Source organism: Mustelus asterias, chromosome 20 (genome assembly GCF_964213995.1).
Source record: "Mustelus asterias chromosome 20, sMusAst1.hap1.1, whole genome shotgun sequence".
NCBI classification, from domain to species: Eukaryota; Metazoa; Chordata; class Chondrichthyes; order Carcharhiniformes; family Triakidae; genus Mustelus; species Mustelus asterias.
The window spans coordinates 45,128,371-45,272,549 of NC_135820.1; the positions used below are offsets into that span (position 1 = coordinate 45,128,371).

Genomic DNA, 144,179 nt, shown 5'->3' on the forward strand with positions numbered 1-144,179 from the left:
ACAGGTTTATTTGGTAGCAAAAGCCACCTGAAGAAGGGGCTTGGGGCTCCGAAAGCTTGTGTGGCTTTTGCTACCAAATAAACCTGTTGGACTTTAACCTGGTGTTGTTAAACTTCTTACTGTGTTTACCCCAGTCCAACGCCGGCATCTCCACATCATGGCACATCCATGCCCAGGTTAGCAAAAAGATACAAAAGTTTGAGATCACTCACCAACCAACTCCAGAACAGCCTCTTCCCTGCTGTTATCAGACTTTTGAATGGACCTACCAAAAGCTGATCTTTTTCTACATCCCTACTATGACTGTAGCACTACATTCTGCACCCTCTCCTTTCCTTCTCCCCTATGTACACTATGAATGGCATGCTTTGTCTGCCTAGAGCGCAAGAAACAATAGTTTTCACTGTTCCTCAATACATGTGAAAATAATAAGTTAAAGTTCATTTATTAGTGTCACTAGTAGGCTTACATTAACATTGCAATGAAGTTACTGTGAAAATTCCCTATTCGGCACACTCCAGCGCCTGTTCAGGTACACTGAGGGAGAATTTAGCATAGCCAATGCACCTAACCAGCATGTCTTTCAGACAGTGGGAAGAAACCAGAGCACCCGGAGGAAACCCACGCAGACACTGGGAGAATGTGCAGGCTCTGTACAGACAGTGACCCGGGAATTGAATCCAGGTCCCTTAAGCTGTGAAGCAGCAGTGCTAACCACTGTGTCACTGTGCCATCCAGCCTGCTTCATTCTTCTGCTCCATTCATTCAACTTTCTGGCATAGATCTGATGGCACATCTATGACCATGTTAGCAAAAAGATACAAAAGTCTGAGATCACATACCAGCCAACTCCAGAACAGCTCCTTCCCTGCTGCCATCATATTTTGGAATGGACCCACCTTATATTAAGCTGATCTTTCTCTACATCCTAGCTATGACTGTAACACTATATTCTGCACCCTCTCCTTTCCTTCTCCCCATGAACAGTATGTTTTGTCTGTATAGTGTGCCAGAAACAATATTTATCACTGCATACCAATACATGTGACAATAATAATAAATCAAATTAAATCGCCAATGGGTAAGGTATCCCCAAAAGATAAATAATAGAAAGCTGAGTAAGTTTTTTTTTGCTGATGAGCTGCATATGCCTTAACTATTAAGGAGTTCGGCATGGGAAGTTTGACTAATAGTTCAACTGCTATAAAATGCAGAGTAGTGTTTAACCTGTATCTGCTACAGCTGTTGACTAACAGTTTAAATGCTATTAATTACAGAGTAGTGTTAAAACTGTAGTATAAAGATATGGCACAAATGGGTTAATGTGAGACTGCATACAGTACCACATACACAATGATGTAAGAGGGCATATGACCTACGCTCTTGAGTTAGTGTGGTATTGGACAAAACCACATGAACATAGCTGCATGGATACAGCTCCAAGCTTGTATCCATCACTGTGTATTTTAAATAGTTCCAGTATTCAACTCCTCAAACATGTGGCATCTGCACTTGTCAGAAATGAGAAAAAAAAAGAAAGAATTAATTAAATATTTTGGGAACATCACGAATGTGCAACTGAGTAAAAAGCAAGTAGAATCTAGAATTTGACCAACTCGCAAGGCAAAAAGTAAAATGCAGAACAAGAGTTCGCAGGCGGCCATTGTTAAAACAGATTCAAACTGATTGCCATTGTTGCGGAGCCCACCAAACCCGACAAGTGTGGACAATCTCTGTCTTTGAGTGAATAGTGATGACCTCTTGAAAGTCAGACAGCTCTTAAAGCAGAACATACACTTTTAAAATTTTGAACATGGATCAAAATTCCACACTTCCAAGTCAATTCAGACTGTAATCCAAGGCCCAGATCAATCGCAAAATTGGGGACTTTGGAGGAAAAGATTCTTAAAGTACAGCATCGCTTCATGTTTAAATAAAAAGTCAGAAGAGCAGCTGAACATGCTGCCTTACTCTATAGACCCGATTGTGGATCACATTAATGCAAGAAGGAATTAATGAATCATCTGCAAAGTTCAAAGAGGCACTGGGCAGGATTTTATGGCCTCGCTTGAGCGAGACTGGAAACTCCCACCCGAGGTCAATGGAGATTTCTGTTGTTGAATCCTAACCCACTCCGATTCTGTGGTGGGCGAGGTAGTAGAATTCTGGCCACTAAAATCATTTGACATTTATTTTAATCTATGAAGTAATAAAATACTTGAAAGAGCAAAATCCAACAGCCAGGAAATCCTGTTGATTCATTCATCAATGATCTGTACAGGATGGCAGAAGGTTGCAAGTATGGATATTTGAAATCACAACACACCAGAGGCAGAAGAATGATAGGAGTACTGGATGACACACTCTTTTATCTCCTGCAGGCAAAGCAAGATCTAACTCTGGAAAAAGCAATCCTGATAGTTAGACAGTCAGAACGCCAAGAGCTGCACAAGATCATTTTAAGGGAGAGAATAAATTGTGGTTCATGCAGAGGTCAATCCTAATCCAGCTAGTGAAGCAACAAAGACACAGGGACACTTGACATGAAGGAAAGCAATACCTTATCTGGCTAGCAGAGTGATCATTGGAACAATATGGAATGAAGTGCTCCGTCGGGTGAGATCAATGCCTTGCGAGTTCAGCCCAAAGCTTTCAGTGCAGTAGGATTGGACAACATGGAAAACTGTGCAAGGCAAAAACTCTGAAATCATAAAATTCCAATGGTGCAGAAGGAAGCCATTCAGCCCATCGAACCTGCACCAACAACAACCCTACCTAGGGCCTACCATGTATCCCTGCATATTTACCCTGCCAGTCCCCCTGACTCTAAGGGGCAATTTAGCACAGCTAATCAACGTAGCCCGTACGTCTTTGGAGTGTGGGGGCAAACAGGAGCACCCGGTGGAAACCCACGCACACATAGGGACAATGTGCAAATTCCACATAGACAGTCACCCTCGGCTGGAACTGAACCTGGTCCCTGGCAGTCTGTAACCACTGTGCTGTTCTAGAAGGTCCAAACATGCATAGAAGTTCCAAACATTACCCACAAAGTTGAGACAGCAAGCCCAGAAGACACAAAGGCATGCTTCTTAAGTGAAGTCAAAAATTTTGCTTTCTTATCTTTGTGAGCCGTGTCATTCTGGACCAGGGCACAAACGTATGAATTAGGAGCAGGAATAGGCCTACTACGAAACATAAGGCCACAATTTACAAATGAGTACTTTGCGTACATTACCACCACATCCAGCTTTCACCACCGCACCAGCTCTGTGGGAGATGCTTACGGTCAAATGGGGAGGCTGAAAGAGGGGCCCATAAAGTGAAAACCCTCCCAACAAAAGAATGAGGACTTGCCCACAGCACTGCTCACATACAGGTCCACCCTTTTCCTATGTGATCTGTCCCCATTCGATGATGGGCAGGAAACTCCAGATACAACCCCCAATCGTGCCAAAAAATCTCACACCAATGCTGATAACCAAAGGATTACCACGACATCGTAGTAAGAGTGCAGAATTACAGGCAGAAGTAAGCTTCCACTTATAACAGAAGGCACTGCACCAAACACTTGTCACAATTATAGGAAGGTGACAAGGTGTGGTTTAAAGACATTGACGGAAAAGGTACTGTTATTGGAAAAGATGAGGACCAATCTCATTCCTACCCGATTGGCACTACAGGAAGCACAGTTGGGAGAAACAAGAGTCTCCACCTCATCGATAGACTGCCCATTCTCAATGTGCAATGGAGAGGCTGCGAGGAACAGATGCTAGAACATCCTCCAAACCTACAGAAAGAACCAGCAGTGACACCACTCCTCTGACAGTAGTGCAAATTAAATATGGAAGGGTTTTATGGTCTTCAGACCACCTGAACCTTTGAATTCAAGGACGTGAAGGGGTGAGATGGGGTATGACATTGCGATAGTAATAACAATATAAAACATGTACACTATAAATTTAGGGCACCACAGTGATTAGCCTCACTGCCTCACAGCATCAGGGACCTGGCTTCAATTTGGCCTCGGGTGACTGTCTATGTGGAGTTTGCATGTTCTCCCCATGTCTGCGTGGGCTTCCTCCAGGTGATCCGGTTTCCTCCCACAGTCCAAGAGTACGCAGGTTAGTTGGATTGGCCATGCTAAACAATTGACCCTTCATATCCCAAGATGTGTAGATTAGATGGATTAGCCATGGGAAATGTTAGGGTAAACACAGTAAGAAGTTTAACAACACCAGGTTAAAGCCACACAAGCTTTCGGAGCTCTTAGCCCCTTCTTCAGGTGAGTGGGAATTCTGTTCACAAACAGAGCTTATAAAGACACAGACTCAAATTACATGAATAATGGTTGGAATGCGAATACTTACAACTAATCAAGTCTTTGAGAAACGAAACAATGTGAGTGGAGAGAGCATCAAGACAGGCCAAAAAGATGTGTATTGTCTCCAGACAAGACAGCCAGTGAAACTCTGCAGGTCCACGCAACTGTGGGAGTTACAAATAGTGTGACATGAACCCAATATCCCGGTTGAGGCCGTCCTCGTGTGTGCGGAACTTGGCTATCAGTTTCTGCTCAGCGACTCTGCGCTGTCATGTGTCGCGAAGACCGCCTTGGAGAACGCTTACCCGAATATCAGAGGCCGAATGCCCGTGACCGCTGAAGTGCTCCCCAACAGGAAGAGAACAGTCTTGCCTGGTGATTGTCGAGCGGTGTTCATTCATCCGTTGTCGCAGCGTCTGCATAGTTTCCCCAATGTACCATGCCTCGGGACATCCTTTCTTGCAGCGTATCAGGTAGACAACGTTGGCCGAATTGCAAGAGTATGTACCGTGTATCTGGTGGATGGTGTTCTCACGTGAGATGATGGCATCTGTGTCGATGATCCGGCACGTCTTGCAGAGGTTGCTGTGGCAGGGTTGTGTGGTGTCATGGTCACTGTTCTCCTGAAGGCTGGGTAGTTTGCTGCGGACAATGACAATAATTTGTCATTGATGAAGATGAACATCTCGCCAAGGCCATCCCCACACCCCCACTTCTTGCCTTCAAACAACCGCACAACCTCAAACAGACCATTGTCCGCAGCAAACTACCCAGCCTTCAGGAGAACAGTGACCATGACACCACACAACCCTGCCACAGCAACCTCTGCAAGACGTGCCGGATCATCGACACAGATGCCATCATCTCACGTGAGAACACCATCCACCAGGTACACGGTACATACTCTTGCAATTCGGCCAACGTTGTCTACCTGATACGCTGCAAGAAAGGATGTCCCGAGGCATGGTACATTGGGGAAACTATGCAGACGCTGCGACAACGGATGAATGAACACCGCTCGACAATCACCAGGCAAGACTGTTCTCTTCCTGTTGGGGAGCACTTCAGCAGTCACGGGCATTCGGCCTCTGATATTCGGGTAAGCGTTCTCCAAGGTGGCCTTCGCGACACACGACGGCGCAGAGTCGCTGAGCAGAAACTGATAGCCAAGTTCCGCACACACGAGGACGGCCTCAACCGGGATATTGGGTTCATGTCACACGTAACTCCCACAATTGCGTGGACCTGCAGAGTTTCACTGGCTGTCTTGTCTGGAGACAATACACATCTTTTTGGCCTGTCTTGATGCTCTCTCCACTCACATTGTTTCGTTTCTTAAAGACTTGATTAGTTGTAAGTATTCGCAATCCAACCATTATTCATGTAATTTGAGTCTGTGTCTTTATAAGCTCTGTTCGTGAACAGAATTCCCACTCACCTGAAGAAGGGGCTAAGAGCTCCGAAAGCTTGTGTGGCTTTTGCTACCAAATAAACCTGTTGGACTTTAACCTGGTGTTGTTAAACTTCTTACTGTGTTTACCCCAGTCCAACGCCGGCATCTCCACAAAATGTTAGGGTTACAGAGATAGGGCGGAATGGTGGACCTGGGTCAGAGAGTCAGTGCAGACTTGATGGGCCAAATGGCCTCCTTCTGCACTGTAGGGATTCTATGATTCTGTGAATCATTTAAAATATATTAGATAAAGACTTGGGGGTGCGGTGTAAGGGTCTGGCACATATAGAGTTTATGTGAACTGAGTACAGTACTGCCCACACAGTGATGTAAGAGAGCACATGATGAATAGATGGCAGATGAAATATAATGCAGAGAAGTACAAAGTGCCACATTTTTGGAGGAAGAATGAGGAAAGGCATTAGAAACTGAAGGGTACAATTCTAAAAGAAGTGATCTGCACAAATCATTGAAGGAGGCAGGGCAGGTTGAGGAAGTGTTTTTAAAAAAGATAAATGGGATCCTGGGTTTTATAAGTAGAGACATAAAATATGAAAGCAAGGAAATTATGATGTACTTTACCATTATAAAACAGGGGTTTAGCCTCAACGAGAGCATTGTGTCTGATTCTGGGCACTGCACTCTGGAAATGTGGCCAAGTGGCCAATGGCCTAAGCAACTAGACCCAACATAGAATTGGACGCTAAATCAAACACAACTGAACAGCTTCTGCAAGCAAGGCCTGACAGAATGCGGACGGGCCAAGATTACAACAGGTCAAAAGTCAACAGGGACCAGCCCAGACTTGTCCTACATATTGAACAGAGGTGCTCAACCTGAACAATGGAAGTGTCGTTATGGCCCGAAACCCATCAAGAGGTACTCAGGCAGCAGAATAGAAAAAGACATGATGTTTGTATATTCCCTAGTTTCAGCCAGATTCCTTGGAACCATATCTTGTGCAGAGTTTGCATATTTGCCCTGTGTCTGCAGGGGTTTCCTCCGGCTGCTCCAGTTTTTTCCCACAGTAAAATAAACTAAAACTTAAAACAGAAAAACAGGATAGGCCACCAGGCATCAGCCTGGGCACCAGACATGACAAAGGTAAACCCAGTCCTGTATATTCTGCAAAGTCCTTCTGACTAATATCTGGAAACTTGTGCCAAAACAGGAAGTGGTGCTGAGGATAGTCAGGGCAAAGGATGTACTATGGGTGGGGAATTTGAGTGTTCATCAAAAAGAATGGCTCAAAAGCACCACTACGACTGAGGCTAGCTGAATCCTGTAGGATACAGCTGCCAGACTGTAGCAATTGCTGAGAGAACCAAACTACCTGTTGCAGATGCATATGTTTGTGACAACATTGGTAAGAATGCAACCGCACAGTCAACTGTAATGATTCCAGCTGATGTTACTACTGGACATGTCAGATCCCAGGTGGAACCCAGCTTGACCTGTCTTTTTTTTTGTTTAGGTACATGGAGGGCAGCTACTGACCAGAGTCACAGGAGTCAGCAGGTGAACTTTTAACAAAAGAACAGAACATTTATTAAACAATGAAAGATGAACTATATTACACTACTTCACTCACAACTATACCTTTACAGCTATATAGATTCCTAAAGATAACACAAGTTATAAAATCTATCTTATACTCTAGTGTTCACAATAAGTACAAAGTCCATGTAAACAAACAGGTGAACTGTGGTCAGATACCACACTCTGAAATAGATTTCTGATCAGCTCCCCCCCGCCCCCCCCCCCCCCCCCGCCCCCCCCACCCAGGCAATTGTCACACTGTGAGAAAACTGGTATCATACAAGCTTAGCTTTTTAACTTTGCTAAGGCTCAAATGACCTATCTCAGACACGTAGTGGGTTGAGGACAAGGACTGCCCAAGCTGCAAAGGTACAAGCTGTAGCACAGTTCCCCATTCCCTCAATGAAACAGCAAATCATGAGGTTCTTTGGGATGTATGGATTTTACTGCAAGTTTGTCTCAAACGTCAGCACAGCGACTGACAGATCTACCACAGTGAAAAAAAACAAAGATTGTATTGATTAAGAAATGCCAGACAGCTTCTGAAAGCCTGAAGGCTATTTTAACAGTTGAGTCTGTAGTTGCAGCTCTGAACTTTACCAAACATTTAAAGTAACCATTGATACAACTGACGTCGGGGTAGAAATGCAATGAAAGAAATGCAATGTAAACGCGAGGTAAAAACTGAACTATAATCTCCTGTGGTTGCAGAAATAATGGAGGCTGATTACCACCTCATCGGAAACCATCTCCTGTGAGTTATATCCCAAGATGTGGATTTGAGTTGGAAGAAAGTAGTTCAAAGCAAAAGACATGTTTGTTTTTTGCCCTCCCGTCCAGGAATATACAAGAAAAAGGATTAAAAACCAATTGCAATCCTGGTCTCTTTGTGCTCATCTTGTGTTCCAGTTCTACTGTACGAGTGTGTGCTGTGAAAGTCACAGCTGGAGATCATCCACCAGGCATCCCTGCGCTTGGAGGTAAAAATGTCTCTCCCTCTCCAATTGCTGGAATCAAGTCACCAGTCAGCAAAGTCATAGTTGAAAAGGAAACAGGTCAACTCCTTTCAGCTAACCTGCAGAACCAAGAATCACCAAACCAACTGCTCAACTGCCAAAGTCAGTGCTACCGGAATCACCCAACTTAACGGCTGCAACATTTCACCAGCTACTCCTCACAGACAAGCCAAGGATTGATTTGTGTATTTTTAAACTTTTATTTATGGACTCACTTCTTGTTTCTAATCTGTGTGTTTGTGTGTTTCATTTTTATTATTTTCTTCTTGCGTTTTAGTAACTAATAAACTTATTCTTTATTTAACTCAAGAAAGCCTGGTTAAATTGGCTCCTTTTAAAATCATTTGGGGGCAGCATGGTGGCACAGTGGATAGCACTGCTGTCTCACAGCGCCAGGGACCCGGGTTCAATTCTGGCCTCGGGTTACTATGTGGGAGTTTGCACTTTCTCCCCGTATCTGCGTGGGTTTCCTTCTGGTGTTCCGATTTCCTCCCGCAGTCCAAAGATGTGCAGGTTAGGTTGATTGGCCATGGAAAATTGCCCCTTAGTGTCAAAGGGATTAGCAAGGTATATATGTGGGATTATGGGGATAGGGCTTGGGATTATTGTCACTGCAGGCTTGATGGGCTGACTGGCCTCCTTCTGCACTGTCGGGATTCTATGTTCTATGATTTGGACTGAGTAAAGAGGGAAAGGATCCTTTTTAAATCTTGTTGTTACCAACCGAGGGTGTTAAACATTGATTGGAAGGCAGTCCATCCCTCCTCAACTAGGAGCTTTACAATTTGGGCGTCCAATTTCTAGTCCAGAATCATAACAAATTGGGGGACCTCGCATGGCGATGGGCATTACAACTGCAGCCTCCGCCTTAGAAAATAATGAGCAATTGAACCTCAAACTTCTTTCTAGTCCCCTGTGGCCTCTGTTGCTAAGCAACAGCTCAGTTTTTATGCCCTGTGTTTGCTTAAACTTCCCTTCAAGGAAAACCTAATTAAAAATGCACGTTCCCTGCTCTGGTGAAATTGATCGAGCCGTTGGATTCAATTCACTGAGTTCGCATTGACAGATGAACTCAGGGTCTTCTTGGTACAAAGGTGGATCGCGCCCGTCCTCTTCCATCATCACAGTTTGCGGGCCGATTGAGGCTTCGCTGGGGCCCTTCTCCAGATGTCCGTTTTTATCCCTTTCTCCAAGCCCTTCTAGAATGTTCTCTGGCTTTCAGCCAATGCGGTCACAGGGCAGGTATCACAGCACCCAATGAGGGTTAGGCCAGGTCATCCTAGGTGTCTATTTCTTAGGTGTAACTGAGGGGCCCATATCCCCCTTTTAAAGTTTACTCATTAGTGTCACAGGTAGGCTTGCATTAACACTGCAATGAAGTTACTGTGAAAATCCCCTAGTCGCCACACTCCGACTCCTGTTCGGGTACACTGAGGGAGAATTTAGCATGGCCAATCCACCTAACCAGCACCTCTTTCAGGCTGTGAGAAAAAACTGGAGCAATGCGTCTATGGTAGGTCATTTGAGCCTTAGCAAAGTTAAAAAACTAAGCTTCTATGATACCAGTTTACAAGTGCCTGGGTGGGCGGGGGGGGGGGGGGGGGGGGGGGGGGGGGGGTGGTGGTGGGCGGGGGGGAGCTGATCAGAAATCTAGTTGTATCAATGGTTACTTTAAATGTTTGGTAAAGTTCAGAGCTGCAACTACAGACTCAACTGTTAAAATAGCCTTCAGGCTTTCAGAAGCTGTCTGGCATTTCTTAATCAATACAATCTTTGTTTTTTTTCACTGTGGTAGATCTGTCAGTCGCTGTGCTGACGTTTGAGACAAACTTGCAGTAAAATCCATACATCCCAAAGAACCTCATGATTTGCTGTTTCATTGAGGGAATGGGGAACTGTGCTACAGCTTGTACCTTTGCAGCTTGGGCAGTCCTTGTCCTCAACCCACTACGTGTCTGAGATAGGTCATTTGAGCCTTAGCAAAGTTAAAAAGCTAAGCTTGTATGATACCAGTTTTCTCACAGTGTGACAATTGCCTGGGTGGGGGGGGGGGGGGGGGGGGGGGGCGGGGGGGAGCTGATCAGAAATCTATTTCAGAGTGTGGTATCTGACCACAGTTCACCTGTTTGTTTACATGGACTTTGTACTTATTGTGAACACTAGAGTATAAGATAGATTTTATAACTTGTGTTATCTTTAGGAATCTATATAGCTGTAAAGGTATAGTTGTGAGTGAAGTAGTGTAATATAGTTCATCTTTCATTGTTTAATAAATGTTCTGTTCTTTTGTTAAAAGTTCACCTGCTGACTCCTGTGACTCTGGTCAGTAGCTGCCCTCCATGTACCTAAACAAAAAAAAAGACAGGTCAAGCTGGGTTCCACCTGGGATCTGACATGTCCAGTAGTAACATCAGCTGGAATCATTACAGTTGACTGTGCGGTTGCATTCTTACCAATGTTGTCACAAACATATGCATCTGCAACAGGTAGTTTGGTTCTCTCAGCAATTGCTACAGTCTGGCAGCTGTATCCTACAGGATTCAGCTAGCCTCAGTCGTAGTGGTGCTTTTGAGCCATTCTTTTGATGAACACTCAAATTCCCCACCCATAGTACATCCTTTGCCCTGACTATCCTCAGCACCACTTCCTGTTTTGGCACAAGTCTCCAGATATTAGTCAGAAGGACTTTGCAGAATATACAGGACTGGGTTTAACTTTGTCATGCCTGGTGCCTAGGCTGATGCCTGGTGACCTATCCTGTTTTTCTGTTTTAAGTTTTAGTTTATTTAAATTTAAGTTTTGTTAAGTTAAGTTTATTTTTCATTAACACTGCAATGAAGTTACTGTGCAAATCACCTAATCGCCACACTCCGGTGCCTGTTCGAGTACACTGAGGGAGAATTTAGCATGGCTAATGCACCTAACCGGCACATCGTTCGGACTGTGGGAGGAAACTGGAGCACCCAGAGGAAACCCACACAAACACGGGGAGAATATGCAGAGTCCACACAGACAGTGACCCAAGCTGGGAATCAAACCTGGGTCCCTGGCACTGTGAGACCGCAGTGCTAACCACTATGCCACCATGTCGCCCATTTGACTTTTGCATAGCTGTTTGCTACATTTTGGGGGACAGTTAAGAGCCAACCACATTGGTGTGTGCCTGGAATTACATATAGGCCACATCTGGAACAGCACTGCCCACAAATTAAATTTGAAGTTTTAGTTCTCTGCCCATTTTATAAGTCATGGTCAAGTATTTTGTACATGGGATCTCTAACCACCCCCTTGGAATCTGCAGGTGTGCATGTTTAGCTATGTGTTTAGTTCCTATAAATGCTATGCTACTATGTAGCAGGTGGGATATTTTTGAATTTTTATACATAATATGTGAGGAAAGAGATCCATGTTTGGCAGCTCTGTGGAAGAATGAAGCATGGAAGGAGTTTCTAGCCAGCCTATCTTCTAGTCAAATTGGGCGGCACGGTAGCACAGTGGTTAGCACTGCTGCTTCACAGCTCCAGGGTCCTGGGTTCGATTCCCGGCTCGGGTCACTGTCTGTGTGGAGTTTGCACATTCTCCTCGTGTCTGCGTGGGTTTCCTCCGGGTGCTCCGGTTTCCTCCCACAGTCCAAAGATGTGCGGGTTAGGTTGATTGGCCAGGTTAAAAATTGCCCCTTAGAGTCCTGGGATGTGTAGGTTAGAGGGATTAGCGGGTAAATATGTAGTGATAAGGGGGTAGGGCCTGGGTGGGACTGTGGTCGGTGCAGACTCGATGGGCCGAATGGCCTCCTTCTGCACTGTAGGGTTTCTATGTTTCTATGTAGTGTGACTAGAATTTTGAACTTTAAATCAGATGAATTTTATTGCTAAACTAAAACAAAGTATCACAGAGTAATGGGATATGATCTTGCTGCTTCAGTTTTGTTGTGTTCTAAACCTTTAATATTTTAGTGCATTGGCTTATTTTCCCAAATGGATACTCTATAAAATTTGAAAAGGTACACTATATAATAGTTCAGACTTAATATGATGTAGAAGTCCAAAACAAATCATTTCTTTCCATGCAGTATGTGGCACTCTGAGGTACCTCACTACACTTACAGGTTATATTCCCAATATTTACTTCATGGAAACATACAGCATGAGTGATTTTACATGGTTTCCGGCCCCTTTGTAGATAACAGCAGAAGAGCTTTAGACAGTGGCATTTCCCCATTGACCTTTTCTGGTGTCTGCCCCAACCTTTATTGTGTCCCTGAGCATGTAGTTGGAAAGTATCAGTCTGCAAGACTCAGTCATTGACAGCTCCTTACACTGGAAGATCAGAAAGTTTCTCTGAGACCAAAGAGTTGTTAGTCCTCCAGTAGCAGTTCACATTTATCTTGGCATGCATTGCTAATAACAGCCCATACTGCTTTACAGAACTGCTTGGGGTGAATCTTCACAAAAGAAACTGCATCTCTTTCCAGAGCTTCTTCGAAAGGGCACATTCTGGAAGCTAGCTGACAGTCTCTTCCTCACCGCAGAGGTGATGAGACTCTGGCATGCAAGGAGGATTTGGCACAGAGGGCCCTCTCACAGCCAGCCAAACTATGCCTTGGAGTTTGTTTGAAAGTTCTGGTGATGAGATATTTTGCAAATGAATTTAACAATCTATTCAGAGAACCATCTGACAGGATCTACCTTTTCCCACAGGGCCTTGAGGACGTTACTTGTGGACCACTGCCTGATGGACATGGTCAAAGCTGTTTTTCTGCACAAACTTTTCCAAGAGGGACAGGTGAGATGGCACGGTCAATTTGACTGAAGCATTGGCCAGACCCAATCGTTGATTAACTGGCTTGGAGCGCTTTTGTATATCTTCTATGATGGGGAGACTTCAGAGATAAGTGTATTTATTAGTCACAAGGCTTACATTAACACTGCATAGAACATAGAACAGTACAGCACAGAACAGGCCCTTCGGCCCACGATGTTGTGCCGAGCTTTATCTGAAACCAAGATCAAGCTATCCCACTCCCTATCATCCTGGTGTGGTCCATGTGCCTGTCCAATAACCGCTTAAATGTTCCTAAAGTGTCTTTTTTTTGCATGAAGTTACTGTGAAAATCATTTTTTGCAATGAAGTTACTGTGAAAATCCCTTAGTCGCCACACTCCGTGCCTGTTAGGGTAAAGTTGCCTCCCCACCGCTGAACATGAAGACTAGAGGAATGGCTATAATTTCCTCTTGACCAGATCGAAACCTGTGGAATCACCATGGTGACTGTTGCCCATGGGTACAGTGGCTGAGGTATAGTATTCCACTGCAGGAACAGCAGGTCAGCTTTGACCTTCACAAGATACCCCAATGTTGAAACCCATCACGTGGTGGACTTAACGATACATCTCAACGAAGGCAATCTTTAGACCCATTAAAACTGTGTCACTTACCAATTTTCTGTCATATAACTGGCCCTTGGGTGTCCCCGCATGCCCATAGTGTTCATAAACAGTTTCATTATTGTTGGGCTGAGAAAGCTACCTTGGTCCACCCTGATAGTGATGTTCTTCCCTTGAGCCGTGCCAGAGGGGATGTTTGATGTTATCTGTTGGTGCTATTTTCCCACTCTGTTCCTCCTTGAGGAAGTTGCTGCTTTCTGGTGCTGGGTGCACTGGGCATCTCTGCCCTCTTCACTTTGGGGTTGCTGTGCCCTTTGTTGTTTCCAATGTTACGGAGCTGTGAATGGCATTTTCCATGAACTCCTTTTTGTTGCTTCTCCTGCAGCCTTAGTGCACTGATGCTGATCAAAAACCAAACTTTATAGAAACACAGAAACTAGAAGCAGGAGTAGGCCATTCGGCCCTTGGAGCCTGCCCCGCCATTCATTTTGATTATGGCCGATCATTGAATTTAATATCCTGATCCCCACCTCCCTCCATATCCCTTGATCCCTTTAGCCCCAAGAGCTATATCTAATTTATTCCTGAAATCAGACAACATTTTGGCCTCAGCTACATTCAGTGGTAGTGAATTCCCCACATTCACCATCCCCTGGGTGAAGAAATTTCTCCTCACCTCAGTTCAAAAAGGTTTCCCCCTTATCCTTAAACTTCAACCCCTAGTTCTGGACTCCCCTACCATTGGGAACATTCTTTCTGAATCTACCCTGAAGTTCTGAGAGAGGGGAAAAGGGAAACAAACCATTGTGACAGGCACTGTTGTTTTATACACTTTCTGGTGTAAATCAGTCGCAGTCTTTGGTGACCAACAAGTAGAAATCCTACTTTTAAAAAAATTAGGAACAGACCAAGTGAAGTTACAACAGGGGGCACACTCATGGACGGTTTTACTATGAAGTCGTGGCTGTTTTAAAAAAAAAATCCTTTCCTTTGCCAGACTGCCTGTTCCTACACTGACCTCATTGTAGTGAAACATGCCGAAAGTTTGTGCTACCCTTTGCGTTGAGCCCTGAGTCATTATCAAGAGGGGAATCACGTTATGGAGTGTCATTACACTTTGGTTTTGACGCATGGAGTCCGAAAGACCACACCCACGCTTTGGAAAAAAAAAGACTTTTTCTTTGCGGGAGGCGCTGGTTTGCATCAGCAGAATAATGCAAAAAAAAAACCACACACACACCCTGGGCACCTAGAAACCCGGCGAGATCAGGGGCAGCAATCAGATATCTTAGAGAATAAAGCACGGTTGAAAACAAAAGCTGGCGTGTAGATTTCAAGTGAAATTGCTAGGGTTGCAATAATTGTCCTTCCTAACATGAATGAGCCAGGGCGACACTGTGAGCCCTTAACCTTGAAAAATGAATGGGGGAGCTGCAATTTCACAAGTGGGGGGAGGGGGGTAAATGTGTGTGTTTAATCACAAGTAAATATTGTTTTCGAACAGGAAACGCATTACCACGTTCGAAACTCATAATTCTTCCTTTTCCTTTCACTAACCAGAGGGCGGTCCCGACTCTCGCAGCCGGAAGTGCACAAAAAAATAAGCTGAAGGAAGATCTGCATTCCCCTCAGTTTAAAGGCGGATTCCTCCTTATTCATGAGTGCGGAGAGCAGTTTCCTTTCTGCCGCTATCCCTGCTCTACCCCCTCCCTTGAATCGAATCTCGCTGGTGTTCCCCCCCCCCCGACCTCTTCTCCATAAAGCCTGCGGGGGTATTTTATTAATTTGTTTTCTATAACGGGGCGGGGGGGGCGACTGCAATTTTTCCCATATTTATTTTAAAGCGTAATATGAGAATTTTACGCATCCCGAACCGCTCAGTGTTTGCTCTGCTATTCCTCTTCTCCTTGTCATCATCATTCCTCTACTTCATATATGTAGCGCCCGGATTAGGTGAGTGCTAAGTTTTTATTTTCTGTTGTGTGTATCTATATTTGTAGTGTATTTTCTGGGGTTTCTCCGGTGTCATTTTTGGGAGGTTGCTGGAACCAGGGGCAGACGCAGCTGACTGTCACATTCCCAGGCCCCAGTGGACAAGCAAGTGGGGGGAACCTGCTGGAGATGAGAGAGGAAGGGGGTCGGGGTACCCAGTCACCTTTTATCTGAGGCTCTTTGCCGGGAATGGCCTTTTCCAAATGGAAGGGGGGGGGGGGAGAAACAGGAATTGATTTTCTTTTACGCGTACACACACACACATGGGGAAACCAATGCGGTTTTAGCGGAAGTGCTGCTTAGGTCGGACGTGGGTTTGAAAAGAGACGCCCGAAGAAACATCAGTTTTGTTGCATTACTGAATGGGTCTATTTTTAAGAAGGGGATTCGGATTAAAAACGTACACATTGTCTTTTTTCTTAAATCAGCACGGCCACAGATTCCATTCCAGCCCTCTCCTTAGTGACTTTGTGTATTTATTTTCACAGTTGTGGATACATTTTATTTTGATACATATTGTATCTCTCTTCGTCAAACGCTGTAGCCAAGCCAGCCTTGGTTTGCGTAAGTTTTTTTTAAAAAACTGGAAACAGTTGAATCACATTGTTGAATTTCGCAACTCTCAGCAGACAATTAACGCCTTTAAAATGTTGCCGTCGGCGGGGGAGGGAGGGTGGGTTGCGATGGGTTGGTGCACTGAGTCATTCACAAACCCTGAAATTGACGAGCCTGTCAGCTGAGCAGAGAAATTTCCAGATAGGATAGTTAGTTCCTTCAGTAAATGGTCTCCTGATGGGATAGTAGCGTGGCCAGTCACAACATGGATGATTCTACAAACCTACACAAAATGTACTCGCACAGAGAGATCTTTCAACCTGCCAAAGCCCAAAATATTGTGCTTGTGGATTGGAGTCACGCAAAGCTGACTGTAAAGTTCGAACCCTCCAGAATGATGAGTGCTAATTTAATGAGACAGAATAATTAAAATCCATACGAGGACTGGCTTCAGAAAAAATCATTAAAAAAAATAAATCTTTTAGTGAAAGACATGAGAGCTGCCTATCTGTTCTGAGTTTATTTAAGAAGGCTGTGTATGGCAAAATTGTAGCTGATAAAAATGTTGTTTAGTCAAGGTCAGCCAAGAGTAGTTTTTTTTTGTGTGTCCTATTTGGAGAGGTTGACTCAATTTGAATTTGGGATGGTGGGAGCTACCCATTAATAAGAAAATGAAAGCTCATTCTAGTAAGACCAGAGGATTGTTGCAGAACATGGTAAAGATTCTGATAATGAGACAATTTCCTCCCTCCTTTATTACCCTGTCTTTTGGTTTTAACTTTATCAAAGTCGTCTTTGACTTTCTTGCTCTTTATTATTCCGTTGGAGAAACTGCCATTCTGTAAAATGTCCAAATTCCCACTTGTTTTTCCAGAGTTTTTTGTAAATATATGTTTTGAATGAAGAGTCACTTTTAAATTTTGCTCTCGCATGATTTTGTGAGTTTGTGGTTGTGGTTAATGTTGTGGAGAGTTAGAACATTTTCATAGAGGATTATTGGAATGTAATGTTAACTGAAATGAAACCGACACTATTCTGCAACTGAATAGAGAAGTGAGGATTTGAAAAAGGATACAGAGAAATTGGGGTGAAGAATGGACAGCTCCAGTTGAAGTTGGCAGAGGCTGTGCCAGTTGTTGTGAATTGAGTCCACCATGTAGGTTGCAAGGGTTGCTACCTTGAACTTGGTTATGTGATGAGGTGGTGAAATGGGTGACAAATTTTTATGCATTATGTTTTCAAGCTTTTACTGTAAAAGGATTTGTGCTGAAAAATAGCACCTAATACTTGCCGCCAACCCCCCAGCCCCCCCCACCCCAACCACCATTTGAAGCCAGTAGGTTTGACTAAGGTTCCATTCTATAAACACCAGCACCAGTCCTCATCTGAGGCTGTACCCTTTATCAGTGGAAGGTTTGATCTCAGATCATTGCTGTTTGGCAAATTCCTTGTCTGTGATTCACTATTTCCGATATGTAAGTTGGACCACTGGCAAATTACCTTTTTTGCTTTCCTCCTCCTACCCTGCTTAAACGCAGGCCAATTAATGGCTTTCCACTGTTCTTAGCTGAGACCATTAGTTCTGCAAATTTAGGGGTGTTACATAACTTTTTAATTATGAATGAAGTTTTATGCAATTATACATTTTGTACATCTGTCGTAGACTGTTCCCCACTTAACTCCAGTAGTTATGCCACAGTGACGGTGAGGAAGTGTGCTAGAAAAATGTTGCTAATTCAAAAAGTTGGTGATATCTCTAGCCACATACTGACATTGTCTAGTGTAAGGCTGGCCCGACAGTAGAGTTCCCTTCTCTCTGTTGTCATTGTTTTGGATTTTATAGGGAAAGGGACATGAAAGGAAACTGTTTTAAATATCTCTATTTTTTGAGATTAGACATGATGATAGTAATGATTTGGCTTTGTACCGTCCTGTCTGAATACTGGCAGTAAGGATTTAAAACTAGGTTCCATCGTTAATCTTAGTCATATCAGTATTTTGGGAAAAAACAAATTTATCTGTTAAGACATTTTAAGATTAGACAAAGGCATGAAAAACTAATGTACTGTATAACATGCAACTAAATTTAGCAATGTAATTTACATTTGAAAATGAATGTTTGAAAGTATCTCGATTGAAATTAATAGCATTTATCTCACTTTACTATTTGAAAGCATTGATTTTTATTCAATGTTCCATTTCAGGTGGATTTAACATTTGTATTACTAATTTATTATGTGAAGATTCCCTGAAACAAAATACTAATAGAGATGGTGTGAAATTCAGGCATCCACTTTAACAATTTGATCTGTCAGGTATTGACACACAGGCTGAGTTAGGTGGAGAAAGTGTTGACACAATTAATGTGATGTCACTTTGTTTTGTAAGGAGTCAAAAACCATGTATCTAGAAAGTATTCTACTGTTTATATTCATCAAGAAAAGTGTTATCTTGGTATGATGTTTCTTTTTAAATAGAGGTGCATGTTGACAATACCAATGATTTCCTTTTGAGGTGTTTGAGTTAATGTAAGTGTTTGCTGATATCGAGGCTACTCAGTTACTAGATGACTAACAGTATACTTAGTTTTAAAAAGGAACTGCTGGAGCACCCATGCACAGAATCTTATTTCTCATGAGCATAAAATTGTGTAAGTGAGGCACCATAACTTTGTCCTACTCAGTTTCACGACTGTCATAAAGTGTGAAATAAATGCAAAAAAGAGGTGAAACCAGAAGGACATATGTTTCAACTAGTGCAAGAAATAGCTTTTTCCATAAATACTCAATATTTATTTTGATTATTGGTACAAAGGGATTGTCTTGCGTAGAATCCCTATGGTACAGAAGGAGGCCATTTGGCCCACTGAGTCTGCACCGACCACGACCCCATCCAGGCCCTATTCCTGTAACCCCAAATATTTACCCTGCTAATCCCCCTGTCACTGTTCTCTGATCATATGCTAATTGTCAACTCTGGGATTAAGACTGCAAAACATGTATCATCATCTTTCCGACACATTGGTCGTGTAATTTTCTCTCTCTCTTTCTGCCCCAATCTTTTTTTCCGGCTACCTTTCAGCCAAGTACATGCTACCAGCTAAATTTTGTGCACAGAATTCACCAGACCATCAAATCGCCTAGCTTAATAATATATTTTCAGGCCTGTTCAATTTATTATTGCTAGGATTCTGACAGGAGGCCTGTTGTTTGTTTGTATAGTTGTTTGGTATTTAACCCCGGTGCCACTATGTTTGAGCTAAGATTTTTAATTACAAATGGTCACACTTTGAAGCTTGTCAGAAGACTGAGCTTTGTGTTGCAGATACTATTTTTAAGAATGTAATTGGATGGGGATGCTGAATACACTTCTAGTCATTAGAAAGATACCATAATCTAATTTCACTACCACCTCCTTTAATGGTCAGATTGAAAGCAGAAATCGAAGCAAACATTGTGAGCCATGGATCATGGGATGAGATGATATTGAAAGTATATAGCAATGTGGATTCGTTTTAGAAAGTTACTTTTACGTAGGAAAAGCATGGAAGAAACACACAATAGAAAAATATATTGGAATGTTACAAAGCTCTTGCATATGCAACATGTGAAAAGACGAACAAGATTGGCCTATGTCTTGAGGGCTGTTCCAAACAGTTATGACTTCAAAACTCAAAAGTTCTCTCCCGTCTGCAGTGTGTGACATCTGTGTGAGGTGAGAAACAAGATACAAGTATCCTAGGCTAGTTCAAGGGAAAAAGAACATCTGGGAAATTACTCAGTGCGCGCGCGCGCCCCCCCCCCCCGCAAGCAAAATGAACTCGGGATCTGTGGCCATAATACAAATAGCTGATATCTTGCCCAGTTTTTGTACACGATGGTATTCTTCATGGCAAGGAATTTGTCCAGTTCCTGTTTGAACTGTTGCAATTAATTAACATTCACCACCAGATGTGGCATCTTGTTCAAGCAACGGTAGCCTTTTGTGTAAAGAAAACCTCCTGATAGCTGTGCTCTCATTTGCTAAATAGCATATACCCACAATGCTTGTATGTCAGCACATGATTATTTTAAAATCAATTACTGGTGTATTTGTTTAGATTGTATGAATTACCTCTTTGTTAAATCTAGCATATATTGCTTTGCAAATTTGTTTGGTACTGTTCCCAGTAATGTTTCTCAAATTTTCTTAAATTAAGGCTTTTACAATTCTTCCACGTTCAAGGAATTCCACATTTCCCATTTTTGCCATCGTTGGTTAACACTGTCGAAGCTTCTCTTCCTCAAACCTATAGTGTCCCAGTTGAAGTGTAGAAGAAATTGCATTGATATAACATTTCTCATTGTCCTGCTATCTCAAAAGTCCTTCACTGCTAGTGAATTACAGTGCTTTTTGTGGCCATTGCTGTTATCTGCCAAGAGTCATCAGTTAACATTCCTGCTTCTGACCTTATGATGGTGGGAAGGTCATTTAATGAAACAGCTCAAGATAGTTGGGCCTTGGACACTACCCTGAGGAACACCTGCAATGATATCCTCGAGCTGAGATGGGCATCCATCAGGCAGAACAGAATTGTGTTTGGCTATATGTATTTGTGGAGGGTTCAATGAATACACAGGAGGGCATGCCAGGAGCATACCACACATACCTTAAAAAGTAAGGCGTTAACCTGAATCTACAATACAAATGCTTCCATACCAAGCAGCATGCAATAGACTGGACTAAGTATTCCACAACCACTTGATCATATCCAATCCCTCAAGTCCTGCCACATCCAATCATGAATGATGCTGGACAGTTAAAGCAGGAGGTGGCAGCTCCACAAATCTCCCAATCCTCAATGATGGGGTAGCCCAGTACATCAGCGCAAAAGAAGGCTGAAGAATTTGCAACCATCTTCAGCCTGCAGTGCTTCCTCCCAAGGTCTCCAGCATCATAGATGCCAGTCTTCTGCCAATTTGATTTACCCCACATGATATCAAGAAATGGCTGAGACACTGAATACTGTCCTGACGACAGACCGGCAATAGTACTGAAGACTTGTGCTCTGGAACTAGCTGCGCCCCAGTGGCATCTACCCGGCAATGTGGAAAATTGTCCAAGTGTGTCCTGTCCACAAAAAGCAGGACAAATTCAACCTGGCCAATTACTCCACACTTCATCAGGTGTTGCTGACAGTGCTATCAAGCTGTGTTTGCAGGTGTCATTCCTGGTGCCTAGGTTGATGCCAGGTGGTCCATCTGGTTACATTCCTTACAGATGTCATAGCAGTTTGATAATAGAGTGGCTTTATAGGGCACGTCAATCTCTGTTGTGGGTCTGGAGTCACGTGTAGGCCAGACTGGGTAAGGATGATTCAGGCTGTTTCCTTCCCTTGCGGACATTAGTGAACCAAATGGTTTTTGTAACAATTGAGAATCATTTCATGGTTACTGTTAGACCAGCTTATAATTCCAGTGTTATTGATTGAACTTAAACTCTACCATGGTGTGATTTGAACCCATGTCTCCAGAGTATTAGTCTGAGCCTCTGGATTTCTATTCCGTGACATTACCACTACATCAGCGCATCCCCACTTGCAGAATGTCATAGCTGCCACACTCCGGCACCTGTTCGGGATAAGTGAGGGAGAATTTGGCATGGCCAATGTACCTAACCACATCTTTTGGACTGTGGGAGGAAACCCATGAAGACACGGGGAGAACAGACTCTGCACAGATAGTGATTGAACCCGGGTCCCTGGCACTGTGAAGCAGCAGTGCTAGCCACTGTGCTGCCTTGGAGTTACCTTCACCGGTACTGTAGTCAGATGATCAATCCTTCCTCTTTCAGTAACTTGCCTTGCTCTGTGTTGCTTTCCTCATTCTCCCTGTCAGTGAGTACAAAGTACTGCATCCATACTTGGGAACAAGTGGTCTGTGCTGAATCCTTAAAGGCAGGGCAAAGTTCGTTGTGTGCTACACAACACCCTGTACGCTTCAGCAACACTTTAAAGAACTGCTTTCTACTCCTGTGATTGGAAACCACAAAAAGCTTCTACAATCAGCATCTAATCCGAAAGCAGTTGATTCCTTTAAATAGTGTTTGGTGAGAGGTACCTCTTGCTGAACTGGTGTTTTAGTTGTACAAGGTTAAGAAGAGGACATTAGCAGGAGTGTTTAGCTCCAAAATTGCAGGGTGACGTCAGGGCTGCCTACTCTGCATACTTCTGACCACTCCTGGTGTGCGTGCTGACATCCTCACTAATGGTGCAACCAGCATGTCATGGATAACATTTTGGACAGTAAGAAGTTTAACAACACCAGGTTGAAGTCCAACAGGTTTATTTGGTAGCAAAAGCCACACAAGCTTTCGGAGCCCCAAGCCCCTTCTTCAGGTGAGTGGGAATTCTGTTCACAAACAGGGCATTTTGCTTTTGCTACCAAATAAACCTGTTGGACTTTAACCTGGTTGTTAAACTTCTTACTGTGTTTACCCCAGTCCGACGCCGGCATCTCCACATCATTACATTTTGGAGTCAGGACAGCATCTGATTCCCACAATGTTGCAATCTCTCGGCACTGGTTGGAATCGACAACCCTGGAGTGAGACTTGGGGGTTTGAACTGTGACTGATCAGAAAGCTGTCATCTGAGCCAAAATGACCTGCATTTTATTTTGCATGTAGACTACCCGTAGACTGAGTAAGGTACTTGAAATCTAATTGAGTTACCAACAGCTTTTTGCTGATGGTTGATTGGGACACTTTTTCATACAGACAGTGATTGAATTACATTCAATGTAGAATAGAGGAAAAGATCAGGCAAAAATCCTGGGTCTAAATTGTAGCCTTTTAAAAAAAAAAATTAAAACTCTGTCCATTCATCTGGGAAGTTGATAGCTATTATGGCTTCATATGTTCAGAAGATAATTCTCCGAATGGTTTCAACCACAAGTATTCAAAGCTGATTATAAATCCTGAAGTTGATTGACATTAACATTGGATAAGTAGCTGGTTAAACTACTTCACTTTCGAATTGCCTTTATACTATTTGCAGACTCTCTAACTTCAGTCATTTAAATGCAAAATTTAAACTAATCTACAATTAAACTAGCTCTTTCAATATGGACTTTGAAAAGCATTGTTTAAATATAGCCATTTTAATGCAAAGCCAGTGATTCAACATGTTGATCAAGATTATCTCTCCATAGTCTTATGGAGATATCCCTGAAGATTATTGTACGACAATCAGCTGTACATCTGCCCAGTTCTCTACAAGCCATAAAAATATCACTTGCTGCTCCTGCTTTATCTGTCAGCATATTCGAAAGTGACTGGCACTTGATGACACGTTCTACAAAGATCAGTTGGAATAATTACGAAATGATTGTCTCTTGAAATCACCAGATCACTCGAATCGTGTCGGTAATGGGAAAATAAAATAGGTAATTTTGTGCTCCTCATGATGAGCCAATCTGTTAAATCATTGTCTCTATTAATTAAATTGCTACTGGCTGGTCAGATGTTTAGCTTGCTCAAAGCTCCATGCGCTCAGAACAAAAGGAGGAAGCTGGCCAGAACAAAAGTGAATTCTTCTGTCGTGTTTAAAAAATTGAAAACTTGCAAGTCTTCCTTTTAAACTGAGTTTCTCACTATAAATTACATTTGAGAAGTGTTATTGTGGTGTAGGATTGGCAGAATACCGAGAAGCAACAAGAGGGAAAAGAGTTTATGTAATATGTGGTTAGGATTTAGACGATACGGCTTGATAGGTTGGAGTTAACTGATTAAGGTTTTCTTTGAAAGGGAATTGGGTAAATACTGGGATATGGAGAAAGAGCAGGCCAGTGGGCCAAATTAAATGTCTCTACAACAAGAGCGGGCACAGACGGGTTGAATAGCCTTAAATGCTGCATTATTCTTTGACTCGAAGTGACTGAGAGGATTTTATTCCTGTAGGCATTAGACAGTAGTCCTCTCTAGCACTCATCATTGTTCATTTTTATAACATCTTTACATGGAATATTTACCATTAATTAATCTTCAGTAATATTTAGCATTTGATTCAAAAGATATGGGATTTGTGTGTATATGTACGTGTGTGTGTGTATATTGTATGTTATATTATATGTTACATTCAATATTTTCCTTTATTCTCATAAGATCACATAGAAGCCTGTTCCTTATTCAATACAATAATGGCTGATCTGATTGTGGCCTTAAATCGACTTTCCTGCCTGTCCTCCTGTGACCCTCGACTCCCTTGTTGATCAAAAATCTGCCAAACACAGATTTGAATAGATTCAATGACTTGGCCCCCACTGCATTCTGTGGAAGAGAATTCCAAAGATTAATAACCCCTTGGTAGAAGAAATTCCCCTCTTCCATCTTAAATTGTAGATCCTGTTTTTTTTTGGAAAACAGCCCTAGATTCCCCATATCTGAAAATTTTGGAGTAAACCTGAGCACCCAGAGGAAACCCAGGTAGACACTGGGAGAATGTGCAAACTCCACACCATCTTCCAAGCCGGGAATTGAACCCTGCTCCCTGACATCGTGAGGCAGCAGTGCTAATTGCTGTGCCGTTCGGATTATATTTGCTGGAGTTCAGAAGAATGAGGGGGATTCTCATAGATACCGGACTAGACAACATAGATGCAGGAAGGATGCTCCCGATGGTGAGGAGGGGAGTCATAGTCTAAATTCTAAGGATACAGGGTAAACCTTTTTTAGGACTGAGATGAGAAATTTCTTCACCAAGAGTGGTGAGTCTGTGGAGGCCACAACATTGTTTTCAAGAAAGAGTTAGATCTAGCTCTTGGGGCAAAGGGGATCAAAGAATATGGGGGGGGGGGGAGAGGAGGGGGAAGGTGGGATCAGGCTATTGAACTGGATGAACAGCAATGAGCATAATGGAAGAGCACGCTTGAAGGACTGAATGGCCTACTCCTACTTTTCTATGTTTCTATCCTTTAAAGGCATATTACACGCTTCAAGACCCAAATTTCTCTCCCTCAATATAATATAAAATTATATTATGATCACTCTTGCCCATAGGATCTTTTATCATGTGGTCATTAATCCTGTCTTTTTACACATGACCAGATCTAAAATGGCCTGTTCCCTGATTAGTTCTGGAACATATTGTTTGAATAAACTCTCCCAAATGCACTGTTATGAACTTCTCCTCCAGGCTACTTTTGCCAATTTGATTTATCCAATCGATATGAAGATTCAAATCTCATAATTATTGCAGTGCCTTTCTTTCAAGTCCTTTAATAAATTTATTTATACCCTGTCCTACAGTATAGTTACTGTCAAGGTGGCAAACTAACCCACCAATGCCACCTTCTCTGGTTGTTTCTTACCTCCACCCAAATTGATTCTACATTTTGATACTCTGAACCTGGATCATAGCTCACCACTGCACTGGTCTCATCCTTTAACAGAGCCACCTCGCCTCTTTCCCCTTTCTTCCTGTCTTTTTGAATTATTAAATATCCATTGAAGATTCAGGCCCCAGCTTTGGTCACTTTGCAACTACATCTTTATTTTTACAATTCATCCACTTTGTTACAAATGCTACGTGCATTCATATAAAGAGCCTTACAGTCTGAATGTTGACCTTTACTTTCCCTACAGTGATCTCACTTGCTGGTGCACTCTTAAGCTTATGTACTGTTTTTCCAGTCACCCACTGGATATCATTGATTGCATCACTACCCGACACTATTGTCTTGTCCTTTTTCGTAGAATCCTGACAGTGCAGAAGGAGGCCATTTGGCCCCTTAAGTCTGTACTGACTCTCCGAAAGAGTATCTTACCCAGGCCCTATCTCCATAATCCCACATATTTACCCCACTAATCCCCTAACCTACACAATTTTGGAAACTAAGGGGCAATTTAGCATGGCCAATCCACCTAACCTGCACATCTTTGGACTGTGGGAGGAAACCAGAGCATCTGGAAGAAACCCACACACTGGGAGAATGCAAACTCCACACAAACAGTGACGCGAGGCCGGAATTGAGCCCGGTTCCTTGGCGCTGTGAGGCAGCAGTGCTAATTACTGTGCTACCGTGCTGCTCCTTTTCCTCTCTCAACTTCCCAAATCTCCCCTCATGTGAATCCTCCCACCCCCACTGTATAGTTCGTGCTCGGCATTCTCATTATTCAGTGACACAACTTTTTTAAAGTTACATTTGTGACCATAAGCTTAAACCTAAGATTGTTTCAATTTATGAACACTTTATGGATACATTTTACACCAGAGTGGAAGTCAAATCCTGTTATAGATCAGTTTGTAATTAATTTCTGGTAGACATTTGAGTGTTGCTCTGACTTTCCTTTCCATTAAGAAGGGAGAAACTTGGCACTTGATACAATATTCTAATTGGAAGGAGGAGTTCACCACGTCTGTTTCAAGAATCTGCTATTGTCTAGATAGTTGAGGGTGGAGGTGTTTTGGGTTATTTTTTAGTCTGTATCTTGGTTAAAGCTTTATTGCATGATGGCACAGTGGTTAGCACTGCTGCTTCAAAGCACCAGGGACCTGGGTTCAACTCCCGGCTTGGGTCACTGTCTGTGTGGTGTTTGCATGTTCTCCGTGTCCCTGCGTGGGTTTCCTCCAGGTGCTCCAGTTTCCTCCCACAGTCCGAAAGATGTGCTGGTTAGGTGCATTGATCATGTTAAATTCTCCCTCAGGCCCCAGAGCGTGGCCTTTTTTAGTAATTTCATTGCAGTGTTAATGTAAGCCTACTTGTGGCACTAATAAACTTTATGGCTATCAACCTGAATGCGCAAACTCTAGTTTAGTTCATTTTCTATAAGTGCAGTGTGAAGCGAGAGGTATAGTAGTTAAAAACAAAATTTCCACTTTAACTTCTAATATATGATGGGGACGAGAACTGTTTGGAGTACTCAGCTGAGCTTGAATTGCCAGACTCTTTTTTTTGTTAGACTTGGCTACAACTTGCTTTTTATTAGATCAAAAGGCAAGCTTTCAGCCCAGTATCTGCAAGTGGAAATGATTTGCGAGCCATACGTTTACTTACTGAACTGCCTCTTTCCCCCTCCTTCCCTGAGAAAGTCAAATAAAGCAGTTAATGCTAAATCCTGGCTTTCAAGCATTTGTAAGTAATGCCTTGTGGAGTTATCCAGCACAGAAACAGCCCATCAGCCCACCATGTCTATTCCGACCATCAAATAATCCCATTAACCAGGACTTGAAGCGTAGCCTACTATGCCTTGGTGATTTTAACTGCTCATCCAGTTGCTTCTTAAATGTTGTGAGTACCTGCCTCCACCACCCTCCCAGGCAGCACATCTCACATTTCCACTACCTTCTGGGTGATTATTTTTCCCCAGATCCCTCGAAACCACTTAGTCCTCACCTTAAACCTATGCCCTCTGGTCTTAGATGCCTCTGCCATCAGGAAAAGATTTTTACGATCTACCCTATCTATGCCTCTCATAATATTGTATACCTCTATCAGATTGCCCTTCTGTCTCCTCTGCTCCAGGGAAAACAAACCCAGCCTAATCAGTCTCTCCTTTATAGCTGAAACTTTCTATCCTATGTGACATCCTGGTGAATCTCCTCTGTACCCTCTCCAGTGCAATCATGTCCTTCCAATATAGTGGCTGTCAGAACTGCATACAATATTCCATCTGTGGCCTAACCGATGTTTTATTAAGTTGTAACAAGACCTCCCTGCTCCTATATTCAAAGCCCCCAGCTAATGAAGGCAAGCATTCCATTTGCTGCCTTCTCCCTATCTACCTGTGCTGCCACCTTCACTTGTACACCAAGGTTCATTTGTTCCTTGATTCTTCCTCGGGCCCTACTGTTCATTGCGTATATCCTATCCTACCCTTATTAGACCTCCCAAAATGCATAACTTCACACTTATCAGGATTAAACATCATCTGCCATTGCTCTGCCCAACGTATCAGCTGAGCTATATCAGTCTGTAGACTATCCTTCTTGCTATAAACAACAGCCATTTTTGTGTCATCTGCAAACTTATTAATTATAACTTCTACATTCACATCCAAGTTGTTAACGTATATAACAAATAGCAAGGGTCCCAGCACTGATCACTGTGGTACACTGCTGGCCACAGGCTTCCAATCATAAAAACAGCCCTCTAGAATCGCCCTATTAACAAGCCAATTTGCCTTGGATCCCATGGGCACAAACCTTTTGGACCAGCCTTCGATGAGGGACCTTGTCCAAGGCCTTACTGAAGTCCATGCCATGCACATCAACTGCGCTACCCTCATCAATATATTATGTACCGTTTCAAGTTAGACAGGATCACCTGTGCTGACTATCTCTGATCAATCCTTGCTTTTCCAGGTGGTGTTTTATCCAGTCCCTCAGAATTTTTTCCAATTATTTCCCTGTCACTGAAACTAGACACTAAACTGGTCGGTAATTACCTGACTTATCCCTAGTGCCCTTCTTGAATGAAGGTTCCACATTAGCTCTCCTCTAGTCATTTGGCACTTCACCTGTGGCCAGTGAAGATTTAAATATCTCTGCCAGGGTCCCTGCAATCTCCTCCCTTGCTTACCATAGCAGCCTGGGATACATTTCATCAGACCCTGGGGATTTATCCACCTTTATGCCTGTTAAAACATCTAATACCTCCTCCTTATTAACTTCAATGTACTCTAGAATTTCACCATCCCAACTGAAATTTCCAGTGACATTATCTTTCTCCTTTGTAAATACAGATGAAAAATATTCATTTAAGACCTCGCCCATGTCCTCTGGCTCCACACACACATTGCCCTTTGGTCTCTGATGGACTCCACTCTTTCCCTGGTCATCCTCTTGCACTTCCCTGGATTTTCCTTGAGAGGTACATTTGAATAAGGAAGGCACATTTACTGTAGGCAGTTTGATTTCATGTTTCAACAAGTTTAATTCAAATGCACTTAAACCTGACTACTTTATTGCAAAACTGCGCCGCCACTTGATTTGCTCAGACGCAATGTGTTTTCCCTAATGTGTCATCCTATCAATGCCCAAAATGTACGGGGTTGGTTTGCTTATCACTTAAAAAAAAATGTTTGGATATTGATCATGTGCTGCCAGGGTAAGGACAGCAATGTCCTATTATTGTGAAGAGAGTGCACATAGACCCCTTGAAAATAACTATAACCACATAGCAATATGGTTTAGCCAAAGGCGGTTTATCAACTTTCATATACAGCAAGTGATCTCATGTTGTAACACGATCTCTAAGAGTTATAATAAACCAGTAATTTGACTTTTCTGTCTGTATAATTTTCTGATGTTTAAACTTGTCAAGTTTGAAATATTTTAAGGTCATTAAATCTAATTTCCTTTTTCTGCTCCTCCACTTTATTCCCTTTCGTGAATGTGTTCTACAATGAAAAGGAAACGATCTGTGAACAGACTTTTATTTTTGCTTCATTGAAATATTGTTCTGAGCGCTTTTTTGTGTGTGTATTTCTGCATCAAATATCTTCTCTATCAGAAAAAGGGTGATCTCTCTCTAGTGCAAATGACAAAATAAGAATGTTGGTAAACTTTTATCCATCCTTTTAATCATTTTTATATATTTGTATACTTGTTCGGTGCCATTTATTCCTTTCTTGTCAATGTTGTCGATCCACGTTCCAGTTTGCTCCTTAATGTCCCCTTCTCTCCTGGAGCTGGTGCTTTGTGCAGCTGCTCACGGTGGTCAGTTTTTAATTTTGACTTTGTCTCTTTCAATGGCTCATTACATTGTGATGTAGTACGAAGTGATGGCGCAAGATACTGTTCAATTCCTAATCTGCAGTGTTTAAATTCTGTAGTGTTGGTATTAAAATGGCACATCACAGACTGGAATGGTTGAGGCAAACTGTCAGGTATTTGGTCCCAGTGCGTCTAACCTAGTCCCAGTGAGACCTACTTGAATGTGTGCACGTGTTGGGCAAAGATCCGACCTACAGTGATTTCCACAGTCAAATGGCTCATCATTTCCATGTCTAGATTCACTATGAAAATTTCCATTTATGAACTGCAGAGGAGTACAGCCGGTGCAATTGTATTTCAGCAAAGGCTGTGGTTTCAGCAAAGAATGGGACATCATGTTTGTGATATATATAAATGATTTGGAAGAAGATGTAGATGGTCTGATTTGTAATTTTGCGGATGACACACAGATTGCTGGAGTTGCGGATAGTGATGAGCATTGTCAGAGAATACAGCAGGATATAGATAGGCTGGAAAATTGGGCGGAGAAATGGCAGATGGAATTTAATCCAGATAAATGCGAAATGATGCATTTTGGTAGATCTAATGCAGGGCGGGGGGCTATATAATAAATGGCCGAACCATCAGGAGTATAGACACACAGAGGGATCTGGGTGTGCAAGTCCACAGATCCTTAAAGGTGGCAGCACAGGTGGAAAAGGTGGTGAAGAAGGCATATGACATGCTTGCCTTTATTGGACGGGACATAGCATATAAAAGTTGGCATATGATGTTGCAATTATACAGAACGTTGGTTAGGCCACATTTGGAATACTGCGTCCAGTTCTGGTCGCCACACTACCAGAAGGACGTGGAGGCTTTGGAGAGAGTACAGAAAAGGTTTACCAGGATGTTGCCTGGTATGGAGGGTATTAGCTATGAGGTGAGATTGAGTAAACTAGGGTTGTTCTCCCTGGAGGTTGAGGGGCGACCTAATAGAAGTTTATAAAATTATGAAGGGCATAGATAGGGTGAACAGTTGGAAACTTTTTTCCAGGTCAGAAATGACAAACACAAGGGCTCACAAGTTCAAGGTAAGGGGGGCAAGGTTCAATACAGATATGCGGGGGACATATTTTACACAGAGGGTGGTGGGGGCCTGGAATGCACTACCAAGCAAGGTGGTTGAGGCAGACACGCTAGGATCATTTAAGACTTATCTAGATACCCACATGAACAAACTGGGAATAGAGGGATACAAACGGATGGTCTAGTTAGGAGCACATGATCGGTGCAGGCTTGAAGGGCCTGTTCCTGTGCTGTATTGTTCTTTGTCCTTTGTAAAGGAGAAAATAATAGCGAATGAGTTTGCAAATGTGAAAATGTTGAAAGAGCATTAGTGTTCTTCTGTTATTATTTGCATTAGTATCAGATGTGCACAGTATTGACTCGTATCTTTCTGGATCTGTGAGCTCTGAGATCTATTTAGTGTAGGTGGAGAGGGAGGGTTGAGTTAGAATGCTACGTGTGGCGTATGGTCTTTGAAATCTGTGTCAACCAGCTTTCCAACGAAGGGCAGAGCCATATGCAAAGTTCCATGTGCACATGTGAAACATTACACATTAAGTCTTTTGTGTGCAAATAATGCGTTCGTGTCATCTTCCGAGTATGCATAATGTCAATAATATGTTACATGATCTCTAGTTTCATAAACTCAAAGCAGTTCAGGGAAGATGAATTATAGTATGAATGTTTATGAATGCATGCTAAAAATATTTTAAAACACATGATGTAGGCTAAACAGAAAAATTATTTTTCATTTTGGGTGAAATTGGCATTTTGTTCTGCCCATTTTGAGAAGTTTTTCTTGTGTTCTTGGGTGCTCATTTGCATCATGCCACATGAACCCCGTGGCAGTGTTTTGAAACATTAATTTAAACATTCCTTTAAAAACTGTCCCCTAACTTGTGGACTTAGTGCTGTTTGATTTAATCCAGCTGAAAATAGGAGCATTTTAATCGGCATCAAACTAGATTTAAAATGACTGACTGAAAATGTCATTCTTGGGAAAACAGCCACTTGCTCGTTAATTTGGGGTACAATGGTTAGTTTCTTTAGTTTTAAACTTGCTTTCAAAAAGCTTTTAAAATGTGCCAATCACCCCTTGTGCCCAAAAGGACCAGCTTAATTTTATAAGTGTGGAAACTCCTTGACTCCTCCAGCAGGCATGGTCCATTTTTGAGGATGGGGTTGTCTTCTGGGGTGATGTTTAAACAAGCTGTGGAAACCAGATTTGCACTGAATGCAAATTGTGCTTTGCCACTACTGCAATGTGGCTACAACGTGTGTTACATAAAATTACATGGACCATACAGCACAAAAACAGACCTTTTGCCACAAGTCCATCCCATCCACTCTCTTCTCGCACTCAACATTATTCTTTATCCTTTACTACCTCAAACACCTCCCCATGCCAGTGGATTCCACATTCTTGCTGGTTTGGATAAAGGCATTTCTTCCTGTAGCATCCACAGGAAGCACTACAGCAACTTGAGGTTTCTTTGACAGCACTTTCCAAACCTGTGACTTCTGCTACCTGAAGGACAACCCCACAAGGTGCATGGAAACACTGCTATCCATGTTCTGGACACCATCCTTAGTAGAGAATATATTGCTCTTCCTTCATCATTGAACAAAGAAAATTACAGCACAGGAACAGGCCCTTCGGCCTTCCAAGCCTGCACAGACCATGCTGCCCAACTGAACTAAAACCCCTTACCCTTCCGGGGACCGTATCCCTGTATTCCCATCATATTCATGTATTTTTCAAGACGCCCCTTAAAACTCACTATTGTATCTGCTTCCACTACCTCCCTCTGCAGCAAGTTCCAGGCACTCACCACCTTCTGTGTAAAAAAAAAAAAATCTCCTTTAAACCTTGCCCCTTGCACCTTAAACCTATGCCCCCTGGTAATTGACTCTTCCACCCTGGGAAAATGCTTCTGACTATCCACTCTATCCATACCCCTCATAGTCTTGTAGACTTCTATCAGGTCGCTCCTCAACCTCTGTTGTTTCAGTGAGAACAAACCAAGTTTCTCCAACCTCTCCTCGCTAATGCCCTTCGTGCCAGACAACATCCTGGTAAATCTTTTCTGTACCCTCTCCAAAGCCTCCACATCCTTCTGGCAGTATGGCAACCAGAATTGAACACTATATTCCAAGTGCGGCCTAACTAAGCTTCTATAAAGCTGCAACATGACTTGCCAATTTTTAAACTCCGTGCCCTGGCCTATGAAGGCAAGAATGCCGTATGCCTCCTTGACTACCTTCTCTACCTGCATTGCCACTTTCAGTGACCTGTGTAACTGTACACCCAGAGCCCTCTGCCTAGCAACACTCTTAAGGGTTCTGCCATTTACTGTATGTTTCCTATCTTTATTAAGCCTTCCAAAATGCATTACCTCACGTTTGTCCGGATTAAATTACAACCGATAAAGCCTCCAACCGATCTATATTCTGCTATTTCCTCTGATGGTCCATCGCTATCCACAAATCCACCAACCTTTGTGTCATCCGCAAACTTAAACCAGTTACATTTTCTTTCAAATCATTTTTTTTATAGCACTGATCCCTGAGTAACGCCACTTGTCACAGCCCTCCATTCAGAAACGCACCCTTTCACTGCTACCCTCTGTCTTCTATGATTGAGCCAGTTCTGTATCCACCTTGCTAGCTCAACTCTGATCCCATGCGACTTCACCTTCTGCACCAGTCTGCCATGAGGGGATAAAATCCTGGAACTCCCTGCCTAACAGCTCTGTGGGAGTACCTTCAACAAACAAATCATAATAGTTCAAGAGGGCAGCTCATCATCCCTTGAAGAGCAATTGGGGATGGGCAATACCCTCCCAGCAATACCCATATCCTGTGAATGAATGAATGAAGGAAACAGAAATAAAAAAACAATCTAAGGATAGTTCTGTCACTAACATAGTCAGCATGTAAGTGTAGAAAAACTGAACACTTTGTAAGGAAGGTGCATTGACTTTGATAATTTTACTATTGTTACAGTCCCCTTGGGGGGGATTCATTAAACAAAGTAACACAATTTACAGAATGACCTACCCCACCCCGAAGTGAAGAAATTACCAGACAAGTTTTAACTTTTTTGTAATTTCAGTGCTAATCCGAATTGGTGGAAATTACAGACAAGTGGTGGGATAGCATTCTTCCACCAGAACCGTCTTTACCTTCACACAGTTATGGCTGATTCTTGGCATTCAATCGTTTGGAAGTGCAAGAAACAATCCGAAATACATTTTCCAACCACTCAGGATTCCATCTCTGATTTGGCTTGTTGACCACCTCTCTTCTTTCCAGCTTTCTCCTCTTTTATTTCTGTCTGTGTGCCATATGGGTTCTGTAATTTAACTTCCTGTTGGCGCAGCAAGGGTTACCAGGTCACGTGGACAAGTATTTCTTATCTAAAGATTTACAATTTTACAAGACCAATTTTTCTTCCCTTCACAATTCTTTATAAGTGATATAAACTCTGTCCTTTGTCAAACATGACAATTATATGGTCCCCAATTGTTTGGAGTCATGCCAACATTTCCTTATTGCTACTGCTTCTAGGTCAAAGGCCATCGAACTGCAGTAAACTTCCATTTGACTTTTCTCCCTATGGCAACCTGATAACATTGACTTGTCTCCCCGGTGTTTATCCAGAATCCTACGCTTTACTTTGAGTTAAAGGTACAGTTCAAAATGTTACAAGATGATTTTGAGTTTTATGTTCATGAAGATACTTTGTAATAAGGCGATGCCACTTTTACCCCAAATATGCAAATTATTTCATGCCGGTACTGCAGATCAGTAGCTGGGCCGCAAATTTCATTTTATTTCTGGTTTTAGACAAAGCTGCTTTTGAGCTCGGCATTAGAATTGTGTTTACTTGTGGATAGGTTGAATTTAACTAATGATCAGCGTTATCCTTTACAGATAGCTAGCTGATTAAAATGATTGGTATGCAATGTAGTTTGTTCTGTTCATGACCAAGAGGAAGTGTTGTCTGATTTCAATTTTCCATTTCGTATTTTGAAATACAAGTAATCTTTTGTGCCAAAAGTTGAATAATGCATCAGTATTGAGGATTAAACTTGAGGCTATTTTTTTTAAAAGTCAACTTGATGAACCCATTGTTTCCTCTGTTAGCTGGATATTTATAAATGGCTTTAGCGATCCGTTGCAATTTTCTCTTCACAGTTTTCACCAACTCTTGAGGTCAGGCAGTTATTATTGTGAAATACTGAAAATTAACATTTTTATTGTTTTGTGTGTGCTGGGAGTTGGTTACAAATTGGTTGTCCTTTGGCTAACTGGAGAACTAATTCAGCTGGAATAATCAAATTTACAAGACTGATACAGTTGAAATTTACTCTTGAAGGCAAGACCAATTGTTTCTCTTCTGTGAGACAGAAACATAGAAAAACTACAGCACAAAACAGGCCCTTCGGCCCCACAAGTTGTGCCGAACATATCCCTACCTTCTTGGCCTACCTATAACCCTCCATCCTATTAAGTCCCATGTACTCATCCAGGAGTCTCTTAAAAGACCCTATTGAGTTTGCCTCCACCACCACTGACGGCAGCCGATTCTACTCGCCCACCACCCTCTGTGTGAAAAACTTCCCCCTAACGTTTCCCCTGTACCTACCCCCCAGCACCTTAAACCTGTGTCCTCTCGTAGCAGCCATTTCCACCCTGGGAAAAAGCCTCTGAGAGTCCACCCGATCTATGCCTCTCAACATCTTATATACCTCTCAGGTTTCCGCTCATCCTACGTCTCTCCAAGGAGAAAAGACTGAGCTCCCTCAGCCTATCCTCATAAGGCATGCCACTCAATCCAGGCAACATCCTTGTAAATCTCCTCTGCACCCTTTCAATCTTTTCCACATCCTTCCTGTAATGAGGCGGCCAGAACTGAGTACAGTACTCCAAGTGGGGTCTGACGAGGGTCTTATATAGCTGCATCATTATCCCCGGACTCCTAAACTCAATCCCTCGATTGATAAAGGCCAGCACACCGTATGCCTTCTTAACCACCTTCCACCTGCGGGGCCGATTTTCGAGTCCTATGGACCCGGACCCCGACCCCAAGGTCCTTCTGACCCTCTACAGTACTAAGAGTTTTTCCCTTTATATTGTACTCCTTCATCCCATTTGACCTGCCAAAATGGACCACTACGCATTTATCTGGGTTGAAGTCCATCTGCCACCTCTCCACCCAGTCTTGCATCCTATCTATATCCCTCTGTAACTTCTGACATCCCTCCAGACTATCCACAACCCCACCAACCTTCGTGTCGTCGGCAAACTTACCAACCCATCCCTCCACTTCCTCATCCAGGTCATTTATGAAAATGACAAACAGCAAGGGTCCCAGAACAGATCCCTGGAGCACACCACTGGTGACCGACCTCCATTTAGAAAAAGACCCATCTATACCCACTCTCTGCCTCCTTTGGGCAAGCCAGTTCTGGATCCACCGGGCAGCAGCCCCTTGGATCCCATGCCCTCTCGCTTTTTCTAGAAGCCTTGCATGGGGAACCTTATCGAACGCCTTGCTAAAATCCATATAAACCACATCTACCGCTTTCCCTTCGTCAATGTGTTTAGTCACATTTTCGAAGAACTGCACCAGGCTCGTAAGGCTCGATCTGCCTTTGACAAAGCCATGCTGAGTATTCTTGAGCATACTAAACCTCTCTAAATGCTCATAAATCTTGTCCCTCAGGATCTTCTCCATCAGCTTACCAACCACTGAGGTTAGACTCACCGGTTGGTAATTTCCTGGGCTGTCCCTATTCCCCTTCTTGAAAATAGGAACCACATCCGCAATCCTCCGGCTCCTCTCCCATCTCCATCGATGACGCAAAGATCATCGCCAGAGGCTCTGCAATCTCTTCCCTTGTCTCCCACAGTAACCTGGGGTACATCCCATCCGGACCCGGCGACTTATCTATCTTGATGTTAAGCTGGTTTGTTGGATTAGTCTCTGGTACAACTGCAAAGATGATTAAATTTGATCAAATATCCTGAAAAGAACCTTGAATAACTAGCACATTAGATTACCTGAAAATTAAGAACAAAGTCTTATATACTGCTATAATTTGGGTCTGACATTGGTGGTCCCTTTGGTTCAGTGGCATAGTTAATCCCACAAGTGATTGGAACAGTTTATGGGCAGAACTCTGAAGTTGAGGGGAGTGTAAAATTGCATGGATGAGATTTTGTGGTTCAGCTGGCAGGTCTTTGGGCGGTTTACATGTTAAGATTTGTAAGTGATCAATGGCCTCAATTTGTAGACTGGTGTGAATAGGGTAGAAGAGAGAGAAATAAACTTTTCTCCCTCTCGGGCAGGATGTGGGGGCCCCCTGACTTCTGAGACATTGGCGCTCTGCCAAACCCAAGTTCTACCATGCTTGACACCCTGTGGAGCAGCCCCTGTACATGTCAACTCTCTGCGCATGCCAACCATAAAATGTTACCCTATGATTATGGGACTTCTGCTACCTTGTATTGTACAATTGTGTGACTTGGAGTAATAATGGATTATCTAGGTTTGTGAACTTGTATTTCTTGAAATTCTACAAAATGATTTCGGGGACACCTGTTAAATTTCCTCCCAGCTTTATTATTACAGTGGAGATGACTTGCTTTAGTATACTGCATCAGATGAGGAGAATGTTGCTGTATGTCTCCAGTATTTTCTATTTAAATTTCAGGTAGCCAGCAATTCGTGTTTTTAATTGTTTTTATTTATGTAGAATACAGTTTGCTCCTTGGAAGATGTAGAAAAACACACATTATTCGCGTTCCAATCTTTTATAGAATACCGGTAGGGAAATATGCATGTGTGAGGAAATGGGCCTGGTCATATCGCCTAGGCAATGCTTTCACAAATAACAAACTTGTTTGAACACATTTGAAACATTTGTCAGAGGAACCCAAGGATGCCGTTTAACCACTCTAGCCTATCCTGGTTAGATCTTGACTGATCATCTTAAGGATGGAATTTTAATTCTATTCTTGGCCACCTTTTATTCAATAACCCTTAGTGCACTTACCCAACAAAAATCACGCTCAGTTTTGAATTTACAATTGGTTTCCAGCCTCTGCAGCTTTTTCAGGAGTTCCAGATTTACAATTGTGTTTGTTTGAAGAAGTGCTTCCTGATATCTACCTTGAGCAGCCTAGCTCTAACATGAGGTTCCTCATCCTCATTCTGGAACCCCCTCCCTTCTCTTCCACTGATTTCCCCACCCCCTGCCAAACCTGCTCCGCAGTAAGAAGATTAACAACACCTGTGTTTACCCCAGTCCAACGCCGGCATCTCCACATCAAACCTGCTCCAAGCAGAAGAAATAATTTCTCTCGTTATCCAATTAACCCCTTTTCATAACATCTCCATTAGATCACTTCGTAATGTACACTTGAGCAAATGTATATTGGTGGCCTAAACCATGGTGCACAATTTCAATCTTTGCAGTTGATACAAAGCATTACGAATTGTAAGATAGTATAGAACTTGAAAAAGTCATTGACGAGAATGGGTGGACATGTGGCAGACCAAGAACAATGTGGGGAAGTGTGAAGTGCTTGATTTTGATAGGGAGACAATATAAAATGAAGGACACAATTCTAACATGAGTACGGGAGCAGAGGAACCTCAGTGTGGAAGTCATCAAAGGTGGCCAGACACATTGAGAGCATGGTTAATAAAGCATACAGCACCACAGGCTTCATTAATAGGGGCATAGAGTACAAGAGCTAAGCAGTTACGTTGAACTTGTGTAAGATGCTAGTTCTGCCTTAGCTGGAGTATTTTGTCCTTTTCTGGGTGTCACTCTTTCGGAACGATGTGAAGGCATTGGAGAGAGTGCAGGGAAAATTCAGGAGAATGGTTCTAGGGATGAGGAACTTCAGGTATGAAGATAGATTGGAAAAGTTAGGACTGTTTTCCTTGCTGGGGGGGGGGGGGGGAGTGACAGTAGATTTGATAGAGGTATTTGAAATTGAGGGGACTGGACAGAGTTGATTTGGGGGTCGGGTGCGAAATCCCTTCCTGTTCATGGAAGGATTGAGAACGAGCAGGCACAGATTTGAAGTAATTAGTAAATGAAATCTTTACTTTTTAAAATTTGTTCATAGGATGTGGGCGTTGCTGGCTGGAGCAGCATTTATTACCAATCACTAATTGCCCTTGAATTGAGTGGCTTGCTAGGCCATTTCTCATAGACTCATCAAATCCCTACAGTGCAGAAGGAGGCCATTTGGTCCATCAAACCTGCACCGACAACAATCCCACCCAGGCCCTAGGGCATTTAAGAGCCATCCACAAGTAGGCCAGGGCAGCAGATTTCCTTCCCTGAAGGAAGATTTTGCTGTGGAGAAAAGGCAGGACAATGCCACGAAGTGAATTGCTCATTCGGAGAGCCGGTGCAGATGAGATGGGCTGAATGGCCTCCGGTGCCCGAACAGTTCTGTGAAGCTGATCAAGATAATAAGCATGGCAAAGCTTGGTTCAAAACATGGATGGTTTATTTCGTAATACATTTTGAAGAATATCAAACATCTGCCCTTTTCAAAATGTCTGGATTTCTTCCTTTACGTGTAAGTCTCCCTAAATAATGCGAAGCTGATCACTAAAACTGTTGTGGTGTTAATGTCACTTCCAGGCACATTTATTCTAATTCTTGCCATTATAGGCAGCGGTATCCAGCAATGCTCACCAATTGATGAAAAGGACTTCACTGAATTTTATTGTCCTTATTTATTTTCAGAACCTACATGTGTTAGAAATGCAGACATGAAAAGATTTTTACAAGTCAAACTAACATCGTGGATGGAGGGTTTCTCATAATTTCGCCCTGGTGTCATTTGAATTACTACCACTTTGAGAGGAAAAATTGTACATGTGAGTGAGGAGTTGGAAGAAAGAAGAATAATTCAGTGTTCACACAGTATTGGCTATCAATTCTGTTGGTTTGTCAGCTACTGTTTAGCCAGGTCCTGTTCTATTAACTTTCCATGGACAACATTTTAGGAGAGGGCAAAGAAAATGCTTCAAAGAGGAAGGTCTTTAAGTGCAACAGCATTGACAATAATGTGAGAAGAGTTTGCAACCAATCATTCTGAATGGTGACAACTTGTCCATCAAGCTGCATCACAGTCCCAACATCTTTATGATGAGGCAGAGCAGTGGCAGAGAAGGAAAGAAAAGAAACCAAATCCTGTGCTATGAATCTCACACCTCATGGGATACCCTGCCTCATGCGTTCAATGATCTGCAAGTCAACAATCCACCTGTTCAGTCATAAGAAGACCCACAGCAGAAACTCACGATGCTGAGTCGATGCCATCCTTGAATCAGGCAAAGAACAATTTGGCATTTTCTATTGTGAATGTTAGGAAAGTGTTTAATAGTAAAGAAATGACATTCTATCCCCATTGACCTTCATTCTGCATTTTATTTGTTTTGAATAAAAACAAATGTTGGGGAATGTACAGGTATGTCAACATTAGAAAAGGGAGATTAACAGTTTGAGCAGTGATTTCGTTGTAATTTCATCCTGATGTGCTCTGTCTTCTAGTTACGATTTGAAATGGAGGTTGGGAAAATGGGCAATTCAACAGTCTGCTACCACAGACGTAGGCTGGATTGTATTTCATGGTTAAGTAAATAACGTGGCAGGTATTTTTGAGTGTATTAGTCTATGTAACAAAGACATTTTATTGTCTGCTAGGTTTGAAGCTGAGTTGCAATGCCTCTTCCCAAGGTGTTAAACTAATTTTCCACTGATTATCAAGTAATCATTTGCCTAATTTATTTTGTGACTTTTTGGTAGTGTTAAATGAAATACAGCGTCATAGCTCTGGTTGTTTGGATACTTAACTGTAGATTGGATGCTGGTTTTGATAGTGATCCCCTTTTAAATAATAATGCAACAAGGTAGTGTCAACAGTCATGCCCTCCAGCTTGCATTACCTCATCTCCAGTATTTAAATATGTATGCAGTGACAGATTGTCTTCCATGGAAGTGTGAAATCAACAGTTTAAGATGCTTGACTCTTACTCATGTAATTTGAGACAAAAGCACTGATAATTACTGATATAATACACCACCATTATGGAATATTGTTCAACCTAGATAAAACACCATGGGAACTCTTGCAGCGTGCTTCCACATATGGAGCAAATGAATACCTGAAGCTACACAAATTGGAACAGTCGTGGCCATTATTTTCAACTGATGTATTTTAAAGCGGCAGCCTACATTTATGCAATCCTATACAAGTGCAATGTTTTGGATTGAAAGATTAATATCTTTATTTTAATACTTTTTAGTATCCTTTCTTTGGACAAAGGGTCATCTGGACTCAATGTCAGCTCTTTGCTCTCCATGCAGATGCTGCCAGACCTGCTGAGATTTTCCAGCGTTTTCTCTTTTTGTTCAATATCTTTTCCATGTATTCTGCAGAATGGAAACATTGTTAATTTTAAGATTACTTAATCTTTTATGGTCTGGTAAATGAATTATTGTCTGCTTTTTCGTTACCTCATGTGCAAAGACTTTGAGCTGCTCTTTATTGTGAGACGATGAAGGTTTCTCTCTCTTCCCTGTCTACTCCCACCCCACAATTTTTAAATTTCTTACCTATTTTATTTCAAACCCCTTTATATTTTGGCTCCCCCCTTTCTCTGGGTAATCTGTTGAGGCCCTAAACTTTTGATTTCCTCTCCTCCTTTATGGAACTCTTTGACCCAGCCTTATGATTTATTCATAACCTGTAAAACATTGCAATTTTTGATATGTAATATTGCACTTTCCCGTTTAATTTTTTTCTTTTACATGATCTAGATTTTTGTACTCAGGTACTTTGAAATCAGCTAGTGGGTGAGTAATTTTAATTTAATTATCCAAAGATGTGCAGGTTCGGTGGATTGGGCATGCTAAATTGCCCCTTAGTGTCATGGGTTTACAGGGATAGGGCTTGGGTGGGATTGTTGTCGGTGGAGACTCGATGGGCTGAATGGCCTCCTTCTGCACTGTAGGGATTCTGAGTCTAAACCTTTTGGTAGCTAACTGAAGGAAAGATGACCAACTGTTGAACCTACATCGGAAAATTATTCACTAAACGATATCATCTCATTGAGAAAATCTTGTCTCATTTGGAGCTCAGGGAGGGTGACCAATTTAGTCAACAGAGCAAAAATATTGGAAAGTATCTTGCTTTATACTAGCAATTTCCCGATGCTGCAGGGAATCACCGTTTAACACGTGTTCTGTGCGGCACCATTACCTACAGGATTATTTTCTCCCAGTCAACAACTACGTATAAACAGCTTTGACACAATGTATTTGTAGCAGAACTGGCTCCATAATTATAGTGAAACAATATTTTTAAATCACATTTATAAAAATCTACATCTGAACATAACTTGCAAATCATGTCAAGTGACACATCACTATTTTCCACTTTTCAAATTAATAAAATTCAGTACTTTGAAGGTCATGTGTGCTCACGTTGGAGACCTTGCCTGTATTGTCAGCAATATGCAAGAACAAAAATCATCCACTGCAGCCAGCTAATGGCTGGAGTGCTTCTTGACGACAAAATCTGTATTATCTTTAAATGTTGTATTAAGGTTTAGATTGGTGGTACCTGTCACGATGTTCTATTATAAGTTCCCATGTCTGTACATATAACTTTATATAGGCAGTTTCCATTATAATGTAATTACCTTCATACCAATGAAGATACTGCCTTCCTACCACAGGAAAGCAAATGAGGACATGGCAATTTATTATGGAAATGTACAAATCAGTTAGCCTGCTGGATTCTGGACCAGAGATTATCACATTAGTGAAGATTTGTTTTGCTGATAGTTGGATCTGTAAGCTGCTCTTAGAAAAGAATATAATTCAAAGTTTGTCACAAATGACTTGAAGTAAATTGGCGCATGTATTTGATATCTAATCTTCCATGAAATTGTTTTCCTTGAATGTGTTTGTGCCACATTACTTGCTGATCACGTTTGGAGAGATTTGTTTTCAAAATAAAACCATATTACTAACTGGCATCTTGAGGTGAATGACAACATAAGTTTCTAGTAAATACAAATTACCTGTAAATTTCTAGCTACTGAACTAAAAATCTGCTCTTATCTAGACAAGTGTTGTTTCCAAAAGTTCAAAACATGTAAGCGCAACTTGTCTTTTTCTGCATGGAGATTAAGATTTGTGTTGTGAACCCTTTGCTAGAACTGGAAGATATTTCAGATGAAGTGTATTTTTTATAAAAAGAACTAAACAAAACAAAGGAGGAAAAAGAAAACAAAAATGAATGCTGGCACATGCATACACAGGCATTTCTTCAGTGAGAAAGAAAATGGGATGGTTGCATGACAGTGTAAGCTAACATAATGATCGGAATAAAAGACTCTGTTCTGTCCACTTGTGTAACCTCAAGCTCCCTATTGGGTGACCTATTTGGGACTTAATAGCAGTCTAACCGTTGTACTGTCTTGAATAACTTCACAGTCAGAAGCCTCACAACACCAGGTTAAAGTCCAACGGGTTTACTCACCTGATGAAGGAGCGGCACTCTGAAAGCTTATGATTCCAAATAAACTTGGTGTTGTGAGACTACTTGGTGTTGTGCCCACCCCAGTCCAACACCGACATCTCTACATTATGTCTTGAATAACTTCAGACCTTTTAAGGAGCTGCTAATAGTGCAGGATGGGTGGGAGGTGGACGGACTGTTATGCTGTTAGAGGTAGTAACCTTCCATGTGAATGTTTTATACTGAGATGACAGTCTGCAATTTGTGCCACCCTGCACTTTTTCTTCCAGGTTCTGTAGTCTGCCACTTTGCCTGCTTTTCATTCTTCAAGGTACATTTGTTTCTGAACCCATTTCATGATTGACACTTCCTGTACCTCCTAATTCTTGTGAAATTTGTCATGACTTCCACTCCCTTTCATGAATGTCAAATTTGCCATTGAACCATTTCCTGTACTTCATGTTGCCTCTTGTGTGAGCGTGTGTGCGTTTGTGTCTCCACGTTCTCTCTTCATTTTGCACTTTTTAAAAATGCTGTTAATCTGGAAAATGTTCCATTTCTGATGGAGTTCACACTTGAAATGTCAATTTGTTAATGTTCTCCAAAGGAGCAACAACTTCTGCTTTCCTCAGTGACGCCTAGATCTGTGGAAGAATAAAATAAATTAGCTGCAGCATTTTTTCTGTTTGATTTTGTGTTTGTTAATTGTTGAAGGCTTTTTGTATGGATTCGTTTAGTAATTACTAAGTAGCAAAAATAGGCTTCTCTGAAGATCTAGTGGGCAAATACTTGGCGTAGTGTAGCACTGAGCCATAGAGAGCAGGAAGATCCCAATTAAAGCTGCGTTAGCTGGACTTGGATTCTATTGAGGGGTACGAATGTCCTGGGTGGGGTAGGGTTAAGGGGCGTGGGGGTGGTGGTGTGAGTGTCATGAGAGCGAACTATCAAGTAACCTTTAGCGCAAAATGTTAGGTCTATGCAGTATGTAAAGATAACATTCGACTTCTCTGTATTGTCCATGATTGTCAATTAAGATGCTGAGACTTACTGGTCTGGTGGGTGATGTCTGTAGGAAACCTCAATGCATAACCCAGCACAGTTGATGCTTTCTGGAATGTAGGGCAGAAGATTTGGAAGGGATGCCTCCTGAATTGAAATATCCTAAATTCATTTTGAGGCACACGAGCAATGCCACATTGTCCTATCTGTGTTTCTCACGAGAATGCATCATTTGAATTCTGTGCTTTGGATTTTTACGTACTTCTATGTTGAAGAGTGGAGTTGAATGGAGTGGATGTTCTGAGGGAAGATGTATTAGCAATTTTGAAAAACCTGAGGGTTGATAAGTCCCCTGGGCCAGATGGGATATACCGAAGGATTCTTTGGGAGGCAAGGGATGTGATTGCAGAGCCTTTGGCTTTGATCTTTGGGTCCTCGCTGTCCACGGGGATAGTGCCAAAGGACTGGAGAGTGGCGAATGTTGTTCCTCTGTTCAAGAAAGGAAATAGGAATGACTCTGGTAATTATAGGCCAGTTAGTCTTTCTTCGGTGGTCGGTAAGTTAATGGAAAAGGTCTGAGGGATAGGATTTATGACCATTTGGAAAGATGCAGCTTAATCCGGGATAGTCAACACGGATTCGTGAAGGGTGAGTCTTGCCTAATAAATTTGATTCAATTCTTTGTGAGGAGGTAACTAAGTGTGTAGATGAAGGTAGAGCAGTTGATGTCGTATACATGGATTTTAGTAAGGCATTTGATAAGGTTCCCCATGGTCGGCTCATGAAGAAAGTAAGGAGGTGTGGGATAGAGGGAAATTTGGCCGATTGGATAAGTAACTGGCTATCTCATAGAAGTCATGATGTGGAGATGCCGGTGTTGGACTGGGGTGAACACGGTAAGAAGTCTCACAACACCAGGTTAAAGTCCAACAGGTTTATTTGGTAGCAAATACCATAAGCTTTCGGAGCACTGCTCCTTCGTCAGATGGAGTGGAAATGTGAAATGTGACGAAGGAGCAGTGCTCCGAAAGCTTATGGTATTTGCTACCAAATAAACCTGTTGGACTTTAACCTGGTGTTGTGAGACTTCTTACCGTATCTCATAGAAGACAGAGGGTGGTGGTGGATGGAAAATTTTCAGGCTGGAGACCAGTTACCAGCGGTGTACCACAGGCATCAGTGCTGGGTCCTCTGCTCTTTGTGATTTTTATCAATGACTTGGAGGAGGGGGCTGAAGGGTGGGTCAGTAAATTTGCTGATGACACCAAGATTGGTGGAGTAGTGGATGAGGTGGAGGGCTGTTGTAGGCTGCAAAGAGACATTGATAGGATGCAGAGCTGGGCTGAAAAATGGCAGATGGAGTTTAACCCTGATAAATGTGAGGTGATTCATTTTGGTAGGACTAATTTAAATGTGGATTACAGGGTCAAAGGTAGGGTTCTGAAGACTGTGGAGGAACAGAGAGATCTTGGGGTCCATATCCACTGATCTCTAAAGGTTGCCACTCAAGTGGATAGAGCTGTGAAGAAGGCCTATAGTGTGTTAGCTTTTATTAACAGGGGGTTGGAGTTTAAGAGCTGTGGGGTTATGCTGCAACTGTACAGGACCTTGGTGAGACCACATTTGGAATATTGTGTGCAGCTCTGGTCACCTCACTATAAGAAGGATGTGGAAGCATTGGAGAGACTGCAGAGGAGATTTACCAGGATGCTGCCTGGTTTGGAGGGTAGGTCTTGTGAGGAAAGGTTGAGGAAGCTAGGGCTTTTCTCTTCAGAGCGGAGGAGGATGAGAGGCGACTTAATAGAGGTTTATAAGATGATAAGGGGGATAGATAGAGTGGACATTCAGAGACTATTTCCTCGGGTGGATGTAGCTGTTACTAGGGGGCATAACTATAAGGTTCATGGTGGGAGATATAGGAGGGATGTACGAGGTAGGTTCTTTACTCAGAGAGTGGTTGGGGTGTGGAATGGACTGCCTGCTGTGATAGTGGAGTTGGACACTTTAGGAACTTTCTAAGCGGTTATTGGATAGGCACATGGAGCACACTAGAATGATGGGGAGTGGGATAGCTTGATCTTGGTTTTGGACAAAGCTCGGCACGACATCGAGGGCCGAAGGGCCTGTTCTGTGCTGTACTGTTCTATGTTCTATGAAAGCATCAGGGCTTTGGCGGGGCCTTTAAATACATTGTAAACTGCATTAGGAACATACTGATTTCCTTTTCCTATCACAAATGTTCCTGGTATTTTTAGTAATACAGCCGATGAAGACCCAGAATGGAATTGAAAGTGCTTCAAGACAGAAGTCTTATTTGACTCCAAAGTCTCAGCAACCAATCTTGTGCTTTGTTCTGCCAACACCATCCAGCCATAAGCGAGTCACTTTCCCAGATCTGATGGATATAACTAGATGCAATATGTAGCATTGTAATAAATTAATTTTGGAAATACTCCCCCTTAAAAACACATGAAACAATTTCCAGGATATTGCTGCAGTTGTTCCTTGGAGCAGTATCCTAAACTGAATCATCTTCGACTGCTTCACCCTATAACGGCAGAAGTGGAGGTGTTTGCTGATTACTGTGTTTAGTACCATTAACAAGTCCTTAAATATTAAAACACTTTTTGCCTGTTTGCTGCAGGATCTTCATTAGTGGCAAGTAACATTAACATCCCACAAGTGCCAGGTAATGACCATCTCCAAAAGAAGACTGCCTAACCCACTTGTCAAACCCCCCACTGCCAACTTCCAGGGGCCTGGTTCACCATTGACCAGAAACTTACTTAGACTAGCCACATAAATAATGCGATGAGTAAGACAGAGGCTGGATATTTTATTATGGGTAGCTTACCTCCTGATTCCTGAGCCCCTCCAGCAAATGCGCGTCACTAGTCAGGAGCATAATGGAATACTCATCCTCTTGCCTGGATGAGTGCAGCTCCAGAAACACACTCTAAATTGACACCACCCAGAATAAAAATGTTTGCTGGATGGCAATCCACCCTTCACTCCTTTTTACCATTGGTTCAAGGCGGTTGTCGTGTGCACCATCTACAGGACGTCCCACAGCAACTCAGGCTTGTTTGACAGCTTGTAATTCCGACTACTGAGAAGGACAAGGGTAGCAGAGAACATCAGCACCTCAATACCCTTTCATGCCCACTTCAAAATATATTGTTCTTGCAGCTGTGTCAAAATTCTGGAACTTCCCACCGGATAGTTTGTGGATACTTGTATTGCACAGATTGGAGTGCTTCAGGAAGGTGGCCCATCGTGACTTTCTTGAGAACAAAGGGGATTTGCCAGCGATTCGCACATCCTATGACTATAAAAAAAAAGCAAATGGTAGGGCATTTCTTTTTGCTCTACATAGCAAGCCGCTGATACGATGGGATCCTAATACCAGTGTTTGTCAAAAAAAGTAAGAAGAATTTAAATTGGCCTATATTTTAGATTTTTACAATTGCAGTAAGTGATTTGGTTTACAGAATTTAAGTTGTGTGTTAAGGTTTGCAGTGGAGGACATGTTAACCGCTTCACAAAAAAAAAGTAACTCTAATTTCCTGCATGCATGTCACGCAAGAGGGCTGACAGGTCTATCTGACACCCAAAACCCACGATTCTTGCATTCTTAAGAAAAAACACAGTTTTGTGGTATAACTTAGACCACTTGTAGTATTCCATTTTGAGTTCGAGCACTAGAACACAGCAAATTCACAAGTCTGCCAACTATCTTTGCAATGTGCTGTTACTACTCCTCCCCAGGCCAAAGTGTGTGAACAATTCTAAAATCTGCCACTTCTGTTGCCTTCTTCTTGGGCGTTGTTGCACAATTGTGAAGGTGAAGAATGTTTCTCCTTGAAACTGGTATTAGAGTTAAGCCTCTCTCCTCCGGATATAGATTGCATTTTGAACTGTTTAATTTCCTTCAAGTTTAAGATGACCCATGTTTCCTGCCTCAACAAATTAAATTTTATCTCTTTTTTTTCATTTCTCAAATGTCCATACTTTAAAAACAAACTGATGAAACAATGACCTCCTGGGAAGCAGATTTGGAGCAAAGTCTGATTACCTGAAGAATACAAACATGGATTGGGTTGATGACTGGCCTGATTTAACACTGAGTGGGTAGTTGGCCTGAAAGGGAGGGTTCACATGGATTGCCAAATGTACATGTTGTATTTTCTGAGTTCTAATTATATTGCCAGTGGTAAAGCAAGCCAACCAATTAAATGGTGTTTGCATTTGCCGACATTGTGTAAGGCTGCAATGAGTGACTTGGCCTTTTTAAATATTCTGTGGACAGTATTATAGCACAAGCAAATGCAAAATTGTTCCATTTATGAACCTGCACAGCTTTTAGTCCCATTACACTTCATGACAGTCCTTCAAACACCTCCGTTTTATTCTAAACCTTTGAATCTATGAACTTTATACAACAGAAGGAGGTAATTTTTGTCTGTCAGAGCTATTTGCTTAGCCGCACTTTCCAAATATTTTTTCAAACCTCCCTTTTTTATGAAAGTCTGTCCATTTTGTTTTCACTATATTAATGGTAGAATATTTTGCATGCTTTACTGGTCAACATAACTTATTGCCTTTTAGTTATTGACCCATCAATTATAGAATAGAGCTTATACTCTTCCAATTCAGCACTTAGTGTAGTGGAATAAATAAAATCAGCAGATTGATTTTACATTGTTATTTAGTAAGCTTATGGAACTGGGACAAAAGACGTCTTGAACGAATTTTTCCTGGCAATAGGCATTCTGAAGCACCAGCCTGAAGGGAACCTTTCAAATTGAAGATATAAAGAGTAAGCAGGATCATCGCTGATGGCCTGAGCTTTCCTCTCAGCTACGTTCTTAAATAAGTTAATTGAGATACATCAATCAGATCTGCTTTTCCAATGTCTGATTTCTTTGTCTCATTCATTAAAACCACCTTCATCTTTGATATTAGCTTTGTAAATTTCTTCTTGGTTGGTGCATTCAACCCTGGTTACACTCCCCTAACTGTAATCTCTGCATTGCCTCTATGTTTGCATCCACACCCATATCAGTTTATTTGCTTGTCTTTTAAACATTTATCTGAATTATTTATGCTTTCTCTAAAGTGTTATCATTTATTGAATATTTTCCTGTTGGCCCCTCAATATTGTGATACTGTGCCTTTAAGATATGTATTTATATCATGTTTCTTGTAAGGGACATGTTTAAACTTCAGCTCTGATTTACATGGTGCCAATTTGCCTGGGGACCAGGTAACTCTCATGTCGAGAATGCATGCTAATGATTGATTTTACCCAGGGATGTGTTTGCTTCAATCTGAGTTGATGCATTTTTGTTTTTGTTTTTTCCTCTGGGGTGTCAGAGGTTGATTGATGGAGACAGTCATTTGCTTATGTGAGGAGCTAACTTGAAAGAGAAAAGCAGGCGGTTCCTGCCAGCTTCTGAATGAAGTAAGAGGTGTCTTTGTTTATCTGTCTCTGGAGGCTACTGTTTGGGATCTGCTAGGAGAAATAGGTGTCTCTCTCCTTTTTATCTCCTTTTTTCTCTCTTTCTCTCTGTCCTTGCTTGCTTAATTATTTCATCCACATAGTATTATGTGCAGTTTTTGGGGACCCATCATATAAGGGACATGAAAGCCTGATGGGATATATTATCTGGATAATGCCAGATAAAGGAAGCTAGCAATGTGCACACACTTGACTTTGGGTCGATTTTCAATGAAGCTTGAGGCGATTTCACACTTGTTTTGACAGTGAATAAGGATGGTGGGCAATTTTAAATTTAAACTTGCAATTGAAAGTGAGAAGGGAAGCTGAAAGAAATTTCCTTACACAGTTGGTTGGAGTTTTATTTTCCCACAAGAATTGATGAAGATCATTATTAGCTGAAGGCAACAAGCCCCTTCATTAATACTGAGGGTGGGGCACATAGTCCAGTCTCAAAAGCAAAATGTTTGGGCAGGAGAAACTCAAATGATTAGGAGATTGAAGATAATGCATTGATGAAAAGAGTTTTGACAAGGTTGAGCCTTGAGATGTCATAAAAGCATTTCTAGAAGTGATTCAAATAGGCAGTCCTGGTAATATTGAGTTCATAGAATCATAGAAACCCGACAGTACAGAAAGAGGCCATTTGGCCCACCGAGTCTGCACCGACCACAATCCCACCCAGGCCCTACCCCCATATCCCTACATATTTTGCCCACTAATCCCTCTAATCTACGCATCCCAGGATGCTAAGGGGCAATTTTAGCATGGCCAATCAACCTAACCCGCACATCTTTGGACTGTGGGAGGAAACCGGAGCACCCGGACGAAACCCACGCAGACACGAGGAGAAGAATGTGCAAACTCCACACAGACAGTGACCCAAGCCGGGAATCGAACCCAGGTCCCTGGAGCTGTGAAGCACTGCTACCGTGCCAAGTTGAATATGTTCAGTGAACCAGCAATTAGTTAACAAGCCAGAGTTCAGTTTAAGCAAGCAGTTGAGGGGAGTGGTAGAATTGAGGTAAGTTGCAAGTGTTCTTTCAAGAATCCAGAAGATGGCATTTTTTGCCAGCATTTACTTGGAAAAGAATTCTTGTCATTTGTGTGATTTCAGGTCACTTAGAAAACAGGAGCATTTTTCCAAATGTATTTTCCAGTTTTGTTTAGAAATTCTAAAATGCTATTCTGATACTAAGGCAGGTTTATGATCAGCCAGTCTATCTGTCACGAAGATGCTAATATCTGCATGCACTTCTGTCTCCTTTTACCATTATAACTTCCTGTGTCCATGCTTCGAATGAAACCTGCCTGTGTAAACTTGTGCTGTAATTGCATCCCTTTGCAATGCTTCAGTTTTTTTGCGTTGGTAAACTGCTCAGCTTGCCTGCAGAGAAATTCCTATCTTGGGACCAGTACTGCCAAACCTCTTGATTTGACCCTTTAGGCATCAGTTAAGTGAGCTGAACAGTCGCTAAGCTAAATAACTGCATGAGGATTCCCATTGCTTAGCTTACACAGCAATACATGCACAAAGCATCTCATTATTTGCTGACAGTAATTTAATGTAATAAAGCACCAAATCTCTAACTCCCACTTCTGAATGTTCCCTGGAATGTTTTAATGTCATCCTACCTCCCAGTTATCTGAAGCCATCTGAACACATTGAACTTGTGCTTTGTCTGATCCACAAGCCCTGCATGTGACTGTCCTGTGAATCTAATTTCTGAAAAAGTTTAGTATTAACACTGAGCTCCCTTCCTTGTAAAATGCAGTTTCCTAAAACATCAAGTTTTTTTTTAGGTGACCACGCCACACACGGACCCCAACTTTCAAATCTCTAATGTGTACAGAGAAATTGAGTTAATTTTTATCCTTTAGTTCACATGTCACACTTACCTCATTGACCCCAATGTATTTTGCGTTATTTCTTGCTGCCTATTCATTCACTGTTTCGCATGCATTAAAATGATCGCAAGATACTGCAGATGCTGGAATTAGGGCAGCATGGTGACCCAATGGTTAGCACTGTTGCCTCAAAGTGCCAGGGACCTGGGTTCAATTCTGGCCTTGGGCCATTGCCTATATGGAGTTTGCACATTCTCCCTGTGTCTGCGTGGGTTTCCTCTGGGTGCTCCGGTTTCCTTCCACACTCCAAAAGATGTGTGCGTTAGGTTGATTGGCCATACTAAACTGCCCCTCAGTGTCAGGGGGATTAGCAGGTTAAATACGTGGGGTTACAGGGATCGGGCCTGGGTGGGATTGTTGTCTGTGCAGGCTCAATGGGCCAAATGGCCTCCTTCTGTACTATAGGGAACTCTATAAAATAAAAATAAGAAATTGCTGGGAAATCTCATTGGGTCTCCTCTCCACAGAAGCAAACATTTTGGGCAGGATTTTCTGGCTGCTCTCTCCCCAAAACCAGAAATCCGGTTAACGGACCTTTCCATGGTCCACCCCTCGCCCGCTGTGATTCCCATGGTGGATGGAATGGGAAAATTTACCCCTTCGAGTCCATATGACTTTTTTGTAAGGACTCAATGTTAACTTGGTTTCTCTCTCCAAGTCTCTCACACACTGTTGCCTATTTATTCATCACCTTGTGTGTTGAGGGTCCAGCTCCACCACCAAGCACCATTTCCATCGCACTGTCCTTCTTGATATGTATTGCCACTTACTATCCTTACCCCATGCTGTCGAACCTGCCTCCGAGCCCTGCAGCATCCTTTTCCACAATTTTGGCCCAAATGTAAAGACTGGTTTTCTGGCCCCCCTCTCCCAGTATTTAAAAAAAAACACATTTGTGCTGCCAGTTTTTCTCTTTCTCCTGTACCTGAATGAATGCATGAAAGGATATGTGATACACTAATCTAGAAAGGTGGAGGAACCAGATTTGATCATAACTTTCAATGGGGAATTGATAAATGCTTGAATGGAAAATAATTATGTGGAGAGCTCCGGGAAGTATGACGAATTGGATACCGGTAACTCCCTCGAAGGTGAAAGGAGACTAAGGGAAGGAAAGACGTGACGGAGAAAAGGAGAGAGAATGGAATAAACTATTCAAGTAGCTTTTAAGTGTTTCAGAAGCATGACAAGAAAGAGGACAGCAGGAAGTGGAAAGTAACACCAAGATGGAAACTTTTTAATTTTGGTCAGAGAAATCCTTTGGGGAAACCAACTGGTTTTTATTAAATGTCTAATATCTGTTTCGTTTTATTGCCATTCCTTCTCACCCATAAGGTTGTGCAAATAAATTGTGTGCAATGCCTGGTCACTTGGATAAATATAATCTAAGATAAATAGGAGCAGCAGTAAGCCATGTGGCCCCACGGTCTGCTCTACCATTCAATAGGATGTGGCTGATCTGGGCAGCACGGTGGCACAGTGGTTAGCACTGCTGCCTCACAACACCAAGGAACTGGATTCGATTCCCAGCTTGGGTCACTGTTTGTGCGGAGACTGCACATTCTCCCCGTGTCTGTGGGGGTTTCCTCTGGGTGCTCTGGTTTCCTCCCACAATCCAAATGATGTACGGGTTAGGTGTATTGGCCATGGTAAATTGCCCCTTAGTGTGCCAGGATGCATAGGTTAAAAGGATAAGCAGGGTCAACATGTGGGATTGTTATTGGTGCAGACACGATGGACCGAATGGCCTCCTTCCGCAATGTAGGGATTCTGTGATTATGGCCTTAATGCCGTTTCCCCTTTGTCTCCTCCATAACCCTTGACTCTTTTGTTAATCAAATATCTGTCAAGCTCAGCCTTGCAACTTTTCAATAACCCAGTCTCTGCTGATCTCTGTGGAGGAAATTTCCATAGACTCTTGACCCTCTGCTGTACTTGCATGTTAGCTTTCAATCCATTTAAGATGACAAATGGTATGTGGCCTTTATTACAAGAGGCCCGAGTATGGGGATAAAGATGCCTTGCTGCTATTATATGAAGCTTTGTTGAGACCGCACCTGGACTGTTGTGTGCAGTTTTGGTCTCTTACCTCAGAAAATATATACTTGCCACAGAGGGCATGCAAGAAAGTTTCACCAGACTAATTCCTGGGATGAAGAGATTGTCCTGTGAGGAAAGATTAAATAGACTGGGCCTTTATTGGAGCTTAGAAGAATTTTAGGGTAATCTCATTCAAACATGCACAATTCTGACAGGGTTCAACAGGATTGATGCAGGAAGGATGTTTTCCCTGGGTGGGGGTCTTGAATCAGGGAACCTAGTCTCAGAATAAGGAGCAGGCCAATTAGGGCTGAGATGAGGAAGAATTTCTTCATTCGGAGGGTGGAAGATATTTTGGGAATGTCTTCGCCAGGGGGCTGTGAAGAATCATTGCGTGTGTTTAAGACTGAGATGAATAGATTTTAACATAGTAAAAATATCAAGTGATACAAGGATAATGCCAAAAAGGCATCCGGATGAAGGAGTAAAGATAATGGGTGAAGACTCGGAGAAAATGTGTAGTTTCAAGTAGCCTGGGTCAGTGGTGATAGAAGATGGAAGTATGCAATTGGAAATTATACAATCTATTAGCTCTGGTTGGATTAATTGGAAGTGTGAAATTTTGGATGAAAAGAAGTATGCTGAAATTGAAAGGAATATTCTAGAAGACAGCTGTGAGACCAGCTTCGTGTTATAGTGCAGAAAGATCAGCCATGATCCCATCAAATGGTGGAATGGCCTGGAAGGGCTGAATGGCCTCACTCTACTTCCTATGTTTTCAAAGAGAAGAAAGTCCACCTCTGCTCAAATGCGAGACTGCTTATTTTGAAACTGTGTCTTCCAGCTCTAGACTCTACCACATCTTCACAACATCCACCCAGTCAAATCCCTTCTGAATCTTGTGTTTTAATAAGATCACCTCTCATTCTGCTAGACTCCAATGGGTATAGACCCAACCTGGTCAACCTTTTCTCATAAGACCACCCTTTGTCCCAGGAATCAGCTGAGTGAATTTTCTCTGCTTCCATTGCAAGTATATCCTTCCTTGAGTAAAGAGACAAACTGTGCAAGTTCTCTAGGTGTGAAGTCTTGAATGCTATAAAATGAAAAAGACATGTCTACTGTTAAACAAGCCTCAGTTTTGAATGTAATTATTCCTAATTTAGTCATTGTTCAGATTATTGTGTTACCAAGTTCAGTTAACGAATGCTTCAAATATTGGGATAGAGTTTCTGCTCATTTACACACTACCTTCCGTCGGGATAAAGATACACCAGTCTGAGATCACGTACCAACCGACTTGAATAGCTTCTTCCCTGCTGTCATCAGACCTTTGAATGGACCTACCTTTATATTAAGCTGATCTTTCTCTATACCCCAGCTGTGACTGGAACACTATATGCTGCACACTCTCCCTCTCCCCTATGTACCCAATGACTGGTATGCCTTGTCTGTGTATAGTGTTCAAGAAACAATATCTGTATCCCAATACATGTGACAAATCAAAAAGTTATTATCATTTCATGGCTTCTCCTTTTCTTGGGGCCGCCACAATGTTGTTTGACCATACTTCTCCATCACCTCTGGTTAGTCATCCCCATTCCTCTTCCAATCCCACCAAGTTTGAAATCTCTCACCAGCGCAACTCTCACCAAGGTTAGTCCACCTCTACCTTTGATTTACACCAGTTATATTGGTACGATATTGTGCAGTGGTAATGAAAATCCATGTGAAACAAACCATATTGTTTCATAATACTTAATCCAACCAAAATTACACCACCTAACATGAAAATTAATCATCAAATAGTGTAAAAGTGAAGTATCAGTCTTGCGATTCTGAAATATGACATTCTAAACACAGGTGGGTGAAATTGAGATGGCATGCTAGTTTTTGCTGGTCACCATAGAAACCAAGCAATGGCATTTGTGCGCTTTTTTTGTAAAATAAGACAAAAACAAACTGGCAGACGCAGCAAAATTGACCATATCCACATCTCTTTGCTTGGATCTATGAAGTAATGGATAAAATTTCCCACTAACCCGATAAGTTGCTATTTACTCTACATTGCGTTTTGCTCTGATCCACTGGTTTTTCAATTGTTTATTGGTTCAATTGTTTAATAAAAATTATACTTAAATAGTTACAAATATGAAATTCATAACACAAGTTGATAAAACGTAGATGCTTAAACCGATTGCTGCATGTGGAACAGATTTAGGGCTATAATTAGTTAGAAAGAATTGAGTTGAGCAGATTTTGAAAATGTCTTCTTGCTGTCGAGGACGGTGTATTCTGTGGTGGATCTGAAGCATTATTGCAATTTAGTTTGTTGTATGTTGCAAACTTCTCCAGTAAGACTAACCATAGTAAATGTAAGCAAATGTCAAGTTTATGAGCAGTCGATTCAGCTGGGAAAAAAAAGGTGCGTTTTTGGCCATGGAATTGATTGTCCCATTGAAGTGTGCCATGTTACTGAAAAGATTGGGAACCGCTGGCGCAGAGGACAAAATATGCCAGACCACCTAAGATTGAGGAAAATTTAAACACATGAATTGTGCTTGCGAATGCATACCTGCAGCCATTCCCAGTCGTGTTTTTTGCAGTCTTTTACAGCCCACCCACAAAATAGATGCTCCCCTTGGGAAGCATTGATATTGTGGTCAGAGAAAGCTCTTTGTGTTGTGCTGTTGCCCTTGGGCATGTAGGTGCATGTGCGTGTGTGTCGAATTCACTCAAGTTACAAATGTGTATGAAGGTGGAGGAGTGTGTATTTACTAAAATGCTTGTTTCAGGTGTTAAGTGCTTAAAGTAGGCTTAATTAAACTGGCAGAAGGTTACAAGTTTGAATACTCAAAGTTTTTAAGTTTGTGGTTATGCAAATACATATTACTGGAAACTTGAGCTGTGAAGCCGAACCATGATTTATGGTACTTTCGGCCACTGTTTCCTGGTTGCATGTGGCTTTACTGATTAGTTGATTCCAACCTTGTGTCTGCTCGGTTGAACAGCATGGAGGTTCTTGCCTTTTTGACTCTGGAATTTTCACAAACAGTAATACATAGGTCATGTCTGCCTCCCTTGTCTCTGTTGCTAATCTGCAGACCACCCAACTTCCCTTCCTGGTCCCCGTGGAAGCTGATTGAAGAATTTTAAACACAAATTAATTACATGTGACTCCTCATTTTTTGAAATGTCAAAAAATTCCACTCCCTGAGATACTAATCACCCTCCCCTTCAAGTCTACGATCACCACTGTTTTTAAAAAAATAACCTTAATCTTTCAGTCCTTGCAAACTACCACCCAATCTCCAACTTCCCTTTCTTCTAAAGTCCATGCACGTCTTTCACAGAACTCCAGATTTAGTTTGGATTCTGCCAATGAGGTTTCTGCCATGTTACCAAAATGAACCTCGACAGTCACTTGACAGCTTCTGACACTGTTGACCATGGTGAAGTAACCCCCCTCGACCGTTGTAACCTGGAGGCTTTGACATGGTTGAGCATACTATCTCGCCCATTATCCATCTCTGTGGGATGTCACTAAGTCACTCTGCTGTCACTTAGTTTTACTCTTATTTATCCATTAGGAGCTTGAGAATTGCATGCTGCAAGATTACTTCTGCTGTTTCCCGATGATCTGTCCTCTATTTCTCATCTATGTGCTGCCCATCAGCAGTCTGATCCGAAAACCCATCGGGTTCCTCATGTACGCCTGATGATACTCCTGTAAACTGTCTTGGGCAAGTTTAGCCATAGAATCCCGACAGTGCAGAAGCAGGCCATTTGGCCCCTTGAGTCTGCACTGATCACAATTCCACCCAGGCCCTATCTCTGCATCTACCCTGCTAGTCCCCCCGACACTAAGGGGCAATTTACTATGGCCAATCAACCTAACCTGCACATCTTTGGGCACTGGGAGGAAACCAAGTTTAAGACTCTATATAAATGCAGGTGATTTGTTCATTTTGTACTTAACGGTGCATCCAAAATTAGAAACACGATATGTAAAAATGTATTATCATTATGCGGTCTCTTTGCTAGTGTCACCTTTCGTGGCTTGAGACCAGCATTTGTATTGGCAGTAGTAAAAAATGAGAAGACAAATTGTTTTGAGTCACTTTATTTGAGTCTCTTTGGTTGGAAATGATCAGTCGGATAATTGTATTGTGATGTGGAAAAAGCATGCCACAAAATTTGCTTTAATGAAAAGGTACTGTTGAGGTAGAAGTTGGTCAGTTAGTTCTGCATTAGGAAAGTTTAATATTGAAAAATTGTGTTTTACCGTGTTAATAACTAAAAAATGCAGAACTGATTTTGCATGTTAAATATTGTTTTAAATGAGCTTGGAGTGCTCCATACCTTTTGTGTGATTCAGTGCTTCAGAGAAACCTGTTCATATCTTAAAACCTTATTTTGCTTCCTCTTAGCTGATGAGAGCAATCATTTTCATAAAGCCACTACTGCTTTCATAAAGCAAAATTACTTGTTTCTCTTGGATTGTTTATCTCCATTAGAATTACATGCAGGAGAAAATTGACAAGTTGCTCATCATTTCTGAAATATTAACAACAAGCCTTCATTAAATTTGGAAAAGGTATGAATTGTTGTAGTTTGTAGTCGGTCTGAATTTTTAATGTGTTAATATTGGAGAAGCAATGAAGTGTTGTGTGCATTTGATGTAATGGGGAAATGTAATTTACTCTTCTGATGGGCAAAGCAGCTTCCTTCATTTGTATTGTGATCTTGTTGAGATGATTAGTTTCCTTGTATCGCTGAAAGTCACACCCAATTTATGATTGGCCATTGACATTTTGTAAACTGAATAATTTTTTCTGTAAAGCAATGACTCAACATCTTATTTGTGAAGCTGAAATACTTGAATTACAAAGTCAACTCATGTTGGGAGCAGTCAGTAAATGGTGTTAGCTTTTAATCTTGTCAACTTGTTTAAGCGCACATGGTTATCTAGTCAATGTGGTGGGTATGTTGAATTTAATCGGTGTAAGACAGAATACAACAAACTAGTTGTCACAGTCATGTGTTTTTGTGGTACAAGTCACGAGTACTGCTCCAGATTGGGCAGGGCCGCTATCGTGCGTGAACTGATTACTTGTGGCCCCTGACTGTTGACAGGACTTAAATGTGCAGGATTACAGGGATAAGGAAGTTAGTGGGCCTAGGTAAGGTGCTCTTTGAAAGTCAGTGTAAACCCAATGGACTGAATGGCCTCCTTCTGCACTCTAAGGGTGCTATAGTTCTATGATCATGAGGGAACAGAATTAGATGAGTTGAGGGTGATGTAAAGGCTTGGTTTCTCAAGAACAGAAGGTGTGTAAAGACTCTAGAAGCACTCAGATGTTGGATAATACTAGGTTCTTTTGTCTAAACAATGGGGTCAAAGCCCACCCTTGCATTATCCAGCATCTGAGTGCTTCTAGAGTCTTTACACACCTTCTGTTCTTGAGAAACCAGGCCTTTACATCACCCTCCTTAACTCATCTAATTCTGTTCCCTCATGATCATAGAACTATAGCACCCTTAGAGTGCAGAAGGAGCCATTCAGTCCATTGGGTTTACACTGACTTTCAAAGAGCATCTCACCCAGGCCCCTACCACCCTATCCCTGTAATCCTGCACATTTGCCATGGCTAATCCATCTAACCTGCACATCTTTGGACTGTGGGAGGAAACCGGAACACTTCAAGATTTCACAACTACCTTGCAACGTTTCATCTGTGTCCTTCAAATTAACTTTCAGAACCTTTTGCGTTTGCATGTTAACACTCATTTATGCCTAAACCTTGTTAATCTGTTATCATTCTAATTCACTCTCAGAATATTGAGTATAAGGTGATTTCACTCTCTTCCCCAGAGACCAATAGCGACAGGGTTATGGAATATTTTTCAGGCTGAATTGGATAGATCCTTGACTAAGAAGGGAATTAAAGAGTAAGGGGCAGGCAGGAAAGTGGCGCTGAGGCCACAATCGGATCAGTCATGATAGATAGATAAATAGATACCCTACAGTGCAGAAAGAGGCCCTTCGGCCCATCGAGTCTGCACCGACCACAATCCCACCCAGGCCCTATCCCCATATCCCTACATATTTTACCCACTAATCCCTCTAACCTACACATCTCAGGACTCTAAGGGGCAATTTTAGCATGGCTAATCAACCTAACCCGCACATCTTTGGACTGTGGGAGGAAACCGGAGCACCCGGAGGAAACCCACGCAGACACGAGGAGAATGTGCAAACTCCACACAGACAGTGACCCAAGCAGCAGTGCTAACCACTGTGCTACCATGCCGCCCTATCTTATTGAAATGCAGAATGGGCTTGAGCGGCTGAACCATCTGTTCCTGATCCACATGTTTGGATGGGTCATATCAAGCTTTTAGGCAGTTGCAAGCATTATGAATGGAGAACTGCATTTTTTTGTTTGCTGCTGACCACAAAATCTGGGCTACAGACTTGCTATAGATAACTGATGCTAATTTTACAATTGCTGGTACTGTCAGTGATACGTCAGCACTAGAATTTTTAAAATTGTAGATCACAGCTTCTAAGTGGCCAGTGACATTATAAATTTTTGGCCTCGTGAAGAGTAATGTTTAAATCTGATAATCTGTCCTTTGTTACAATATTTGATTTTGCTAATCCCTTCCCTGAGGAAGAGATCCTACACACACATTGAATAAAATGCTTTAATTTATACAGCATCTTGTTTCAAATGCTTCACATAGTTTTTTATTTTAACATGCATTGCTTTCTCTCCAAGGCAAATGTGGCCATGTTACAAATGAGTCTGCACTAGCAGTGTACTTGTTTAGAGCTGTCAGTTACGTAATTTGGCCGGCACTTTTATACTCGATATCAAGTTAAATAACGGCAATAACATGACCCTGGCACAAGACACTGACACCAATTGTGTGCACTGGAAACTGTAGTCTCTGCATGCTGCCACCTTTACTTCTCCATTCTCATGGACTGAATATTACTCCACTGAGACGGGTTCAATTGTAAATTAATGTATGTAGTACAGGAATTAATGCAACAGGTTCAATAAGTTTTTTTTTGTTGCTTCTTGTTTCATATACGAGGCTTTTCCCTCATGATGGGACTTAAATATGAGCAGTTTCTTAATGGTTTAAAATAATCACTTTCAGTAGCCAAGACACTCATTTACACTGACTTCTTTGTTAGTGATTAACAAAAGCTTGTTTTTTTTGATCTATTGCTCCGTGTGCTGTGGATTGGCTTTCTAAGTTGCCAACCGAAGTTATCAAATTCAATGCAGGACTTCCCCTGTTCACTCCAGCCACACATTGTCAACACTTTCTGTCGAGCGTCGCAGATTAAACTGTGCACTGAAATCCGTGCCAGATATTGCCTGGTACCTGCGCAGTCAAATCCTTAATGAGGAATCAACACTTGTTCAGCAGAATTGGAGACAATGGTGAAAGGGAAGATCAAGATGTGACGGTGTTTAGCACTGCTGCCTCACAGTGCCAGGGACCCGGGTTTGATTCCCGGCTTGGGTCACTTTTTTGTGTGGAGTTTGCACGTTCTCACCATGTAGGTTTCCTCCGGGTACTCTGGTTTCCTTCCAGTCTGAAAGACGTGCTGGTTGGGTGCATTGACCCGAACAGAGTGTGGCGACTAAGGGAATTTCACAGTAACTTCATTGCAGTGTTAATGTTAGCCTTACTTGTGACTAATAAATAAGATTTGCCTTCGGTCGTAGGTTTGCACTATAAACCAAATAGGGAATATTGTACAGTGTGGAACATAATTATAGAAATTTCCTTCTCATCTGCACCTATATTTGCAAATTGTCATCAGTGTTTCCCCATATCAGAAAGTGACAGGACTTCATAAAAATATTGAATTGCCTGTAAGCAGTTATGAAAGGGCCTTTCCCAAAACACCAGGTGTCCTTTACTTTCTAGCAAACAATACCAATGACGATCTAGTTTGCAGGTACTAGACTGAATGGTTAGAGTTAAATTGAGCTATTTAACACTTGCCACATGATATTATCGTTTAACATGCAGTCGATGAATTGCTTCGCGTCTCAAATCCTGACATGCTTTCTGCTTCAGCAGAAGTTTTTGAAATGTTTTTGAATACCATGCTGGGTAACAGGCAATGGAGGATACCAGAGCTTTCCTTAGTTGAGTTCCACATCCCAATCCATACAGTGTAAATGTGGCAAAATTGCATGCACAAGATCACTCATTATACTCTGAATCGAAGGAAAGCAATCACATGATTTGGATTTTAGCTGGAAAATCTTATGGAAATGTACCAGATTAATAAAACTGTTTTCATTACTATACAGACTGGGCGAGTACGTCGTAAAAGCTGCCGCATGACGTATTTCAATAAGTTTACATTTCATGAAATGGATTGCATTTTGAAAAGGATTTTTTAATTGCAGGGAGAGGGGTTTGGAAATCATAAAGCTGTAGGGGCAAATGAAGTCACTGTCAAATTGGTGTCATTATAGTTCACATTTTGAAATTAATGCTTGCATCAAAAGTTTTAGCTTGTCTACGATGTGCTTTGAACTGTATCCTTCAACTCCACATGAAATTTATTAGTGTTTAAGCTTGGCAGTGTTCATGGCATGAACTGTAACTTGTGAACAAAGTCACGAGGCCAATCTGTTTGTAGAATATAAGCCATGTTCAGCATTATTTGATGTGTTTGGTTCACACTTTTTTTAAGAACTTCAAGGTCAGTCATATTCGTACTGACTAATGAAGTACCTTTTTCATTTTGGAGACTTGGAGATCCAATGCTAATGTCAAATTTTCTTGGTTAAGCGCTAAGTTCTTTACAGCCCCTTACCAATGTGCCTAATAAAAGGTTGCTTATTTACAAACTTTTGTTAGCAGGCATTCTGACCATATTCAATCAAACACTGGCACTAATACAAGAGCATAGTCCTGCAGATTCTGGAAACTTTAAAAATAATGCTGGAAATGATCAGGTCTGACTCGTCTGTGAGGAGATAAACAGAGTTGACGTTTTAGGTCAATGACCCTTTGTCAATTCTGACGAGAGGCACCGACCTGAAATATCAGAACTAACAACGGGTCATCAACCTGAAACATTACCTTTTGTTTCTCTCCACACAGATAAACCAGATCTGCCCAGAATTCGAGCAGTTTCTGTTTTCAAACATAAGCATTGTTTACTTACGACAGCGAGGTGTAATCATTGATATCCATTCATTAAGTTTCAGTGCAATAGACTGCAACAGTAAATGTAATTCATTACATTAAATTATGCCCATTAAAATTATACTCAATTAATTTTAATTGTACTTGCATATATAATCGCTTAGTTAGCCATCCTGGATTGATTGGTGTTTCTTAAGCTTAATGCAATTTTGTCTTTTTGATTAGCATGCTTGGACTTTTTCAAGCATTGTTAAATACTTTTGCAGCATTTTTGAATATTGTTAGCTATTTTTGGAGCATATTGATGTGATTTGCAAATGCTACAAATGACTGAACACTAGGCCCAGAGTTTTCCAATGTTGAAGTGGCAGTTCACAACGTTAATGTGCAATAAAATGTATTGGTCTGAAGTTACAAGCTGCTGAATACAGCCCCCATTGGTGTCTGGTGATGTTTAACTTTTTAATGATATTTCCTGTTAAGCATTTATTTGAATAATGAGGTCACAAAATACTAGCATTCTTACAGGGATTAGGTTATGGCACATTCCTCTTCAACTTCTCCTGTGGTTCAGTGAGTGAACTTAATCTCTCAGTTGAGCTGGATAGGTAGGGTAGATTCCCAGTTGTTGCATTCAATGTTCTTAGCCTGGGCAGGAGACACCAGAGGTACAATTGACCTCTTGTGCCCGGGGTTACAGAAGGGAGGAAAAGTTGTCATGGGAATCTGGAATAATATGAGAGTGTGGATTTTACAAAGGGGAGTGGTTACGGTAGTGTTTGCTATCATTATTACCTCTCTGAAACTTGCTGCAACTCCAGGATATGATGCACCTGCAGATTAGCATGGAAGTTGGGGTTTGTCACTCAGTGCTCCATCAGAGGCTGTGCTTGGACCCCCTCCCACCACAAGCCAGAAAGCATGGAGGTTAGAGAGAATCTCTCCTTGTTCATTTTCACATCACTTTTAGAAACCCTTAAAATGTTGCCCCTTTTTCAGTCTGGCGTAACTGGGTCTTTAATATAAGTACGCTTATAAAAAAAAAATGTGGGTGTTGTGGGCAAGGCGTGCACTTATTGCCTATCCCTAATTTCTGTGGAGAAGGTGGGGATGAACTGCAACCTTGAACCACTGCAGCCCATATGGTGCAAGTACACTCAGTACTGTTAGGAAGGAGTTATAGGTTTTTGAATCTGTGACAATGAAGGAATGTGTGATAGTTCCACATGGCTAGGTGAGTGGCTCGGAGAGGAACCTACAGGTATGTTGTGTTCACATGCATCTTATCCTTTTTAAGCGGTAGGATTTGTGGAGTTGGATGATGTTGGCAGGTTGCTATAGTGCATCTTGTAGATGAGAAATATTGTTGTCTCTGTGCACCAGCAGTGGAGGAAGAAAATATCATGGATAGTATTGGTCAAGCGAGTGTTTTGTCTTGGATGGTGACAAGATTCTTGAGTGTCGGAGCAGCAAATTGAAAGTATTCCATCATGCTATCAACTTGTTTCATGTCAATGGTAAGTAGATTTTGGGAGGTCATCAAGTGGTTACTCATCACAGAATTTCCTAGCTTTCTGACTTGCCTTTACAGGTACAGCATTTGTGTGGCTGGTCTCGTTCAGTTTCTAGTCAATTGCAACCCCTAGAATGCTGTTGGCGAGGGATTCGGCGATGGTAATGCTATTGAAAGTCAAAGGGCGATGCAGCGAATGTTCTTTACCACTTATAATCCCAAGTCTGGATGTTGTCCAAATCCTACTGCATGCAGGCACTGACTGCTTCACTACCCAAAGTGGTGCTAATGGTACTTTTTCAAAAGTTCAAATTTACAATCCTCTGAATATTCCCACGTCTGACCTTTTTGTTGGAGGCAATATCATTGAAGCAGTTGAAAATGATTGGGTCTCGGACACTTTCCTTGGGACTTCCTGTAGTGATGTACCCGGGGGCTAAGATCTCCAACAACCTCTTCTTTTGTGCTAGATACAATTCCGAGGGCTTTCCCCCTGATTCTCATTATGATCTCCACTGATGTTACTACTTGACAAATTAGGTGGTACCTGGCTTGATTAATCCTAACTTGTATGAAACCATGAAGGGTAGTTACTGAACTCAGTCTCAGTAATCTATTAGTGTACTTTTAACAAAAGAATAAAACATTTATTAAACCAAAAAAATGAACCGTATCACACTAGACAAAAAGATGGGAAAGATTTCAATACAAATACCAATAAATGTGTCAAATTGCACTACTCCTTCTCCCCAACTATAAGGGGCAGTTTTCTTCAGTGGGCTAGATGGCTGGTTCATGATGTAGAGTAACACCAACAGTGGGTTCAATTCCCATATCTGCCGAGGGTTACCCATGAAGGCCCTGCCTTCTCAATTTGCCCCCTGGCCTGAGGTGTGGTAGCCCTCAGATTAAATCACCACCAGTCGGGGAAGGGAAGAACAGCTGATCGTCCCTTGGACTATGAGAGCTTTTTTTCACCTGTACAGATGTATGCAAATTTGTAAAGATAACACAATTTACAACATCTTTATTCTCATGTAAGTTTATAGGCAGACTGTGGTTGGACATGCCATACTCCCAACCCAGGTGACAGATTCTATGGACTTCTCATCCTCCCCAGGAGTTGTCACACCATGAGCCAATGGGTCTCACTGCCACACTGTCAGACTGACAATGCCACGTGAGGGTTTCCAATCTTGATGCGCAAAGAACGTGCCTTGGAATTCCCTCCCAAGTGATGTTTTCGGTTGAACGTCTTCAGTAAGGATCCAGCTCCAGGTTTTTCACCCTCTTCTGATCCAGCTCCAGGTTTTTCACCCTCTTCTGATATTCCTTTCCCCTGGAACCCAACATGGATATGGGGCTTCACCCTTTCATGCAATTTTTCGGCCATGACAAACAGAACCCCTTTGCTCCAACCCGTGCTAAGTAGTCCTCAACTTTCAGCTGCCTGCTCTGATCTTCTGACTTAACTTGAGCCTGCTTGACTTTAATCTGCTTCCTGCAGCTCTTTAAGTTGGTGTCCTTTCCTCTAATCCTTGCATTTAACTTCAGTCAACAGGTGTTTTTTCAGTTTCCTGTCCCTTAACTAGTCTTCTTGGGACCTCTTTCTATCCCACTCCCTGGTTCCGGACCTGCTCCCCATATCCTAGTCCTTTTGAAAATCTTCAGAATGGCATTCCTCTTCTAAGTCTTCTGACTTTTTTGCGCTGTTTCACTTTCTTCCTTGTTTCACTTCTGCACTGGTGCAGAGCTGGCTTCCTGATCTGAATATATGGAAAGCAATGAACTCTGTGTATCCCAGCCTAGAAACCTAAACGTGCCCCAGTCATTTTCTGACAAGAACAGAGCCCAAAGATTGTAAAGAATGAACTGCGCGTTTGCAGCCATTCCACAGCTGGTGCATGTGCAGAAACCCCCCAAGGCCTGATGGGAACCGGACTTGCTAGCCTCCAAACTCTGATTTTCTTTTTTGTTTTTCCTTGCGTTTCACCGCAGTGATTTCAATTTTGACCAGGTTTCTGGATGCCATATCAAGGGCAATCTTTTCACCTCTACGGTTCAGCACTTTTTGTCTATATTTGGATCAAGGCTGTAATGAAATCTGGAGCTGGGCGCCTGTCTCCTCGTGTCTGCGTGGGTTTCCTCCGGGTACTCTGGTTTCCTCCCACAGTCCAAAGATGTGCGGGTTAGATTAATTGGCCATGCTAAAATTGCCCCTTAGTGTCCTGAGATGTGTAGGTTAGAGGGATTAGTGGGCAAATATGTAGGGATATGGGGGTAGGGCCTGGGTGGGATTGTGGTCGGTGCAGACTCGCTGGGCCGAATGGCCTCTTCCTGTACTGTAGGGTTTCTATGATTCTATGATATACCTGGGCAATTTTCCAGTGTTGGGTAGATGTCAGTCTTGTAGCTGTACCAGAACAGTGTGGCTAAGGGCACGGTCAAAGTTAAAAGTTGGTTTATTAGTCACAAGTAAGGCTTACATTAACGCTGCGATGAAGCTACTGTGAAATTCCCCTAGTCGCCACACTCCAACACCTGTTCAGGTCAATGCACCGAACCAGCACGTCTTTCAGGCTGTGGGAGGAAACTACAGCACCCGGGGCAAACCCACGCACACCCGGGGCAAACCCACGCAGACACGGGGAGAGCGCGCAAACTCCACACAGACAGTGACCCAAGCTGGAATTGAACCCAGGTTCCTGGTGCCGTGAGGCAGCAGTGGCAACCACTGTGCAACCACTGAGCTGCCCATGTGCTGCTAGTCCTGCAGCATGAGTCTTGCTGCAGCTGGGATGTGGTCAGAGCTCATAACCTTTTGCTGAATCTGGTGTCTTCAACTTTTCTTCTTATATTATGGAGCAAATCAAACTATTGCTATACAACCTGAAATCAAATTATATTTGTGGACTGTTATGTGTCATCATTATGATCAATTAGATTTTTAATCTGTTTTTTAAAAAATGTTTTAGTTTCTACCTTCACCCAGTTTGTATGTCCCCAATCTTTGACTTGCTCATTGCAAAAATAAAATTGTAATTTTATTATCGTGCCTTCCCTTTCCTGGTTGGGTGGGTGTGAATTTTTTTTATTACAACTGGCTGCTTGGACAGCTTGATGATATCACTGCTGTTCCATGAGTGTACAATTTAAAAAAAAAACACTAATCGTTGCAGAGTGAGGAAGTTAAAGTTTTCACCACAGACATCGCTATGAGGGCAAGTGTTCTTGTATGCCACTGACTGCAAACTCCTCTGACCACATGAGAATGTAGAGTTAAAGTTAACATTGAAATGCAGTGTACTGGAGAGATGCAAGATGAAAGCATTGGTACTGGGGCGACACAGTATTCAGGATAGACTTGGTAGGTGACAAGTACCCAGTGATGGATAATATCCAGATGGTGAAAGAATCTGATATGCAAAGAGATCACTGCTGCTTGCTTGTACAAAGAACACGTGTCTTGTGAGCTCTTTTCTTTTGGCAGTCTCTCAGGGTTGAGGTGGATTTGCTTCCGTTGGGGGGGGTGGGATGGGGTGGTGCTGAATGGTCCAATCCTGGAGCCACAGACTGTTGCAGGTGGTATTTGGTGAGGTGAGTGGGTGAGACGCTCCTAGGTTCTGTGCTGTCTTTCCACTGTGTGCGCTTGGCCTCCAATTACTCCACTTGGTGACACTCGAGGTCGTTGGCGCCTTTGCAAATACTTCTTCTCCAGTTAAATTTTATTTATTAGTCGCAAGTAAGGCTTATGTTAACACTGCAATGAAGTTGCTGTGAAATTCCCCAAGGTGCCACAGTCCGGCACCTGTTCGGGTCAATGCATCTAACCCGCACATCTTTCAGAATGTGGGAGGAAACTGGAGCACCCGGAGGAAACCCACGCAGACACGGGGAGAATGTGCAAACTCCACACAGACAGTGACCCAAGCCGGGAATTGAACCCAGGTCCCTGGCGCTGTGAAGCAACAATGCTAACCATTGTGCTACCGTGCCGCCCCAGTTTGTGTGTTTTAGGGCAAGCGATTCCCATGTGTCACTGGGAATATTACACACATTTAGGGAGGCTTTCAGTGTCCTTATGGTGTTGCATCTGCTCTTGTAATGAGCACTTGCTATTGCAGAGCTCAGTGTAGAGCACTTGTTTAGGGAGTCTTGTGTTGGGTATGCGGACAATGTGGCCCACCCATCGCAGCTGGTCGAAGATAACCAGTGCCTTGATACTGAGGATATTAACCTGGGAGAGAACGCTCACATTGGTACATCTGTCCTGCCAATGGATTTGTAGGATTTTGCGGAGGCAACGTTGGTGTTATATCTCCAGGGATTTAAGGTGTCTTTTGTACACTGTCCATCTTTCTGATGCATACAGGCAGGTGGGGATCATGGCTGCTCACAACTACAGTGTGTCTCAGATTTTCCAGCATGGTCTCTTCCTTCCAGTTCACAGGAGATGAGGTCATGGATTTGAGTCAGGAGTGCCTCTCCGATGTGTTTTAGGATTTCAACGGGGATTCCATCTACACAAGAGGCCTTGTTGTTTTTCAGCTGTCGGATGGCTTTTTCGACCTCGCAGTGAACTGGATTGTGTGGAGGTGGTGGAGGAAATGTGTGTAGGGCTGCACCTTGGTTGAGGTCCTCGAAGTGTTCCCTCCACTGGACATTGGCCACCTCTTTGACGTTAAGCACGCCTCCATTTTTGGGGTGGGGTGGGTCCCTGGGTACTCGGGCCATAAATGGTTTTAATTGTGCTGAAGAAGCTGCGCTCGTCATGGATATTGGCAAGTTGGTTTCCACCTACTATTGATTATTTAGGCCACAGGTTATTTGTTGCACCTTGGCCTTCAGTTGTCTGTAGGTTTGTTTCCTCCTGCTCAAGTTTTGGTGGAGCTGCCAGTTGAGAAAAGCTGTGTGTTTGTGGTCTAAGTGATGCTGAATTTCCTGATGTGCCCACCGAGCCAGTCTTGATTCCTGTTTGGGATATCGAGCATCTCCATGCAGGTGCTGATTATGGTGGCTTTTAGGTTGGACCAGGTGTTGTGGACACTATGGCCCTGGCTTGGCGGTGGCCGCCAGGTTAGTTGTGAGGTGTTAGTTTAGTAGATCTTGCTTCTCATGGTCTTTTGAATCCAGTGATTTAATGCTCCTGTGGCAGAGTTTTTTCTGCCTCTGCCAGTTTGTGGCCACGTTGGTGGAGTTGGGAGAGTGAATTAGTGAGTTGTTGGTTCAGCAGTCATCAGCTCCAGTCATGACGCGGGTGAGGTAGACATCTTTGCATTCCTTCCCTTGGATAATGGCATACGTCTATTAGGTGTCCATTTGGAGTGGGAGTGTTGCCATGAGATCTTGTACTTGCTCCTCTGACAGAACAGGGTGTTCATTATGACAAGATTATGTTCCAGGCACTTTCCCAGAAGGAAGCCTGTGCATGGATTCTTGTAACGTGGGATGGCCGATGCACACCAACCACCACACTTTCCCAACAAAGAAAGGTCTTGGTCCAATAGCAGGGAGATCGGAGACGACTGGAGACCTGGCTCTGTTGTAGGACAGCAACTCGCAGCTGCTAATCATGGCGGGCAGCTGGCTTCTCCTCAGGAGCAGAGGCCAGCCTGGTGAGCTGCTGTTCTTGTTTGCTCTCTGTGATATCGGAAACTGACTGCTTCATGGCAATGTTCTCTGCAAGGATGCTGTTCCCAGACTGTGGACTAAGATATGGACTGCGAATGTTTTTTCTTTCATTGTGCATTATGTGGACTTGTGCTTAATTATTTGTTGCAATGGGTAAACATGTCCTTAGTTGTGCATACCTGAGACTGAGTACTGAATGTTCTGGTTTAAAATGGGGAGAATATGAGCAGCTGCAGTACATGGAGCTTGGACACGAGAGAGAACTAATTCAGGCAGTTTTTTAAATGTTTCCCAGATTTGAAATATCTGCTATGTTCTTTTTCCCTGTTGAAGATTAGCTGGATTACAGGATGTTATCTTATGGGATGTTTTGCTGTTGAATCTTTGACTTAACCAATAAAGGCCCATGCTAAAAAGAGTAAATTGGCTTAGTGAAATTTATAAACTAAAATATAAACATTTGATTTAAAGACCAGTCTGAGTGAAACAGCTAACAAATTCTCTTCACCCCTCTCCCAATATCTCCTTTTGTTATTCAACACTTTTCTTGCTGGCACCCCTTGAGACACAACATATGTATGTAGCCACAGTTACAAAGTGTGGCTCTTTTTATCTTGACATGTAGTTAGCAATGTCTAAGGCCATGTTTTGCTCTTGGAGGTTGTCCTAGAATTGATCATCTTCACCTGAGGCACTGTATTATTAGTATGGTTAAGATTTTCCAGTATTGTTGAGAATTGCCACCATCCTAACTGTCACAGGATCATTTCAAGTTTCCTTTTGAGGGTCATTGGGTTTTTTCGGTCTATTGTACACTCTCTCTACCCAATCTCCTTTGAAATTTGCTATCGAATCTACTTCCTCCATTTCTGGTGATTTGTTCCAGATCGTAACTCAGTGTTTATAGGCAGAAAAAAATCAATTTCCCTCCTGGATATTTTGCCAATTGTTCTACATCCGTCTCTTCTGATTACCAATGCTGCTATTGGAAACATTTTCTCCAAATCTACTCTGCCAAAGCCCTTCAAATCTTCCATTAATCTTCTCTTTCAGGAGTAAAATAGTCTATTATATCTCTCCACATAACTGAATTCCTTAATCTTTGGTGACATTCTGGTAAAGTAGCTCTCCATCCTTCCTAAATTTTGGGGCTTCGAATCAGACGCAATACTCTAGCTGAGGCCTAAATAGTGATTTGTAAAGGTTTGCCTTTCGATTTGCTTTTTGTTCATTTTGTTTCATGCACGAGTTGGGTATTATTGCATCTTTTCTCGCGTTCATTACTCATTAACTGAGGGTGCAGTTTCTGTTTGTAGATTGGTCCTACGTTCCCCGGTTCAGAATGTTGTCAGCTAAAGATATAAATGCCCTATTTCAAAAGAGAAATGAGAGAAACTAAACTGCTGAGCTGCTTAGTGATCCCAAACACACTTATGCAAGTGAATGCTTGCTGCCCCAAGATTCTTTCATTTTAAGGCAGTTAGGCTAGTGTGTGCGTGCCTTCCCTAAGAATGGGGCTACACTTTACTGAATACGTTGAGGCTCATGGTGGTATCAGATTTATTTGAGAGAAGACTAATGGTATTCTGAAGCTATGCCCCAGGTACCGTGATAGAGAACAAGAGTTTCTTGATGCCTGTTGTTATGAACCCTTCCAATGCCATTTTTTTTGTTTCCTTGACTCTTTAAGGATTGGAGCTTTTTTCACACCCTTTGAGTTGTGTTTACCTCTTCCTGGGTGCCTGTTCTTCTATGACTGCTGTTAGAACAGCCACAGATTCCTTTCCGCATAATCCTCATTTAGTTTGGCAGAGATCAGGAATGTAATGCACAGAATCTGAAACTCGAGCGTGTACCCTGTTAGTCTGCACCTGTTTTTGAATCCATATTATTGGGCTGGAGTTGTATGTTTTTGATTTTAATTAGGTACTTGATTTATTTCTAAATTCAGCTGTTGCTGTTTGCCTTAATTGAAACTGCAATTCCCAGTTATGCAATTTTGCTGAACTGTATTTAATTGTGCACTTTGTTTTCTTTTCCAGTAAACACGTATCTATTTATGATGCAAGCCCAAGGCATCATGATCAGAGAGAGTGTGAAAACAATGGGGTCCCAAATGTATGAGCAGGTGGTTCGTGGCACTTACGCCAAGATGAACAGCAGCCTTAATGGTACAGGTATTTATGCAGTAGCCATGGTAACAAATTAAAATGGAGAAATATATTCTACTTGTGCAGAATTCTGTTGAACATCTATAGATACTATACACCTGAAAGAGATAATTTCTTTACAAATAGTTGGTTATGGAATTTGAGTATTGTTTGGGGGGAAAAAAAAGAAATGTATCGAAGCTTTCATCTTGCACTCATCAGGTCATTTGCAAGAATGCCAGATATACAGGGAACAGTAATTTATACTTCATGACGAGAGTGCTAATTGGCACGCGGACATTGGCAGTGGCATTGCAAATACGCTTGATGTTACTTGTAAATGTTCTGATGAGTGCAGGACAAAAAGTTTGTCTTTTTTTCAGTGATAATAAAATTCCTTTAGTAGAATTATTTTCCATATTAAATAGTGTTCATATAAAATCAATGATTTTGTAATCTAATATTTTATTCACTTAAAGTGTTTCCATTTATTTTAGTTGGTAGCACTTTTGCCTCGGTATTTATTAAAGTTGAGATTTAAAGTCAATTCACTCATGTGAGCACCTAATCTGGATGACACTTCAGTGTGATACTGGCAGTGTTCTGCATTGTTGGTGGTGCCAGCTTTTGGCTGATGTTAAAACCAAAGCTCTGTGTCGGTTCACGCTGACGCAAGAGGTCTCCTGGCACTATTCGAAGAAGAGCTGGGACGTCGCCATGTCCTGGCAAGCAGTGTACACTGTCTACTTGTCAGCAACCTGATGTGAAATCTTGCTATGTGCAAATCGCTATTGTTTTATTCCCCTAGATAAGTAACTGCACATCAAAAGGTAAAGTTCTTTGTGAATTTTGGAGGATGTGGTGAGGCGTAAATAAACACAAGGTCATTTTTCATGCTTTTGTAGAAGAGTTGAATACATTTGTGTAGTCTGCTGAAGGCACAAAGTTCATGTGCTGCAGCTTGAAGTACTGAAAGGTGGCAGACCATATAGTGCACTAATATTTTGAATGCAAAATATGTAGCAATTCATGTCACGTTATTTCCCCTGAGTATTTTGGTTTTTGTCACCCATGCAATTTACTGAGAGATGGAGAAAAAACAGAATAATAAGGGGGATTATTCCCTAGAAAGTTTCTTTCCAAATCCCTCAGGTGATCAAAAACAATTCAGGGGATCACATGGATCAAGTGTTATCTACCAAGGCACTTGGCCTCCCAATGATGTGATCCCTGTCTCAGTCAAGAACTGGTGCTATTATCTCTTAAAGAACTGGCACCCAGTACACCTGAAGGCCACTATTCTCCGGGAAATGTTCGAGATGGAGAGGAGGATAATCTTTTGCTCTTTCTGCTCAGTGTGTGGAATTCTCTTCCTTAGAAAGCAGTGGAGGCTGGGTCATTGAATTTATTCAAGGCAGAGTTGGATTCTTGATTGACGAGGGAGTCCAAAGTTATTTGCAGTTGGGGGGTGGGGTGGGCAGGTAAGAAAGTGGAGTGGAGACCACGACCAGATCAGCCATGATCTTACTGAATGGTGAAGGAGGCTCAAAGGCCTAAATAGCCTACTCCAACTCCCAGGTCCTATGTCATCTGTCCTATGAAAAGAATAACTGCCGAGCATGCAGTCTGTAGGCCAGTGGATTCATTACCTAAATCTAGTCAATTTTCAGTGCATTGTTTTCCAATCTAATGTGAATGCATTCCTTCCCCATGGAAAATTTTAAACTGGATCAGAAGGTTGATGTGTTTATTCGGGCTGCCCTCTGTGTACTCTGAGGAACTACAGCTTTAATACAAATTAAGTTGCAGCTTGGAAAATTTTATATAACGTGCTTGCTTTGTTTTTTAAAGAATCAAATTTTAAGCTTTATCTAATATTTCCATGCTCACATGGAAAAAAAGTCATCTTGTGCTCAGTTTGTAACTAAATAGAGAAGAGGGAGGATGTGTTGGAATTATAGAGCCAGGTCTTGGTTGCAAAATACAATATGTTTGCAGAATCCTGGCTTCAATGCAAGTTAACTGTGTATCAAGTCTGACATTATGTAACATATTGTGTCACCAAATCATAAGCTATTATTCAGGCGTGGGATTGCTGCAGTTTATTGGCTGGTTTGGTATGGTATTAAGCATGACGATTTGCTTTCACAAGGGAAAGCAGCCCCTAGGTAATGGGTTCAGTTTCTGTTGTGTTTCACAATTCCTCTTTCCGAGTTTACTTCATTCAAGGTTTTGACTTTGTGCATCTGCAAACCTTAATGAAGAGTTTAGCCAAGTTTACAGTGGCAGTCAGTCAGCGCTGCTGCCAGGGATCCGGATTCGATTCTGGCCTTGGATGACTCTGTCTGTCTGTGAAGTTTGCACATTCTCCCCGTATCTGGCTCCAGTTTCCTCCCACAGCCTACAAGATGTGTAAATTAGGTCGATTGGCCATGCTAAATTGCCCCTTAGTGTCCAAAGCTGTGTAGATTCGGTGGATTAATCATGGTAAATGCACAGAGTTATGGGAATAGGGCGGAGTGAAGGGCCTGGGTCAGCTGCTGTTTTGTAGGATCGGTGCAGACTCGACGGGCCGAATGGCCTCTTTCTGCCTTGTAGGGATTCTATGATTTCAATCATGGTAGGCAATCCAAACTTGGTCTTTCCATTGATCCTATGCTTGTTCAGGTCCTCAAACCCTCAAAAAAACCCCCATCTGTTTGGGGGGAAAGTGGTCGTTTTCAAGGACTCCATAATAAAGGTTAACCAGTACCAATCAAGAACATGTCCGGCTCCATTCCTGTTTTGATATTGTTCCCTCCTAGATGTGGTGTCATCTATGAATATTCCAAAAATTGGCAATCCTCCCAATTCCACTGTCTTTGAGTTAGGAATCTTTATTCTCCACTAGAATGGCTCAGTTTCGTACTGGGACTTGTGAACTGATTGTATCCTATGATCAGATGGCTTTGCAGCATTTAACCAAGGGATTTCCTGTGGCCCAATACACTGGCATTCCATTATGAAGATCTTTATTCCGCTAAATAACAAGCCACTCAGTGAGCAAATGGATTGTTAGTACCTCTGTCGAGGTTGCCAATTGTCAAGTGTTCATGCTTAAAGCAGTGCCTTGTATTCAAGTTGAGATTTGCAAAGTTGGAACATCTGAAATATCAGATCTAGCATCGACGTAAATAAATAGCAGCAACTTTGAAACAGAGGTCTTGATCTTTCAAAATCGAATTCTCAGAATTATAGAATTGTTGTGCCACAGAAGGAGGCCATTTGGCCCATCGTGTCTGCACCGGCTCTCCAAATGAGCATCATGAATTAGTGCCATTCCCAAACCGCTGCATATTATTTGAAGAAAAACAATAATCTAATACCACCTTGAATGCAAAACTCTTTTTACATCCCTAGTTTTGTAGCTGACAAGAACATTGATCCCAGCACCATTCAGATGTAGGCCACCCAATGTACAGATCTCACTTTTCCCAGTCCTGGTGCCTCATGAAGTGGAACTCACTTCTCCCGCACCCTTGTTTAAGTTATGCGTTTCAGATCTCTAATCTGATTTTTTTTCTCTCTATGCCAATTTGTGTGTCGCTAACTAGTAATCCAGAGATTATGACTTTTGAAGTTTTGCTTCTTAATATGGTACCTAGGTCCTCATTTATGCAGGAACTCTCTTTTTCCTGCCTATGTTGTTTGTACCTACGTAGATCATGACAACTGGATCTTCCTCCCCCTCCCCGCTACAAGTTCCTCTCCAGCCCTGAGCAAATGTTTTGAACCCTGGCATCGGCCAGGCAGCATAACTGTCTGGATTTGCACTCCTCGCTGCAGAGAATGATGTCAATCCCTCTGACTATATTAGCCCCATTACCACTCCCTTTCTTTTTGCGTCCCCCACTTGAATGGCTTCCTATACCAAGGTGCCATAGTCAGTTGGCTCATCTATCCTGCAGTCCCCACTTTCATCCAAACAATGTGAAAGACTTCAAACCTGTTTGAAAATCGTAAAGGTTGAGTCTCTTTTATGTACACCAGCCCTCAGTCCCTTTATCTGCCTCATTCTCCTGTCCCTGACCACTGACCAAATCGGAAGACCTTGTCCTAAGAGATGTGACTACCTCCTGGTACCAAGAATCCAGGTAACTTGCCCCCTCCCTGATATGTTGCAGTGTCTGTAGTTCAGCCTCCAGCTCATAAACTCTGAGCCGCAGCTGCTCACACTTAAACACTCTGCGGACGTATTTACCCTGGATCGAACTGGCACCCCGAGTTCCCACGTGCTGCAGCTGTGACACATCACCTGTCCTGCCTACCTTAATGTGTTCTAATTAGCTTGAATTATTTCATTCAATTATATGTTTTACTTTTGCTTTTATATATTTTATTAATCTTATCACAAATTGCGAGACTATTTTGAATCTTTGGAAAAGAATAAACTGCAATCGCTTGCCATAACTAGCTTCTTCTCCTGTAAGACCACACCCTGAAGTTCCACTCAGGCAAAGTCTCCCTTGCTGACTTCTGCACGGTTGCTATCGCTTCTCTGAGAGGGGAAAAAAGCCGCCTTGGATGAAAAAGTAGTTTTTTCCAGGATAAAAATGGATTAATTTTGTTCAGAAACAAACTTGATCAATAATTTTTAAATAGCAATTCTTGTCATTGAAGACTAAGGGAAATTCTTTGCAACCTTGAATGTTTCTTGTGTATTTGCTGAGTTATTGTGGCTCATATCACTAATTGCAATTGTATTTGCTTTAGTTTGTTAACTGGTGTGATAACCACCGCCTTTTCCAAAGGGAATTTGTTTATGTAGTGCATTATGTTCATTAAGCAAATTATCACAATGGAGCACTTGCTAATCCCTTGAGTAAACACCTGCAAAGATAGAGGTTTCTGGATCCTAAGGCAAAGGTGCAGGTGAGAAAGTCAAGAGTCTCGTGATTAGTTAGTGTTGCAAAATTTTCTTCAAGAGCAGAAATTGTATTCTAATTTTCTTCTATTTACTATTTCTCCATTCGTTGGAATCAATATTTAAATTGAAGAGTTAAAACCTTGAAGGCATTTGCAATTACCTTGACAGTTTCCTTGTGATGTGTGGGGCATCTAATGTTGCACAACTGGTGAACATAACTAATGCTCTCTCAATTCTGACTAAAGATGCAACTTTGTTGCTTTAACCAATATTCGTAACCAGGCCCAGCAAGAGGAAGTTTGGATGAGACATCTAGAAAGGAACTGTGTTCCTCTGTTAGCTCTTCAGATTGAAAGTCTCCGAGATGGAATGATGCATTGGTTGCACTAGTAGTTTTATGATCACCAGTTCAGCAAGTTGTCACAAAGCATGTGCAAACTCAAATGAAGGCTAAAATTAGTGCACCAAACCTCCTCTGACACTGGTCATGTTCTATCTCCTCTCCAAAATAATGTTTTAGTGGGTTCTCTCTCTGCAGAAGCTTCACATTGGTTGAAATATACCAATGACTCCTGTACCATGTGAGTATACAAAATGGAGCCTTGGTTGACTAGAAATTTAATTGTTTCTCATTGCTCCTACTTGTTACAATGTTCCTCATGTACTTTATAGTTACATCTAACCGTGCAGGTGACTCCACAGTAGAGGAATTGCAGATGTACAAATTATCATTCCAGCAGAAATAGATTGTAGCTTTGCTACTGCTTACTTAGGGATTGGGTAACTGCTGGATTGCAGCCTTCATACATACTTGGTTTAGCTAGGTCTTATTCCATTCAGAGTCAGGTTCATTTTACATCGATGAGCCCAACACCTCCATAAGTCAATAAAATAAATCTCCTCCTTTTGCTAACCTGAATGGCATTGCAGAATTGTTTCCAGAAAATTGGATTAAATTGAGAAACTTTTCACTTGAGCATTTGAGAGTTTTTAATTTGTGACGTTTTCCAAACGAGAGCAAGTCCCTTTTTTGTGGTTTATTGAATTCCTTCTGTACTGTTGGATACCACCAAGGGGCAACTTGGTCAAGCTCTGATGGTGGGTCCTCAGATTATTCTGCTGTTTGATTCGAATAGGTAACTAGTTTTTCTTTCAATGGAATCCCAACTTAAAGAGGCTAATCTCTTAAAAGGTTAAGTATTTAAGTAGACTAGTTCATCCCTGTCAGCCCATTGCATTGTGGAAGTCATCTTTCCTGGACAAGTGAATTATCCAGCACAAGTCATCAACCTGCCAACTCTGAAAGAAGATAGCATTGAAATTTGATTCTGGATCCATCTGAAACAATAATTCTTACCTTCTATGTGGTCTTTGCCCTGTACCTTTTCCCTTTATCCCACTTTTATTGTATGCAAGTGCCACAGGTTACGTAGTCACACTCCCCTCCTGTGTTTTGAGTGTGTGTGTTTGCTGTGGGGTTATTAATAGAGAATTGGATCACACCAAAACTGAGGAGTTGGCAAAATGTACCACCACTTCGGTAAATGGGGAAATCAAAAATACTTTGTTTATGAGCTTATGATGAGTGGAGAAATGAGGGCTGTTTAGTTAAATCCTGTCTATAACACAATGACAGATGACATTAGACTGACAGGTTTGTAAGTACCTGGTTTCTCTCTCCCACGGTTCTTAAAATAGATGTTGAATTTTCCCATCCAAGGCGGAAATCCCAAATTGGAAGTTGTTTTGAGATTTATTATTAATGTATTCCTCACTTGCTAAAAGTCTGGAGTGGAATCCATCAGGTCGTTTGCACAAGGTATAGGTAAGAATTGTGCTCAGTTAGCTTGGTACTCAATGGATGTCTACCTTGTCTTACATTTTTCTACCAGATCATAGATAGAAAGTCATAGTACAAGAATAATGCAAGGAAAAAATAACTCGACTAACTGGAAAAGTGTCACTCGTGCTTTGACAGGATATTTCAGCTTCAGATTTTTTGGTTGGTGACTGGTCTTTTTGTGATTTCTCCCATTTTCCCACACCCCTTGTTACCCACTGAGGACTCTGAACATACAATCCCTACAGTGCAGAAGGAGGCCATTCAGCCCATGAAGGTCTTCAGCATGCATGTGGTCCAGCCTCATCAGTAGGCTATAAATTGGGAGACAATATTGTCAGAATAGGATTACCCAAAATTAGGCCAACTTCACCATTAGTGCGCCAATCCAAATTTAGTTTGAAGAGGCGATTTCCTCTTGGTATGCCTGGAGCAACTTCCTCTGTTCTGAACATGTCTCTCCCTATGTATTTTTTTTTTGCCCAATGAAGTTGAGAATCACACTGATTGTAATTATTCCAGACTATTCAAAAATGTACTTCTGCCACTTGTTAGCAGGAATACATGCATAAAGTAGGGAGACATTATTTATACTCTCATTAAATCTTCGCACATATATAACAGGTAGATGATAAACCCTTAGATATCCCTAATGTTTAATGGATTACAAGTGAAATTAGAGATTTGGAATGGCACGTAACATGTTTAACCTAACCTTGGTACTTGCATGAAATCCTGACTATGTATTGCAGTTTTACTTATAACATGCCTGAAGATCTGAAATTTACTGTGCTGTCAACCTTCTTCTCAGATTATCCAGATGACTTAAACCATAGTGAAACTTATCTCCAAACCACAACATTTCTTCCTGAAGATTTTACCTACCAAGCAAACCTCATGTGTCCTGAAAGACTTCCTTCTATGAGTGAGTATGTGAACAAGTTAAGTTAGTGTAAAACTATTGAGACATCGAATTATTATTGTTGGAATTAACCTATGTAAATTATCAATTCCAAATTATAGCTAGGTATTTCTCTAGTACAGAAATACCACAATATTTGAGCATAGATTCCAAAACACTCAATAGAATATATGGATGGAAATCTATAAATTGATCACTGTATTGAATGTAATGTCAAAATTAAACCCAAAAGGGGTGGTGGTGGTGGCCTCGTGGTGTTATCGCTAGACTCTTAATCCAGAAACTCAGCAAATATTCTGGGGACCCGGGTTCGAATCCCGCCACGGCAGGTCGTGGAATTTGAATTCAATGAAAAATATCTGAAATTAAGAATCTACTGATGACCATGAAACCATTGTCGATTGTCGGAAAAACCCATCTGGCTCACTAATGTCCTTTAGAGAAGGAAATCTGCTATCCTTACCTGGTTTGGCCTACATGTGACTCCACAGCAATATGGTTGACCCAGTTCCTGCAACTCTGCCCTCTCTTCCAGGACCACGATAGGGTCCCTTTGTCTTCATTTTTCACCCCACCAGCTTCCACATTCAAAAGGATCATCATCCATCATTTCTGCAAATTCTCCAGCATGCTGCCACCATGCCCTCCCTCATCAGCATTCCGCAGGGACCGATCCTTCTGTGATATCCCTGGTCCACTCCTCCATCACCCCAACTCCTCATCCCTTAGCTCGGCACCTTTCCTTGCAATTGCAGAAGGTCCAATGTCTGCCCATTCCTCCCTCCTGACCATTTAAGGCCTCAAACATTCCTTTCAGGTGAAGCAACACTTCACTTCCACTTTCTTCAATTTGGTTTACTGTACTCGCTGCTTCCAATGTGGTCTCCTCTACGCTGGGGAGATTAAGTGCAGATTGGGTGACCGCTTTGCAGGACACAGAAGCTGTCAGACCTGCTGAGGTTTTCCAGCATTTTCTGTTTTTAGGCCATGGAATTAGATATTTGACCTTTTTGGTTGCAGAGTGGTAAAATATTAATTTTATACTATGATTTTTATACCAAATGAAAGCATGAGTATGCTGCAAGAAAGTTTGCAGTGCGAGTGTATACAAACCCAAATAATCTATTTAACATTAGTTTTGGTAAATTTGTATTCGCAAAGATTAGACAATTGGTTTAAAGCAATAAGTTTAAGAAATTCATTTGTCTTGCATTATTATCAAATGTATAGATGACACTGCCATTTATTGGCTGTCCTTATTTACCCAAGGAAGGTGGGAATCCTTCCTTCACCACTGCAAACCTTGTGCTAATGGTGATCCCATCTTGGGTATTGTACGGGAGGATTTTGACTTGGCAACAAGCTTGCAACCGGTGGCCTATGTCCAAATCTGGATGGTGAGAGACTTGGAGAGGAACTTGGAGTTTCAGTGACCTTTCTGCTGTTGCCCTTTATTTATGGTAGAGACCACAGGATTGACAGGTGTTGTTAACATGTAGCTGTAATAAATCCTTTAGATAATTCACAGTAGGAGAGGGTGGATATGGAATCCAGTGGCAGGGGTGCCAATTGAGTGAACTACTCATTCATAAATGGAGTCATGCTTCATGAGTTTCATTATAACTGCACTTTTACAGTTGTAATATTGACCACTTGCCTAAATCAAGTCTTGTAAATGGTTTAATGGATGCAGTGTGTACTACTCGTTGCAGATTACATACTGTCTTGCCCTGCTCTTGTTGTGTTAATGTGATTGGACCTTCATGTTAATGGGAGAACCTGATAGTGCTGAAGGCTGACAAGAGGTGGTTTCTTAGAATCTTAGAATCCTTTTTGTTGGATATAGGGTCATTTCCTGGCACTTGTGAGGTGCGAATGTTGCTTGTCACTTGTGACTCAAGCTTGGACGGTCCTGCTGTAGGCTAACTTGTGTTAATTATGGGAGGAGTTGTGAATGGTGTATGAATACTGTAGAATTGTTATTGAACTGTATCACTTTTTCTAACATAATAGAGGGAAAGGCAGTGATGGTTGGACCAAGATCACTTCCTAAGAACTTTTGTTACAATGATTGACTCTACAATAAACTCAACCATCCTTTAATTCCTGTGAAGTATGTCTACAGCCATGAACAGACTTCCATAGTGACCTCCCATTGGTCTCAACATTGCTTAGGCTCCTTTTGTACTCATGTTGCCTCCAGTGTTAAATGAAATTGCTCTTGTGTCCTTTATTAATCGGTCCTTGCATCCATTACTTATTTAAGAGTCTAATGAGATCTGGAGCCAAGTGGTTCAGGAAGAACTGAAATTAAGGGTCAGTATGCATAATACTGAGTAGATATCACTTATTGGCATAGTTGTTGATTCCTTTAATCCCCTTATTGATAATTGGGAAGAACCTGATGATGGTAATTGCTCAAGTTTGATTTGTCTTGCCTTAACAAATAGGACATATCCTACATAAATGTCATTTGTGGGTGGATAGTAGTATCAAAGCTGCACTGGAATAGCTCGACAATGGAAGTACCAAATTCTAGTGTGCAAGGTTTTACTATATGAAAGATATTGTCAGGTTTGATAGTTTTGTGTTAAGTACACTTGGTACTTTCTTGAAGTCATATGGAGAGAAGCAAACTGGCACAATGCTGACATCTATGATCAGGATCTTGTGGGGTGGGGGGGGGGGGGAAAGGAATGTCAGAACATTGACTTGGAACCTTTGATTGAAGATATTGTGTGGTCTCTTTCATTCACATGCTACGTTCCACCAGAACTGAGTATGTTTATGGAGCTTCTTCCTAACATTAGTGACCTGATTGCTTACCATCATTCTCGCTGGATATGGTAAGACCATGCAGAGCTTTTCTTTAACCCGTTAGTTGTGGAACTCTTTGATAATTAATATCTAGGTAGCTCAATGCTATAGCTTACTTGCTGGTCCTTGCCTGGTAATGCACCTGGCACAATTTTTCCCTACACTCCCCATTGACAAGTTGATAGTGGTGGAGAAGTGAGGAATATGCTGAGCCATGAGCTTGTGTGTGTTGGTAGTGCACAATTCTTGTGCCTAGTGGATGTAGAGCTTTGGGCATGTAGCTGTATCCTTGGGTGGGTAGTATGCCATTGGTTCTAGAATTGCTTCATGCTGTAGTCAACATAGACTGGTGACAACATTTGGAGCAGCTTAACTTTCATTTCCAATGTTCCCAAACAGCGGGTCCAATCGATGTAAACATGACTGAAATTTCATTGGAAGAGATCCAGGAATCATTTGCTAAGGATCCTTATATCCAGATTGGTGGTCACTGGAAGCCAAGAGATTGTATACCTCGTTGGAAGGTAATAGATTGGTGCATGGTTATCAAGCAATGATCCTTTCCTTTGACTTTTTAACATGTTTGAAAGATGTGAACTTGCATTCTCACAAAGCTGAACTTGTGAGCTTTAAGAATTAAAAAAAAGTATGATGAATATTATATAGCAGCACTTATCTATTTTAGAAACTGCAAAAACCAATGTATTGAGCAGAGACAATTTGCGCACACATGGATTAAATGTCTGTACGCTATGTGTGTGTTTTAAAATTCAGACGATTCGTTATTGCAAAAGACATTGTTGATTTTGAGATCTTTAGACTTTGTCAACTGTGCTTTCTGTAACAGCTATCCATTCACTTTGAATTTAATATTTATTCCATAGAATTGTAATATTGTAGTGCAAAATGGTACCCTTAATTGGCTAGGAGTTGACATGTGTTTCAATCCGGCAGTCACACATGAAATTTACTGCTGAACCTTGCGATGCTAGTGTTTTTTTTGTACATTATCGCGTAAATTCTCCTTCCTAATTCCAATCCAGTAATTACACATGGCAAGTGCATGCCTATTTGCAGAGAATTAAATTTGGATTTTCACGTGAGGACTTTCACTTTATGCGAGAGCTATCAACCAGAGATATGGGGTGGCACGGTGACGGTGGTAAGCACTGCTGTCACACAGCGCCAGGGACCCGCGTTCAATTCTGGCCCCCAGGTCACTGTCTGTGTGGAGTTTGTACATACTCCCCCTGTCTGCGTGGGTTTCTTCCGGGCACTCCAGTTTCCTTCCACATTCCAATGATGCGCGGGTTCGGTTGATTGGCCGTACTACATTGCCCCTCAGTGTCAGGGGATTTGCAGGGTAAATACATGGGGCTACAGGGCTAGGGCCTGTGTAGGATAGTTGTTGGCGCAGGCTCAATGGGCTGAATGGCCTCTTTCTGCACTTTAGGGATTGTATGATTCCAGCGCCTGTACGAGGCCTGTTGCGAAAGCAGTGACTTGTGCTGGGCGAGACCATATTGCAGTGGAAAGAACTTTTGGGAAATGAGAGGCATGAATCAATGGTTGCATTTCTTCAACTAATATTGTAAAGATAAATGGAACCTCCCGTTGGTGCAATCTTGCTCACATCTGTCTTCATTAAACTTTGCAAACAGAAGAAAATGCCTATTGTGTATGTAGTGACAGTACTGGCATTTTCTCCATGGCTCATGCTAATTTCTGTGTTGTCCCGTACATGCTCACACAGCTTGTCCACTATCCCTAATTATTGTGCTTAACCCCTGGTGCACAAGAGCCAGCAATAAAAGATTAAATTTCAAATAGAAGTCACTGGCATTTGAATTTTTCCCCAGATTAGCCACGCTCGATTCATTCACCATTTTTTTTTTTAATTCGTAAAATTGACAGACACGGTTTGCGACACTTATTTGATTGGTGTCGGAGATGTCCATAACGATCAATTCAGTACCCACAACATATGCACGAGCAGTCTGTCCATTCACATGATGGATGAATTAATTGAGGGAATTAATCCAAGTCACTTAAGCCATGCTTTATAGACAAATATGGAATTCTAGCTGATTCATTCATCTATGAAATCTAACTTTAAAAATGCGAGATTTATTTAGTTTTGCAGTTAATTCTGTAAGCGTTGATTTTTTTTTTAATTAAAAAAACTCCTGAAATTTAGCCTTCAATTTCTTTACAACCCCTCATTTCTCAAACCATGGTTATTTTATTAAACTAAAATCTAGCCTGTTGTTATTTAAGCACCTTTTTAATCTAAACTGTGCCCTGTTCTGATGTACAAGAATATTGTATAATAGTGTTGTTTAGTCCTTGCCTGCCAAGTGTCTGTGCATTCATAAATTCAGAAAGTGTCTATCATTGTTTTGTACATTAGACATTGTGCTCACTTGTGGAAAAGTTCCACTTGTGGGACTGACCTATTTCTGTGCCAAAAATAGCACAGTCATGGAGTCTTTGCAGCACAGAAGGAGGCCATTTTGTCAACTGAGTCCATGCCAGCTTTCTGTAGAGCGCTCCGGTCAATCCCATTCCTCACACTCTCTTCCTGTAGCCGTATAAGTTTATTTCCCATCTTGTTTCCTCTACAAGTTATTGACAGTCTATCTGCTCAGTGGTTAGCACCGTTGCCTCACAGCGCCAGGGACCTGGGTTGAATTCCAACCTTGAGTGACTGTCTTCGTGCAATTTGCACGTTCTCCCCATGTCTGCATGGGTTTCCTCCGGGTGCTCTAGTTTCCTTCCACAGTCCAAAGATGAGCAGGTTAGATGGATTGGCCATGCTAAATTGCCCCTTCATGTCCCAAGATGTGTAGGTTAGGTGGATTAACCATGGTATATGTGTGGGGTTACGGGGATAGAGTGGGGGAAGGGTCCGGATAAGATACTCCATTAGAGAGTCAGTGCAGACTCGACATAAAGTGGTCCTGTCACTTGACCATCAGGACTACAATCATCTACCATCCTCCAGTCTGAAAAATAACACTCTACCAGACCTCCCTGTTTTCTTTCCTTAAACCATTTTTTAATTCAAGTTGACACTGACCCTCTTATTCTGTGAACTTCATTTTCCTTTGTCAACCAGCCCTTTATATGGTGCTTTGTCCAATGCTTTCTTAAAATCCATGTGGATAGCCTCCCATCATCCAAAAAAAACTTAGATTAGTCACACTATTTGCCTCTATTTTTCCCCTTCTGATATTGCTTTTAAAACATTACCTGCCACAGGTATTAAACTGACCAGCTTGTAGTAACTAGACGTGCCCTTGTACATTTTGAACAAGGGTGTCATGTTTGCTGCATTACAATTCTCCTGCACCTTCCCTATATCTAGAGAAGATTGAAAGGTTATGGTGAGCCTTTTTGTTATCTCCATCCTTCTTTCCCTGGGGAACCTGGATAAACGATTCGGACCAGGTAACTTATTTATTTTAAGCATAGCCAGCCTTTCCAGTACATCCTGCCTATTCATTTTCATCCCAAGCATTAGCTCTACCATCTCCATTTCTCCAATTTTTCAGCATTCCCTTCCTTAGTAAACGCCGATACCAAGTATCCAAGCCATGTCCTGTGCCTCGAGGTATATATTGGCCCCTTTGTCCCTAATAGGTCATGGCTGCCTTTTGATTACTGGTTTACTCTTTATATGGCTTACTATTTATGCGCTGGTAAATTTTTAGGTTCCTGTTTTTATGTTGATTCCCATTTTACTCTCCTTCTCTCTTTGCCGCCACATTTTCCTCTTCGTTGCCCCTTTCAACTCTTTGTATTTGACCTGCTTCTTCCTTGACAATTCACCTGCTGAGAATAATACTCTTTTTTTTTGTTTCATCATATTCTCTCTCTTCCTCAACATCCTTTGAGTCCAGGCTTTGGTTCTTCCTACTATCCCTCTTTGAATATAATTAGTCTGTGAAGCATCTCCTCAAATATCACCCACTGGTCCATTAGTTTTCTTTTTGCTGTCAGTCTTTGGAGCCATTTTACACCAGCTAGATTCCCTCTCTCCTCATTGATGAATCCCTAGTTAGCCCTCTTCCAATTCCGAAGTCAGCTTTAGATTGTGCTTTGCTCCTCTCCATATGATACAATGGGCACTCTTGCCCAACTCGTCCGGAATGTAGAATACCCCGAGTAGCATGATCATTCCTCCTTTTGTGTCTGAATTCAAAGTTTAAGAAGTTTATTTATTAGTGCCACATGTAGGCTTACATTAACACTGCAATGAAGTTACTGTGACAATTCCCTAGTCGCCACACTCGGACGCCTGTTCGGGTACATTAAGGGACAATTTAGCATGGCCAATGCACCAAACCAGCATGTCTTTTGGACTGTGGGAGGAAACTGGAGCACGCGGAGGAAACCCACGCAGAGATGGGCACGTGCAGAGTCTGCACGATCACCCAAACTGAGAATCGAACCTGGGTCCCTGGCACTATAAGGCAGCAGTACTAACCATTGTGCTGCCCACTGGCATTCTTTCCTGCCCTTCAAGAATCCCCTCTTTTAAACACAACAGTACCCTAATTGGTGCTGCCATCCTGCCACACTTGACTTCTATGAGCACTTCGTATTATTGAGATATTAAGCACCCTGTCCTCAATTTTTCAGCCACATTTCAATTATTGCCACTCCCATCGTGTTTACACACAGCTATTTGTGCTCGTAGCTTGTTAGCTATATTCACCACTATAGTAAACCTATCTTTTTCCTTGTAGCCTTTCTTCGTCTGTTCCTATCTAATGTGGTAGCGTGTCCAACTCTAGTACCCAATGTTCACTCCTTTAATGCACCTTATTCCATTTTTCTGCTCCAAATACTGCTGCCTCCCTACCCTCACCAGTTTAGTTTTATGCCCTTCTCAACCACAGTAGTGAACCTCTCCACGTAAACATTATTCCCTATCCAGTCGAGGTGCAACCTGTCCCTTTGGAAAAGGTATCTCCTGTCCCAGGACTGGTCTCAATGCCCAAACAATTGAAGCCTTCCCTCCTGCACCATGTCTGGAACTGCACATTGACCTTCTCTAATCTCCCCATACTCTTGCGAGTCTGTGGCATTGGGAGAAATCAGAGATTTAAAAAGTAGGATCTGAAAAGGTATAACTTCCTTAAAATCTGACTGTAAGATATTAATGTCTGCCACCTGTCACTGGTACCAATGTGTACCATAACTTAACTCATTCCCTTCTCCCAGCAGAATATTCTGCACACACTCTGTGATGTCCTTCACCCTATCACCAGAGAGGCAAATGCCATGTGGGACTCACTATAACAGTTACAGAAATGCCTGTCTTTCCCCTAACTATGGATTCTTCTATACCAACTGTATTTTTACACTTTGCTGTGTCCCTCCCGTGCAGTATTTTTTCCATTGATGCCATGGTCTGGATTTTCAAGTGTTGTCACAGTCAGTAGTCTAAAATGCTGAGTATTAGAAACCCTACAGTGCAGAAGGAGGCCATCCGGCCCATCGAGTCCGCACTGACCACAATCCCACCCAGGCCCTACCCCCACATATTTACCCGCTAATCCCTCTAACCTACACATCCCAGGACTCGAAGGGGCAATTTTTAACCTGGCCAATCAACCTAACCCGCACATCTTTGGACTGTGGGTGGAAACCGGAGCACCCGGAGGAAACCCACGCAGACACGAGGAGAATGTGCAAACTCCACACAGACAGTGACCCGAGCCGGGAATCGAACCCGGGACCCTGGAGCTGTGAAGCAGCAGTGCTAACCACTGTGCTACCGTGCCGCCCACCCTTAGTTTGAGGGTGGTCCACACTCCAAAAACTGCTGCACTTTCTGTCTCTTCCCTTTGTTCCTAATGGTTACCCATCTCTTGTCTGCCTATGGGGGTCACCACCTCCTGGAAGGCAGGATCCAGGGAACGCTCAGTCTCTCCGATGCTTTGCAGCATTGGCAATAACTAATTTTCAGGATGTTCGAAGCTTCTGAATGAGACTCCAGAATTGTCCTAATTCTGCCAATCTGTTATTGCAAGCAACTTTATTTGAGCTGTATCATTTCAGGTCGCAATTTTGATCCCATTCCGCAATCGTCATGAGCATCTCCCAATCCTGCTGAGACATCTGATTCCAATGCTGCAGAACCAACGCTTACAGTTTGCTTTTTATGTTATTGAACAGGTGAGTGGTGACTAAAAAAATGTTTCACGGTTCATGGTCGCGACGTAAGATTTTCAGCATATGCCCCTCAGATGTGAACCTGTCAGATTTATAAATTGCTGATTGTTGGTCACTATCCAGTACTGCAAAATATCTACCTTCTAGTCGAGCAGGTTGTGCACCTGCGCATTCCATCATATCAGGATTCTAATCTAGCATTACTATTGCAACTGACCACTGTAAATTACAGGCTCTTTGTCAACCAGCAGTACATCTAGAAGTTTATTTAAAGTTTGAATGTGTGAAGATGGGACCTATCTTTGCTGCAACCTTTTATCAAATTGCCCACTAACCCTCACTGTTGAGGCTCATTAGTGATTAAAGAGGTGTTTGGAAAAGTAAAGAAACTTCTAATAAAACAGATGAGACCCACTAAAGCTTTTGTATCGTTCATTTACAGGATGTGTGTGTTGCTGGCTAGGCCAGCATCTATTGCCCATCCCTAGTTGCCCTTCAGAAACTGTCCACATGTTGCCCTTCCAGGGTACCTTGCTGCTACTACACAGTCCATGAGGAAAATATAAGCTTATTTTGTTTCCATATTGTTTTTTTATCTGAAAAGTAAAGTCAAGATAGTTTACTCTATACCAGCTTGAGGTTTGCACCCCTTAAGCAAATTTTCAAAAACAAGAGCATAAAGGATGAAATTGGAGATGTATTATTTTGTCCATTCACATAGACCTGTATGATCAGCAATAAATAGTCTTAACGCCAACTATTTTACTGCTGAGAACTTTGCTTTCAAGTATTGTTTGCAGCTTACTGTATTAAATATTTCCTAACATTTGAATCATCTTGTGGATGTGACAAACAGCTATCATTTTCGTAGTGTGCATATTATAAATAATTATCTGAAATTGCTTGTAATGGTACCAAGTCAAAATTTAAAGATGACAGGAAAATAGTGTGTTTGGTTGATTTGAACAGAACTGTAAATGACTTCAGGAGGTGATGAACAGCATAGTTGATGGGGCAGATAGATATGATGCAGGGAATTGCGAGATGACAGATTTTGAGTAAAAGGTTTGGTAAAAGATCTCAAGAAGCCGAGAAATATCAGGATACAGTTAAACAATTTTGAAAGGGTGCGGGGCAATATCTGGATTCTAAATCCTATAAATCACAGCAGAAGATACAAAATCCAAATAATTTGAACCAACGTAATAAAAAGAAGTTTGGATGCAGTTTGAATACAATATTTTTTTTAGCATTACTTTTGAAAAGATAATATCTTGAGAGGGTGCAAATGCATTCATTATAATTGTAGAAGAGATGAGAAGCTTTAATTATACACAGATAATAGAGCAAGGATTATATTCATTAGAAACAAGGCACTCAGCTAGAAGTGTTTACAGTGCATTGGAAATGCCATTTCCATTAACTGATGAATTTGTAATCGGAACAATAAAAATTAGGATCATCACCAAAAGTATGAATCACAGAATCTCCGAATTGTTACAGCACAGAAGGAGATCATTTGGCCCATTTTTGTCTGCACTAGCTTCCTGAATGAACACTTCACCTATAGGCATTCTCCTGCCTTCTCCCCATAACCTTGCAGATTGTTTCATGTCAAATCATCAGCTGATTCCCTCTTGAATGCCTCAATTGAATCTGCCTCCTCCACACTCTCAGACAGTGGATTCCATACCTTAATCACTTGGTGTGTGAGAACATTTTTCTTATGTTGCTTTTGCTGCTTTAACCAGTTAGCTTAAATCTGTTTCCCCGCCCAGTTCTCGATTGCCCACCAATTTCTCCCTTTCTTATGACTGACGGGATAGGATTTTTTAAACCTAGAAAGTTATTAAAACATTAAATGAAAACCAGTGGAAGAAGTATAATACATGTCAAAATTGGGAATGGAACCAAGTCTTTGTACAGATTCTCATACTAGAAAAATAGAACCTCCCTTTGGTGGAGGAATGTTACAACAGGAGGAGCATAAACTAAATTAATAAAACTGAAGTGTCAAATTCCAAAGTGAATTACCATTTTGATGTGAGAAGTAAAGAGGAGATGTGTAACTAACTAGGTATATAACTGACTGACTGGTTGGATCTGTATGCTATGTCTGTGCCAATTTGCAGCGCTAGTGGGCGAGACCATATTTCTGATTCATTTTAGAAGGCAAGTCACACCCTATAGTTTGTCTGGAATGTGTTATTTGATTCTGTCTGCTGTAGAGTAATTCAAGAGCTCTGCAATGTGCAATTTGATCCAGTCATTATCAGGTGGTTGGGCAACCATACAAATTAGGAGCAGGAATAGGCCACTTGGTCTTTCAAACTTGCTCTGCCATTCAATCAGATCAAGGCTCTTCTGATTGTAAACTCAACCCTGCATTCCTGCCTACCCCAGATAAGCTTTCATCCTCTCCCTTAAAATATTCAGAGTCTGCTTTCACCATAGGGGCGGCACGGTAGCACAGTGGTTAGCACTGCTGCTTCACAGCTCCAGGGTCCCGGGTTCGATTCCCGGCTCGGTTCACTGTCTGTGTGGAGTTTGCACATTCTCCTCGTGTATGCGTGGGTTTCCTCCGGGTGCTCCGGTTTCCTCCCACAGTCCAAAGATGTGCGGGTTAGGTTGATTGGCCAGGTTAAAAAAATTGCCCCTTAGAGTCCTGGGATGCGTAGGTTAGAGGGATTCGCGGATAAAATATGTGGGGGTAGGGCCTGGGTGGGATTGTGGTCGGTGCAGACTCGATGGGCCGAATGGCCTCCTTCTGCACTGTAGGGTTTCTATGATTTCTATGATCTTTTCAGGAAGAGATTTCTAGAGACACTCAGCCATCTTGAGAAAAAACATTTCTCCTCATCTGTCCTAAATGGATGACTTCTCATTTTAAACAGTGGCCCCTCGTACTAATCCTCCCATAAGAGGAAACATTCTCTCCACATCAACACCCTCCCTCGGGACCCTGTGTTGTAATCAAGTAGCCTGTCCAACTTTTTTCTCATAAGACAACCCACCCATTCCAGGGATTAGTTGGTCACTGTCCAGGGCTTGGGTCACTGTCTTTGTGGAGTAAATGGCTTCAGGCTTAACATGCTTTGGAGGCCCACATCTAGCTTTCTCTCAAGTTTATTGCCCAGAATCTAGATGTATGCATGACTGATCCAAGTTGCATGTACAGAAGGACTTAAAGTTTTTTTTAATGGGATGTGAGTGTTGCTGGTCAGGCCAGTTTTTTTTAAATTGCCCATTCAAGTTTAAAGAATAAAAAAAATTGCATCTCAGAAACTGAAATTGTGAAATAATGTGTAAGCATTTAAAATTCAAAAATGGAAAAAGTATCTAAATAGTTTACTTAAGGTTTTTTTAAAAGCTGCCTTGTAATTACTATACTTTAGTTTGTTATGGATAAAATCAAGCTTTGCAACAGAACGTACCTTGTGCAATGGTACACTTCTGCTTCAGTGTTGTCTTTTGGTTGATGAATTAAACCCAGCACCCACCTGCTTGCACAGTGGATGTAAAAGACCCCATGGCATTATTAAGAGCCGTGATGTTCTGACCAATTTTTATCCCTCAATCAACGTCTTAAATAAAATAAGATTATCTGGTCATTATTGTATTGTTGTTTGTGGGAGTTCGCTGTGTTTTCTGCATTACTACAGTGACTAGATTAGACTAGACTGCTGTAAAACACTTCTTTCCAATAGTCATGAAAAGTGCTAGAAGTGCAATTCTTTCTTTTATATCTTGCTGTTCTTTTGTACATTCTTCCATTTATTTGTGCCATTAATTGCAATGTGAATTGAACTAAGGGGCAGGATTGTCCAGACCATCAGCCGCATGTTTCTTGGCGCCGTGCTGTTCCTTGGCAGCGGGATTCTCCGCTTTCACCACTGTCAATGGGGTTTCTCATTGAAACCACCCCACGCAGTAGGGAAATCTGCAGGTGGGGGTGTACTGCCGACGGGACCAGAGAATCCCGCTGGCTTGAATGGCCAGAGAATTGCGGCCGATGTTCATTGATAAACTTCGCAACAGAACTGCACTTTCTTTTCAGCAATGTTAACCAAAGTTTATTATGATTTCAGTAACTTTTTTTTTCTATTCCATTTTCTGGTTTTTAATATTGCTCCATGTAGATGATGTCCTTATTCTAATGGTAAGATATGTATAGTGTCCAAAATTTTGAGATCGGGTGAGTAGAATATGTGTCGAGATAGTTGAGATTTCCTTTGAGCTCACTTAAAGTTTTTAAAGTTTATTTATCTGTCACAAGTAGGCTTATAACTGTAATGAAGTTGCTGTGAATATCCCCTAGTTGCCACATTCCGGCGGGGTACACCTGAGGGAGAATTTGCAATGGCCAATGCACCTAAACAGCACGTCTTTTGGACTGTGGGAGGAAACCGGAGCATCCGGAGGAAACTCGCGCAGACACGGGGAGAATGTGCAGACTCCGCACAGACAGTGACCCAAGCTGAGAATTGAACCCAGGTCCCTAGCGCTGTGAGGCAGCAGTGCTCGCCACTGTGCCGCCCCTTGTAAACAATTTTATGTACCCAGTTACAATTTTGTTGCAAGTAACACAGGAAAGAATCCTTCCCACTCTTGGCTGCTTAAAAAGCTATGTTGTTTAAAATGTGTTCTCGTTGCTGGAGAAATGAACTGTTTTCTCTCTCTCTCTCTCAGGCTGGGTTTCAACCATTTAACCGTGCAATGCTCTTCAATGTTGGATTTCTGGAGGCTTTGAAAGACATGGACTGGGATTGCATAATTTTTCATGACGTCGATCACATACCTGAAAATGATCGCAATTACTATGGTTGTGGACAGATGCCAAGGCACTTTGCAGCCAAGTTAGATAAATACATGTACCTGTACGTCCTATTGCTTAATCTGTGATAATCGATTAATCATAGCTAGACATAGAACTGGAAAACAAAATCATTAAGATAGAAGCATAGAAATAGGAGGAGGCCATTCAGCCCTTTGAGCCTGCTCCGCCATTCATTACGATCATGGCTGATCATCCAACTCAATAGCCTAATCTTGCTTTTTCCCCTTTTATCCCATTTGCCCCAAGTGCTTTATCCAGCCACCTTTTTAAATGCATTCAATGTTTTGGCATCAATTACTTCCTGTGGTAATGAATTCCACAGGCTCACCACTTTGGGTGAAGAAATGTCTCCTCACCTAAATGGTTTACCCTGAATCCTCAGACTGTGACCCCTGGTTCTAGACTCCCCCACCATCGGGAACATCCTCCCTGCATCTATCGTGTCTAGACCTGTTAGAATTTTATAGGTTTCTATGAGATCCCCCCTCATTCGTCTGAACTCCAGCGAAAACGATCCTAACCTAGTCAATCTCTCCTCATACATCAATCCCACCGTCCCCGGCATCAGCCTGGTAAACCTATGCTGCACTCCCTCAAGAGCTCACGGCAGTCCCTCGAGAGCAAGAACATCCTTCCTCAGAAAAGGAGTCCAAAACTGCACGCAATACTCTAGATGTGGCCTCACCAAGGCCCTGTATAGTTGCACACATCCCTGCTCCTGTACTCGAAACCTCTCACAACATGCCATTTGCCGCCTTTACCGCCTGCTGTATCTGCATGCTTACCTTCAGTGATTGGTGCACAAGGACACCCAGGTCCTGCTGCACACTCCCCTCTACCAATTTACAGCCATTCGGGTAGTAATCTGCCTTCTTGTGAATAACCTCACATTTATCCAAATTATACTGCATCTGCCATTGATTAGCCCACTCACCCAACCTGTCCAGATCATTCTGAAGAATCTCTGCATCCTCGCCACTGTTCACCCTCCCATCCAACTTGGTATCATCTGCAAACTTTGAGATGTTACATTTTGTTCCCTCATCCAAATCATTAATATATATTGTGAATAGCTGGGGCCCCAGCACCGATCCCTGTGGCACCTCATTATTTACTGCCTGCTAATTTGAAAAGCACCCATTAATTCCTACTCTTTGTATAGCTTTGTGTGAAATTCCAGAAAAACTTCATCTGAATTTGGTTCTTCAGAAAGCTCTAAGCAAGTGGCTTGTTCCGATAGCCATGTTTACACTTCCATGTAAGATCATTAAGAAGGCCATAAAAAGTTGGCAGTGACTCTCTTGTTGGTTGTTCTGACGCGCCTATGAACTAGTACTCCCAATATGTAGTACACACCCTGGTTCAACCATCTTTTTCCTTGAACTGCAACTGTACAGACCCCTCCCATCTTTTTAATAGTTCTGTCTTTTTTTTCTACAGGCTTCCTTACAATGAATTTTTTGGTGGAGTGAGTGGATTAACAGTGGAACAGTTTAGGAAAATTAATGGATTCCCGAATGCTTTCTGGGGTTGGGGAGGTGAAGATGATGATCTCTGGAAAAGGTTAGTTGGGCACGACACAGTGATGAGTTGTATCTAAGTTTGTACATATGTCACTAAACCAGAATGCATTTCATATGGATAGAATTAAAGTGTATTCAAATGAACACCATGTTGAAAGTAACCTTTCTTGATTTGGATTCCTACTGCAAGAACGAGTGGATTTGAATTTATATCTTTAAGACATTCCAAAGTGCTTCACAGCCAGTGAAGTATCTTTGAACTGTGTTAATGTGTGTGTGGACAGATCAAAGGTTCATAAATATATTGGGCCGCAAAATCTTGGAGGGTTGCATTGCTGTTGGAAATGTGGTGTGGCAGGTTTCTAACGGGCAGTTTGCCCTGGGGTTGGCTGTCCTGAATCCTTTGGGGCAGGATCATTTAGAAAATCTATGGTGCATTTTGGGCGCCTGCCCTGAGGTGGGCAAAATTTCCATCCGACACCTCCTTCTGTTGGAGTGTTTGGGGGAAGCCAGTGTGCTAATCTGGCCAACCGCGCAGCAGTAACGTGAAAGAAATATTGATCGAGAACCAGCTCCTTTTCCTTGAGTCGGTCAATCATGTTAAAGAAATTGGCATCGTGGGTCTCACCACTTCTGTCGGCAAGGTAACCTGGGAGTGCAAGTATGCCTGCCCCGTGCAAGTATTCTCTCTTTCGACATTGCGGGGTTGGGGTGCTAAGGAGAGCAAACTACTGGAGTGAATGGTGGCTCATGTCACCCCAATTTCACCACCTCGTCTGACAGCACAGTGAGTGTGGCCGATGCAAGAAGTATCTGCCAAATCATCTCCGCATAAAAAAAGATTAATCTTATAGCTTACCTCTCCAAATTCTGCCCTTCCCTCAATCTGCCCAAAACTTGCATCTTGAAGCATTCACCCGACCTGGGAAATTTGGGACTGAAATTTTTATTAAAGACAATAAAAGATTTAATAATTGGTGCATTCGTGTTTGTTACCCCAACGAGGTACAAATATTGCGGTATTGCAATTGTGGCATTGGTAGCTTTCTGATTGAGACAGATGAAAATCAAAAGTTGTCACTTGTACATTGAAGTAATTTAACTTGTCATGAGCTCTAGCAGCTGACTTCTTTTAGATATTTTCCTGAAATAATACATATTATTGTGTACGATGATGAGTGATTTATTCTTTAAAAAAGCTGGACAGCTCAGACCGCAATGCAGTCACCATCTACAAATAATCTTTCCCCATCTCCTGCTACTTTCTCAAACTTTAAGTAGATTATTTTTTCATGCATCAAGGTGGCAATACTGATGACTTCAATGTAGTGCTTTCTTTTCGCACACAAAACCGTTCCTGGTGCTGCACAAGGGATTGTTTCCCTTAACTGGGGTACTTAGAACATTGGGCTTAGCCTCGTAATAAGGACTAAAATGGGAAATTTCTTCTCTGAGGGTCGTGAATCTTTGGCATTATGTGCCCAAGAACGTTGTCATTGAATATGTTTGAGGCTGAGATTGATAGAGCTTTGATCTCTTGGGGAATGAAAGGATATGGGGAGAAGCAAGCAAGAAAATTGGGTTGAGGCAAAAGCTCAACCAGAATTGTACTGAATGTGCAGCATGCTTGAGGAGCACTCTTATATTTTAACGTGTTGATGGGGTGAAAGGAGCAGGACAACAAAAGAAGTTAGACCCAGAAGAGTAGAGTTTGGAGGGGTAAGTAAGTAAGGCTGCAAGGTTATAAATCTGGTCCGATTAAGATATTGAGAGATTTGAATACAATAATGAAAAGTTTGCCTTTTGGTCTCCCAATATCTCAAAATTAAACTTGGATCAGCGCAAACTTAGATGATGGCCAAGGGAGCAATGTGTGCAATAGGGCCCATGCAAGAGTTTTACGCGAGCTGAAATTTAAGAAGGGTGAAGTGTAGATGACCAGACAGAGTTCATTGGGTTGGAAGGTTTGGATGTGATGATTATCTATCAGGAATGAAATCAAAATTTTTTTTTTAGTGCAGTGAATTTGGAATTTTAAATAGAAATTAGGCTTAAATAGTCTGGTTTATTTTGAGGTGATCAGTGGGAGAGGTCGGAATTGGTAGCAAGATTATGAAGTTTGTTGTTGGAGCTGGAACTATAGCTTTGGTCTTCCTATTATTTCGCTAAAGTAACATACGGTTCCTTCAGAACTGGAAGTCCAAAGATAGTAATCGGAAAACGGTGCTGAGTGCCACCACTATATTATAGAAGCTGACTCCTGGTGTACAGATGAGGAAGAAGAGAATCATCAGAATCCCTATGGTGCAGTGCATTCAGCCTATCAAGTCTGCACTGACAACAATCCCACCAGACCCCACGTCCTCTGACACTAAGAGTCAATTTAGCATGGCCAATCAATCTAACCTCCATATGTTTGTCTGTGGGAGGAAACCGAAACACCTGGAGGAAACCCATGCAGACACGGGGAGAACGTACAAACTCCACACAGACAGTGACCCAAGCTAGAAATCAAACCTGGGTCCCTGGCGCTGTGAGGCAGCAGTGCCAACCACTGTGCTACTGTGCTGGAGGGGGGAAAATGTGCTCCTTTCTGATATCTGAAAAATTTGGAAGAGCATCATTGCTGGCAATGCTCTGGCTACAGTCAGATGGCTGAGAGTAGAACCAAGAGTGAGCAATATTAGGTGAGTTTCCTCTGAGTGCTCCGGTTTCCTCCCACAGTCCAAAGACGTGCAGGTACAGTGGCTAGATCCTGCTCAATTACCATTTACTGTCCCAAGATGTGTAGGTTAGGGGGATTAGAGGGGTAAATACATGGGGTTATGAGATAGGGCCTGGGTGGGAAGCTCTGTCGGAGAATCAGTGCAAACCCAATAGGCTGAATGGCTTCTTTCTGCACTGTAGGGATTCTGTGATTCCATGACTTCTGAGCTAGTAAATTAATTAAAGATATCGAAGAGTGCGATTTACAATGGTGAAAGCTGCAGAAAGAACAGCATCTTATATAGCACCTGTAGTATATCATAGCATGTTTCTCAAAGATAATTATGAAATGCTGTTCCAAATTTGATAGAGGGAGAGGGGGGGGTTGGGAGTCGAGACTCTTGGGGGTGCTGGGACTGCTTGTGGAGGGGGGGGGGGCAGTCGGGGCTGGGAGGCCAGCGATCGGTCGGTGGGGGTGTCACACGGCCGGCAATGCAGGGGCTAACCAGCAATCGGGAGGCTGGCAGTGAGGGGCTGTGGTTCATATGCTGATCTCAGTGCTGACAGATTGGTGCCTACGCAGTGGCCCGCTCAGCACTATGCTGCCAGCCTCACCAGCGGGAATAAGCCCTGCCCACTGATTTACAGTGTAATTCAGCATCATGCACAGAGTGTGGGAGATTCATTTTGAAAGTCCTGCTGGGGGGGAAAAAAAGCAGCATGATTTACTTCAGTTTTTATGCAAATTTGTGAGTAGTTTTAAGCATCTTTTTAAGAATGAGCGAGAGGAAGACAGACAGCTTTAGGGGGAATCCAGAGCATGGGGCCAAGGTGGGATAATAACTTCTGGCAGATTTGTAAGGAATGTCATTTTTGAGTTTCATCAGAATAAGTTTGGAATTGTGGCAGGAGTAGAAACCAAATTGGAGAGTTTTTCAAATGGAATTGAGTGAGAGAGTTGGTCACGGACCTGGAAGGCAATAGGTTCAAGAATCATGTAGAGGAAAGGAATGTAGCCCCATGTTCCAAGCTGGAATACATACTGATTTCAGCCCCTCAACGTGATAGTACTCTAAAAAGCATGTGACTCATTAAAACTATCCTGGGCCACAAAAATGTGACCAAACTCTTCACAAACAGACCAAGGGCGATAAACCTTCTCTCCATTACTGTATGATGTATGGCACAGCTCCATCATTACTATTATTCCATTGGAAACTCTTTTTCAGTAGCCTAAATTTAATAATACACCCACCACACTTCAGCTCAACAGAAAAATTCAAATATCAGTATAACATTTACTCTCCAGCTAGAATTCCCCCTCTTGTAGCACTAAAAATAAAACATCCAATTAATCCTACAACCTCACTACAAAGATATGGTGTTGCACACTGCCTTTTATTTGGGTAAAATAATTGATAATTTATTGAAGCTACTTGGTGATTAAAGAAAAACAAAGTTCAAAAGTCAGATCATGCTAACACTTGTTATTCAAGCTTTTGTATTTTACTGGATGGTCTTGCCAGGAACATTAGCTTTAGATCTTTTTCAATGCTGACAATCCTCCTGTATATCTACAGAATGTTTTAATTTATATTTCTAGCATTCACAGTTTGATATTAAAAGAGCTTGTCAGAATGCAGCTGGTTTTCATTCTAAGTTGTGGAATATAATGCTGTCTGCTACCATTGCCAAGGGCCAAGGAGAGGGTTTGTGAAGCAGGTTTGACCTCCCATAGTGTTCAATTTTGATTAAGCTGCTTGCAGTGATGCTATGTGAAGTCTAGGTATTTATTCCCATGCACAAGAGGGGGAATATTAGATGGAGAGTAAATGTTATATTGACATTTGAATTTTTCTCCTGAGCTGTAATGTGGTGGGTATATTATTGTAGGCAGTAAGTCCTGCTAATGCATTTGTATAACTATTTAAAGAGTCCAGATAGATATCTTGCTAGAAATGAACATAGGAATTGGGAGTCAAAGTAGGCAAATTCAGCCCTTCGAGCCTGCTCTGGCATTCAATCAGATCATGACTGATCTCTCCCTGGTCTCAAATCCAACTCCCCACCTGTTCCCCAAATCCCTCTTTCCCTTTTTTAATTAGAATTACGTGTATCGCCCTCTTGAAACCATTCAACGACTCGGGCTCCGCTGTGAACATGAAACATTCCAGAAATACTAAAGGCACAAATGTGCCACTGTATGGGATCAATCCAATTGTCATTGTTACTGCAATTGGTGGAATTTGAGTACTGTAGATATGAACGTATTAGAGTTATTCCTCCACTGTCGTTGCTAAATTACCATGAATATAGACATGGGGTTAATTTTGGTCGTTTCCTTTGCAGTTCTAAATTACGCTATTGCCATGATGTACATCTGTTTTCACTAGTCTTTGAGACGGGTCTGATAAAACATTACCCCTATCCAGTAATTGTTAGGAATTATGTATCCATTCTGTATTTTTGAAAAGGAAAGTAACTTCATTATTGCACCTTTTTTTGTTTGGATTATTGATAGCAATATCATGTAGGGACCTGCAAAGAGGGAATCACACAAGTCTAGTCAGTAAGGCATTTTTTTAGGACAATGTTCTTTAGTTAGTTTTTTCTCCTCCTCACCTTCTCACATACATTGATGGTAAATGGAGGATAATTTAAGTTGGAAGAATGAACAGCACAGCTGCCAAAGGTTATAACCTTTTATACTTGCTGACTATTTTGTCAAATTCAAATGTGCTGCACTTGAAATCTTTGCAACAAAAATCCCTGTTATGAAGATGAATAAACTTCCCAATATCTGGACTTGCTTCGAATCAAGTGCATTGATTTCAATGTAACTAAGAACTTGTGTTTAAGAATCTATGTGGCTGTTTTTTTTTAGGGTTCAGTTTGCTGACCTGACAGTGACAAGGCCAGGGGGTGATTTAGGAAAATACAAATCTGTTCCTCACCACCATCGAGGGGAAGTGCAGTTCTTGGGAAGGTGAGTATCACTTTTTCAGGTACTGTGCTTGAACATACTTATTGGATTCAGAGGGGATGGTAGAAAACATTCTGAAAATGGCTTGTCCAAGGTTATGAAATTATTACAAAATAAATATTGATCACAATACTACTTGGCGGCAATGTTGACAGTACAATAAAGTGAAAATTCTTACTGTGATTTCTAGTATCACATGTATGAAATGTTCAAAAAGTTATTGTAAGAATGGTGTTCCTCATGCTTCTACATTATAGACAAGATATTGTCATAACATTGAATGGTAAGCTGATCTGAAAAAGCTCTCCTTTTTGTATAATTCCATCCCATGTATGAATGAACTTAATAATCACTTGTGTAACCATATGTAATCCTCTAAGCCTTGCCTTTCAACAATTGATCCAAGGAATTGGCATTAAGACTCCCAACCTTTGGAGCATTGAGATGTAGGCAATGCAACCGTAAACCACATTAGATTGTAAAGCAAATTAAGTAAAGCCTGGGCACAGAGATTTGCATTGCGACTGAATTTTATTAAATTAAGAATCTGCCTATTGTGGGTTAGTCTAATTTATTCCTCATTGTTTCAAAATCCCCACACACATTTTTGTCAATGAAGTGCAGAAACTTGTACTGGAAATCCGAGCATAAACATACATCTTCAGGTCTGGAGCACAATGGTTGTAAATGAGTTACCCTTAACTATGGGATTAATTTGGCAGTGCACAGCAAGTACACAACCTGATCACGGTGGGTTTCAGTGCTGAGATTTTCTAGAATGTCCTTCAAATGTGAATGCAGCACGAGTGGCGACCTTCGTCTTTATCCAGAAAGCAAACCATTAGGTATTCACTCACCAAGCAATATATTGCCAACAGGCTTCAGAATATTCATCTTTGTCTTGGTAGGCTGACTAGCCAGTTGTCACAGCCAGTTGTCACACAGTGAACTTTTGGTGAGCGCATATTATTAGTACTTGTTTTATATATATATATGCTATATACCAACGTCAGCTCACTCCGAATCCCACGAGTACAGTGACGACAGTAAATGGAGTAATTGCATATTTATCAATCTGACTTTTGGGAAGTAATGGCTAGATTTTGCTGTCAGCAGTATAGCAGTGGTGCTTGCGGTTGACTACGAAAAAAGCTGCCCATAAAATTGTAGCTGTTCCCCTTGCCTGTCAGCATTTTAAGTATTTTACCAAGATGAGGTGCTTTGGTTGTGTAGAAGCAGTGAAGTGAATGGGGCAGAACAAGGAGTCAATTACATTGAAGTATTCTCAGACAGCAAATCAGGAATTTAGAATCATAGAATCCTACAGTGCAGAAGCAGGCCATTCGGCCCATCGGGTCTGCACCAATCACAGTCCCATCCAGGGCCTATCCCCATAACCCCATGCCTTGACCCTAGCTAGTCCCCCTGACACTAAGGGGAAATTTAGCATAGCCAATCAACCTAACCCACACTTCTTTGGACTGCGGGAGGAAATCGGAGCACCCAGAGGAAGCCCACACAGACACAGGGAGAACATGCAGACTCCACACACACTGACCCAAGCCAGGAATCGAACCCAGGTCCCTGGCACTGAGAGGCAGCAGTGCTAGCCAAGTACTTGATCCTTCGTTTTTAATTTAAATTTTCAGAAAGCAAAATTAATGATTGGGTTTAGCTATAGTATTAGCAAGATTATCTTTTTCAAAGTATGTAGAATCTTTTATCACATTCCTCAAATATAAAATTTCTTCCTGTTTAGTAAGGGTCTTTAGCTAGTACACCATTGAAACCGCATTAGTCATGTGCAACCTTTTGAAGAGAACTTATGGTGGATGTTTCAGTCAATTCATTGTTTGACGGGACTTCAAAACACACCCCCTGGAGGAGCATGGATCACCTTCTGGACTTTTACATTATTCTGCACATATACAGACTCCCGGATACTGTTGGTATCAGTGGAGTGTAATGATGATGCTGCTGACATTTTCACCATCATTGTCATTGCAAAATCCAGGCCAATGTACTCTTTGTGCATTGATCATTAAGGCAACATTAACATCAAAGCATTTTATCTCCACAATTGTGCATGTTCTACACATGTAGAACACAGCTGAGCGACCAATGTGGTTTTTGAGTTTATGCTCTTCAGTTTTGTGAATTACTTATTTCATTTTCACTTAACATCTCGCGACAGATTACTCCCTTTTGAAAATAGCTGAATTTTCTGTCGGAGATAGTGCTGGATAGGATGTTGTAAACTTAAACTTAAACCGCAAAACCCGTAGATCCCTTGACTTGGAGTCTGTTCCTTCATTGGGCAAACGGAGAGCAAATGTCAACAAGTAAATAACCATTTGGACTAAAAATAGATTGTAGGTTTTTTGAGTCACCCGTGTAATTGAGCTGATTTTCAGTTCTTTACATCTGACAATTTGGTAAAATTAACAGCAATGTGATATTGTGACATAGAAAGCAAAATGTATTCCAAAATTGATCTTATTTAAGATGAAAGCAAAATACTGCGGGTGCTGGAATCTGAAACAAAAAACAGAAAATGTTGGAAAATCTCAGCCGGTCTGAGTTTTGAGTCTGGCTGACCCTTCGTCAGAGCAGCTCTGGAGCCAGCTCTGATGAAGGGTCACCCAGACTCAAAGTTGACTCTATTCCCTCTCTCCACAGATGCTGTCGGACCGGCTGAGATTTTCCAACATTTTCTGTTCTTGACCTTATTTAATATGCTTCTTGCCACACCCGCCCCCATCCACAAAACATAATATCCACCTATTCAGCAATATAGCTGTGTAAATAGATACTTAGGACAAACTTTCTTAGAAATTAAAGTAAATAATTAGCTTGTACTAATGGTGTTAGGATTCTATCTCTGTACTTTATTTTAGTTTACTACCTTTTTTAATTCTGCAAAGCTGAACCTATTTATCTTGAATAAAAGTCCCCAACCTGACGGCCCCCACCCCCAACACACCACCTCAATAACCCCTCTCCCCAAACACCTCAAATACGACAGAAGCTACGCACCCACTACCCTCTTCCTTCAAGTGTCCCGACCAACACCACCTCCCACCCCCCCACCCCTTTTTTCCCCCTTTTTTTCTCATGACCCACCATCTCTCCCACATGTACCAAAGCTCCCACCATTTCCTGATAAACAGAAGAATACCCTCCCCGTCCACCCATCCCTCCCATCCACCGCCCCTCACAAGAAAAGACTAACATGAGTCATTAAAAAAAAAGGGAAAAAGTCCAGGAGACAAGAAGACAACAAGCCACAATATGAGGGCAAGGCATCACAAGGGGCAACAAGGGTTTGACATGAGCCAAACGAAAAGAGGCAGAGCAAGAAGAAAAGAGGGCATGTTCCTCTCTCTCTCTTTGACCCCAAATACCTATCTATCTTGACTAATGCTCATTGTTAGTTGCATGTTAATTCAGTAGCATTGAACTGTTATGAGCACCTTAACAAACTGTTTTACTGTTGTTTTGTTTTGTTGTTGCAGATATGCTTTATTGAGACATTCTAAAGAGAGGCAACAGCTTGATGGCCTGCAAAACTTGAAGTACTTTCCAAATATCACAGTTGAAGTCTTGTATAAAAATATAACTGTAAACTTGACACCGGAGCTGGCTCCAGTGAGTGACTATTAAGTTATAATAGGCATAATGGTTTAGTGAGGGTTAGGGTTGCTTGCTCAGAAAAAAAAATTGATGGACTTGTAAACCTGGTTTTAAAAAAAAAAATCTGCAATGAGACAACATAAAAGTTCCTTTGCGTGGTCTTGTGGAATTGGTCAGCACTCTGATTTTACTCTGACAACAGGTTGGGTAATGGTCAATGCCTGTTGTGAAGCGCTGGTGAGCATGATAAAATCGGGCTTGAAATTCCTTGTGTCATGAACTTCATGAGTGTAACCTCTCATTCCCACTTTTCCAATTGGATAATAGTACATCATTGATCAAGAAGGAAAAATAAACTGGCGAATCCACATAGCAGCATTGGGGCAATGAATCAAACTGAATTTCAAGACTGCAGATCTAGTTGGAAGCTATTGTATCATATTTTGGCATTGGATGCCAATAGGAATGAAGTGAGCAGTTTCCTTTCCAATCACCTTGTGATCAAATACTAAATTAGCTGAAAAGCATACCATTACCATTTTTTTTTAATTCACTAGTAATTGTTAATGCACTTCTAGTGGATGAAGTTTTTGTAAATAAGCTGTGAATTGCCAGATATTTTTTTATTTATAGTCTACTGAACCACAAGGTTTACATGTTGAGATCAACAATTTAAGTCTGACACTGTTGTATATGTAAGGCACAGAACACACTGAATACAATCCCCTTGACTTCTAAACATGAGGTGATTTTATTAGTATGTGTTCCTGAATATATGACTTAATGAGTGTTCCGTTTCAGCCCTCTTTACTGCTACACTCTCTCATGCTGCTGATATTCATGGATTGTTCCGAGAAAATTTGGCAGTTTTGCGCATGCCTTAGTTAAACTGTGGTTGCTTGACTTTATTCAATGTAACTGATTTATATTTGAAATATCAGCATTTTGTTAAAAGCAAATGTGTGCCAATAACACTGTAGCATTTTGTTCTATCAATTCATAAATGACTACACTCCGTGTAGAAAACTATTTTCAACCTTTATGAATTGGGTTTATGGCAACACCCAGCACTTGTGAAGCCACCAAGCCTGTGTTTCTTTAACGTTCTGCATTTGGGGGTTCAACTGCCTTCCTTAGTTCATGGCATCTAGCTGCTAATGTCAGCTTCTCTGTCTGAATTGGTGAGCTCCTTTTGCCCTTATCATGTTTGTAAAATGTCAACTTAATAAGTTAGGTGCTAAAGCCCATTGCCTGTTTAAATTGTTCAGCCATTTTAAAAAGAAACATGGTTTATAGTATTAGATGTTGTAGATGATCACTGCTCGAGAACGGTAGGATGTGGCGCTGCACACATGATTCTGCAGTTTTTTTTATGCCAAGAATAAATGAAGTGTTAGGTAAAATATGATGAGCGTACCATGCGACTTTTAACACAACTGCTGGTGATCCATTGCTTTAAGTGCCAGGATAAGAGATGGGGAAAAGATATTTTTTTTTAAAGTGGGGTATATGTATATGTATATGTGTATATGTATATATGTATGTATATTTTTGTATCAATCTTTAGTTTACACCTTTTATGAGTCTTATGATTGCACCCAACAATAAATGGTAGGGACATGGCACAGGCCCTGCTGTTTGCAGTGAGGAACAACCTAAGTGAGTAGGCATGGAAGCTTTTGTTGCAAGGTCATGATCAGTCCATATGAGAGGACATCTAGGGAAGAAATTTCTCCTGTCCATTTTTTTTAGCTAAATTGTTAGTGTGAACACAAAATAGAACTCCTATTTTGTTCTCTGCTGATCCTGTTTTGCTAAAGATTTTCAAGGCAAAGAATTTCGCTCCTAGACTTGTCCTTGAAAGGCTGCTAGCCTTATTTAGTTTTTATGTTCGCATTGAAAGCTGATGTTTCACAAAGGAATATTGCAGATATTATCCTGAAGACCAAGTATGATGCAGTCAAGAGTGTATAGCAATAAAGAGAAGGCTGATTTGTTTCATTTTCAGCTGTCAATGGTAACTTGTGTTGCTATTTCTGAATCTGATATATTGCTTTACTGCAGAAATAAAATTGTGATTGTATTTTGTTTCGATTGATAGCTATATGTAACCATATGTTTGTCTTTTTTTCCACCTCTATTTTTTCCTTCTGTTCCACTCCCACTCCCTCCCCAAAATGGCTTTGATGAAGCACTTAAATATGTACTGGTCATGTTTTGGTGATTTCTCTCCAATGAGTTTTTGTGTATTTGTATAAAGGAGTAAATTGTGATGTGCATGTTCCAACATAATATAGAAAACATTCTGAAAAATTCCATAGTTTAAGAATTGGGGGGAAAAAACTTCAAAATCATCATGAGAAAGTTATTTCCTAGGTTTAGCTTTGAGTCAGTTTAAAACAATTCAAGCCACAGATTTTAATTTTCCAATGTATCTACTGGGTAAAATCCCCTGTCCATTTCACAAACATGTTCCATGTTGTTGGGATGAAGGATAATCCTGATTTGGATCACTTTTTGCCATGTTTGGTGCACAAGACCCACAATATGTTAATGTGTGAGCCAAATAGCATGCGTAGAAAGTTGATAAATATACAAGAGAGTAGAAATCCATCAAACTTTCTGTAACACGCAGGAATAAGGCCTAACCAGATAGATTTTTTTTTCAAATGTTGGCATGCACTGCTTATTGAATATGGTTCCTATTTAAATTTTTGTTGTATGGTCTAGTTTTTGCATGTTTCCAAGTAGAACGGGACAGATCAGCAAAGTTCTAGACCTGTGCACTGAAAAGCATTGAAAAGTATTAGAGTTTTCACCTCAAAGCCTTCTGTCCCACCTTTCACACCTTTGATCATTTGTTATACATTTTTGTATTAATTTATGGATGATTTTTTCAATAAAATGTGAAAGACACCATGAGTCAATGTGTAGATTACAACTAATTCATAAATGTCAGGGTATTCATTCCATGAGACAATTCAAATTAAACATTTTAAATATCCTTGTGAAGAGGGAACTTTAAAGAAAAGTCTGTAGAAAATGTTACACAGTGCTCTGACCGAACCACGTTAATTTGTATAACATGAATAGATGTATTTAGAGTATCTGACCCACAGTCTCCTCATCGATCACTGTACTATGAAGAATCCTGCTTTGACAATTGGTTCATTGTTGTCTGATGCCAGTTCGTGCAATGTGACAGAATGTTTGTCTCAGCCTGATGCCTGAGTAAGTATGTTGCCTCCACTGCTGCAGTTATTTTCTGTAGAGGAAGAATTGAGGCTATTGGATATCTGATCATTCAGAAAATATTATATAGTTATTGCAGTTTTAATTCCAGAATGTGCTCTTTGTTAGTTTCCAAAACTCACTTGTTAATAGCATTCATCACTGCTTGTGGAGTTAAGGGACTTCTTAATTCACAAGTACCAGTCTTGGTTGACCATGGTCTGCGGTAACCTTGCAATGCTGAATACTCAACAGAAAATATAGGGATATGGAGAGAGAGAGAGGTGAGTGGGACTACGTGGATGGCTCTTCAAAGGATTAAATGGCTGTCTTTGCTCTTCATCCCCAATGTGGAGGCTTGCCCAACCCCCACCCACCATATAAACTCTGCCACTCCAACCATCTTTCAATAATTGCACAAAGGAGCTGCAGGTGATGCATTTTGGTAGGAGGAACATGGGCAGACAATATAAAATGAAGGGCACAATTCTTAAGGCGATGCAGGAGCAGAAGGACCTGGGTGTATAGATCCATTGATCATTGAAAATGGCATGACAGAAAGAGAAAGCAGTTAATAAAGCATTCTGGGCTTTATTAATAGGGGCATAGAGTACAGGAGCAAGGAGGTTTTGCTGAACTTATGCAAGACACTATTTGGACCTCAGCTCGAGTATTGTGTACTGTTCTGGGCACCCGACTTAGTTCAGTCGGGTAGCATGGTTGGTGCAGGCTTGGAGGGCTGAAGGGCCTGTTCCTGTGCTGTAATTTTCTTTGTTCTTTCACAGTATAGGACAAGTCTAAATGCAAGAATGGCTTCAAGGATGAGAAACTTCAGTTATGAAGCTAGATTGGAGAGGTTGGGATGTCCTCCTTGGAGAGAGGAAGGCTAAAAGCAGATTTGAGAGAGGGGTTCAGAATGGCGAGAGTGGGCTGAGTATAGTAGATGGGGAGAAACTGTTCGCACTCGTAAAAGGATCGAGAACGAGCGGACACACATTTAAAGTGATTTGCAAAAGGAGCAAATGTGATGAGAGAGAGAACTTTCTCAACTAGTGGTTCAGGAATGTATTGCCTGGAAGTGTGGTGGTGGCAGGTTCAATCGAGTCATTTGAGCGAGCATTAGACAATTTTGAATGGAAACAATATGTAAACGTATGGGCAGAAAAATGACACGAGTCATTTGGAGAGCCGTGCAAGCACGATGGGCCGAATGGCCTATTGCATTGTAACAATTCTGTGAATTTAGTTGCCTGAGAAATGAGGCTAAAATTGACCTGTACCTTGGGTAAACCACTAGTTGTTATTCCGTAGACCTTTCATATTCCATTCTGGTAAACAACATTCTGTGATGCATGGTTCATTTATTTAATGCCACTTACTTTAGCTATCGTGCCAAGAACACTTAGTGATGTGGCTTTCCTGGAAAAGTTGAGTTTTGAGTAGATGGGGAAGAGTTCTGCTTGTTCATTTTAGCAAAAATAAGGTTTGGTAGGCAATGTGCATTTATTTTTAGTATGATTGGACTGGTGGCACTTTGATTAAAGTAGCTAGAGACTCCTGTACTATTTGCACCATTCGTAGGTGAGGCAATTATGAAAATTGGGTCAAAAATGATCTCTGCTTTACTGTGGACAAGTGTGTATATCGGTATAGTTGTATTGCGGTCAGAATAGAATGATGATGGGAAAATATCCCTTTCATGTGGTCTCCCCACTGATGTCACTTTGATATTTGGAAGCAGAAATATTTAGTTTTGTGCTAGTATACTACCAGTATTAAAGAGGTATTACAACTGCATCACAGGATTATTTAAGATTATCTTTATAACACTTGTGACCTTGCAAAATAAACTGCTATTCAATGGAGTAAAGACCTTTTTTTTTTACAAAGGAAATGAGAAGCTTGTTACAGGAAGATATAAAATTGGACATGGTGATAAGATTTTGGATAATAGATCTTCCAGAGAGAATGAACACATCCTCATTCTATAGTTCTGTTAATTGGTGCTCTAAATAGAAAGTGATATCTGTCCTTGAACGAGTAATATGGTAGGTGATGGAGCTTCTCATGTATACTGGTTGGTCCGGAACATCTGGAATGATGCAAGCATGCAGAGAGTGCTTATAACCTATTTGATAGCACACAGATAAAAGTGAGATGCTCTTTTGACCACCTTGGCTCAACTCTTAAGAGAAGTGAGGTTTCTTTCCCCTCTTCTAATCCGCTCATCCATTTGAATCACATGGATCTTCCTGGAAGGCTATTCAAAGTGCTGATCAATCTTCACATAAAGAAATTAAACACATCACCCCCCCCCCCCCCCAACTCCTCCCATCCTCTTCTCCAAAAATAAGTACGAGGAGCTCATGCACTTCATTGCGATTGTGATTATTCATTCAGCTACTTCTTGTCCTTGCCCTCCCAAGATTCTCCCCGCCCTAGCCCCCTAATTCTATAGATTTTGGAAGTTTCTGCATTTTGTGCCCCCTCAGACCGACCATCAAGCCCAACCGTTCTCTTGATTCTATTCCCACTAAACTGCTGACCATCCTACTTCCTTTCTTGGCCTGAATGATAACTGGACATTCTAAACTGTTGCTCTCATTATTTTCCCCTCTTAATTCTCAAAGTGTAGCATTGACCCTTCTATTTCTGTGACCCAAGGTACCCCTTTGGGTCAATTTTAATCTGACTGAATCTCTGAGGCATTTTGGGACATTTTCCTTGTATGCATTAGTGTGTGTGTGTGTGTATAAGCTTTATTCGAGAGGGTTAACGTAGGAACCAGATTAATGGCAAATCTATCCATATTTATAAAAGTTTCTGAACGTGACACAGCCCCTTCACCTGCTAGTTAAGTAACAGATTTGTTGGATCATTTCAAGCTATCACAGCAAACTGATCCAATTAAATTGGATGCTTGGCATTCTTAATAGTGTGTATTAAAAATCAGCTCCCTTGGATTGTATTTGTGGTTCTGTAAGTTAGTTTTTAGTTCAAAAAGTGAGTCTTTATTAGCAATATTGATCACCAAAATGAATATGATTGATTTTCCCCACCAATCTAAGAAATAATCAATCAGCAACGTGTTGCTAACTCATTTCTTCATGGAATTGTTTTCAGGATATTGATAAAGTTGTTGGTGGTGCCCTAATGTTTACAAGAAGAGTCTGTTTTTATGTTATGAATTGTTAAGATATATTAAATGCTTTCAATTTATACAAGTGCGTGGGAAATGCTGAATGGCCGCAAGGTAAATACAAGAAAGTAAAATGGCTGCCGAGAGAGAGAAATAAAATGACCATGTTATACCAAAGAGGAATGATTGTCCACATTGGTGATACTTGACAGAATCCTCAATCATAAGAAGGAAAGTCAATCTGCATGAGTGTCCTGATGAATTATCTATAATTGAAAATATCAAAATGACCAGGAGCAGAAATGGGATAGAATCCAATGGAAAGTGCACCTGAATGAAAGGTTTGAACAGCAGTTAATCCAAGACCAGTAATCCTACTGGTCACTTTGGTCACTGGGTATGTGGAACCCCAAGTTGTCGAGGTACAAATCTGTGATGAATATCAATCGTACTTTAAATTCATACCATCAAAGTTGCTGTTGCAAAAAAAAACTAATCAGTAAATCTGAACAAAGAACAGTACAGCACAGGAAACAGGCCCTTCGGCCCTCCAAGCCTGTGCCGCTCATTGGTCCAACTAGACCATTCGTTTGTATCCCTCCATTCCCAGACTGCTCATGTGACTATCCAGGTAAGTCTTAAACGATGCCAGTGTGTCTGCCTCCACCACCCTACTTGACAGCGCATTCCAGGCCCCCACCACCCTCTGTGTAAAAAAAAAAAAAGTCCCTCTGATATCTGCGTTATACCTCGCCCCTCTCACCTTGAGCCCGTGACCCCTCGTGATCGTCACCTCCGACCTGGGAAAAAGCTTCCCACTGTTCACCCTATCTATACCCTTCATAATTTTGTACACCTCTATTAGGTCTCCCCTCATTCTCCATCTTTCCAGGGAGAACAAGCCCAGTTTACCCAATCTCTCCTCATAGTTAAGACCCTCCATACTAGGCAACATCCTGGTAAACCTTCTCTGCACTCTCTCTCAAGCCTCCGCGTCCTTCTGGTAGTGCGGTGACCAGAACTGGACGCAGTACTCCAAATGTGGCCTAACCAGCGTTCTATACAGCTGCAACATCAGACTCCAGCTTTTATACTCTATACCCCGTCCTATAAAGGCAAGCATACATATGCCTTCTTGACCACCACCTCCACCTGTGCTGCCACCTTCAAGGATTTGTGGACTTGCACACCTAGGTCCCTCTGTGTTTCTATACTCTTCATGGCTCTGCCATTTATTGTATAACTCCCCCCTACATTAGTTCTTCCAAAGTGCATCACTTCGCATTTATTTGGATTAAATTCCATCTGCCATTTCTCCGCCCAATTTTCCGGCCTATCTATATCCTGCTGTATTGTCTGACAACGTTCATCGCTATCCGCAAGTCCAGCCATCTTCGTGTCATCCAGCTGTTGTGCCTGAATGGAGCTGGTTCTGCTGAAATTACTTTGGGGGAGCAATCCTTTTGTAGGCTCTCCATTCTTTGCAGGAACTAGCAACAACTTTTGCTGCTTTTGTATTGCCAGTGATATTTATGGTCTAAGATGGCTTATTCTTGTTTTCTTTTAAATATGAAGTTATAGTAAATACGTAGAATTCAAAGATGTGTAGGTTAGTGGATTAGCCATGGGAAATGTGTGGGGTTATGCAGATAGGGCAGGGCCTGGGTAAGATGCTCTTAAAATGTTACTTTCAGTGCAACAGCTAAGTAAATTATGTCTCTTAACCTATAGACGGTCAAAATGTAGAAAATTATTCATCAAATCCCTACCGTGCAGGAGGAGGCCATTTGGCCCATCAGGTTTGCACAGCTTTCCAAAAGAGCATCTTACCCAGGCCCTGTCCTATCTGCATAACCCCACACATTTCCCATGGCTAATCCACTAACCTACACATCTTTGGACTGCGGGTGGAAACCAGAGGAAACCCATGCAGCCATAGGGAGAAGGTGCAAACACCACCCAGACAGTCACCCGAGGCCAGAATTGAATGAATTCTTGCAAGTTGACAAAACCCCAGAGAAATGTTGGGGAATCCCCTTTGGAAGTTCCCAGGAAAAGTTTGCATGACAATTGCCCAGCTGGGGGGTAGGCATGTGGGGGGGCGCATGGTGGCACTGCTCAGCATCTGCATAGGTTGGAGCATTGGGCTTGTCCTCAATCATCCGATGGACACTGGTCACAGATATCACATCCTTGTCATATGCTCCTGCATGTGTGTGACCACTGGAGCCACTCATTGTAAATGTGTGTCCTGTGCACTGGTATGAGAGTATCTGCATTGGTGGACGGCGCACTGAACTGATGTGACAATACATCCTCAGATGGTGCAGCCTCCTCTGTGGTCTCTACTGGCTCCAATGGCATCTGCTGCGCTGCCCTTACCGCTGGTCTTGAGGGAGAGACAAAAACAATTTAACAACATCCCCATGTTTCCCCCTTCCTCTTGCCTGTACATGTTCATGAGCTGCATGTGATCATCATGGATCTCCGAGACAACACACAAGAAAACTGGGAAAAAGAACAAAAAAAAGTACACAGGAACAGGTCCTTCGGGCCTCCAAGCCTACACCGACTCTGCTGCCTGACTGAACTAAAACCTCCTACTCTTCCAGGGACTATATCCCTCTATTCCCATCATATTTGTGTATTTGTCAAGACGCCCCTTAAGTCACTATTGTATCTGCTTCCACGACCTCCCCCAGCAGTGAGTTTCAGGCACCCACCACCCTCTGTGTTTTAAAAAGAAAACTTGCTTCATATATCTCCTTTAAACTGCCCTCGCACTGTAAACCTATGCCCCCTTGTAATTGACTCTTCCACCCTGAAAAAAAGCTTCTGACAATCTACTAGAGAATAGAGGACTAAAACTACTTCTAACCTCTTGATAACAATTGTTCAGAGCCAGACTGACTCCCACCACACCCCTCACCTCCCAGAAGTCTCCCCGACCTCCTGACTACCTCATCCATGGGATTCTTCCTACCTCTCTGGGGGCGGAGGTCTCTTCCCCAGCACTGGATACCACCCTTTCCTGCCCACTGCACCACATCCAGCCCCTCCAGAGGCCTGACCCACCTTCAATGCAAATTGTTCTGGGGAAATGTGACACCATCCAAATTAAACTTAGTGGTTGTTATGATCCCAGGCCAGACTGCCCCCCCAGGAATTTGGTTAAAAACCGGTTAAAGGCCAATGAGGTCTTTTTTTTAAAAGTAGTTAAGATTTGAGATTCAAAATACGTTCTCAATGAATAAAGTTCCGGGGATTCCATGGGTTTTGAATAAACAGAAATAAACGTGACTACACAAGATCAGGCAGATCTAAGATTCAGGGTAAGTATGAAGTACATTTGAATTAACAAGTCAACTTTGGTAAGACACGATCAAGATGACTGATGGATTTCTCAACAACCTACCCTGATATCAGTAACACTGCATCAACAAATCTCGCTGAAGCTCTAATGAGGAATCCCAATCTTCAGCTTTTGAAGATCTAACTTGGAAATTTTTCAAGGTCACTCCAATTCAAGCAGTCCACCTCACAGCATTTCAATCTCATCACCTGAGATTCTGGGTGAGACTTTCTGGCCATGCTCGCCCCAAGGCCAGAAAATCCCGCCCAAGGTCAACAGACCTTTGCACGGTTCTGTCCTGCCCGCTACCATTCCTGTGGCGGGTGGGACAGGAAAATTCCGCCTTCTGTTCCCCTGGATTTCTGTGCATGCAGTCAAATGCCAACTTATCAGCACAACTTCAGCTCTGCAATGGCACTAAGCAATACACGACTGTTCCAAAGGGGTACCTTTGCCCTCGATGGCTTGCAGCACACCAGAGTCACCAACGTTTAGCTGACCGCTTCACCTAAAGTTTGCTCTCCACATCCCTTTTTCCTATTTGGAACCTGTTTCTCTGCTCCCCTCTAACTGAACCGGGGATCTTTTCCCAGGACTCCTCTTTTCGATGGTTCTCTGCTTCCGGCCACCTTACCTGCCTTTTTTTATATACGGATGCACTGGGCATGTGAAAGTGTCTGCTGTGTGGGAAAAGTGAAAAATAAATAAGAACAGTAGCGAATGTGAGAACAGATTTATAACCATTATAAAAGGGAAGCCAGCAACCTACCATATCCATATAAATAATGAAGGGATGTTAAAAGGTGTAGGGCTAATTAGGACTAAAAAGATGATTTGTGCATTGAGGTAGCGAGCATAACTGAAGTACTCTTCCCTGATGTAGAAGATGTTGCCCAATTTGTAGTGAAAGCAGATGTGATTGAGACATGGGTGAGTGCTAAAAGTTGCTGAGATGTTGAGTTGGTTGTGCCTAAAGTTGACAAGCCACCCAGGACTGAATGGGCTACATCTGAGGATACTAAGGGAAATAAAGGTGGCCATTGTGGAGGCATCCATCCTAATCTTCTAATCCACTTTAAGAGTTAGGGATGGTGTTAGAGGACTGGGGATCAGCAAATGCCACAGCTATGTTTGAAAAAAGGGTACAAGGATAATCCCAGTCAGTTTAACCTCTCTGGTGGGGAAAGCTTTTTAGAAATTATAATCCAGAACAAAATTTACAAGTTACTTGGACAAAGCTGGATTAATTAAGAATAATAAGAAGTCTCACAACACCAGGTTAAAGTCCAACAGGTTTATTTGGTAGCACAAGCCACTAGCTTTCGGAGCGCTGCCCCTTTATCAGGTGAGTAGGAGTTCTGTTCACAAACAGGGCATATACAGACACAAACTCAATTTACAAAATAATGGTTGGAATGCGTGTCTTTACAGGTAATCAAGTCTTAAAGGTACAGACAATGTGAGTGGAGAGAGGGTTAAGCACAGGTTAAAGAGATGTGTATTGTCTCCAGCCAGGACAGTTAGTGAGATTTTGCAAGCCCAGGCAAGTGGTGGGGGTTACAGATAGTGTGACATGAACCCAAGATCCCGGTTGAGGCCGTCCTCATGTGCGAAACTTGACTATCAGTCTCTGCTCAGCGACTCTACGTTGTCGTGTGTCATGAAGGCCGCCTTGGAGAACGCTTACCTGAAGATCAGCGGTCACGGGCATTCGGCCTCTGAATTGTTCCCCAACAGGAAGAGAACACACTTGCCTGGTGATTGTCGAGCGGTGTTTATTCATCCATTGTCGTAGCGTCTGCATGGTCTCCCCAATATACCATGCCTCGAGACATCCTTTCCTGCAGCGTATCAGGTAGACAACATTGGCCGAGTTGCAAGTGTATGTACCATGCACCTGGTGGATGGTGTTCTCACGTGAGATGACGGCATTGTGTCGATGATCTGGCATGTCTTGCAGAGGTTGCTGTGGCAGGGTTATGTTGCGTCGTGGTCACTGTTCTCCTGAAAGCTGGACAGTTTGCTGTAGACAATGATCTGTTTGAGGTTGTGCAGTTGTTTGAAGGCAAGAAGCGGAGGTGTGGGGATGGCCTTGGTGAGATGTTCGTCTTCATCAATGACATGTTGAAGGCTCCGGAGGAGATGCCGTAGCTTCTCCGCTCTGGGGAAGTACTGGACGAAGAAGGGTACTCTGTCTGCCGTGTCCCGTGTTTGTCTTCTGAGGAGGTCGGTGCGGTTTTTCGCTGTGGCACGTTGGAACTGTCGATCAATGAGTCGAGCGCCATATCCTGTTCTTATGAGGGCATCTTTCAGCCTCTGGAGGTGTCTGTTGCGATCCTCCTCATCTGAGCAGATCCTGTGTATGCGGGGTGCTTGTCTGTAGGGGATGGCTTCTTTAACATGTTTAGGGTGGAAGCTGGAGAACTGGAACATCGTGAAGTTATCCATGGGCTTGCGGTACAGTGAAGTGCTGAGGTGACCGTCCTTGATGGCGATGCGTGTGTCCAAGAGTGCAACTGATTCCGGAGAGTAGTCCATGGTGAGTCTGATGGTGGGATGGAATTTGTTGATGATGTCATATAGTTGTTTCAGTGATTGTTCACCATGAGTCCAAAGGAAGAAAATGTCATCAATGTATCTAGTGTATAGCGTCAGTTAAAATCCTGTGCGGTGAAGAGGTCTTGTTCGAACCTGTGCATGAAGATGTTGGCATATTGAGGTGCGAATTTGATTCCCATGGCTGTTCCGTGTGTCTAGACAGTAGAACTGGTTGTTGAAGGTGAAGACATTGTGGTCCAGGATGAAGTGGATGAGTTGTAAAATTGCATCTGGAGATGGGCAGTTGTCGGCGTTGAGTACTGAGGCAGTTGCAGCAATGCCATCATCGTGGGGGGATGCTGGTGTAGAGTGCCGAGACATCCATTGTGACGAGGAGAGCCTCTGGTTCAACTGCTCCATGTGTGCTGAGTTTCTGTGGGAAGTCCGTAGTGTCACGACAAAAGCTGGGGGTTCGGCAGCACTCCGAAAGCTTGTGGCTTGTGCTATCAAATAAACCTGTTGGACTTTAGCCTGGTGTTGTGAGATTTCTTATTGTACTTACCCCAGTCCAACGCCAGCATCTCCACATCTTAATTAAGAATAGCCAGCATGGATTTGTAAAGGGCAAATCATGTTTCATTTGATTGAGCTTTCCAATGAGCTAACACAGGGTTGTTGAGGGTAATGTAATGATGCAGTTGACAGTGAGGGCCAAAAGGTGTCTGATAAGTGCCACTTAATAGACTTGGCAACAAGTTGGAAGTCCATAAAATAAAAAGGATTGTAGTAACATGAATCTGAAAATGGCTGAATGGTAGGTGAGCGACTTTTTTCAGACTGGACATGTTATACAGTGGGATGTCCCAAGGGCTGGTGTTGCTACCACCAATATCGATATTCAGGGTACAATTTCAAAATTTGCAGATAACACAGAACCTGGAAGTATTTTGAACTATAATAAGGGTGTGGATTTAGGAAGCACATGAGCTGGTATAATGGGTGGACATGTGGTGGATGAAAATAAATGCAGAGAAGTATGAAGTGATCCTTTTTGGTCAGATAAATGAGGAGGAACGATGAGAGGCGGTACAACATGAAGGATATAATTCTAAAAGGATTAGAGGGATATGGGCCAAACGTGGACAATTGGGACTAGCTGAGAGGGCACCATGGTCGGCATGGACTGGTTGGGCTGAAGAGCCTGTTTTCGTGCTGTATTAGAAGCCATAGAAACCCTACAGTGCAGAAAGAGGCCATTCGGCCCATCGAGTCTGCACTGACAATAATCCCACCCAGGCCCTATCCCCGTATCCCTATATGTTTACCTGCTAATCCCTCTAACTCTCATATTTACCCACTAATCCCTCTAATCTACGCATCCCGGGACACTAAGGGGCAATTTAGCTTGGCCAGTCAACCTAACCCGCACATCTTTGGACTGTGTGAGGAAACCGGAGCACCCGGAGGAAACCCACGCAGACACAGGGAGAATGTGCAAACTCCACACAGACAGTGACCCGAGTCGGGAATCCAACCCAGGTCCCTGGAGCTGTGAAGCAGCTGTGCTAACCACTATGCTACCGTGCCGCCCCTATTGTTCTATGACTGAGTGCAGGAACAAAGAGGTGCGGGGCGGGGGGTCCCGCTGCCATTCTGCATTGGGATCGATCTGGGATGGACGGAGGGCAGCGATTTGAGGGGGGGGGGGGTGTTCTGCTGGGGGTAGGGCCTGCCTCAGAGGGCGGGGGGGGGCGTCTGCTGAGGTGAGGGGGGATAGCCACTGCTGGGGGGTGGGGCCTGAGCATCAGGACGGTGAGGGGGGGTCAGTGCTGGCCAGGGGATTGTTGTGGGGGCTGCGATCGGGCCGTGAGGGGGGCTGGAGGGGTAGCATTGCGGAGGTCCCGGGCTTGCCAGCAAATGGGAGTTTGACAGTTTGGGGCTACTGCGCGTGCGCAGAGCTCCAGAACTGTCAAACCCTGGCGTGGATAGGCACTGCCCCCCTTGGGGTTTTAATGAGATTCCCAACTGGACCCTCTTCATTGCAGAGTACAGAGATTCGGGTGAGAAACTGAACTGTCAGAACTGTTGTGATCTAGAACAGTTTTCCCGCCAATTCAGCACTTTTGGGAGAATCGCCCCTTTTGTATCTAATTCTGGGCACTGCACTTGGGAAGGAAGAACTTGAAGCATCAGAGAAGGTGCAGAAAAAGTGTGTGGCTCCAGGGATAGGAGGCTTCAGTTACATAGATAGATGGGTCAGGCTGCGGCTGTTCTCCTTAACGCAGAGGAAATTAACAGAAGATTTGATTGAGATATTGGAAGTCATGAGGGGTCTGGACAGAGTAGATAAGGAGAAACTGCTCCCATGGCGCAAGACTCAAGAACCAAAGGACACGAGTTAAAATGATTGACAAAAAATAACCTAAAGAGACGACATGAGGAAAAACTTTTATGCAGTGAGAGGTTACATTTTGGAATGCGTTGTCTGAGAGTTTGGTGATGGCAGATTCAATCATGACTTTCAGAAAGGAATTGAAAGGGGGGGGGGGATAATTATCTTAAGAGGAAAGAAATTGGAGGATTGGGTGAGAGGATGTAGCTAAGTTGCTCGTACTGTGAACCGGCATGGACATTGGTCGAATGGCCTCCTTACGATTTTTTTAAATTCATGGGACATGGGCGTCGCTGGCTAGGCCAGCATTTATTGCCCATCCCTAATTGTCCTTGAGAAGGTGGTGGTGAGTTGCCTTCTTGAAGTGCTGCAGTCCATGTGTTGTGGGTTGACCCACATTGCCGTTAGGGAGGGAATTCCAGGATTTTGATCCAGCGACGGGGGATGTAATCATTCTATGACTCTAGTGGACAACCACCCAAGTTCAAACATTTAAGCTATTTTCGGTGTCAAGTCTCATGAGCAATGCAAGGATGCACCCAGAGAAGGAACAAGATGTCTCTGATAGCAACTTCCAATGTTTTATGTTTAGTTGTGTATGTTGAGATACCAAAGGCCACTGTCTGATTTACACTGTTACAGTAAGCATTGTTTATCTCCTCACTATTCGTATCTCATCTTTTAAAATTATGCTTTACAAGCTGATATTGTGAAGAGCTGTATATTTCTGAGATTATATTTTCTGTGCATTCAAAATTGTGACAGGGCAGGGTGCAGGGTTAGTTGAACGGGGGGAAGGTTTCTAGAGCTAGGTTGAGAGATTTAAGCAATTAAAGCTTAAAGGTGTTTGTGTATTTGTAATGAGAGATTATGGTGGATTTGTTATGGGTTGGATCTGAAATTTGCATTGTGAGAATCATCGTAGAATCATAGAAACCTTACAGTGCAGAAAGAGGCCATCTGGCCCATCGAGTCCGCACCAACCACAATCCCACCCAGGCCCTACTCCCATATCCCTACATATTTTATCCACTAATCCCTCTTAACTACGCATCTCAGGACACTAGGAGGCAATTTTAGCATGGCCAATCAACCTAACCCGCACGTCTTTGGACTGTGGGAGAAAACCAGAGCACCCGGAGGAAACCCACGTAGACACGAGGAGAATGTGCAAACTCCACACAGACAGTGACCCAAGCCGGGAATCGAACCCAGGTCCTTGGAGCTGTGAAGCAGCTGAGATAACCGGGGAAACCTTTTTTCAGCTGTTGAATTTCAAAAATGAGACAAACAAGCATGAGTAAATAGGGAAAGGTATATTAAAGCAGAAGCAAATAGAAAACATGAAAACATTTTTATATTTGGAGAAGTTGAATTCACAGAGGTATTTAAACTTGAGATGAAATTGGTAACAGATATTTAAGAAAAGGGATGTTTAACTGAGTTGCATTGCTGTGGGGAAAGTCTGAGAAACTGCATAAGTTTTGAATCGGACGGGCAGCCACCTCGCGTTAAGCCAGAAGAATCTTTAGAATCATTGATTTGTTTTAGGAAACAATTTTTTTCTTAGGCTCCTTTTTGAAATTCCATATCAGAGTGGAAGTGTCTTAGAAATCATGAGGTGTACCTTTATTAAAATTACAACAATTTCTTGGCTTCAGTAATATTTACCAGATTTTTATGGCTAAAATCTGTAAGGGGTTGTTGCCAAAAAAGATAGTTTAATTGTATACTTTTGACCAACCAAATTTTGGGGGTTATTCAATAAGACTGTTTTAACTGTAACTTTTATCTTGTGTGCTTTGGATTTTTATCTTTTAAATAAACTTAATTTTTTAAAATTCTAAAGGTATTACTGGAGTTCTATGCTTTTGAGGTCAGTGGCTCTTTCTTCTTGGTTTCACAACAGGAAAAAAAAGTTCATGATCAGCGAGACAGATTTCACTCTGGGATCTGGGCGTTCAGCAATAACAAAATATGTGGTTGTAACAGATGTTTTAAAAAAACTAACTGAGGAGGAGGATCAGAATTCCTTATGGCATGCCATAAGCTCAAAAGTTAAATAGCAAAATTTTATTGCTCTTGGACTTTTGGTAGTTAGCAAGCAGCTGATAAAATATCAGTTGACCCAGATAAATAATGTTTTTATTGTCCAAGTTAATTGTATGGTGGTCAAATTGCTCGTAAGCTTAGTAAAATACAATGGCTGATGCACCCATCTATGGAAATGTTTAATCATAAGAATCCTAATAGAGTCATAGAGGTTTATAGCATGGAAACGGGCCCTTTGGCCCAACTTGTTCATGCTGCCTTTTTTTTAATAACCAATAATCTAGTTCCAATTGCCTGTGTTTGGCTCATATTCCTATTTTACCCATGTAAATGTCAGATATATTTTATAGGTAGGAAAGCCGCCTAAATCTGATCGTCACCCATTAATAAAACGGTGGAGGAAGATTTAAAAGGGATTGGAGGGGTTGGGGGCAGTAGGGGAATGAATGGAGAAAAAGACCAACAGGGGCAAGATGGAGACAGTTTTCGAGATGAGGTTTCTTGTATCAGAGTGCACAGCGCTTAAGATGTAAAAACATGCGAGTTAGATGTAGAAGCTCAGCCAGAAGGGTTTGGTGTATTGGCCATTAAAGAGAACAGTTTATATCTGAGCATGATAGGGAGCTAAATATTGTTAGGATTTACAAACTTTAAGAAGGAGATGGATATTGGAAAGGGATGAGAAGTAGCAATGTTGATAAAAGACACTATTGACAGTAAAAAGCAGGAATTTCAGTCGAAGTGAACAGGCTGCCAAGTGGGCCATAACTTCTGAGCTTCCCAGCGTTGGATTTGGGAGGGGTTTCCCAAAGGTGTACTGGGGAATCCATCTTGGAATTTTACAGGTAAGGGTTTGCATCGCACTTGCCAAAAAATACTAACTTCTTAGTATCATAGAATCCTTACAGTGCAGAAGAAGACCATTCAGCCCATCAAATCTGACCGACCACAATCCCACCTAGGTCCTATTCCCTTAACCGCTCATATTTATCCTGCTAATCTCCCTGACACTAGGGTTAATTTAGCATAGCCAATCTACCTAACCCGCACATCTTTGGACTGTGGGAGGAAACCGGAGCACCCGGAGGAAACCTACACAGACAAGTGGAGAATGTGCAAACTCCACACACACTGACCCGAGGCTGGAATTGAACCTGGCTCCCTGGCGCTGTGAGGCAGTAGTTCTAATCATTGTGTCACTGTGCCGCTCTGCACTGGGGGAGTCATCTAAAAATACGGTTTAAATTGCTAACTTCAGATGGTTTGGCCATGGTTACACTAATAGTTACTCTGAAAAAGTTTGAAGAATTAAAACCTGTTCTAACTTCTGGGTAAGTACTCCTCTGGGACAAATGTGAGGTAATGCATTTTGGAAGGTCTAATACAGATAGGAAATATACAGTAAGCGGCAGAACCCTTAAGAGTATTGATAGGCAGAGGGATCTGGGTATACGGGCACACAGGTCACTGAAAGTGGCAACGCAGGTGGAGAAGGTAGTCAAGAAGGCCTATGGCATGCTTACCTTCACCGGCCAGGGCATTGAGTTTAAAAATTGGCAGATCATGTTACAGCTTTATAGAAACTGAGTTAGGCTGCAGTTGGAATATAGTGTTCAATTCTGGTCGCCACACTACCAGAAGGATGTGGAGGCTTTGGAGAGGGTACAGAAAAGATTTACTAAGATGTTGCCTGGTATGGAGGGCATTAGCTATGAGGAGAGGTTGGAGAAACTTGGTTTGTTCGACAGAGGTTGAGGGGTGACCTGATAGAAGTCTACAAGATTATGAGAGGCATGGACAGAGTGGATAGTCAGAAGCTTTTTCCCAGGGTGGAAGAGTCAATTACTCGGGGGCATAGGATTAAGGTGCGAGGGGCAAGGTTTAAAGGAAATGTACGAGGCAAGTTTTTTTTTCACAGAGAATGGTGGGTGCCTGGAACTCGCTGCCGGGGGAGGTAGTGGAAGCAGATATGATAGTGACTTTTAAGGGGCATCTTGATAAATACACGAATAGGATGGGAATAGAGGGTCCCAGGAAGTGTAAGGGGTTTTAGTTCAATCAGGCAGCATGGTCGGTTCAGACTTGGAGGGCCAAAGGGCCTGTTCCTGTGCTGTAATGTTCTTTGTTCTTTGTTCTATTGTAAACACCAAGAGTGATCCCCCCGCCACCTTCCCCGCCACCTTCCCCCGCCACCTTCCCCCGCCACCTTCCCCCGCCACCTTCCCCCGCCACCTTCCCCCGCCACCTTCCCCCGCCACCTTCCCCCGCCACCTTCCCCCGCCACCTTCCCCCGCCACCTTCCCCCGCCACCTTCCCCCGCCACCTTCCCCCGCCACCTTCCCCCGCCACCTTCCCCCGCCACCTTCCCCCGCCACCTTCCCCCGCCACCTTCCCCCGCCACCTTCCCCCGCCACCTTCCCCCGCCACCTTCCCCCGCCACCTTCCCCCGCCACCTTCCCCCGCCACCTTCCCCCGCCACCTTCCCCCGCCACCTTCCCCCGCCACCTTCCCCCGCCACCTTCCCCCGCCACCTTCCCCCGCCACCTTCCCCCGCCACCTTCCCCCGCCACCTTCCCCCGCCACCTTCCCCCGCCACCTTCCCCCGCCACCTTCCCCCGCCACCTTCCCCCGCCACCTTCCCCCGCCACCTTCCCCCGCCACCTTCCCCCGCCACCTTCCCCCGCCACCTTCCCCCGCCACCTTCCCCCGCCACCTTCCCCCGCCACCTTCCCCCGCCACCTTCCCCCGCCACCTTCCCCCGCCACCTTCCCCCGCCACCTTCCCCCGCCACCTTCCCCCGCCACCTTCCCCCGCCACCTTCCCCCGCCACCTTCCCCCGCCACCTTCCCCCGCCACCTTCCCCCGCCACCTTCCCCCGCCACCTTCCCCCGCCACCTTCCCCCGCCACCTTCCCCCGCCACCTTCCCCCGCCACCTTCCCCCGCCACCTTCCCCCGCCACCTTCCCCCGCGCCTGCAGACCCAATCTTGACAGCAAATTCCTGCACCTCTTTCTGCTGTCCCCACCCCCCAAGATCCCACCCACTTAGCTTTGACACTTCTTCCTAGCCTTTTGAAGTTAGTGCATATAAAAGGGACGTGTCCTCTTTGAATGCACCGGAGCTGGACTGCACTGGAGTTTGCAAGGACTCTTTCAATGCGGATCTCAAACAGCTCAGCAGCTCTGATGACCACAAGATTCAGCACAATTTTCAAGAGCGATTCTTCTAATGCCTGTGGGCCATCTCTTCCTGATATGGCGCAGTACTATGTGCAGAACAATGGTCCAGGTCTTCCTGTCAGGATCGAAAACCTTATTTCCAACCCTGATCAGCCAAAGGAAATGCACATTTACTTTCCACCAGTATTTCAGGATGGTCTTCTGATAGAGAATCTTTCATATCTGACTCGGTATAGCAAACCTTATAGGGAGCAGCAGAGAATCCACTAGCACATATTCCAGGGTACACCTGGTGTTCAACTATCTGGAGACTGGAAGATCTGGGTCATGTGTTTCAGAGTCAATGAGAACAGGGCATGTTGAACTTTGAGCACTAAACCAGGATTAGTTAATTTGATGACTAGGAAGCATCTTGCAAATGATGACCATAAAACAGTTGAACAAGGGACTGAGGCAAGTAGTTAAGATGCAAATTATCCATAACATCATAAATAGCAGAACAAGTTCAAGGGGCTAAATGGCAGAGGTTCCTTCTGATATTGAGTTTGGAGAGAGTCACAAAGCAAATGTTTTAAGTGGAACTAAAGCAATCTAAAAAGGATGCAAAACAAATTGACCATAATAAAACTCGACTGGGCTGTTCATGGATATACTGATGGGAAACATTCAAATAAATATTTGGCCCAATTCAGCTCTAATACATAACTCAAAAAGAGAAAGGATTTACTTGTGTAGTTCAGTAACCATGGTCAACTAATGATTTTAAAGAAGGTTTTGGCTAAAAGGCAAAGATTAAATGCACCAAAAGATTGAAATCCAGCAGATTGGAAGAGAGATGAAAAGAATCAAAGGGTTGCAAAAAAGTAGTGAGATGTAAAAATGAATATAGAAAACAAAAGGATATCAAAGCCTTCAACAAAAAGTTTTAATACATTGAGAAGTGATAAAGGAGAATGTGGGCCCATGAAAGAAGGCTGCAGGGAAGGTGCGAATGACTAATAAGAAAATAGCAGATTTTAAACTGAATACTTTGTGTAGAAGTAAGACAAAATATCAGCACTGCTGAGGAACCTGCAACTAGGTCAAAAAGAAATTGTTAGAAAATGTACTAAAATTTTAATAAAATGGAGAATGTAACAATTTAAGTGGACAAATGTTCAGGATAATAGTTTTCACCTCCAGGTATTAAATGTGAGAGGAGATTTCAAATCACTAGTCATATTACAAAGTTCTCCAAGTTTGAAAATTGTGCCATTGGACATTGAAAATGCCACTCCACTATTTTAAGAATGGAGGGAGAGAGGAAATAGGCAACAGCCCTGTCAGTTTAACATCCGCTGTGGGCAATGTATTGGAATCAGAGGCAGTCAGCATGGATTTGTGATGGGTCGGTCTTGTTTGACTAAATGAAGGAGGTCTTGTAACCTGTTCTGAAGTCTGCCTGACAGCAAGCCCGAATGGTTTGATTGTTCAAAATTAAAGGGAGCCCAGATTATTTTACTGGGCAGAAGGTACAAGGTGTTTATATTTGGAGATAATGGTAGCAGCTTGTGTGCTAACACTAAATAGACTGAAAGTCCACAGTGTCCCAGAAGAGTACTGAGAATGTCGGGTTGTAAGCGCTGTGCTGGAGTAGGCCATTCGGCCTTTCAAGCCTGCTACACCATTCAATATGGTCATGGCCGATCCTCAATCTCAATGCCATATTCCTGCTTTCCCCCTATATCCCTTGATGCCACTAAAATCTGAAACATTATCTATCTCTTTCTTGAATATATTCAGCGACTTGGCCTCCAAAGTCTTCTGTAATAGAGAATTCGACAGGTTCACAACCCTTTGAGAGAAAAAAATTCCTCATCTCAGTCCTAAATGGTCTACGCCATATCCTGAGACTGTGTCCCCGATTCTAGATTGCCCAACCAGGGAAAACATCCTTCCTGCATCTAGTCTGTCCAGCCCTGTTAGAATTTTATATGTTTCAATCAGATCTTCTCTCATTCTTCTAAACTCTAGTGAATACAGGCCCCGTTGAACCGATCCCCCCTCGTAGCATAATCTCTCAAACCCCAGTATCAGCCTAGTGAACCTCCACTGCACTCGCTCTATGGCAAGCATATCCTCAAGTAGAGAGACCTAAACTGGAACATTTTCTCAATGTTGAAAGATTAGGAACTGTGGGTGAACAAAGGGATTTAAATGTCTATACGAACATACTTGGAATAGGAGTAGACAATCCAGTCTTTCAAGCCTATTCTGCCATTTGATAAGATCATAGGTGATCTTATTATGGCCTCCATCCACTTTCATGCCTACCCGCTATACCCTCAATCTAACTCCGCCTTAAAAATATTCAATGAACCTGCCTACTCGGCTCTCTGGTAACAGAATTCCACAGATAAACAACCCTTGGAGAAATGTTTCCTCATCTCTGTCTTAAATGGGAGGCCTGTTATTTTTAACACTGCGTGTGGTCACACATAGTATATTGGTGACACCATTAAAAATGGTTGCCGATAGTTATCTTGTATAGACCAGGTCCAATCCTACTGGTGGAATAGGTTTGAGGGACTAAATGAGTTCACTCCTGGTGGTGTATATGAGCACTCTAAATAGACTAGTGTATGATCAGAAATGATCACTTAAAATAATTGAAAATTAATAGTAGTTATTCTCAAGCTTTGCATTAATTCTGTGGTACAGTATTTAGGCTGCAAAGTAATATGCAGTGTCTCCACTGCATACTAAGATGCATTCTGCCATCTGCTGGTGGCATTTTAATCGCTCAACATTTATTTGAGATTACATTGTCTGGTTCACAATTCTTCAGATATTGATTATAGCAACAATTTTTGTCATTTGATTTTCATCCAGTTAAACTAAATTGGTTCGATCCTTCATTTGGAGGAATGACATTGATATATTCTGTGATATCTTGGAGAACGAGTTGCTCAGGCAATTGAAGATTGTGGATGCAGCACCAATATTTTGAACTGACTTTTGGGACTAATATGAAATGCAGTGAAATATGTCCGACTTAAAGGTTGACTATGTAGGAAGTATTGTTTATTAAAGGAATATTAATTTTGTAAACCTTTTCTGTTTATACAGTATGAAGTGGGAATAGAGGCCAATTGTCTGCATGTTTTGTGAAATGTTTACAGTTGAGGTTGCTTAGCCCATTTTTGTTTAAATTGAATAACCTATACAACAGAATTTGGTCTCTTTGTCTAGCCAATGTTGGTTCTCTTTCTTCTGTCACTTCCTCCTCCTTTATTTGTGAACAGTTGAAACATAGAAACGTGAAACTATGAGCAGGAGTAGGCCATTTGGCCCTTCAAGCCTGCTCTGCCATTCAACATGATTATGACTTCCTCAATCTCAATGTCATATTCCTTCTTTCTCTCCATATCCTTTGATGCCATTACATTCTAAAGTTATTTATCACTTTCTTGAGTACATTCAGTGACTTAGCCACCACCCGCTTCTGTGATAGAAAATTCCACTGGTTCATTAACCTTTGAGTGAAGAAATCTTTCTACATCTCAGCCTTAAATGGTCTACCCCATATCTTGAGACTGTGTCCCCTTGGATCTAGATTCCCCAATCAGAGAAAACATCCTCCCTGCATCTAGTCTGTCCAGTCCTGTTGCAATTTTGTACGTTTCGATCAGATCTTCTCTCATCCTCCTTAACTCTAGTGAATATAGGCCCAATCAAACCAATCACTCCTTATAGGACAATTGCATCAACCCCAGTATCAGCCTAGTGAACCTCTGCTGCATTCGCTGTATGGCAAGTATACCCTTTCTTAGGTAGGGAGACCATAACTGCATGCAATACTCCAGGTGTGGTTTCACAAAGACCCTGTATAGCTGCAGTAAGATATCTCTATTTCCGCTTCCCACTTCTTAATAGATGTTGCTGAGCCGACTTCTCCCAGAATGGTCCAGTGAAGTCCCTCTGCCGCCTTTATCGGATGCTCTTCCTCTTGTTTATCACTAAAACTTTACATTTGTTTCTCTCTCCACAGATGCGGTCAAGTCTACTGAGAATTTCCCGCACTTTTTAAGCCTAATTCCACGTGTGGACACCAAATGCTGCTTCCCGGTTTATTCCATAATAATAGTGAATGTTGGTGGTGCAAAATGTGGACAAATGAAGGAAACTATATTAAAATATGTAACTCAGTGTACCAAGGCAATGATTAGGAAGCACTGAAGAAGAGGTTATTCACCCTCAATTATTTGTATTTCAGATGCATGATTCTGGCAGAGAACCTTGTAGAAAATTCCAGCACCACACCCTTCTGATTCCAAAACTCTTCAGAACTTTTACCTGCAATGCAGTAGACGATACCTCTAGCTCTGAAACAGCAACATAAAGTCAAAAGTACTTCACCTAAAAATTCCACACTGATGTCTTTAAGCACTCTGTTGAAGTGGAAACTTTCCTGCTTCTTGACTGTGAAAGATAGACTCTACAAAATTCATTCCGTCAATATAACAAGCATTTATTTACGAATAACTGCATGCAGTATATGGCTGAAACTTGGGGTCAGAGAGCAGTTGATACAGCTGCTGATTCTTCCACAAGTCTGCGCTTACACAGAGAAACTGTTCAGTATTTATACATAATCATTATCAGTTTTTGTGACCAGAGCATATTCAGGAATTCGATTAGTAATAGAATCGTGAGCAATATCAATAATCAGGTTTTAACTTGCTGACCTCCCAGAACTCGTTGTCCCATTATTCATACCCTTATCTTGTCCTTTGATGGAACAGAAGAAGGTCGGTGACTCCTTCCTCCCTGACCTTGTTTTATTTACTCATACAGCCTCATTAACTCTTACAAGGATCTGGCATTTTGAAATAGCTTTGGTCAGCCGTTCTTTATATTGTAACAAATAGTTGACCAATTTTCCCAGCATGCTACTGCTTAGTTCGTACAATTCCACAACTCTAGCATTAGTGATGGTGGGGGGGGGAATGGGTGGAAGGTGGAGTGGTGGTCCCTCATATAACTGTGCTTAAGACAGGACTTTGATATGAACTGTGAGGGCCAAAGTAGCTAGTGTGGCACCAAGTCTGTGCCAGATGCTGAACGATATTGCAATCTTCTTATGTTTGAATATTTCTGGTGCACGGGTGGCATGCTGGCATTAGTTCCCATCCAATTTTTTTCATGATTGAGGAGCTCTAGCTGATGGTGTTAAATATCTACCTGCTACAGGTAGTTCTTACATTTTGGAGATCTATTAACCATTCAGTCATAAGGTGGCAGCACATATCAGGAAAAACAGCTCTGGCTCCTTTCTGCTGCTCTACCTTTCCATCACTGGGAGGCTACTCTTGTGAATTAGCCGTGATTTTTAAAAAAAGTTTTTTTTTAGTGAAGAGAAATTCCATGCCTCATTTTCTTTCAGGTGTGCCAGTTTGAACTATGAGTGGTGTAGTGGTGTGGTGATATAGTGATCCAGGCCAAAGCTCTGCAGGCCTGGATTTGACTCCCACCATGGGCAGGCGGTGGAATTTGAATTCAATGGTAAAACATTTAGAATTAAAAGTCTAATGAGGACCATTGTCAATTGTTGTAATGCAGTTCACCAATGTGTTTTGGGGAAGGAAATCACTATCCTTACCTAATCTGGCCCACATGTAACTCTCCAAATCCACATCACTACGTAGGACTCTTAGATGTCCTCCGAAGTGGCCTAACAAGCCATTCAGTTGTATTAATTTTCTTGAATGTGTCACTATAATGGAGGAAAAAAATATTGGCCTGAATCCCCGATTTACAGGGATTGCATATTCGGACAAAATGGAAGTCCCAATGCACTGACATGTGCGCTGAAACGCGCCATGTCTAAATTTCCGGATCGCTTTTTTGAACCTGTCATGATTGACGCACCGTGCTGAAGTCTCTCCCTTGCTTTACTTACTTGCCCTGATGATAAGCAAGTGTAACGCTTACTTATTTGCACACTTTTTTTCTGTTCTAGCTGCAGTGAGTAGAGGCGGCAGACATTCTTTGGGTGGGTTAATCTTTTTGCAAATGTGTTTAAAATATATGTAATGCCCAGAATTTTTTTTTACAACTTTGTCATGTCATGCTGTTAATTCCAGTAAAAAGTACATTCACCTATAACAAAGTAGATTTGCAGTGTCTGTCATAAATTTCAACTAAAATTCATTGAAATTTTGCTATGTATTTTAAGCAGTGTTGTTTATGCCAATTGTATGAGTCTCCCAGATGCAATGTTGATCCTTAGAACCCTCTTAAGATGTCGGATGAAATGAGTTCTGCGTTCACAATGAGAAATATGTAACTTGGCTATTTCAAATGTTTCAGGAAAGTGTATTCCCCAAGATGACTTAAACAAGACATCTGTAAGCTGATGTGTTCTATCTCTCTGATAGGTATTGCAGAATCCAGTGCAGATTGAACATCTGGAGTCATGTTCCACCATCGCTGGTACATCACACTTGTGGCTTGGCTTCTTAAAATCACTCGAGTTCTTTTGAGCCTTCGACACAGGTGCAGAGATCATGAGAGAGGAGACTGACTATATATAAAATGTACAATTAATATGTCCAAATTCTCCCCTCCCCTCCTTAGCCCTCCTCCCATTCATTGCTCACTCCCTTCCTTATCTCCTTGTTTACAGAGACAAAAGAACTGTTGTACTGAAGTAAAATAAACGCTTCTCGGCCTTTTGGCTAAGATCAAGTGTAGTATGGATCGCCTGCACTTGGTTGAAGTCATTAGGTTACGCTGAGGCTTCATATGTTTCATATGAAGCAATTTTTAAAAGCGGCATCTCGGCCTTTTGGCTAAGATGCAAATGAGCTCAAGTCTTGGAGGAGGATCCTCCCCCTTCTCCAATCAGCTTGACTCATGTAGATCAGGCCCAGGACAGGGTGGTTTTGGTCTCCCGTCCTGTCTTGTCAGCCTGGATCTGAAATGTCTCAACTTGTTGAGACTCTGAATTGGATTTGATTTGATTAAATTGGAAAAGTATAATAAATGCTTGAAGTCTTAATTAAACAAAATGTCCGTGTTGCTGCTAAAGTAAAATGTTAACATGGTATCAAATTTTTGTATTTATAACATTGTTTTTGTTAATAAATGTTTTCCATTAAACTTCACAAAATTCAACTAATGCTTTATTGAAACGTTAAAACAAAACATTTAAATTAAACCTGAACTGGAGGGGGACTAACATCCTGTCGGGGAGATTAGCTAGAGCCACTCAGGAGGGTTTAAACTAGTTTGGCAGGGACAGTGGGATCCAAAGCAGTAGGGAGACAAAAAAGAGAAGGTTGAGGACAGCACAGAAGTTAAAGAGAGCACATTAATTAGTAAAGGCAGTGTCAGTAATCCTAGTACCAGATAGATCAGGCAAAAGCAAGACCGAGAGCAAGGGAAGTCCAGATTAAATTGCATTTATTTCAATGCAAGAGGCCTGACGGGCAAGGCAAGTGAACTCAGGGCATGGATGGGTACATGGGACTGGGATATTGTAGCAATTACTGAAACATGGCTAAGGGAGGGACAGGACTGCCAGCTCAATGTTCCAGGGTACAGATGCTATAGGAAAGATAGAACAGGAAGTAAGAGAGGAGGGGGAGTTGCATTTTTGATGAGGGAAAACATCTCGGCAGTACTGAGAGGGGATGTATCCGAGGGTTCGGCCACTGAGTCTATATGCGTAGAACTGAGAAATAAGAAGGGGGAAATCACTTTGATAGGGTTGTACTATAGGCCCCCAAATAGTTGACAGGAAATTGAGGAGCAAATATGTAAGGAGATTACAGGTAGCTCCAAGAAAAATAGGGTGGTAATAGTAGGAGATTTTAACTTTCCCAACATTGATTGGGACAGCCATAGTATTAGAGGGTTGGGTGGAGAGAAATTTGTTGAGTGTATTCAGGAGGAATTTCTCATTCTCATTCAGTATGTGGATGGCCCGACTAGAGAGGGGGCAAAACTTGGCAACCTCTTGGGAAATAAGGAAGGGCAGGTGACAGAAGTATTAGTGAGGGATCACTTTGGGACTAGTGACCATAATTCTATTAGTTTTAAGATAGCTATGGAGAATGATAGGCCTGACCCAAAAGTTAAAATTCTAAATTGGGGCAAGGCCAATTTTGATGGTATCAGGCAGGAACTGTCAAAAGTTAATTGGTGGAGTCTGTGGGAAGGCAAAGGGATGTCTGGTAAGTGGGAGGCTTTCAAAAGTGTGTTTAACCAGGGTCCAGTGTAAGCACATTCCTCTTAGAGTGAAGGGCAAGGCTGGTAGAAGTAGGGAACTCTGGATGACTCGGGATATTGAGGCCTTGGTCAAGAAGGAGGAGGAGGCACATGACATGCATAGGCAGCTGGGATTAAGTGAATCCCTTGAAGAGTATAGGGGGTTAGGAGTAGAGTTAAGAGAGAAATCAGGAGGGCAAAAAGGGGACACGAGATTATGTTGACAGATAAGGCAAAGAAGAATCCAAAGAGCTTCTACAAATACATAAAGGGCAAAAGAGTAACAAGGGAGAGAGTAGGGCCTCTTGAGGATCAACGAGGTCATTGTTGTGCAGATCCACAAGAGATGGGTGAGATCCTAAATGAATATTTCTCATCAGTATTTACTGTTGAGAAAAGCATGGATGTTAAGGAACTTGGAATACATAGTGATGTCTTGAGGAGTGTACATATTACAGAGAAGGAAGTGCTGGAAGTCTTAAAGCGCATCAAGGTAGATAAGTCCCCGGGACCTGATGAAGTGTATTCCAGGACATTGTGGGAGGCTAGGGAGGAAATTGCGGGTCCCCTAGCAGAGATTTTTGAATCATCGATAGTCACAGGTGAGGTGCCTGAAGACTGGAGGGTGGCAAATGTTGTGCCTTTGTTTAAAAAGGGCTGCAGGGAAAAGCCTGGGAACTACAGGCCAGTGGGCCTCACATCTGTGGTGGGTAAGTTGTTGGAAAGTGTTTTGAGAGACAGGACCTGCAGGCATTTAGAGATGCAAGGACTAATTAGGGACAGTCAGCATAGCTTTGTGAGTGGAAAATCATGTCTCACAAATTTGATTGAGTTTTTTGAAGGGGTAACCAAGAAGGTAGATGAGGGCAGTGCAGTTGATGTTGTCTACATGGATTTTAGCAAGGCTTTTGACAAGGTATCGCATGATAGGTTGTTGCATAAGGTTAAATCTCATGGGATCCAGGGTGAGGTAGTTAAATGGATACAAAATTGGCTTGATGGCAGAAACCAGAGGGTGGTTGTGGAGGGTTGTGTTTCAAATTGGAGGTCTGTGACCAGCGGTGTGCCTCAGGGATCAGTGCTGGGCCCACTGTTACTTGTCATTTATATTAATGATTTGGATGAGAATATAGGAGGCATGGTCAGTAAGTTTGCAGATGATACCAAGATTGGTGGCATAGTGGACAGTGAAGAAAGTTATCTCGGATTGCAACGGGATCTTGATCAATTGGGCCAGTGGGCTGACGAATGACAGATGGAGTTTAATTTAGATAAATGTGAGGTGATGCATTTTGGTAGACTGAACCAGGGCAGGATTTACTCAGTTAATGGTAGGGCATTGGGGAGAGTTACAGGACAGAGATCTAGGGGTACATGTTCATAGCTCCTTGAAAGTGGAGTCACAGGTGGACAGGTGGTGAAGAAGGCATTCAGCATGCTTAGTTTCGTTGGTCAGAACATTGAATACAGGAGTTGGGACATGTTGTTCAAGTTGTACAAGGCATTGGTAAGGCCAAATTTGGAATACGGTGTACAGTTCTAGTCACCCTATAATAGAAAGGATATTATTATTAAACTAGAAAGAGTGCAGAAAAGATTTATTAGGATGCTCCCGGATCTTGATGGTTTGAGTTATAAGGAGAGGCAGGATAGATTGGGACCTTTTTTCCTCTGGAGCGTAGAAGGCTGAGGGGTGATCCTATACAGGTCTATAAAATAATGAGGGGCACAGATCAGCTAGATAGTCAATATTTTTTCCCCAAGGTGGGGGAGTCTAAAACTAGAGGGCATAGGTTTAAGGTGAGAGGGGAGAGATACAAAAGTGTCCAGAGGGACAATTTCTTCACACAGAGGGTGGTGAGTGTCTGGAACAAGCTGCCAGAGGTAGTAGTAGAGGCGGGTGCAATTTTGTCTTTTAAAAAGCATTTAGACAGTTACATAGGTAAGATGGGTATAGAGGGATATGGGCCAAATGTGGGCAATTGGGATTAGCTTCGGGGTTTTAAAAAAAAAGGCAGCATGGACAAGTTGGGCCGAAGGGCTTGGAAACCTTTATGACTCTATGACTCTAAATCTGAAATGATACAAATGGTTTATTGAACCATCAAAACACAACAGTTAAATATGAGATAATTATAAATAAATTAAACAAGGCAAAAGAATACTAATGATAAACACGTGGTGGTTTAGATTTTCCACAGCCTAAAATGTGAACTCTCCTTTGCTCAACCTCATGCAATGAGCTATCCAAATCATGATCTGACAAGTTCTGACTTTTCTTCCCAATTATATTTTGTTTCCATATTCAAAATTAAGACATACACTTTTAAACATGCCAAATGTGAAGTTCTACAATAATATAATGCAGATTTAAATAGATTTTGTTTGTTTTGTATCTGTGAAACTATGTTCATTTATACCTATTAAATAATACTCATCTTCAATCATAAAAATAAAGTTAAAAAGACATCTTAAATGAACGAATAATAATAGGATTAACTGCTTAAAAGAAATAGCAAAAAAACAAATCAACATACCTTTATTATAGGAGGAAATCATTACTTTAAAACTGCTGTTTCAAAGCCAGACCTCAATGGGCGTTATCAGTCGGGTCCCGCCAATAGGGGATGTGGCTGGAGTCCTCCTGCATCACTCTGAAGGCTACTGGGATTGTCCCGCTGAAGGCTGCTGCTCCCATCAGGAATGAGCTCACGATTTTTCAACTTGGGTAAGTGCTCAACATAAACTATTTTTGGAGGGCCATGGTTTCCACTGCTAGGTTATGGAAATTATGGGCCATTGAATTATGCAGAAAATATTGAACTTTAAATAAGATTTGTGGATTTTAAAATATGGACATGGACTAAAGATGGCCATCACAGAGACAACATGTGGGTTTCCTCCGGGTGCTCCGGTTTCCTCCCACAGTCCAAAGATGTGCGGGTCGGGTTGATTGGCCATGCTAAATTGCCCCTTAGTGTCCTGAGATGCGTGAGATGAGGTGAGAGCGATTAGTGGGTAAATATGGAGGGATATGGGGGTAGGGCCTGGGTGGGATTGTGGCCAGTGCAGACTCGAAGGGCCAAATGGCCTCTTTCTGCACTGTAGGGATTCTATGATTCTATGGCTAAGGATGTAAATTCTGTCACTGGCAAAATTGCCGGTGAATGACACTGAGAATGGAATCACACCCTGCTCACAGACAAAGATGCATCAAAAGCACAAAAGCCATCCAGAAAGGAATTGCCATTTCCCATTGAGACAGTGGGAGATATTGGGAGATGTGTATCATCTCAGCAGGGATGATATCCTGTGAGCAATGTCCCAGATGGATTTGGGGATTTTGTCTTCCAGGAATGTATAAAGTCACGGACAAAAGGCAGCTGCAAAGCTTGGTCTGGGTGTGGAAGTGTGGGGCACGGATTCTCTCTCTCTCTTTTTCTCCCTCTCTCTCCCTTTGCTCCCTCTCTCTCCCTTTGCTCCCTCTCTCTCTCTTTCTCCCTCTCTTTCTTTCTCCCTTTCCTCTCTTTCTCTCCATCACTCTTTTCCCTCTATCTTGTCTCCTCCCTCTTTCCCTCGCTCTTGTCCCCGCTTGCATGCTTCCCCACACCCAACGCGCACACTCCCGCTCCCCACTGCGTACCCTCTCCGGCTATTCCCCCCCGCCCTCTCCCACTCTTTTCCCCCCCGCCCTCTCCCACTCTTTTCCCCCCCGCCCTCTCCCACTCTTTTCCCCCCGCCCTCTCCTGCTCTTCGCCCCCGCCCTCTCGCACTCTTCGCCCCCGCCCCGCTCTCCCCCCTCCCCGCTCTCCCCCCTCCCCGCTCTCGCCCCTCCCCGCTCTCGCCCCTCCCCGCTCTCGCCCCTCCCCGCTCTCGCCCCTCCCCGCTCTCGCCCCTCCCCGCTCTCGCCCCTCCCCGCTCTCGCCCCCCTCCCCGCTCTCGCCCCCCTCCCCGCTCTCGCCCCCCTCCCCGCTCTCGCCCCCCTCCCCGCTCTCGCCCCCCTCCCCGCTCTCGCCCCCCTCCCCGCTCTCGCCCCCCTCCCCGCTCTCGCCCCCCTCCCCGCTCTCGCCCCCCTCCCCGCTCTCGCCCCCCTCCCCGCTCTCGCCCCCCTCCCCGCTCTCGCCCCCCTCCCCGCTCTCGCCCCCCTCCCCGCTCTCGCCCCCCTCCCCGCTCTCGCCCCCCTCCCCGCTCTCGCCCCCCTCCCCGCTCTCGCCCCCCTCCCCGCTCTCGCCCCCCTCCCCGCTCTCGCCCCCCTCCCCGCTCTCGCCCCCCTCCCCGCTCTCGCCCCCCTCCCCGCTCTCGCCCCCCTCCCCGCTCTCGCCCCCCTCCCCGCTCTCGCCCCCCTCCCCGCTCTCGCCCCCCTCCCCGCTCTCGCCCCCCTCCCCGCTCTCGCCCCCCTCCCCGCTCTCGCCCCCCTCCCCGCTCTCGCCCCCCTCCCCGCTCTCGCCCCCCTCCCCGCTCTCGCCCCCCTCCCCGCTCTCGCCCCCCTCCCCGCTCTCGCCCCCCTCCCCGCTCTCGCCCCCCTCCCCGCTCTCGCCCCCCTCCCCGCTCTCGCCCCCCTCCCCGCTCTCGCCCCCCTCCCCGCTCTCGCCCCCCTCCCCGCTCTCGCCCCCCTCCCCGCTCTCGCCCCCCTCCCCGCTCTCGCCCCCCTCCCCGCTCTCGCCCCCCTCCCCGCTCTCGCCCCCCTCCCCGCTCTCGCCCCCCTCCCCGCTCTCGCCCCCCTCCCCGCTCTCGCCCCCCTCCCCGCTCTCGCCCCCCTCCCCGCTCTCGCCCCCCTCCCCGCTCTCGCCCCCCTCCCCGCTCTCGCCCCCCTCCCCGCTCTCGCCCCCCTCCCCGCTCTCGCCCCCCTCCCCGCTCTCGCCCCCCTCCCCGCTCTCGCCCCCCTCCCCGCTCTCGCCCCCCTCCCCGCTCTCGCCCCCCTCCCCGCTCTCGCCCCCCTCCCCGCTCTCGCCCCCCTCCCCGCTCTCGCCCCCCTCCCCGCTCTCGCCCCCCTCCCCGCTCTCGCCCCCCTCCCCGCTCTCGCCCCCCTCCCCGCTCTCGCCCCCCTCCCCGCTCTCGCCCCCCTCCCCGCGCTCCGCCCCCCTCCCCGCGCTCCGCCCGCCCACTCCCCGCCCCCTCCCCGCTCGCCCCGTCCCCTCCCCGCTCGCCTCGCCCCCTCCCCGCTCGCCCCGCCCCCTCTCTCCGCCCCCACCCCAATACACCACATCCACCGGTTCCCCTCTGTCAACCGAACTCGTGATATCCTCAAAAAATTCCAGTAAATTAGTTAAACATGACTTTCCCTTCATGAATCCATGCTGCGTCTGCTTGATTGAACCATTCTTTTCCAGGTGTCCTGCTATTTCTTCCTTAATGATAGATTCCAGCATTTTCCTAACCGGCCTGTAGTTACTTGCCTTTTGTCTACCTCCTTTTTTAAACAGTGGCGTTACATTAGCTGTTTTCCAATCAGCTGGCACCTCCCCAGAGCCCAGTGAACTTTGATAAATTACAACGAATGCATTTGCTATTACGTCTGCCCTGTCTTTTAGGTGCATTCCATCCGGACCAGGGGACTTGTCTACCTTTAGTCCCATTAGCCTACCCAGCACTACCTCTTTAGTAATAGTGATCGTTTTAAGGTCCTCACCCCCTACAGTCCCATGACCGTCAATTATTGGTAAGCTATTTGTGTCCTCCACATTGAAGACCGACACAAAAAACTTGTTTAAGGCCTCGGCCATTTCTTCGTTTCCTATTATTAAATCCCCCTTCTCATCTTCTAAGGGACCAACATTTACTTTAGCCACTCTTTTCCGTTTTATATATTTGTAAAAACTTTTACTATCAGTTTTTATATTTTGTGCTAGTTTACTTTCATAATCTATCTTTCCTTTCTTTATTGCTTTCTTCGTAGTTCTTTGTTGTTTTTTAAAGCCTTCCCAATCTTCTAGTTCCCCACTAATTTTGGCCACTCTGTATGCATTGGTTTTTAATTTGATACTCTCCTTTATTTCCTTAGTTATCCATGGCTGGTTATCCCTTTTCTTACATTCCTTCTTTTTCATTGGAATATATTTTTGCTGAGTACTGAGAAAAATCTCCTTAAAAATCCTCCACTGTTCCTCAACTGTCCCACCAATTAGTCTGTGTTCCCAGTCTACATTAGCCAACTCCGCCCTCATCCTATTGTAATCCCCCTTGTTCAAGCAGAGGACATTGGTTTGGGACCCTACTTTCTCACCCTCCATCTGTATTAGAAATTCAACCATATTGTGATCACTCATTCCAAGAGGATCCCCTCACAAAGAGATTATTAATTTTACCTGTCTCATTACACAGGACCAGATCCAAGATAGCTTGCTCTCTCGTAAGTTCTGTAACATACTGTTCGAGGAAACTATCGCGACAGCATTCTAAGAACCTCAAGTCCACCGTGTCCGACTTGAGTTGAGCAATCGATATGGAGGTTAAAATCCCCCATGATTATTGCTGTTCCATTTTTACATGCATCTGTTATTTGTTTGTTTACAGCCCGCCCCACCTTGAAGTTATTATTTGGGGGCCTATAGACTACGCCCACCAATGACTTTTTCCCCTTACTATTCCTTATCTCCACCCACATTGATTCCACATTTTGCTCCGTAGAGCCTGTGGTAAACCACTGTTAGCTTATTACCTGTATATGTGACATGCTTGGACACATCCCTGCCGGCCCTACCCGAGACTCCTCCCCCCCCGGTCCAGGTATAAAGGCGACTGCTCCCCATCCCCCCTGCCTCAGTCTGGACCAGTTCATCGGCATGGGTGTGCTCCAAGTCTTTTGCTAATAAAAGCCTATTTGTTCTTGCATACAAACTAGTCTTTGCTTGATTGATGGTGCATCAATTTTATTCGCAAAAGCTTTGGGATGGAGCAGATACTAAAACCCGATAAAATCGAACTGGACCCTCAAGCTGTAGGAGCCTCTAACAGCTTCGATCACTGGCTGCGCTGTTTCGAAACTTTCCTCATCTCCTCCTCCGTCGTCCGGACCGAAACCGACAAGCTACACGTGCTCCACGCCCGGGTAAGCGATCAAATATTCTCGATGATTAGAGACGCTGAAACTTACAAGGATGCGATCGAACTTTTAAAATGCCAGTACAACAAACAGTCTAATGAAATCTACGCCAGACATCTTCTGGCTACTTGCAGACAACAGCCAGGAGAATCGGGTGATCAATTCCTGCATGCGTTGCGAGCACTTGGCAGGGCCTGCAACTGCAAGGCCGTAACAGCCGCCCAAAACACTGAGGACTTAATCAGAGATGCCTATGTCACGGGTATCAGGTCAAACTATATCCGACAACGACTGCTGGAACAGGGTGGGCTGGACCTACAAAAGACTGTGGCGCTTGTCGACTCGTTAGAGGTGGCCTTCCGTAATCTCGAGGCCTACACCGCCGACCACGGGGGCGCATTGTGGACACCGCGGCCGCCGCCACCTCTGTACTCAGGAGGGCTGCAGGCCTACGCCATGCCATGTCCCACCAATGACCCAACCGCTGCGGCAGTCTCCGGAGGCCCGAAGTGCTACTTCTGCGGCCTGGGGAAGCACCCCCGACAACGCTGCCCAGCGAAGGATGCGATCTGCTCCGGGTGTGGAAAGAAGGTATGCAGAGTGAAATCGACCTCTAAGCCCAGTAGCGCCATGTGTGACCCACGGGGGCCCCCATCTTGGGTGCCGGTAGCCGCGCGTGAGCCGTGCGGGCTGCCATCTTGGACGTCATCAGCCACGTGCGGGACGCCATCAGTCGCGTGTGGGCCGTCATCTTGGATGCCGTCAGCCGTGTGCAACTACTCGCAAAATCCAACGGTGGCTTCGATTACGCTGGACCAATCCAGGCCTCACCAACTCGCCAGGTCCATGATGGACATCGAGGTAAACGGTCGCATTACAAACTGTTTGTTTGACTGTGGGAGTACGGAGAGCTTTATTCACCATAACACAGTAAGTCGCTACGCCCTTTCAGTACTGCCAGTGAAGCAAACGATCTCCATGGCTTCAAAGTCCCACTCGATGGATGTCCTCGGGTACTGCATGGCGACCCTGACTGTACGGGACACAGTGTACAAAGATTTCAGGCTCCTCGTGCTGCCACAACTCTGTGCTACCGTACTCCTGGGGCTAGATTTCCTGTGTCACCTTAAGAGCGTCACCATGGAGTATAATGGGCCTTTTCCCCCGCTCTCCGTTTGCAATCAGCAGTTCTTATATCGCCCACCGCGCACCACCTGCAGCCTCTCGACCCTGAAAGTCGCCCCTCCCTCACTGTTTGAAAATCTCACCCCCGATTGCAAGCCCATCGCCACCAAGAGCAGACGGTACAGTGCTGGAGACAGAGCTTTTATCAGGTCCGAAGTACAACGGCTCCCAGGGGAGGGGATCATCGAGGCCAGTACCAGCCCCTGGAGAGCCCAAGTAGTAGTTGTTAAGACTGGGGAGAAACATCGCATGGTCATTGACTACAGTCAGACCGTTAACCGATACACGCAGCTGGACGCGTACTCCCTTCCCCGCATATCTGACACGGTTAATCAGATTGCGCAATATCGGGTGTTCTCCACCATTGACTTAAAAGCTGCATACCACCAGCTCCCTATCCGCCTGGAGGACCGCCAATATACTACCTTCGAGGCGGATGGCTGCCTCTATCACTTCCTTAGGGTCCCCTTCGGCGTCACCAACGGGCGCTCAGTTTTCCAGCGTGAGATGGACCGAATGGTAGACCAGAACGGGCTGCGGGCCACCTTCCCGTACCTGGATAACGTCAGCATCCGCGGCCATGATCAGCAGGACCGCGACGCCAACCTCCACAAATTCCTCCACACCGTCACACTCCTAAATCTGACCTGTAATAAGGAGAAGTGTGTATTCCACACACACTGCCTCGCCATCCTTGGTTGTGTTGTGGAAAACTGGGTCATCGGTCCCAATCCCGACCGCGTGCGTCCCCTCCTGGAACTCCCCCTCCCCGCCAGCCTCAAAGCACTGAGGAGGTGCCTGGGCTTCTTCTCGAATTACGCCCAGTGGGTCCCCAATTATGCGGATAAAGCCCGTCTGCTCATCAAATCCACCCCTTTTCCCCTGACGGCAGAGGCCCGCCTGGCCTTCGACCGCATCAAAGCAGACATCGTGAAGGCCATGATGCAAGCTGTAGGCGAATCCATCCCGTTCCAGGTGGAGAGCGATGCGTCTGACTTCGCCCTAGCCGCCACCCTTAACCAGGTGGGCAGACCCATGGCCTTCTTCTCACGAACCCTCTAAGGCACTCCTCTGTCGAGAAGGAGGCCCAAGCCATAGTGGAAACTGTACGGCACTGGCGCCACTATTTAGCTGGTAAACGATTCACCCTACTCACGGACCAACGGTCAGTTGCATTCATGTTTAATAACACGCAGCGGAGCAAGATCAAAAACGATAAAATATTGAGGTGGAGAATCGAGCTCTCCACCTACAATTACGACATCTTATACTGGCCCGGGAAGCTCAATGAGCCCCCAGATGCCTGTCCCAGGGAATATGGGCCAGCGCACAAATAGACCAAATGCAGACTCTCCACAACGACCTCTGCCACCCGGGGGTCACCAGGTTTTTTCACTTCATTAAAGCCCGTAACCTGCCCTACTCCATTGAGGAAGTCAGGTCTATAACCAGACACTGCCAGGTCTGCACAGATTGCAAGCCGCACTTCTTTCGGCCAGACAGAGCACACCTCATGAAAGCCACCTGCCCTTTTGAATGCCTAAGCGTCGACTTCAAAGCCCTCTCCCCTATTCTAACCGCAACATATACTTCCTCGACGTCACTGACGAATATTCATGTTTCCCCTTTGCTATTCCCTGCCCGGATATGACCTCGGCCACGGTCGTCAGGGCCCTGCACAGCCTCTTCACCCTGTTCGGTTTCCCTAGCTATATCCATAGCGACCGGGGATCCTCCTTTATGAGTGATGAGCTGCGACAGTACCCAAAGGCATAGCCTCGAGTAGGACCACCAGCTACAACCCCAGGGGGAACGGACAGGTAGAGAGGGAGAACACGACAGTCTGGAAGGCCGTTTTACTAGCTCTGAGATCTAAAGGTCTTCCAGTCACCTGCTGGCAAGAGGTCCTCCCTGATGCACTACACTAGATTAGATCACTCCTTTGCACAGCTACCAATGCTACCCCTCATGAAAGAATGTTTGTTTTCCCCAGAAAGTCCTCCTCGGGGACCTCACTACCGTCATGGCTGACGTCCCCAGGCCCTGTCCTGCTCTGGAAGCACGTGAGGACCCATAAGTCGGACCCCCTGGTCGAAAGGGTCCAATTCGTCCACGCCAACCCCCAATATGCCTATGTGGCGTACCCTGACGGGCGGGAGGACACGGTCTCTATTCGAGACCTGGCACCCGCAGGTGCCCCAGGGACCACTACGACCCACAACCCCACACCCCCAACCCCCAACGTTGTCCATACAGCAGCAGGGCCACAGCATGCTCCCCTAGCCCCCGTATACAGCACGCCTGAGCCCCAGGAGCCGCCACCATGCACCCGACAATCTGAAGGGACTACAGACGACTCGAGCAACTACGACCTGGCGCCTGAACCAACACCGCGGCCACCTGAACCGGCACCACAACCGGCACTACGGCGGTTGCAGTGGCAGATCAAGCCCCCAGAGAGACTAAATTTGTAATTCTGTAAATATCGTTCCACCCACCTCACCCCCGCCGGACTCTTTTTTGGCATCTGTTTTTTGGTAAACCACTGTTAGCTTATTACCTGTATATGTGACATGCCTGGACACATCCCTGCTGGCCCTACCCGAGACTCCTCCCCACCCCCCCCCCCGGTCCAGGTATAAAGGCGACTGCTCCCCACCCCCCTGCCTCAGTCTGGACCAGTTCATCGGCATGGGTGTGCTCCAAGTCCTTTGCTAATAAAAGCCTATTTGTTCTTGCATACAAACTAGTCTTTGTTTGATTGATGGTGCATCAGAGTCTATATCGTCTCTCACTACCGCCCTGATATCCTTAATTAACAGAGCTACCCCACCTCCTTTTCCTTCCTGTCTATCCTTCCAAATTGGCTGATACCCCTGGATATTTAGTTCCCAGTCCTGGGCACCCTGCAACCACGTTTCTGTAATGGCCACTAGATCA

At 43.0% G+C, this 144,179-nt stretch overlaps 1 protein-coding gene across 5 annotated transcripts; it reads left to right on the forward strand.

Annotated features, from left to right (window-relative positions):
* Positions 1–15,293: 15,293 nt before the first annotated feature.
* LOC144508502 (beta-1,4-galactosyltransferase 5-like) lies at positions 15,294–107,792 on the forward strand. Of its 5 annotated transcripts, XM_078236479.1 has the most exons (10): positions 15,294–15,668; positions 70,148–70,360; positions 72,419–72,547; positions 80,084–80,197; positions 83,411–83,535; positions 89,081–89,197; positions 93,884–94,071; positions 95,472–95,594; positions 101,145–101,246; positions 104,759–107,792. In XM_078236479.1, exons 2-10 carry the CDS (start codon positions 70,318–70,320, stop codon positions 104,904–104,906), a joined length of 1,089 nt encoding a protein of 362 aa, XP_078092605.1. In that variant the 5' UTR covers positions 15,294–15,668; positions 70,148–70,317; the 3' UTR covers positions 104,907–107,792. The 5 variants fall into 5 exon arrangements, with proteins under 5 accessions (XP_078092605.1, XP_078092602.1, XP_078092601.1 ...); XM_078236476.1 differs by lacking the exon at positions 70,148–70,360 and having other exon boundaries at positions 15,304–15,668; XM_078236475.1 differs by lacking the exon at positions 70,148–70,360 and having other exon boundaries at positions 15,345–15,668; positions 72,419–72,553.
* The last annotated feature ends 36,387 nt before the right edge of the window (positions 107,793–144,179 follow it).

Bases quoted from the DNA above. Each gene is read 5' to 3' on its own strand.
- LOC144508502 (XM_078236475.1), top strand. From the start codon at position 15,566: ATGAGAATTTTACGCATCCCGAACCGCTCAGTGTTTGCTCTGCTATTC. The intron at 94,072-95,471 runs GTACGTCCTATT...TTTTTTCTACAG, and splicing joins TTAGATAAATACATGTACCT to GCTTCCTTACAATGAATTTT. The intron at 95,595-101,144 runs GTTAGTTGGGCA...GTTTTTTTTTAG, and splicing joins GATGATGATCTCTGGAAAAG to GGTTCAGTTTGCTGACCTGA.